Below are 107,141 nucleotides of genomic sequence, written 5' to 3' on the forward strand. Positions count from 1 at the left end.
TTTAAAGTATCATAACGGTCACACGTACGGCATTTTCATTTCCGGTCCGTTTATAGAGTAAATACGAGGGCTGATTGATATGTTGTGAGTTTCGTATTGAAGGATTTGAATTTTGCCGGACATATTGTATCATTTTTCAACATAACCCCCCTCAGTATCTATATACTTTTGCCAGCGGTGGCACTTTTATATAACTCCTTTTCTTGGCTGTTCAGAAAGTCATCCACTGTATGTATGACGTCATCATTGGATTGAAAGTGGGTGCCTGAAATAGCTGTTTTCAATTTTGGAAATAGTTGAAAGTATGATGAACCGAGATCAGGTGAATAAGGCGGATGCTCAATCAATTTAAAGCCAAAATCGTGAATGGCAGCAATGGCAATGACAGAATTGTGAACAGGAGCATTGAACTGTGGAAATAACACACCTTTAGTGGGCTTTCCGCGGTGTTTAAAATAAATATTTTCCCGTAACTGCTTCAGAAATGAAGCATAGTATGTGCCATTGATTGTTTGTCCCTTTTGGAGATAATACCATCTGCATCCCAGAAAACCGCGCGATATCCAGCTTGTTAAACAAGAGTAGACTAAGGCAATATCCAGCTAGTTAAACAAGAGTAGACTAAAGCGATATCCAGTTTGTTTAACAAGAGTAGACTAAAGCGATATCCAGCTTGTTTAACAATGGTAGACTAAGGCGATATCAACCTTGTTTAACAAGGGTAGACTAAGGCGATATCCAGCTTGTTTAACAAGAGTAGACTAAGGCGATATCCAGCTTGTTAAACAAGGGTAGACTAAGGCGATATCCAACTTGTTTAACAAGGGTAGACTAAGGTGATATCCAGCTTGTTTAACAAGGGTAGACTAAAGCGATATCCAGCTTGTTTAACAAGGGTAGACTAAGGCGATATCCAGCTAGTTAAACAAGAGTAGACTAAGGTGATATCCAGCTTGTTTAACAAGAGTAGACTAAGGCGATATCCAGCTTGTTTAACAAGGGTAGACTAAGGCGATATCCAGCTTGTTTAACAAGGGTAGACTATGGCGATATCCAGCTTGTTTAATAGGGTAGACTAAGGTGATATCCAGCTTGTTTAACAAGAGTAGACTAAGGCGATATCCAGCTTGTTTAACAAGGGTAGACTAAAGCGATATCCAGCTTGTTTAACAAGGGTAGACTAAGGCGATATCCAGCTTGTTTAACAAGGGTAGACTAAGACGATATCCAGCTTGTTTAACAAGGGTAGACTAAGGCAATATCCAGATTGTTTAACAAGAGTAGACTAAGGCGATATCCAGCTTGTTTAACAAGGTTAGACTAAGGCGATATCCAGTTTGTTGAACAAGAGTAGACTAAGGCGATATCCAGATTGTTTAACAAGAGTAGACTAAGGCGATATCCAGTTTGTTGAACAAGAGTAGACTAAGGCAATATCCAGATTGTTTAACAAGAGTAGACTAAGGCGATATCCTGCTTGTTTAACAAGGGTAGACTAAGGCGATATCCAGCTTGTTTAACAAGAGTAGACTAAGGCGATATCCAGTTTGTTGAACAAGAGTAGACTAAGGCGATATCCAGATTGTTTAACAAGGGTAGACTATGGCGATATCCAGCTTGTTTAACAAGAGTAGACTAAGGCAATATCCAGATTGTTTAACAAGGATAGACTAAGGCGATATCCAGCTTGTTTAACAAGAGTAGACTAAGGCGATATCCTGCTTGTTTAACAAGAGTAGACTAAGGCGATATCCAGCTAGTTAAACAGGGTAGACTAAGGCGATATCCAGCTTGTTTAACAAGAGTAGACTAAGGCGATATCCTGCTTGTTTAACAGGGTAGACTAAGGCGATATCCAGCTTGTTTAACAAGAGTAGACTAAGGCGATATCCTGCTTGTTTAACAAGAGTAGACTAAGGCGATATCCAGCTTGTTAAACAAGAGTAGACTAAGGCGATATCCAGCTTGTTTAACAAGAGTAGACTAAGGCGATATCCAGCTTGTTAAACAAGAGTAGACTAAGGCGATATCCAGCTTGTTTAACGAGAGTAGACTAAGACGATATCCAGCTTGTTTAACAAGGGTAGACTAAAGCGATATCCAGCTTGTTTAACAAGGGTAGACTAAGGTGATATCCAGCTTGTTTAACAAGGGTAGACTAAGACGATATCCAGCTTGTTTAACAAGGGTAGACTAAAGCGATATCCAGCTTGTTTAACAAGGGTAGACTAAGACGATATCCAGCTTGTTTAACAAGGGTAGACTAAGACGATATCCAGTTTGTTTAACAAGGGTAGACTAAAGCGATATCCAGTTTGTTAAACAAGAGTAGACTAAGGCGATATCCAGCTTGTTTAACAAGGGTAGACTAAAGCGATATCCAGCTTGTTTAACAAGGGTAGACTAAGACGATATCCAGCTTGTTTAACAAGGGTAGACTAAGACGATATCCAGTTTGTTTAACAAGGGTAGACTAAGACGATATCCAGCTTGTTTAACAAGGGTAGACTAAAGCGATATCCAGCTTGTTTAACAAGGGTAGACTAAAGCGATATCCAGCTTGTTTAACAAGGGTAGACTAAGGCGATATCCAGCTTGTTTAACAAGAGTAGACTAAGGCAATATCCAGCTAGTTAAACAAGAGTAGACTAAAGCGATATCCAGCTTGTTTAACAAGGGTAGACTAAGGCGATATCCAGTTTGTTAAACAAGAGTAGACTAAGGCGATATCCAGCTTGTTTAACAAGGGTAGACTAAAGCGATATCCAGCTAGTTAAACAAGAGTAGACTAAGACGATATCCAGCTTGTTTAACAAGGGTAGACTAAAGCGATATCCAGCTTGTTTAACAAGGGTAGACTAAAGCGATATCCAGCTAGTGAAACAAGAGTAGACTAAAGCGATATCCAGCTTGTTTAACAAGGGTAGACTAAAGCGATATCCAGTTTGTTAAACTAGAGTAGACTAAGGCGATATCCAGTTTGTTTAACAAGGGTAGACTATGGCGATATCCAGCTTGTTAAACTAGAGTAGACTAAGGCGATATCCAGTTTGTTAAACAATGGTAGACTAAGGCGATATCCAGCTTGTTTAACAAGGGTAGACTAAAGCGATATCCAGCTTGTTTAACAAAGGTAGACTAAGGCGATATCAACCTTGTTAAACAAGAGTAGACTAAGGTGATATCCAGCTTGTTAAACAAGAGTAGACTATGGCGATATCCAGCTTGTTAAACGAGAGTAGACTAAGGCGATATCCAGCTTGTTTAACAAGGGTAGACTAAGGTGATATCCAGCTTGTTAAACAAAGGTAGACTAAGGCGATATCCAGCTTGTTAAACGAGAGTAGACTAAGGCGATATCCAGCTTGTTTAACAAGGGTAGACTAAAGCGATATCAACCTTGTTAAACAAGAGTAGACTAAGGCGATATCCTGCTTGTTTAACAAGGGTAGACTAAGGCGATATCCAGCTTGTTTAACAAGGGTAGACTAAGGCGATATCCAGCTTGTTTAACAAGGGTAGACTAAGGCGATATCCAGCTTGTTTAACAAGGGTAGACTAAGGCGATATCCAGCTTGTTTAACAAGGGTAGACTAAGGCGATATCAACCTTGTTTAACAAGAGTAGACTAAGGCGACATCCAGCTTGTTAAACTAGAGTAGACTAAGGCGATATCCAGTTTGTTAAACAATGGTAGACTAAGGCGATATCCAGCTTGTTTAACAAGGGTAGACTAAGGCGATATCCAGCTTGTTTAACAAGGGTAGACTAAGGCGATATCCTGCTTGTTTAACAAGAATAGACTAAGGCGACATCCAGCTTGTTTAACAAGAGTAGACTAAGGCAATATCCAGATTGTTTAACAAGGTTAGACTAAGGCGATATCCAGTTTGTTGAACAAGAGTAGACTAAGGCGATATCCAGATTGTTTAACAAGAGTAGACTAAGGCGATATCCAGTTTGTTGAACAAGAGTAGACTAAGGCAATATCCAGATTGTTTAACAAGAGTAGACTAAGGCGATATCCTGCTTGTTTAACAAGGGTAGACTAAGGCGATATCCAGCTTGTTTAACAAGAGTAGACTAAGGCGATATCCAGTTTGTTGAACAAGAGTAGACTAAGGCGATATCCAGATTGTTTAACAAGGGTAGACTATGGCGATATCCAGCTTGTTTAACAAGAGTAGACTAAGGCAATATCCAGATTGTTTAACAAGGGTAGACTAAGGCGATATCCTGCTTGTTTAACAAGGATAGACTAAGGCGATATGCAGCTTGTTTAACAAGGGTAGACTAAGGCGATATCCAGCTTGTTTAACAAGAGTAGACTAAGGCGATATCCTGCTTGTTTAACAGGGCAGACTAAGGTGATATCCAGCTTGTTTAACAAGAGTAGACTAAGGCGATATCAACCTTGTTTAACAAGAGTAGACTAAGGCGATATCCTGCTTGTTTAACAGGGTAGACTAAGGCGATATCCAGCTTGTTTAACGAGAGTAGACTAAGGTGATATCCAGCTTGTTTAACAAGAGTAGACTAAGGCGATATGCAGCTTGTTTAACAAGAGTAGACTAAGGCGATATCCAGCTTGTTTAACAAGAGTAGACTAAGGCGATATCCAGCTTGTTTAACAAGAGTAGACTAAGGCGATATCCAGCTTGTTTAACAAGGATAGACTAAGGCGATATCCAGCTTGTTTAACTAGAGTAGACTAAGGCGATATCCAGCTTGTTTAACAAGGATAGACTAAGGCGATATCCAGCTTGTTTAACAAGAGTAGACTAAGGTGATATCCAGCTTGTTTAACAGGGTAGACTAAGGCGATATCCAGCTTGTTGAACAAGAGTAGACTAAGGCAATATCCAGATTGTTTAACAAGAGTAGACTAAGGCGATATCCAGTTTGTTGAACAAGAGTAGACTAAGGCAATATCCAGATTGTTTAACAAGAGTAGACTAAGGCGATATCCTGCTTGTTTAACAAGGGTAGACTAAGGCGATATCCAGCTTGTTTAACAAGAGTAGACTAAGGCGATATCCAGTTTGTTGAACAAGAGTAGACTAAGGCGATATCCAGATTGTTTAACAAGGGTAGACTATGGCGATATCCAGCTTGTTTAACAAGAGTAGACTAAGGCAATATCCAGATTGTTTAACAAGGGTAGACTAAGGCGATATCCAGCTTGTTTAACAGGGTAGACTAAGGCGATATCCAGCTTGTTTAACAAGAGTAGACTAAGGCGATATCCTGCTTGTTTAACAATGGTAGACTAAGGCAATATCCAGATTGTTTAACAAGAGTAGACTAAGGCGATATCCAGCTTGTTTAACAAGAGTAAACTAAGGCGATATCCTGCTTGTTTAACAAGAGTAGACTAAGGCGATATCCAGCTTGTTTAACAAGAGTAAACTAAGGCGATATCCTGCTTGTTTAACAAGAGTAGACTAAGGCGATATCCAGCTTGTTTAACAGGGTAGACTAAGGCGATATCCAGCTTGTTTAACAGGGTAGACTAAGGCGATATCCAGCTTGTTTAACAAGAGTAGACTAAGGCGATATCCAGCTTGTTTAACAAGAATAGACTAAGGTGATATCCAGCTTGTTTAACGAGAGTAGACTAAGGTGATATCCAGCTTGTTTAACAAGGGTAGACTAAGGCGATATCCAGCTTGTTTAACAAGGGTAGACTAAGGCGATATCCAGCTTGTTTAACAAGAGTAGACTAAGGCGATATCCAGCTTGTTTAACAAGAGTAGACTAAGGCGATATCCAGCTTGTTTAACAAGAGTAGACTAAGGCGATATCCTGCTTTTTTAACAAGGATAGACTAAGGCGATATCCAATATACGAGTATATAATATGTTTTTGGCTTTGTGTGATGGTAGAACTTCATTTTCATGCAAAGTGCAAATACATTCTGTGAATAAAATACACATCTACAATTTTGATTGATATATCTGCACTTCCTAATTGATGTTCATGTTAAGAAGGCATTCAGTTTCAGTCACATTGTTGGAATACGTATTTTTTTAAGGCAATACGTGGAAATGACAGGTGGATCCGTTTTTCTCAAGAGTAGCTGAACCGACTGCACACTGTCGCCACTTCAGTAAAGACCTATCAGTTTGATTACGATCTTACGCTTCGCTGGCAATGTGTCTGATGAAGGAGAAAGTAAAGTTATCATCTACCAGTTGTGATATTATACTAGTAGTGTAGTCACCGAACCGTCACGGTTTTATTATCTACCAGTTGTTATATTATACTAGTAGTGTAGTCACCGAACCGTCACGGTTTTATAATCTACCAGTTGTTATATTATACTAGTAGTGTAGTCACCGAACCGTCACGGTTTTATTATCTACCAGTTGTTATATACTAGTAGTGTAGTCACCGAACCGTCACGGTTTTATTATCTACCAGTTGTTATATACTAGTAGTGTAGTCACCGAACTGTCACGGTTTTATTGTCTACCAGTTGTTATATACTAGTAGTGTAGTCACCGAACTGTCACGGTTTTATTATCTACCAGTTGTTATATACTAGTAGTGTAGTCACCGAACTGTCACGGTTTTATTGTCTACCAGTTGTTATATACTAGTAGTGTAGTCACCGAACTGTCACGGTTTTATTGTCTACCAGTTGTTATATACTAGTAGTGTAGTCACCGAACCGTCACGGTTTTATTGTCTACCAGTTGTTATATACTAGTAGTGTAGTCACCGAACCGTCACGGTTTTATTATCTACCAGTTGTTATATACTAGTAGTGTAGTCACCGAACTGTCACGGTTTTATTATCTACCAGTTGTTATATACTAGTAGTGTAGTCACCGAACCGTCACGGTTTTATTATCTACCAGTTGTTATATACTAGTAGTGTAGTCACCGAACTGTCACGGTTTTATTATCTACCAGTTGTTATATACTAGTAGTGTAGTCACCGAACTGTCACGGTTTTATTATCTACCAGTTGTTATATACTAGTAGTGTAGTCACCGAACCGTCACGGTTTTATTATCTACCAGTTGCTATATACTAGTAGTGCAGTCACCGAACCGTCACGGTTTTATTATCTACCAGTTGCTATATACTAGTAGTGCAGTCACCGAACCGTCACGGTTTTATTATCTACCAGTTGTGATATATTTAAGTTTATCCGTATTTATACTTACCAAAATGAAGAACTTTACCATTAACTTTCATAAATGATATGCTGTAGATTTTTTCATTAACATTTTGAAACGTTTAACTTTTGATGATTATATTTTTACTTGTGTTTTGGACCAATTTTGTATTTTATCTACAATATTTTTACCGACATTGGGGGTATCTATTATTTTACATTGTGCAGCTCTATGCCCTACGGTGGCTGATTTGTGCCATTTCGTTATTTCGTCTTTTCGCCCCGAAAAACGAAATAACGAAATGGCACAAATCAGCCACCGTAATGCCCTCAATATATTAACATCAGTAACCGATTCTCACATTCCTGTTTGGAAGTTCATTTCCGTTGCCAGACGCCCTGCTTGTAGGGTGTAAGAATATTACTTACTGCCTACATTGTAGGATCATGAAAGGCGACTATTGGGATATTGTGTTTTCTTCTTCTTTTTCCTATATACTATTCTCTTATTCCTGGTGTCTGCCTATAACCTTTGACCTTCAGTTGTTAGTAAGCCTGGCCGAGACATACCTTTTTCTAAAATGGTAGTTTCTACGCCTGCTTCACGTTCTGCATTTCAGGAGTGGGATAATTGCTTCACCTATTGTCAGTATATTGTGACCGGGTGGAGTGTCCTGCTGGGTGTCTTCGGCAGTGCTTCAGTGAGGTAGCACTATACGGTCGAAATCAGTTCCTCTCTATCACAAGGAGACATACACTTTCTGCATAATACGGAGCCCCAAAGGGGAGATGGCAAAACATTTACTAATCCCGAGTGTACAGGAATTACCAATCCATTCGCACTGCGCACGACTTAAAAGTAATATGTTAGGTTTCACATTATTTGATATGAGTTTACCATTATTATATGATATGATGTCATTACTATATAAATTGACTTCTAGAATATATTATTTGTTATCAGCAAGATTACACGGATTGGTAACTCGTGTCCACGGATTATAAGTCTGCGCACAGATTGGCAACTCGTGTCCACGGATTACGAAGTCTACACACGGATATGTAACTTGTGTGTACGGATAATTAAGTCTGCGCACGGATTTGCAACGCATGTGTACGGATTACTAAGTCAGTGCACGGATTGGTACGTCGCGCGCACGGATTAGTTAATGTGATACCGTGTTCCCTCAAGGGCTCCGTGATGCCATTATATATAATCTTAATAATAAACTTATATAAAGACTACTGTTGTGTTCTTTTTTTAAATAGCAGTCTCTTTATTCTGTGAATGCATCCATGACATAAATTTATATAAGGCTCTGCATTTATAACGACTGTAAACACCATAGCCATGTAGACTGATACCTGATTTACGTTCCTTACATTTGTCTTACGTTTTTTAACATTGCCGATTTCAGAATTACTCACATCAGTATGTTTCTAGTACACACAGTTGTCTCTCGGCATATTACAACGCGAGACTAATGTACGTAGGTACTTACGTATTACTGATATTATCATTGATGTCTATTTATATATATCCGTTCTGGCACAATGTCGGTTACCTTCATTTAGACACATTTCATACCGACATAGTGGTTTAGAAAACCTGGGAAAAGGGGTTTATAGTGATGTTATCAAACACTAGTTACTTCCAGATACTAATCATGCTATGGGTTATGGGGATTATGAAGTATGTCATGCATCATTCAATTGCCTACGAAATATGCAAGTCCCGCAATTCAGTGTGGCGTTTGTCCTGTACGTAATAAAACGGTCAACCTGTTTGGAGTTTATACTGTAACTCATTTAATTACTTGCTAAATAATACGCGCCATAAAATACACAACATACCATTATTCAGAAGTTTCAGACAAAGACCTTTATTCCGAGTACGGTAGATAATCTACCAGTCGTTTACCCGGAGTTCACGGTCAACGATCTAGACATCTTATCGACAGTAAACAAAGTCTACATATATATACATGGTGATTCATACAGGCACACGGGTTTTTAAGTAAAACATTTGTTTTTTTGTAACGTAAAATTAACGTAAATGTACATACATATCTCATTATTCACATTTAAATATGTATGTTATGATATGGAAACAAGCTATATATAATAGGCATTAACTTTGTGACGAAGAGAAAGTTTAAGTCATTTCTTCTAAACCTGTTTTATTATGTTAGGGCTTTCCACACCAGGAACAATTCCGGGCACAGCTTCATCGATATCCCTGAAGAAAATTCATTAATTTATTATTTTTCGATAGAAAAGCATTACAGAATGTTCCTTAACTATAAGATATTCTCCCTAAATCCAATAACTTTTTTCGTAATGGCAAATGTTAGTTTAGGAACATCGATGGAATCGGGAGCAGAGCTTTTCAACTTTTACATATATCAAATGTTCACATATGAAATAATATGCTGACTGATTCAACACTGAGCTGACTATGTCGGAGAGGTAACAGCTTCATTGTAATTACTATCGTATTCAATATCATTACAGCAACGACTGTCGTTCGATATAACTGAACCTTATATGCAATACTAAGTATGTAAGTAGTGCACGATCGCACGACACCAATCGGTGATATTATAAAGTGTACACTCCTGTTGTACAAGGTCACGAAACCTTGACCAGAAGGTCAGTGTACAGACGTCCAAGTTCATTCTCCAATTAATGTGTTGACTGTAGACAGACGATGGTCACCTTACATGTGTATTGGGTACTGGCACTGACCGCCTAACCACAGATAACATGATAATAGTGCACACCGTATCATGTACAAACAGGGTGGTGACATGATTGTTAGATAACAAGTATTTAAGGCTAGGAGTATACTCCCATCATAGACATGTGCTCATAAAATACAAGATACAATACGTTGCACTTAGAGTCGTGTTTTCTATGTACAACCTGTCTTACACGACACCTTGATATAATGTACATGTAGCTTTCATTTTTCACATACATGCCCAGACGAGGCTAATACCAGTATGGTAATAAAATCTAACAAATACCCATTATATAGATTAAAACCATCATGGGTGGCATTAGCCTGAGTTTCTCGGGCTAGTGTGGCATGCACTATTAAATTCTGAAGATTGAATGGTGGCAAGCATATTTTGGTGAATTTGAAATTGACCCTGACACAAAAGAAACGAGAAGAGATATATTGTAAGTGTGAAGACACAACGGTGATGTTGGGATATCTATGTAATGTCTTACCAGAGGCAATGTTCTCTAGAGAGTATATTTACATGCGGATGATATCTCCCGTCGGGTGACCTTCACACTTGTGTAGGTGGGCGGGACCGATCAGCTGTTACAGACGATATTGTACGTCAATATCATATCTGTGACGACAGCATTAACGATTTTAGTTATAATAACAGACGATCACAACTTGTTATCAACTCTACAGACTGATGGACAGTAGGCGTATGGCCATAATTAAAATAAAAACTTGACCGACTCTGGAGTAACAGGCGTATATCGTATGGGATGTGGTTACCATAGGGCGAGGCAGTGACGTGTAGTGGTCTGTATGTCCCTAGTTGAGGTCCGAATATTTTGTGGTGGGGATGGATAATAGCGGTGTGTATGGGGTGGGGATGGATACTAGCGGCGTGTATAGGGATGAGGATGGATATTAAGCGGCGTGTATGGGGTGGGGATGGATATTAGCGGCGTGTATGGGATGAGGATGGATATTAAGCGGCGTGTATGGGGTGGGGATGGATATTAGCGGCGTGTATGGGGTGGGGATGGATATTAGCGGCGTGTATGGGGTGGGGATGGATAATAGCGGAGTGTATGGGGTGGGGATGGATAATAGCGGCGTGTATGGGGTGGGGATGGATATTAGCGGCGTGTATGGGGTGGGGATGGATATTGAGCGGCGTGTATAGGGTGGGGATGGATAATAGCGGCGTGTATGGGGTGGGGTGGATAATAGCGGCGTGTATGGGGTGGGGATGGATAATGGCGGCGTGTATGGGGTGGGAATGGATAATAGCGTCGTGTATGGGGTGGGGATGGATAATAGCGGCGTGTATGGGGTGGGGATGGATAATAGCGGAGTGTATGGGGTGGGGATGGATAATAGCGGAGTGTATGGGGTGGGGATGGATAATAGCGGCGTGTATGGGGTGGGGATGGATAATAGCGGAGTGTATGGGTGGGGATGGGTATTAGCGGCGGGTATGGGGTGGGATGGATATTAGCGGAGTGTATGGGGTGGGGATGGATAATAGCGGCGTGTATGTGGTGGAGATGGATAATAGCGGCGTGTATGGGGTGGGGCGGAGTACGTCTCCACACAGTTTTATACTGGGGGTACGTTTGGCTGGCAAATCGATGTTAGGGGTTTTAAGTAGCACAAACACCAGACTCTGCTAAAACTAATGATAAATCACAATCTTAAAGTATTGGCATCTGTTTAGAACACGTGTAAATATAATGAATCGTGATCAGTGGCCTACATACATGTGTATGATTCTCGTTTAGACCTCTGATGAAATCTATCCAATAACACTGATACACCGACAAGGAATTATATAAGCCCACAAGTTATGTTCGTCAGATTTAGGACTTGCATTACTTTGCCTTAAATATGGTGTACATTCTAAAACTAAAACGGTGTGAGTTAATTTTGCGAACAGTCGCCTCTCTGTGTCAGATTTACAGATAACTAGAACGCAGAAATGTCTACAGGTGTGTGTCCTCTCATTAGACAGACATATATTAAACTAGAAACATACAAATCACTCCCTTATACATGGTTCTGATTAAACACACGTACACTCACGGAGAAAATAAACAAGTGTCATCTTGGACGGGGGAGGACACTGATCAGGAACAACATGCTTTCTATTATCCAGGTTCTAAATCTTAACAAGGAGACACCAGCATGATGACGTACGTTACTGTGTATTAATTAACAACAAAATACGTCATATCTAGTATAGGTCTATATAGGTAATAAATACGTAATATCTAGTATAGGTCTATATAGGTAATAAACACGTAATATCTAGTATAGGTCTATAGATGTAATAAATATGTAATATCTAGTATAGGTCTGTATATGTAATAATAAAATACGTAATATCTAGTATAGGTCTGTATATGTAATAAATATGTAATATCTAGTATAGGTCTATATATGTAATAATAAAATACGTAATATCTAGTACAGGTCTGTAGATGTAATAAATACGTAATATCTAATATAGGTCTTTAGATGTAATAATAAAATATGTAATATCTAGTATAGGTCTGTATATGTAATAACTATGTAATAAATATGTAATATCTTGTATAGGTCTATATATGTAATAATAAAATACGTAATATCTAGTATAGGTCTGTATAGGTAATAAATACGTAATATCTAATATAGGTCTTTAGATGTAATAATAAAATATGTAATATCTAGTATAGGTCTGTATATGTAATAAATATGTAATAAATATGTAATATCTTGTATAGGTCTATATATGTAATAATAAAATACGTAATATCTAGTATAGGTCTGTATAGGTAATAAATACGTAATATCTAATATAGGTCTTTAGATGTAATAATAAAATACGTAATATCTAGTATAGGTCTATAGCTGTAATAAATATGTAATATCTAGTATAGGTATATAGATGTAATATCTAGTATAGGTCTATAGATGTATTATCTAGTATAGGTCTATATATGTAATAATAAAATACGTAATATCTAGTATAGGTATATAGATGTAATATCTAGTATAGGTATATAGATGTAATATCTAGTATAGGTCTATAGATGTATTATCTAGTATAGGTATATATATGTAATAATAAAATACGTAATATCTAGTATAGGTATATAGATGTAATAAATAGGTCATATCTAGTATAGGTCTATAGATGTAATAAATAGGTCATATCTAGTATAGGTCTATAGATGTAATAAATAGGTCATATCTAGTATAGGTCTATAGATGTAATAAACACGTAATATCTAGTATAGGTATATAGATGTAATATCTAGTATAGGTCTATAGATGTAATATCTAGTATAGGTCTATACAATGTAGATGTAATATCTAGTATAGGTATATAGATGTATTATCTAGTATAGGTCTATACAATGTAGATGTAATATCTAGTATAGGTATATAGATGTATTATCTAGTATAGGTCTATATATGTAATAATAAAATACGTAATATCTAGTATAGGTATATAGATGTAATAAATACGTAATATCTAGTATAGGTCTGTAGATGTAATAACACAATACGTAATATCTAGTATAGGTCTGTAGATGTAATAACACAATACGTAATATCTAGTATAGGTCTGTATATGTAATAATAAAATACGTAATATCTAGTATAGGTCTGTAGATGTAATAACAAAATACGTAATATCTAGTATAGGTCTGTAGATGTAATAACAAAATACGTAATATCTAGTATAGGTCTGTATATGTAATAATAAAATACGTAATATCTAGTATAGGTCTGTAGATGTAATAACAAAATACGTAATATCTAGTATAGGTCTGTAGATGTAATAACAAAATACGTAATATCTAGTATAGGTCTGTATATGTAATAATAAAATATGTAATATCTAGTATAGGTCTGTATATGTAATAATAAATATGTAATATCTAGTATAGGTCTGTATATGTAATAATAAAATACGTAATATCTAGTATAGGTCTGTATATGTAATAATAAAATACGTCATATCTAGTATAGGTATATATAGGTAATAAACACGTAATATCTAGTATAGGTCTATATATGTAATAATAAAATACGTAATATCTAGTATAGGTCTGTATATGTAATAATAAAATACGTCATATCTAGTATAGGTCTGTATATGTAATAATAAAATACGTCATATCTAGTATAGGTATATATAGGTAATAAACACGTAATATCTAGTATAGGTCTATAGATGTAATAAATATGTAATATCTAGTATAGGTCTGTATATGTAATAAATATGTAATATCTAGTATAGGTCTATAGATGTTATAAATACGTAATATCTAGTATAGGTCTGTTGATGTAATAACAAAATATGTAATATCTAGTATAGGTCTATATAGAAATTCCCTTCTGAGAAAAATTCTAGGAAAATGTTATTACTGTGTTGTTTTCCTTGCATACTCATTGACTTGCATTATCACCGCCTGTGGCTTAATTAGACATGGCACAAGGGAGACAACTCTTTCAACTAACCACGAAAACACTACAGGGATTGGCATCTTCAATAGAGCCAAAACAAATTAAACTGCACCATACAATTGTTTCGTTCTCAGGACTGGTCACTGGTGCTATGGGCCTAAAGTGATCATAGGAAGCGATTAAAAAAAAACTCGAAATATGTCAAAAGAATGAAGAGATCACCAGATTCATTTCTCAATTTTATTTGTCATTATACATTATACATATATCAAAAATATTACAATCACACTCCCTTGTCCTTAGTCAGAATTAAACATATTCATTCCCAGTCAAAACTTAATACCGCATATAACTCCAATATCGTTTCGCAATTTAACACAGATGACAATAGTTTTGGGTACCTAGCATATAAATCAGCTGTTGGTTCACAATTTAGCACAGATGACAATAGTTGTAGGTACCTAGCATATAAATCCCATTTCAGTTCACAATCTACCACAGATGACAATAGTTGTAGCCATTTAGTTGAGTTTCTTTAGCTATACATTTTTCCAGATAATTAATTTCTAGAATAACTTATCAATGTATTGGAACAAACAAGTCCTGTATAGAAGAATAAGGATTTACTGGTACAGAACAGCAATGTCACTATATCAGAGGAATACAGAACAGCAATGTCACTATATCAGAGGAATACAGAACGACAATGTCACTATATCAGAGGAATACAGAACAGCAATGTCACTATATCAGAGGAATACAGAACGACAATGTCACTATATCAGAGGACGACTGACATCATAATGAAATAGCTAGTACAGCTGATATTAAACTGTTTAAAAACACTTTTTTTTGTTATGGGTTCTTCACATTGAAAAATAAAGTTAGATTGAACATAACTCTTTTCTGAGAGTGATCCTTAGGGAAGATTCCAATTGTTACATAGACCTGGTACAGAATCATAAGATATTAATATTCCATGTTTCTATCCAATTATTAATGCTGGACGGAATGTACAGTAATATTGTATTGTATACTCGGTTATAATACAAAACCTGTGAGTATTTCTACTGAACTCATACTTCTACAAGATGTTCTCTGTAGCTATTCAATTGTTTAGTGCTGGACGGAATGTACAGTCAAACATTACCATATATAAATGTACATGTATATACTACATGAATCTTTCCCTGTTCATTATAAAACAGACAATGACCCTTATAGAAAAACAACTACATACAATACAATGTACATATCTAACTCTTATAATGTGTAAATGATGTCATAGTTTAGTTATTGTATAAGATAAATAGAAAAGTACAAAAACAAAATGTTCTTTTTTACCTAAAATAAATAAATTTCAGATCTAGATGCATCCAAATTACTACAAAGAAGCAAGATTTTAATGTAATATACATTGTTACAATAGTCTGCTACACAGGTTTCTATCACAGAGTGTCCGTCATCTCAAACTCAGACTGTTTCTCACTGTCGTCTTCCATGTCTCCGAGAGCAGGCATGCGTACAGACATTTTCAGTGTGCCAGTCGTGGCGAGTTGTCGTAGTTCTGACTCATCTAGAGAATCAGTAGCGGCTAAACTTTCCTCCATAGAATACGTCAACCCCAGTGACTTTCCTTTGTTTATTTGGCGTGTTACATATGAATCTGTGGAGTCTCTTGTTCCATTCTTGCCAAGACTCTGTGACATAGCACTTGATTGGTCGTAACTTTGAGACAAGCGTCCTGATTGGCTAAAGCTTTGAGACATGCCACCAGATTGGCCGAATTCGCCTGACCTGCTCTGTGTGAGGTAACCAGACTTGATGAGTTCGTCCATGTTCATTTGGTCTGGTGTGAAGGTCCTGGTGCCCTGGTCACTCATTGTAGCCCCTCCATCCAAACCTGTACACAATACTAGATATAAACACAATATTCCATTGTACCCCCTCCATCCAAACCTGTACACAATACTAGATATAAACACAATATTCCATTGTACCCCCTCCATCCAAACCTGTACACAATACTAGATATAAACACAATATTCCAGTGTAGCCCCTCCATCCAAACCTGTACACAATACCAGATATAACACAATATTCCATTGTAGCCCCTCCATCCAAACCTGTACACAATACCACAGATATAAACACAATATTCCATTGTACCCCCTCCATCCAAACCTGTACACAATACCAGATATAACACAATGTTCCATTGTAGCCCCTCCATCCAAACCTGTACACAATACCACAGTTATAAACACAATATTCCATTGTAGCCCCTCAATCCAAACCTGTACACAATACCATAGATATAAACACAATATTCCATTGTACCCCCTCAATCCAAACCTGTACACAATACCATAGATATATACACAATATTCCATTGTAGCCCCTCAATCCAAACCTGTACACAATACCACAGATATAAACATGATATTCCATTGTAGCCCCTCCATTCAAACCTGTACACAATACCACAGATATAAACATGATATTCCATTGTAGCCCCTCCATTCAAACCTGTACACAATATATAAACACAATATTCCATTGTACCCCCTCAATCCAAACCTGTACACAATACCATAGATATAAACACAATATTCCATTGTAGCCCCTCAATCCAAACCTGTACACAATACCATAGATATATACACAATATTCCATTGTAGCCCCTCAATCCAAACCTGTACACAATACCACAGATATAAATACAATATTCCATTGTAGCCCCTCAATCCAAACCTGTACACAATACCACGGATATGAATACAATATTCCATTGTAGCCCCTCCATTCAAACCTGTACACAATACCACGGATATAAATACAATATTCCATTGTAGCCCCTCCATTCAAACCTGTACACAATACCACGGATATAAACATGATATTCCATTGTAGCCCCTCCATTCAAACCTGTACACAATACCACGGATATAAACATGATATTCCATTGTAGCCCCTCCATTCAAACCTGTACACAATACCACGGATATAAACACAATATTCCATTGTACCCCCTCCATCCAAACCTGTACACAATACCACGGATATAAATACAATATTCCAGTGTAGCCCCTCCTTTCAAACCTGTACACAATACCACGGATATAAACATGATATTCCATTGTAGCCCCTCCATCCAAACCTGTACACAATACCATAGATATATACACAATATTCCATTGTAGCCCCTCCATCCAAACCTGTACACAATACCACAGATATAAACACAATGTTCCATTGTAGCCCCTCCATCCAAACCTGTACACAATACCACAGGTATATACACAATATTCCATTGTAGCCCCTCCATCCAAACCTGTACACAATACCACAGATATAAACACAATGTTCCATTGTAGCCCCTCCATCCAAACCTGTACACAATACCACAGGTATATACACAATATTCTATTGTAGCCCCTCCATCCAAACCTGTACACAATACCATAGATATAAACACAATAGTCCATGGTAGCCCCTCCATCCAAACCTGTACACAATACCATAGATATAAATACAATATTCCATTGTAGCCCCTCCATCCAAACCTGTACACAATACCATAGATATAAACACAATATTCCATTGTAACCCCTCCATCCAAACCTGTACACAATACCATAGATATAAACACAATGTTCCATTGTAGCCCCTCAATCCAAACCTGTACACAATACCATAGATATAAATACAATATTCCATTGTAGCCCCTCCATCCAAACCTGTACACAATACCACAGATATCAACACAATATTCCATTGTAGCCCCTCCATCCAAACCTGTACACTATACCAGATATAACACAATATTCCATTGTAGCCCCTCCATCCAAACCTGTACACAATACCACAGATATCAACACAATATTCCATTGTAGCCCCTCCATCCAAACCTGTACACTATACCAGATATCAACACAATATTCCATTGTAGCCCCTCCATCCAAACCTGTACACTATACCAGATATAAACACAATATTCCATTGTACCCCCTCAATCCAAACCTGTACACAATACCATAGATATAAACACAATGTTCCATTGTAGCCCCTCCATCCAAACCTGTACACTATACCAGATATAACACAATATTCCATTGTAGCCCCTCCATCCAAACCTGTACACTATACCAGATATAACACAATATTCCATTGTAGCCCCTCCATCCAAACCTGTACACTATACCAGATATAACACAATATTCCATTGTAGCCCCTCCATCCAAACCTGTACACTATACCAGATATAACACAATATTCCATTGTAGCCCCTCCATCCAAACCTGTACATTATACCACAAATATAAACACAGTATTCCATTGTACCCCCTCCATCCAAACCTGTACACAATACCAGATATAAACACAATATCCCATTGTAGCCCCTCCATCCAAACCTGTACATTATACCACAGATATAAACACAATATTCCATTGTAGCCCCTCCATCCAAACCTGTACACAATACCACAGATATAAACACAATATTCCATTGTAGCCCCTCCATCCAAACCTGTACACAATACCATAGATATAAACACAATATTCCATTGTAACCCCTCCATCCAAACCTGTACACAATACCATAGATATAAACACAATGTTCCATTGTAGCCCCTCAATCCAAACCTGTACACAATACCATAGATATAAATACAATATCCCATTGTAGCCCCTCCATCCAAACCTGTACACAATACCACAGATATCAACACAATATTCCATTGTAGCCCCTCCATCCAAACCTGTACACTATACCAGATATAACACAATATTCCATTGTAGCCCCTCCATCCAAACCTGTACACAATACCACAGATATCAACACAATATTCCATTGTAGCCCCTCCATCCAAACCTGTACACTATACCAGATATCAACACAATATTCCATTGTAGCCCCTCCATCCAAACCTGTACACTATACCAGATATAAACACAATATTCCATTGTACCCCCTCAATCCAAACCTGTACACAATACCATAGATATAAACACAATGTTCCATTGTAGCCCCTCCATCCAAACCTGTACACTATACCAGATATAACACAATATTCCATTGTAGCCCCTCCATCCAAACCTGTACACTATACCAGATATAACACAATATTCCATTGTAGCCCCTCCATCCAAACCTGTACACTATACCAGATATAACACAATATTCCATTGTAGCCCCTCCATCCAAACCTGTACACTATACCAGATATAACACAATATTCCATTGTAGCCCCTCCATCCAAACCTGTACATTATACCACAAATATAAACACAGTATTCCATTGTACCCCCTCCATCCAAACCTGTACACAATACCAGATATAAACACAATATCCCATTGTAGCCCCTCCATCCAAACCTGTACATTATACCACAGATATAAACACAATATTCCATTGTAGCCCCTCCATCCAAACCTGTACACAATACCACAGATATAAACACAATATTCCATTGTAGCCCCTCCATCCAAACCTGTACACAATACCACGGATATAAACACAATATCCCATTGTAGCCCCTCCATCCAAACCTGTACACAATACCACAGATATAAACAGGATATTCCATTGTAGCCCCTCCATCCAAACCTGTACACAATACCACAGTTATAAACACAATATTCCATTGTAGCCCCTCCATCCAAACCTGTACACAATACCAGATATAAACACAATATTCCATTGTAGCCCCTCCATCCAAACCTGTACACAATACCACAGATATAAACACAATATTCCATTGTAGCCCCTCCATCCAAACCTGTACACAATACCACAGATATAAACACAATATTCCATTGTAGCCCCTCCATCCAAATCTGTACACAATACCATAGATATAACACAATATTACATTGTAACCCCTCCATCCAAACCTGTACACAATACCACAGATATAAACACAATATTCCATTGTAGCCCCTCCATCCAAATCTGTACACAATACCATAGATATAAACACAATGTTCCATTGTAGCCCCTCCATCCAAATCTGTACACAATACCACAGTTATAAACACAATATTCCATTGTAGCCCCTCCATCCAAACCTGTACACAATACCACAGTTATAAACACAATATTCCATTGTAGCCCCTCCATCCAAACCTGTACACAATACCAGATATAAACACAGTATCCATTGTAGCCCCTCCATCCAAACCTGTACACAATACCAGATATAAACACAGTATTCCATTGTAGCCCCTCCATCCAAACCTGTACACAATACCAGATATATACACAATATTCCATTGTAGCCCCTCCATCCAAACCTGTACACAATACCACAGATATAAACACAATAGTCCATGGTAGCCCCTCCATCCAAACCTGTACACAATACCACAGATATAAACACAATATTCCATTGTAGTCCCTCCATCCAAACCTGTACACAATACCACGGATATAAACACAATATTCCATTGTACTCCCTCCATCCAAACCTGTACACAATACCATAGATATAAACACAATATTCCATTGTAACCCCTCCATCCAAACCTGTACACTATACCACAAATATAAACACAATATTCCATTGTAGCCCCTCCATCCAAACCTGTACACAATACCATAGATATATACACAATATTCCATTGTAGCCCCTCCATCCAAACCTGTACACAATACCACGGATATAAACACAATATTCCATTGTAGTCCCTCCATCCAAACCTGTACACAATACCACAGATATAAACACAATATTCCATTGAAGCATTCATATCTGAAATACTTATGTGATTCCAGCAGATCTATGATCCAGTATAATGATCTACCTGGTAATCTATCTTCACCCAAACTTGTACACTACATAGAAGTAAGGCTGTCAGAGATGAATGCTTCCACTAATTTTATCAATGTCAAATCATCTTAACTTTCTGTGTATTAAAAACCTAAATGTTTACAATTAATCAGAAGAAAACATGCCAGCACAGGACAAAGGCTATATATGTTGACCATGGCCTGACAATGTATACCAACACCTGATAACAACATGATGTACCACACACATAATACCAAGTAGTGGGCTACACAGAAATGTGTATTATAGGAATCAGAATGGAACACTTCACCAAAGAAAAAAACATCACAAGTCTTGGTACACTTACTCTGTTTGATTTCTTGGTCGTCTGATTCTCTGATCTGTACTGTGCGAGGAATCGTGGTGGATATAGTCTTGTTTGGGAGTCCAGAGGATGGTGTTGCTGGAGGTGGTTTCTTCAAGGCTGATTTACCTATAAAGACAGAATTATGAGTTCTTCTTTGCAAATATAAGCTTAACTTTACCATATCCTCATCAGACATCTACATCCTCTGTAGGCATATCAATTAGGTGAACCTGTATCAAAATTCTCCTATAAGAAAAAAAGCATCTTTGAGGAAAATTTCTTTATGATACACTCCAGTGTAACTTGTTTTGTTTTTCCTTGACTTCTCATTGACATAAAAATATAGGACACTGTACTTAGTTTAGCATACAATGCCTTGAACGGAAGATGACAACAGTACATAAAGTTTGGTCGGTCTGCTTCAAACAGGAGTGGAATTTGGTCAGGAAATCGCTATAATACAGTCAAGCTGTATTATATCTCCTATCTGACCCTGTTTGCCACTCCCAATGACTTACCTGGCGAGATCCTGCCAGCTCCTAGTGATACTCCTCCAGGTGTGCCTCTCATCCCAGGAGACTGCCGGCCACGAGATGATGACGGTCGGGCATCCCTAGAGGGTGTGGCTCTCTCACTCTTGATATCCTCACTGTAGGAATCCTCTCTAGGTGTGGGCTCCGGCTCAGATTCCTCCTGTATGGACTGAGACTTGAGGTCTGTCATTCGCAATGGGGAACCATTTCTAGTGTAGATGTCTGAAGGTAAATCAATATCTTCAGGTCAAAAAAATCTTTAGAAAACAAATGCTTGGAATCCGAATAAACAATAAGATATACAAATGTGTGCTTACCATTAGATCGGCCAACACCATTGGACTGGGTAAAACCATAACTAGATCGTACAGCCTGTCTGCCTGTATCTCTGGTTGGTTCGTCATAATCTGGAACTTCTCCCATGCTGCGCTGTGTCTGCATAACACGAATTACCTCCCCTTGACTTCTCTGAACTGATGCTCCATTCATGTATACCTCACCAGTACTTAGCCCTGTGTGGTTGAGGAGGTCATACACCTGTTGGGAGCTCATGTCATACTGACCAGCAGCTGGGACACTGGCTGGTGTCTGTTCGTGGGGATGTCGCTGTAGCCGTGACAACAGGAGCAACATTGGATCCTTCTCTGGTTCAACCTGACCTTTGTACTGAAACTCTCCCTCACTGGCCTGGAGGTCCGTCATGTCTTCCTGATACAGAGAAGGACAAATATACAGCGGGGGTGAACACAGAACATATAGACAGGAACTTGGGGAGATGATAGTGAGGGATAACATAGGAAAGAATAGGGATAATAGAATAAATGTTAGAATAGAAACAGAGAGGAATATACAGCGAAAAACCCATTATAAACGGAAACAAAGAGAGATACAGAAGGCTAGGAGACACAGACATGAAGGAAAGTCATTAATTCAGGAGATACACACAAGTGGTGTAGAAATTCAAAGATCTGATAACACAATCGGAGGGGATTTGCCTGTATGATATAATAATCATAATGTCAAACTAATATCAATCCATAATCAGGATCTCCCACTATGACAGTATATGATGATGTAAACAATATTTACTGGTCCTACCTCTAGTTCATCTGTGTCCCGGTATGTACTGGCCATACTGTCTCCAGTCTGTCTAGCCTGCATGGCCATCCTCTTCATAGCAGCTGTGGAATACCAAACAAGGTAATATCACAAGTGACGATATTGTATTCACGACTTGTGAACAGATTTTGTCAACTTAAATCTATTTCTTCTTTTTTATAAATACTCAAATAAACTATGCCTACAGTACATTTAAATTACTTTTATAATTTTAATACAACCCTAACATTTTAAACAACAACTTTAAGAGATCAATACATCTGCATCATAAGTGAAATTTATGTATTTACATAGTATGTTATAGGATAATCATCTACCGTACAGCTAGAATTGGGTTTGGGTTTTACCTTCATCCAGGTTAAAGTCGGCCATCTCTCCCTCAGACTTGGACAGTAGCCACTGCCCCTCGGACACACTCATGTTGTAGGTATCCGACACAGATGACATGATGGATGTTGTGTCCGTTTCGGAAGGACTGGGACTGGGCGAGTGTCTCCGAACTGGCGACTTTGGTGGTGGTGGTGTCGGAACCTGGTTTACAGGATAGGGCTGGCTTTCATCCATAGGGGCCACAGACAGGGCACTGAGAGGTACACAAAGGAGAAATATAGAGATACCAAGTACATAATACATTTCCCTGTTCTTCCTTCTGATAATCACACTTCGAGGCAACGTTCTGTTTGGGTCTGTTAATCAGTGAATGGTTTTATAAGACTTCTTTTTTCACAGAGGCCAATTTCATGTTTAAAATGCAACTGATGTTATACAATTACATCGTGAATTTATTGGTTTCAGATAATATGTTTAAAACAACTATTTTTAGGATAAAACAGTCAGAAGTTTTTGGTTACTCCTTTTGTTCAGCTTCGCTTTCTGCTTTAACATATACAACAGAAGTGTTCCATTTTGGGTATTCTGACATGTTTTACATTCATTCTCTAGTAGACTGATACTTACTAAGGTTTATGCTGGGTGGCTCCATCATCCATATAGTCATCTCGGAAATCTGGGTTTTCCTCGGGAAGGGGAGACTCCGGATCACCCCAGGGCTGGGGGCTCGCTACAATGTCCACCTTCTCCTCCTGTACAGGGGGAGGGACAGGATCAGGGACTGGGGGTTCTGATACGGCCACAGGTACCTGGAGCACAAAATGATCCGGTATCTGAAATCACTCCTGTTTTACTGGGGGGCATAGCTGTGTGTGGTCAGAGCAGTGTAACAGTACATTACCCGTTGGACTGGCTATTTGTTGGCAGTAGGACCAGCTAGGTCACAACAAAAACGTAACTACTGGACTTGATGTGTATGGTGTGTGGACAAGAGAAGACATTTACTGTGTTGAGTGTGTGTGTGGTGTGTCTATGTAACAATGAAGTACATTACCTGTAGAACGGGCTGTACTGGGGGTCTGCGTGGGGAAGGTTGAGGTGGGGACAGAGGTCGTTCTTCCTCCTTCTCCTCCTGGGGCAGCTCCGGAATTGGTGTAGAAATGGGCGTTTCCACATCATGTATAGCCTGTCTGGGCTCCCCTCCAATAGGTACTAGCTTGTCTGTAACATAACAAGTTACTTCCCTATAGATACTTCTGACAGAAATTGTAAGAATGTTATTTTTTGTTATGACTTACTTAGCAATTAACAACTGAAAAATATTCATTCTTTTTCAACTAAGCTTGTTTCTGAACATCCATGTTATACATAATAACTCCATCCATATCCTGCTTACCTCTCAGTGCCCGGATTTCTTCACTGATATCCAAGGACTCCGAGATCTCCTCTGGCTCTGACTCCTGTGGTGCAACACGTGTCTCCTGGACAAACTTTGATGGAACCGCTACCGGTGGGGAGTTGGGAGGGGTGACTGGTGGTGACAGGACTCGTACTGGAGAGGAGATAGGACTCGCCTTGGGTGTGGGTTCTGGGGTCGGCAGCATCCCTACATACTCATCCTGGGGGTGGATAATCACTTTACAATATGATCAGACTGATAATTTCACTGTTAATCACCCAAATTATCACAATGAACAGGTATATGATATCAGAATTACAGTCAGACCTTGTTGTCTTGATGTCAGTGGGGCTTCAGAAACCTGCCAGATATCGCGAGAACATGTGTTCCAGGTAACCAAGTATTCCCCATTATCTTATATAGAATTTTTTCTCTCAGAACTCAATTATTTGGTCAAATTAAGCTGGGTCTTTGAATCATAAGGGTTTGAGATAACAAAGTTTCACTGTAATAGTTTTTTCTCTTGTATTTGTTTTGTGACAAATGTGTTGCTTTCCATTGTTACAGATATCACAGCTAATGTCCAGTGCATCTGGTCACTTGTTGAAGCTCAATTTGTTCAAGACCTATGTAATCAGAATTGATTTAAGGCCCTGTTAATTTACACTGTATCTTCTAACACAGAGAAACAACCTGTGACAACTAAAGAAAAACAACACAACCTTAAAAAGATGGATTCTAAGAAGATCCCATATAACTGTTCTCATGAGTCAAAATTCTCTCCTTTTATCAATTTTTAAAGTATATGTATGAAATATTTTGCTTTGTGATGAGTTTTTAATGTTTAAATTTGCATCTCGTTCTACCCTTTCCTACAATGTACCTCAGGGGTGATTCCTGTTGCTACTCTCCCTGTATCCTGCCCTCTCATTGAGGCCCCCAGTTTGACCTCAGTTCTCCCCTCTGTTGCCTGTTTCTGTACACTCGTCTCATCATCTGGCCGCTGACCAAGTAGAGTAGTGACTTTCTCCAGCAGGACCTCTTTGACAAGAGCATCTACCAAGCGGCTATCCACAGGTTGACCCATATCCACAAACATCTGAAGGCCGTCACGACCAATAGCATCCATCACTGTAATGCAAGGCAATTAATCACAGAATGGTACAACACTGTCTTAGTAACAATTAAACTTAAAAGAGTTATGTCCCTTGGCTTCAGTATCAACAATTTACACTTAAAGAATGATGGCTCTTATATGTCTCTTGTGTAATTTAGTGTTACTGGTAATATCTTCAATTACAAATAACTACAACTGTAAAGCAGGATTGCTGCTGACAATATTAACCACAATATACTACAGCATGGGCTAATGCTTAGTTGTATACCCTGGATTGAACAGTATAGAATATCACATTTTGTTTTATTTAGTTTGAATGATGCGTGTATTTATAAATACCATAATTTTTTAGGCCTGATGACAGCTGAAGTAACTTACTGAACATGGACTGTTCCCGGTCGTCAGCCACACTATCCTCTGATTCCTCGTACACCACATGTTCCATCTCCCGGGGCTTCTCTGGTTTCAGAGGGTATAACTCTGATATGATGTGGGCCATTATCTCATGTTCTATCCTGTTACAGAAACATCCAGTCACACTTTAACACTAGACTTATATTACAACCTGGACCTCATGTGTATTCTAAGGAACAATCTAAACATTTACAGATTTGACTTCCGTAACCTTGAAAGTAGGTCCTGATTAATTTGCTTGAACAAAATTGATATTCCTCCTTTTGAAAGGAAATTCTTATGCTAAACTGACAAAAGACAGATGGATGACAGACAAAGTATAAGATTTTATCAATTTACCCTAGAAGAGGATGATCTAATATATTTATATATATTTAACTTCCATCTGTCTACGTATGCAATATCAATTCTAAAGATTTTTTGTTTGTTTTCAGGGTAAACTAGAACACTGACACGTCAGAAAGGGCCCCGCTATGTGTCTGACCCTTCAGGGTAAATGTAATAATTATTGTCAGTGTTTTCATGCTAATGTTAAAATCCAATATGGCCGCCTAACAGCCATTTTGAATCCGATTTGCATGAAATACTACACATCTGATCTAGGATGCATGAGGAATCATCAGTTCCAATTTGATACAAATCCTTCATCTCCTTCAATCATTTTTGTGCAGAAGAAAAAAAACGGACAGACGGACAGACGGACAGACGGACAACCTGATTACTATAGTGCACCTGCATCTCTCGATGCGGGGCCCTAATGATTCTATTGAAAGTTCTGATTACAGAAATAATATATTTGCCAAAGACTTAAGGATCATAGTAATATTAGGTCAATACATGTCGTATTTTAAAGTGACAATAACTGTCTTACAAAAACATTATCACTATAAGGTGCCTGTTTAGCAGTGATCAGCCATGTCCCAGTAACTAGTATTACCATTCTGACGCTTTGTTCTCCAAAAGGTCCCTACGCCTGATGTCAGCAGCTATGAGGTCTGAGGCCTGGGCTAGTTTGTCTGCCCCAGATACCATTGGTGGGAAGGCAGGTATCTCCACTGGTGTTGGCGGCGGGGACGGGGCACAGTATCCTGGCAGGGTGAGGCCAGGCGCCGTCTCTGGGGACAGGTCTTCAGAGAGGTCATCCAAGGTTGCCTTGACAGAGAAAGGAACAACAGTCAGCAAATGACAGAAAACTGAGAAAATGATTTTTAATTGATACTGTAATACAGCAGACAACCAATCTAGGGTCAATCAAGGTCATACAAATAAAAAGGTAAACAGTAGATATTCTGGAATAGTTAGGATTGGATTTCAAGACAAAGCAATAACATACCAGGTAGTCATATTTTACTGATCAAAATATCTCAAAAGTGTAAGCTTTCGATCGTTTGTATTTTCCAATTTACTACACATATCAATAAAAACTATATTACTTATTGGTAACATGTGTTGGTGATATCGAGAGAGATACTAGGTACTATATGTACTATATTCTGGTGCTTTACACTATTAAATATCAACTGTCAGTAATACAGTATCTCACGATCCCTGTCATCAGCAGTTGTTCTATATGCTATGTGTAGCCATACTTGGTTACTCCAGACCTTGTCAGAACTGTTCTATATTCTATGTGTAGCCATACCTGAAGTCTCCAGACCTTGTCAGAACTGTTCTATATTCTATGTGTAGCCATACCTGGTTACTCCAGACCTTGTCAGAACTGTTCTGTATTCTATGTGTAGCCATACCCGATATCTCCAGACCTTGTCAGAACTGTTCCGTATTCTATGTGTAGCCATACCTGGTTTCTCCAGACCTTGTCAGAACTGTTCTATATTCTATGTGTAGCCATACCTGGTTACTCCAGACCTTGTCAGAACTGTTCTATATTCTATGTGTAGCCATACCTGGTTACTCCAGACCTTGTCAGAACTGTCCTGTATTCTATGTGTAGCCATACCTGGTTACTCCAGACCTTGTCAGAACTGTTCTATATTCTATGTGTAGCCATACCTGGTTACTCCACCAGACCTTGTCTGAACTGTCCTGTATTCTATGTGTAGCCATACCTGGTTACTCCACCAGACCTTGTCTGAACTGTCCTGTATTCTATGTGTAGCCATACCTGGTTTCTCCAGACCTTGTCAGAACTGTTCTGTATTCTATGTGTAGCCATACCTGGTTACTCCAGACCTTGTCAGAACTGTCCTATATTCTATGTGTAGCCTTACCTGGTTTCTCCAGACTTTGTCAGAACTGTTCTATATTCTATGTGTAGCCTTACCTGATGTCTCCAGACCTTGTCAGAACTGTTCTGTATTCTATGTGTAGCCATACCTGGTTACTCCAGACCTTGTCAGAACTGTTCTATATTCTATGTGTAGCCTTACCTGGTTACTCCAGACCTTGTCAGAACTGTTCTATATTCTATGTGTAGCCTTACCTGATGTCTCCACACCTTGTCAGAACTGTTCTGTATTCTATGTGTAGCCTTACCTGGTTACTCCAGACCTTGTCAGAACTGTTCTATATTCTATGTGTAGCCATACCTGGTTACTCCAGACCTTGTCAGAACTGTTCTATATTCTATGTGTAGCCATACCTGGTTACTCCAGACCTTGTCAGAACTGTTCTGTATTCTATGTGTAGCCATACCTGGTTACTCCGGACCTTGTCAGAACTGTTCTGTATTCTATGCGTAGCCATACCTGGTTACTCCAGACCTTGTCAGAACTGTTCTGTATTCTATGCGTAGCCATACCTGGTTACTCCAGACCTTGTCAGAACTGTTCTATATTCTATGTGTAGCCATACCTGGTTACTCCAGACCTTGTCAGAACTGTTCTATATTCTATGTGTAGCCATACCTGGTTTCTCCAGACCTTGTCAGAACTGTTCTATATTCTATGTGTAGCCATACCTGGTTTCTCCAGACCTTGTCAGAATTGTCCTATATTCTATGTGTAGCCATACCTGAAGTCTCCAGACCTTGTCAGAACTGTTCTATATTCTATGTGTAGCCATACCTGGTTACTCCAGACCTTGTCAGAACTGTCCTATATTCTATGTGTAGCCATACCTGGTTTCTCCAGTCCCTGAGTGTGTCCCCGTCCTGTTGGTCCTCATGGAAAGTCACCTCATAGTGGGTTTTAGCAGGTGATTTGAGGTGGACATGTCCGGTCCTACTCCTTACCACTGACTCCTCAGACAGATCGGTATCAATGTCCACTGGTGGCAGTATCTAATGTTAAAAGGAACATCAGTGAAGTTTCTGTTTCTTCATTCCAAATGAATTACTATCAATGAATTGCATTTGTGGTTCATATTTATGATGTCATAAGTAACATAACATTATAGATGGACAATGAATACAGTTAATTTTGTTTGATTGAAAAATGTCATATATAGAGTGGACTGGTATATCTAGTTTGTTCGAATTATCATCATTTTTAAAAAATTGGTATTGATTTATTACTAAAATACATAAAATAATAAAAAAGAACTCTGAAAAAAGTGGTTCAACATCATCGATGTGTTGTAAAACTTTTTAAAAATAGTTATTTAATCTGTTTTGAAACAATTTGTACAACTTCTGCACAGGGGCCAAGAAAACATATGTTTTACCTGTTTCGCCAGTTCGGGTTGAGGGCTGATCTGTTCCTCCTCCTCTCCCGAAGGCACGGACACCAAGGCAACATTATGGGATGCTGTGACCTGAGGACGGGACATTGGAGTAGAGGTCACAGGGCCAGAGGTTACAGGGTCAGCAGTCGGTGCCAAAGCTGTCAGACCACCCTCCATACGAGGGCCACCGAGAGGTACAGCCATTGGAATCAACTGACCTGGTATAGGGGCTGGAAAGGACACAAATGATTAATGTTTGAATAATCTATTACATAGGCAACATGTACCGTAAACGTAAACGAAATCATATAAACAAAATGAACTCTGTACAAACCTGCTGAGGTGAAGCTGGCTACAGGTATGAAGGAGCCACTAGCTGGACTGAAGTAGAACTGTTTACTCCGCCTTTAGTCTGAGTCTTAGCTGATCTCACCTCCATACCTCCTATATATAATGTATAATACAGTGATTCTTTGAAATATTTATAAGCATTTATATGACTTCTTATTCATACAAGTACTTAGTTGACAAAAGATATTCCAGAACAAGAAGTGCATTTTCTTGATTTTTTCAAAATTTCTTAAAATCTTTAGATCAAACAAAAGGAAACAGTAAGATGCGACACTGATTGAGAGAGGAATATATACCTGAGACGTCTAGAGCTTGAGTGGAGCGACCTGGAGAGCGTGGTTTAGGGATGTTTTTGTTCTGGTAGTGGAGGTAGGGATCTTTTTGTGTGGTCCTCTTGTTGTCATAAACAGCCTTCCCATACACCCGGTACATGTTTTCTTCACTGACAGGAGGGGGGTGTCGTGGAGGGGGACCCTGATGTCAAAAATATTGTCAATAAACAAATATCCTAGCATGGAGTTGTTGCCCCTTACTATAACACAAATTTATATAAAAACAAATATAGTCACTACTTTGTGAATAATTTACTTTCTCTCAAATTAATTTCTGGTCCACTTGATTACAAACAAGGATCTTATCCATGATGCCGCCTGTCATGATACTTATATATATTTATCTGCAACATTACCTGGAATAACTATAATTGTCTTACTATGAATACAGATGAAAAAAAGTGATAGAAAGTCTGCCTTATTTAGATATACACCACCACTCTACATCTTCCTCCAATAATTCAGAACAAACACCTCACACTAACCTTTATTGGTGGTTTTCGCACTGTAGTTGTAATTTTTGTTTCCTTCTCTGTGAATCTTGGGGCCTTGCCCATACTAGGCCCAGGAATTCGGCCTACACTAGGCCCAGAAATTCGGCCTACACTAGGCCCAACAGCAGACTTGGTGCTTTCCCGCTTCAGTCCTGTATCCACCTTGGCCCCCTGACTGCCACGTGTAGTCATCCTGTAGGACTTTCTGGGACCAGTGGGGGCCACTTGTGGTTCCTTTGTGGGAAACATTGGTCGCTGATGTTTCTTTTGAAGCTCCTTCATAACAACTTCATCAGTAACTTCTCGCTAAATTTGGAAAACAAATACACATCAGTCTAACTTTACTTAAAATGACAAAATTTCATATTTTGGGGGATAAAAGTGCTGCAGGTAATTTGAGGAATATTGTCATGAAGAGAATGATATTTTATTCCATAAATGACAGATATAGATTTCAGTTTTAACAGATTTCTTCTCTCTCTGAATCGCTGGCTATCAGAATAGTTTGATATACAGTAGATCCACTTCATACCAGCAATGCACAGGGAGTAACTCTTCTAAAAATTGTTGAAGTGAAATGATACAGTGGTACAGTGTTAATACACGTGTCTTTCACCTAAATGGTTGTGAAAAGGTACAGGATACCTGCCCAACCACGAGGGTTTTCTCCAGGTACTCTCTGGTTCCTCCCACAGTAAGACCCCATAACACATACTATTTGTTGGGTATATAAAACTATTGTAACAACTATTATAATCAACAGATATGGACAAAGTTTGGGTAACAACTAATATAACCAACAGATATGGACAAAGTTTGGGTAATAACTAATATAACCAACAGATATGGACAAAGTTTGGGTAATAACTAATATAACTAACAGATATGGACAAAGTTTGGGTAATAACTAATATAACCAACAGATATGGACAAAGTTTGGGTAATAACTAATATAACCAACAGATATGGACAAAGTTTGGGTAATAACTAATATAACCAACAGATATGGACAGAGTTTGGGTAATAACTAATATAACCAACAGATATGGACAGAGTTTGGGTAATAACTAATATAACCGACAGATATGGACAAAGTTTGGGTAATAACTAATATAACCGCCAGATATGGACAAAGTTTGGGTAATAACTAATATAACCGACAGATATGGACAAAGTTTGGGTAATAACTAATATAACCAATAGATATGGACAAAGTTTGGGTAATAATTAATATAACCAACAGATATGGACAAAGTTTGGGTAATAACTAATATAACCAACAGATATGGACAAAGTTTGGGTAATAACTTATATAACCAACAGATATGGACAAAGTTTGGGTAATTACTAATATAACCAACAATGGACAAAGTTTGGGTAATAACTAATATAACCGACAGATATGGACAAAGTTTGGATAATAACTAATATAACCAACAGATATGGACAAAGTTTGGGTAATAACTAATATAACCGACAGATATAGACAAAGTTTGAGTAATAACTAATATAACCAACAGATATGGACAAAGTTTGGGTAATAACTAATATAACCAACAGATATGGACAGAGTTTGGGTAATAACTAATATAACCAACAGATATGGACAAAGTTTGGGTAATAACTAATATAACCGACAGATATGGACAAAGTTTGGGTAATAAGTAATATAACCAACAGATATGGACAAAGTTTGGGTAATAACTAATATAACCAATAGATATGGACAAAGTTTGGTTAATAACTAATATAACCAATAGATATGGACAAAGTTTGGGTAATAACTAATATAACCAACAGATATGGACAAAGTTTGGGTAATAACTAATAACCAACAGATATGGACAAAGTTTGGGTAATAACTAATATAACCAACAGATATGGACAGAGTTTGGGTAATAACTAATATAACCGCCAGATATGGACAAAGTTTGGGTAATAACTAATATAACCAACAGATATGGACAAAGTCTGGGTAATAACTAATATAATCAACAGATATGGACAAAGTTTGGGTAATAACTAATATAACCAACAGATATGGACAAAGTTTGGGTAATAACTAATATAATCAACAGATATGGACAAAGTTTGGGTAATAACTAATATAACCAACAGATATGGACAAAGTTTGGGTAATTACTAATATAATCAACAGATATGGACAAAGTTTGGGTAATAACTAATATAACCGACAGATATGGACAAAGTTTGGGTGATAACTAATATAACTAACAGATATGGACAAAGTTTGGGTAATAACTAATATAACCAACAGATATGGACAAAGTTTGGGTAATAACTAATATAACCGACAGATATGGACAAAGTTTGGGTAATAACTAATATAACCAACAGATATGGACAAAGTTTGGGTAATAAGTAATATAACCGACAGATATGGACAAAGTTTGGGTAATAACTAATATAACCAACAGATATGGACAAAGTTTGGGTAATAACTAATATAACCAAAAGATATGGACAAAGATGCTCTATTTTGGGATTTTCGTATTAATCAATTTTCCATTATAAATTATGTTTTCATCACAAACAAAAACAAGACAGCAGTAATTATAGCATTATTTCCTCTCATTAACAATTTGAAAGAGAGCCAGAGAGACCTCTGTTAACATTATATCAGCAACAACATGTTATAACTAAATTCTGTATGAAACAAGAATTTTTAATGGCTAAAATGTCTATATACCTTTTACAAAAAAAAGTTGTTTGTTAAGGCCTTTCTGAATTGATAGTACCATTGCATAATTTCTCAAAGAAAAGTCTAGTAAAGAGAGTCAAATACAGGGTTGCATTTAAACAAGATTAAAATTATGCATTAACACAAAAAAAAACCATTGAAGTGAATACTTTAGTAACTTCATTCCACCTTTAAAATCGTCCAAAGTAAAATAAATGCTGTACTCTGATTATCTTGAACAGTTTTTGAGATGTTACCTGGAAAATGCAATATCTATTTTTGCCTATCAATGTCTTTTGTAACAGAAAAAGAGCTCCTCCATAGCAAAATGCACTGCTAGAGAGGTAGCTTGTTGTTGATTGTGTGATTAAATATTCCCCATCAATGTGTGAGGTAAGTGGTGAGTTTATCACAACAGAACTTAACAGTGGTTCACACATTTTTATTATGAGTTGTGAAAAATAATCATTTCTTATTTCTTACCATCTGCCTTCCTAACAGTTTTCAAAACATAGAAAAAAATGACTGGCGAATTGTGAAAAACAATTTCTTCTTACTGCTTACCACCTGCCTTTCTAACAGTTTTAACGACAGTTTACATCTGTATATTGTTCCAAACTTCAGAGTGTTAACTAGTTAATTGGAAAAATACTTTAGGTGTTCAATGATGCCTTGTAAAAGTCATTGTCAAAAGTCACTTTCATCCAAAAAACTACTTACCAGTATTATACATAAGTCCCCAACAAACAAACACTACAAAACTACTTACCAGTATTATACATAAGTCCCCAACAAACAAACACTACAAACCTACCCACTGGTTGTAAATGTTGATAATGGACCATTCCATGGTTCTGATTTATAATGGACCATTCCATGGTTCTGATTTATAATGGACCATTCCATGGTTCTGATTTATAGGTTACAGTACTTACGTCTACTTGTCTGCGAAGATCAGCTACCCATTCATTGACCTTGTGTTGAAGTTTTGCTTTCTCAGTTTCCGAGCTGAAAAGCCACAGGAACATGCATCCTTAATCTTTTCAGACAAAATACTTGTAAGGTTAACCTCTAAAATCTTACATAACTGATACAGAGTACAAGTTGTCTCCCTTGTGTCATACAGGGTATGTGACGTAAGTTATCTCCCTTGTGTTGTACAACACACCTATTAGGTATGTGAAGGAAGTTATCTCTATTTTGTTGTATGATAACTACAGGACATGTGATGGTAATTATCTCTATTTTGTTGTATGATAACTACAGGACATGTGATGGTAGTTATCTCCCTTGTATTGTGTGATAACTACAGGACATGTGATGGTAGTTATCTCCCTTGTGTTGTATGATAACTACAGGACATGTGATGTAGTTATCTCCCTTGTGTTGTATGATAACTACAGGACATGTGATGGTAATTATCTCTATTTTGTTGTATGATAACTACGGGACATGTGATGTAGTTATCTCCCTTGTATTGTGTGATAACTACAGGACATGTGATGTAGTAATCTCCCTTGTGTTGTATGATAACTACAGGACATGTGATGTAGTTATCTCCCTTGTGTTGTATGATAACTACAGGACATGTGATGGTAGTTATCTCCCTTGTGTTGTATGATAACTACAGGACATGTGATGGAAGTTATCTCCATTTTGTTGTATGATAACAACAGGGCATGTGATGATAGTTATCTCCCTTGTGTTTTATAACCCATACATAATGTAATGATAGTAATCTCCCTTGTGTTGAGTAATAACTACAGGACATGTGATGGTAGTTATCTCCCTTGTGTTGTATGATAACTACAGGACATGGGATGTAGTTATCTCCCTTGTGTTGTATGATAACTACAGGACATGTGATGGTAGTTATCTCCCTTGTGTTGTATGATAACTACAGGACATGGGATGTAGTTATCTCCCTTGTGTTGTATGATAACTACAGGACATGTGATGGTAGTTATCTCCCTTGTGTTGTATGATAACTACAGGACATGTGATGGTAGTTATCTCCCTTGTATTGTGTGATAACTACAGGACATGTGATGGTAGTTATCTCCCTTGTATTGTGTGATAACTACAGGACATGTGATGGTAGTTATCTCCCTTGTGTTGTATGATAACTACAGGACATGGGATGTAGTTATCTCCCTTGTGTTGTATGATAACTACAGGACATGTGATGGTAGTTATCTCCCTTGTGTTGTATGATAACTACAGGACATGTGATGGTAGCTATCTCCCTTGTGTTGTATGATAACTACAGGACATGTGATGGTAGTTATCTCCCTTGTGTTGTATGATAACTACAGGGCATGTGATGATAGTTATCTCCCTTGTGTTGAGTGATAACTACAGGACATGTGATGTAGTTATCGCCCTTGTATTGTGTGATAACTACAGGACATGTGATGTAGTTATCTCCCTTGTGTTGTATGATAACTACATGACATGTGATGGTAGTTATCTCCCTTGTGTTGTATAACCTATACAGAATGAAATGATAGTTATCTACCTTGTGTTGTGTGATAACTACATGACATGCGATGGTAGTTATCTCCCTTGTGTTGTGTGATTATTACAAGAAATTTGATGGTAGTTTTCTCTCTTGTGTTGTGTGATAATTAAAGGTAGTTATCTCCCTTGTGATGTATGGCACATCCAGGACATGTGATTGTAGCTATCACAGTTGTATTGTTTGAGAGATACAATATGTGTGATGGTAGTTTTCTCTGCTGTGTTATTGACTGTTTAGCCAAGGTCATCAGATTTTTTTTGAGAATGGGCAATTTTCTTTTTGAAGAGAATTTGTTTTGCAAATAATGTATAACTGGTGATTTTTGATGGTCAAAATATTTTGTGATTTTCATTCAAAGCAAAAGAATGATTTTTTAATGAATCAAAAGTTTGTGATCTGGTTATAAGTGGATCATTTCAATTATTGCTCCTGATGTCGAATTGTGTTTAAAACTTGATTGCTGGTATAGTATAACAAAACAGGAAAAAACAATGATATTTGTAGAAATAACCTTGTATGACTAGTTGGCTCATTATGGTAAATGTACAACATAAGGACAGTCTTCTCTGCATTTTTATGTGGCAGATAATATTCATCTCTGTCTTATTATCTCACTGTTCAATTTTTCGCGACCACATCAGCGAAAATATCATCCTCGCAAAAATAACCGGCTATACAGTACCTAGAATAGTCTAAAGGCAAGTTATTATGTAGCTGCCGGAAAACATACAACAGAATGCGAATATCTCCCAGTTTGAGGTTTACATGTATATATATTTCGGACAAAACATTTTATATAAATGAGTATAAGAATTGTACAAAAAAGATTCTGATTAGCTGTAGACCTACCTTTCCTGGTAGAGATTTTCCAGCATACTGTAGACCTCCACCTCATGTCTTGTACGAAGCACACTTTCCATGTTAGCTTCCAGGAACTCCTTGTTCTGCCCGACCTGCTTCAATACCTGTCGTGCATTTTGAAAGGCGCCTATGGAATGGACAGGAGCATTGACCTTGTGAGAGCCAAGGTCAGGGACAGACTTGTAGGGACTAGTTGGCACCACATCCGGTAACACCTAAAACCATCAAACATATTGCCAATGACAGGAATGCCTCCTCTCCCATAAAATTACTATCATTGTTTTACAAATAATAGAAACAGTAATAGTGACCTTGACTTTGAAATTTCTAAAATACAACTGAACTAAGCAAGCCCAAATCAAATGAAACTGGTAGCTTCTTTAAAATAAAATGAAATCAAAGATGTTACATCACAAACCTAGATAAATACATTGAATTTGATTACATTGTTCAAACCTATTTTGAAATACAATGTTTGATGTTTCCTAAAATCAATATTTTACATTAATTTTTTATTTACTCAAATTTTCAAATCTATTCATTATTTCTTCTTGTACATATTGTTAAGTATAACAATGTAAGAATACAGATTTGTATATTTATTTTCATTGTTATGATTTTAAGTCACCTGAGATGAAGTCTCAAGTGACATATGTGATTTTGTTCATCATCATGTATCATGTGTCATTCTTCCTCAGTTTATGAACAATTCATATTTTGAACTTCTTCCAGGCCCTGGGTCACGATATTGGGCAAGTAGCATGCTGGGATTAAGGGCTGAATATACATTAGTAACCTTGATCTACTTTAAAGTTGGTTCACGATATTGGGCCAGTAGCATGCTGGGATTAAGGGCTGAATATGCATTAGTAACCTTGATCTACTTTAAAGGTCACACAGGTCAAATGTGCTAAAACCTATTAACAACTTGGGTGAAGATCTGAGTTTCATAGTTTCCCAACCTGTAGCAGTTTGTGTATCAGGAAGCTAAGAGGAACACATTTTGTTCAAATTCATTACCTTGATATACATGTACTTCCAATGTAACTGAGGTCATATATAAGTTGAACATTTTAAATAACTTCTTCACATTACTCAAGAGGATCAAAGTCATTATATTGGGCCAGAAGTATCTTTGGATGAAGGGCTACAAAGTTTGCTTGAATGGATGACTTTGACCTTCATTCAAGGTCACAGGGGTCAAATTTATTAAAATATTTAAACAACTTCTGCCCAATAACCTAGAACTCATGGTCATAATATTGGGCCTGTAGCATCCTAGAACAAAGCCTCCCATTTCTTCAAATTAATGACCTTGAACTACTTTCAAGATTACAGGGGTCCAATGTGTTAAAATATTTTAACAAATATTCAAAACTAAGTAGCCTAGGATAACAATATTAAGGCAAGGGCATGCTGGATTAAAGGGCTACAAAGTTTGTTCAAATGAATGATAATGATATTACTTTCAATGTCAAAGGGTTCAAATGAGTTGAAATATTTAAATGTCTTCTCCTTAACAACCAAGAAGCTTTGGGTCATGATATTAGTCAATTAGCATGCTGGGATTAATGGCTACGAATAAAAGTTGAGTAAATCTTATCTTCTTTCAAGATCACATGTCTGTGATGTTTTAAATCTTAGTTTCAAAGCAAAATATCATATATTGGTATTCAGATCAAAAGACAGGTGGCCGATAAGGCCATGAACCTAAACCTCTTGTTTTTGTTTTTTCTTGTTATACATTTTTTAGCTGAATGTGAGAAATCATACATCTGTTTTATTTACTCAGCCTTTGGACATGTTTCTGTCAATATTTGTGTTGATAATCACCAAATATAGATATTCTCAGTGTGAAATATATATAAATATGAACCCTACTGTGCCCATGCCACACCTTCAGGCAGAATTTCCACAAGAGGATTTAGAGTGTGAAAAAACTTATACACTGGTATTACATAAATCTGTGTGTTACAACACAGTAAGCTGGTCAGAACAACAGAAAGTGTTGGCCTCCTCAGTATGTCCAGTACACGTCAAGCCCTAACATCGCTGGAATGCCTGGTTATCTGATACCTTTCACTCCAAGTATCTAACTACAGTTACAGTGAACAGTAAAATCAATGACACATTTCATATATCTAGCATTCTAAATAAAACAACTCTGCATTTGATTAAAATTTCAACAATATAAAATGTTTAGTGGCTTTTGAACCATCATCCTCTGTACCTGCTCCAAATCTATCGTGATCTCTACCAAGAGCATCAATTATCCTTTTTCATTTAACAGAGCTTAATTGTTGCCCCTTATTTGACATAACCTTAGAGATGTCTGTTTTTACAGGGCCTTTGAAGGTCCCTTTTTCACAGAGCAATTTTATGTGTTCCTTTTCTGTAGAACATTTTAAGTGTCCATTTTTACAGAGCTCTTAATGTGTTGCTTTTTATAGAGCTTGCAATTGTCCCTTTTTATAGAGCCTTTTTAGTGTCCCTTTTTATAGAGCATTTTTAGTGTCCCTTTTTACAGAACATTTTATGGACAGGTGAAGGACAATGGACAAACAATGGACAGATAATGGACTGACAAAGGACAGACAATGGACAGATGATGGACAAAAAATGGACAAACAATGGACAGGTGAAGGACAGACAATGGACTGACGATGGACAGACAATGGACAGATGAAGGACAAACGATGGACAAACAATGGACAGGTGAAGGACAGACAATGGACTGACGAAGGACAGACAATGGGACTGACGAAGGACAGACAATGGACAGACAAAGGGCAGATAATGGACAGACGAAGGACAGACGATGGACAGACGATGGACTGTTGAAGGACAGACAATGGACTGACAGATGCCTTACCACCACATAAGTTCAATTGACTTTTGTCACCTTATTTGTATTAAACAGTTCAAAATTAATCATTTGACTTAAGAAACTATTTGATAAGGAGAAACCAAGGCATACCACATTTATACTTTAGTATTGTCTTCATCTAAATTATGAAACATTGCCTTGAAATGTATTGTATTATCAGTAATTGATATGACAATTAACACAACATCAACATTTTGTTCTGTGTTTCCAGTACACACTAATGTCTATTCTGTAGCCGGTATGCTAACAAGAATGATAAATATTAACTACAAAAATAGGGAGAAGCAGTAAAAACTCTCAAAGGGAAAATGGTATGAATCACATTTAATCTGAAGCTACCCAAGGGAAAATTAACGAGAAATTGATGACTGTCATCAAAATCTCCATTTCCATTTTGCATGTTATAAATTCATCAATGTGGAAATAGTAACAAAAGTGTCGGACAGCAGGAAGACACAGGAAGTGCGTCTGCCAATAGCTAGTCTCCATTATTTGTTTACGCGTGCAATAACTAAGAACCCGCGTGATCGTAACCCACAATGGGATGCCTGCTCACGAAATGTACAATGTCTCGACATGCAATATGATGTTACTCAGTGCCACACAGAAACACCGGTGTGAGCAGACATTGATGACCACTAGGCAGGGAAACCCTCCATCCCATACAAGGTCCGCGGTCCCAGCAGTGCCGACTAAAGTGGCAATTTCCTGCCCAAGCTCCGTGCTGGTGCACAACAGAGCTCAAATTGTTCTGTCTCATGCAACCCCTCAATAATGGATCTGTTACTGTAGTCCGATAGATCAGTACCGATCACCCTGACAGTAGCATCAACGCCATAAACCAGAATTGCTGGTTCTCTTCACCCAATTTCTTATCATTTTGAGGGAAGTGATAAGGATGTCTTTCATCATTTATGAACTATTTGTTTAATTAAATGTATTTTCTCTGAGGATTTTTGTTGGTATATTCTGATATTAAATATCAATATGTGTTCTGATAATTGTAAATTGTTTCCATGTCCCAGTGTCTCAGTGATTGACCGGGACTTTTTCAGTGGAAATCTATTTACTGCAACTCCATGTGCAAGTATCAATTCTTTTTAAAATTTTCACAATTTTTTTTTTTTGTAGTTATGCTCATGCATACCAGAAATAGACAAAAAATACAGTATGTATCTAACAATTATGAGGGGGCACAACTGTTGATTAAACATTTGTCATATATATCTCATGATAGTTCATGATTCATTTTACTGCCTTTGTGAAAACCTACAAAAAATGTTGCTTATTATTTGTGTTGCAGAGAGGAAGCAAAAAGTGTTAGGATATTGTCATTCTAAAATACCCAGAATAATATTAATTACCAGGTAGGGGTCCAGTGGGGACGGACCCAGTAGTTCCTCAGCTGTCATCCCATGGGAAGGTGGCTCCACCTGGAGAGACAATGTCACAAGTACAGACGATACCAAACATAACTACAGAAGTAAAGGTCATCATATTTCAATATGTTCATACAATTATACAGTAAAATACATCATATTTTACATTAAGTTTGAAACCCAGTCATGAACCCTCTCATATCTTTTATCTTTCAGTAAAATTATAAACAAATGTAATTTTATTGCCTGCAAATCAGCCCACCATCCGACTTCGAGTCAGAGATTTGTGTTAGCCTCCTGAGCTGTCTCATTGCAGGATAATTTTGGTATAACCAAAAATTTATTTCAGCATGTCATAATTTCTCCAGAAAAGAGATGCACAAAACGACCTTGAACTTTGAGATAGATATATGAAATTATTACAGGACATTCTATCCAGTTTCTGTGTAAATAATGTTTCAAGTTATCTCAAGTAGTAAGAGATTAAGTCTGAGGGGAAGATAAAGATGATCTGTAACACCTTGGAAGTGAACTTGACATTGGGTGATAAATGTGACAGTCCAACAGTGAGGGCAGGGATAATTTGGCTAATTGACTGACCTTCACATTGAGCTCGGGGAAATCTACCAGAAAGGGGGGAAGAAGATATACCATTGTGAGTTTAGATATAAGTAAATGTCTGAAGAAACCAAAGAGGTCAGAAAGGCCTTATGGTAAATCCTGGTTTTTGTTTTAATTTCTTATAAACTTATATTCATAGAGAGAACAGCCTTACCATTGTCAGTTTGTCTTTCTTTCCTGCTGAATTGTTGACATCCTGTGGAATATAAAACCAGGTTGCTAGGTAACACATCGTAAAGTTACATATATATTAATACGATTGGTACATTTCCATAATCAATAACTTCACACCCTTTAGTTACCAGTCTCGTGCAGATCTCAAATGACATTGGATTGGTCAAATGAATCAACATAGAATGGAAAAGAATTACAGATTCTCTGTTCAACAGGAATCCAGATATCTAGATTTACTGTGTATTACACATCAACATATGTTGTGTTAGTTTTATAACAAAACACAACAGGTTCTACAAAAAGAGACCCAAGGCACTAAACAGTCAGCTGAGAACAATTGGGATTACATTTGATAATTAGAACCAGTTTGAAAAATAACCACACATGATATGGGCCATTCCTGGCATGGTTTTAATTAAATCCAAATGGTGGAAATCCAAAAATGTTTGTTATTTTCATAGGGGAACTTAACAAGAAGTTTAAAAGGTTTTCGGGAGTTGTGGCCATCTTGGATTATGAACTGACTGGAAAAAAAAAAACAAAAAAAACACTTGGTCAAGACCATTTCAGGCAAAATTGAGCTTAATATCACTAGTGGAACTTAAAAAGTTGAAAATGTGTTTTTTAAGATGGTGAGCCTCTTGCATCTCTTACCAACCCCCCAAAAATAACACTTTGTCAATACCATCTCAGCATTATTTCAGTAAAGTTTGAGCTGAATACAACTGACAGAAATTGAGATAATGTTGAAAGTGTGTTTTTCAAGATGGTGGCTATCTTGAACTTTTGACCAACCTGAAAATATCAACATATGGCCATGTTTGCGCTGAATCTCACTATATATATGTCGGCTTCCATTCCTTAACACCCCCTTGAGAAGAAGTCTAAAATGGCCATTTCAAAATTGCAGCAATCTTAGATTTGGGACTGGACCAAAAAACACAACACTTAATGGTCAAGACCATCTCAGGATTATTTAAGGAAAGTTTTAACCGAATTTCACTCGTGGTGCTTGGGAAAAGTTTGAGAAGCGAAAAGTTTACGGATGGCAGACAGCACATGACAGACAGTAGATAACGACGGACAGAGAGCAATGAATAGTTTCATCTGTAACAATGCTATCTAATGGCAATATCTATAATATTAAGACACAAGACTTGTCACAAGGCAACATAGCTCATCGTATGGGCTGAAAAGCAAGTCAAAGGTCATGGTTAAGGTCAGCAGATCTGCAAATGTAGTACTTATGGAAAGTTCTTGTCACAATTAAGGAACACACATGTCAAATATGAAAGCCACATTTTGTATGGGTAAAATAGAGTGGCCAATTTCAAGGTTTAAGTTTTTTTAAAGTAGGTCAAAGGTCAGCAGATGAGCAAATGTAGAACCAGTGGAAAGGTCTCGTCATCAGTAACACACATGTCAAATATCTAAGCTGTATTCTCTTTCGTACACTGTTTTATAAAAACTTTAACCTAGCTGTCTAGGATAACAACGGGGTAATAGCAATGGCTCTTCTGGAATTTGTCATGGTGACCTAAAGATGGAAATAGTCCAACAAAGGAAATTGATGTTCTATGTTTACTTAAACATATGATACCGACACATAGATGTGTATAGTCATTGAATACAATCCAGTACTTACAGAGACAAGATCCGTCATCTGATCTTTAAGGTCCGACAACTCCTGCACCAATTTCTCGGCCTTTTTGACATTTGGGGATTTTGACCTTGACCTTTCATGATGTGGTTGCCTGAAGAACACAAATCAAATGAAAATTGAGGACAATAATCATTAATTATTGAGGGTACTCTGTATCGGTCAGCTTGTAAATGATCACCACAAACCCTATTACCGTTAATCAAACAGAACTGTTACTACGAAACAGCTGAACAATACATGCAGTGTGTTCATGGGTATAAGTAAACATGAATTGTTTATCCTGTGACATGGAATACCATACAATGGTGGAAAATCATTTAGACTTTTAGAGAATGGTAAAACATTTCAATCATATCTGTGGCCTATGGTTATATACCTGAAAAATCAGTAGAAATATCCCCAAATAAAACGGGTAACGTATCAATAGAGTTTATTACTTAGTAATAAACATGGATGTACCAGTGACAATATACAGAGGTACACATGTTTCATTTTACAGGGAACTTTCATTATTTGATGTTATGACTAAGGTGTCAAGTATTATCAATCTCGCATGAAATGGAAATGAACACAATATTCTTTTTGTAAAAACAATTTTTCAGATTGATTTGAAAAATTCCAAGTGGAAACACTTTAAAAACAATGAAAATCCAGGCTATCAATCTATCTATTAATCTTAATAAATGTATTCATAACACAGTTGATGTCATGGTTACACATGTATCTGCATATGATAGAGGTCAGGTAAACCATTCTATGTGTGGTCTTTCTATATCCAGTACAATAAAACTATTTTGGAGTTGATGTTAAATTCAACCATTGCTGCATGATAAGACATAACACGAATAGTTAGCTAATTCAAGTGTATGTCTGACAATTCTCCACCTGTTGTATGACTTAGAATTAATTCACTTGATTACCCCATACAGTACTTGATACAGGCTCTCTGGAGGTTAAGGGTATACCGGAGAGAATAAAATTCACCTGTTCCTCTGGACAAAATCCTCTATCTATATACAAGTAACTAACATTTAGCAACAAGAGATCCCAGGCACCCACCATTGAATGATCCATATTATATAAATCAAATGAAAAACTGATATTTTCTCTACTTTTCCCTTCTTTAATTCCCTCTTCCTTGAAAACATTTAATAACTTTTATTTAGATAATACTATATAGCAGGAGCAACTTGCAATTGTCATACTCTTTGTCATCTATTTAGTTCTTTCAATCAGTCTTGAAAGCACAACTGGAGACCAAGCGGAACCTCTACATTCAAATTTTAGAAAGACCCACAAAAGCCATTCAAGTAATTGTTGATGAAGTTTCAATTGTCAAAATCCAAGATGGCTGCCTGTTGGCATGTTGTAGCCAGGTTGGTCCTATTCAGGTATACCCATAACTAGGGATCAAGGAGAACCTACATATGATGTTTGAGAACTAGCAGTAACAAACTTCAATTGTCCAAATATAAGATGGCCGCCTGTTGACCAAGTTGTTCTCTGATCAGGCCCAAAATACAATATTCACAACTAGAGACCAAGGGAAACATATATGAAACTTGAGGACTAGCTAACAAACTTCACTTGTCAAAATACAAGATGGCTGCCTGTTGGCCATGTTCTTTTCATCTCAGCATGCAACTGGCTCAATATTTTGACCAGTGATCTCTTTGACATTTGAAAGAAGTCATTTCAAGAAACTAACATATTTGACCCCTGTGACCTTGAAAGTAAATCAAGGTCATTAATTTGAACAAACTTTGTAGTCATTCATCCCAGCATGCTGCTTGCCTAATACCATGACCATGGACCTCTTGGTTCATGAGAGAAGTTGTTTGAAGCATTCAAAACATTCGACCCCTGTGACCTTGAAAGTAGGCCAAGGTCATTCATTTGCACGAATTCAGTGGTCATACATCCCAGCGTGCTACTGACCCAAAATTCTGAGCCTGAACTTTTTTTTTATTGGAAAGAAATTATTTTAAAAAATAAAGCATTTGACCCCATTGACCTTGAACGGAAGCCAAGGTCATTCATTCCTACTTGCTACTCGCTTAGTATCGTAACCCGGTGCCTCTTTGGTTATCGAGAAGTCTCTATACGTTTTGGGCAGGTGAGTAAAATAGCAGGGTGAGCTTTGTGGACGTAGAAAATGATGTTACGTTTGAAGATGAAGAGAACGGTCATGACAGTATGATGTGGTATAGCACTGCTCTGTTACCGGGTAACTCAAATTTGATCAAGCAAGTAGTAGAGGTCATAAACAAGAGCTTGGAAAGTTGTCATTACTTCAGACTGTAATCCCACTAACACATCAAAGACAAACTGATGAAGACCACAAAACCAGCAGGCAAACATCCTCCGACTCTCCTGTGTTAGGGTTGTCGGTGGTGGTCATAAGAGGGGATCGGTTTGTTTGTCACTAGTCGCTAAAATAATGTGTTACTTAGACAGCTGTAGGTATACAGGCAGAAGGCGCGACAAATTCATCAATTAGCGCTTTCTCTTATTTTGGTACAACAGCTTTGAAAATTGATAATTTCCTTGGACGTTTACCCCCTACTGACTTAAAATTTGACAACTTGGCGGTGGGAAGAGTCGGGGGTTAGTATGCGTGTATAGTATAAACTGTGATAAAACTCAACATTTGAAACCCTAGATCCATAAGCTCGGGTACATGCACTCAACAGTCGTCAGTTCGACTCCCGACGTATCCCACTTTACATTGGACCCTTAAACAGCAAGATATATTGTTACAAGTTAACAGCGTGTCGCCCGACAGGTGATGGGCGTAATTCGTCCCCCACCTCCCACCAGGGATAGCACTAAATCAATAGAATATGAAGAAAGTGATCTTATGACGTCACTCGACCATTATTAACAGTTTGAAGACAGCACTTCTTACGGAAGCCATTGGCCATGTGACCGAGTGAAGTTATACCATTGTGTCTTCACACACGCTCTGTTTTCTACTATAACTGTCATCATGAGGATAAATGATAGACCCAAATGGCGGTAACAGCTCTAAACATTCAGCGGTATTAATTGCAAATAGAACATTTCACTCACAATCCCTTGAATATATGTTTACTGATCTGAAACTCTGGCGTGTTACCATGCCAACGGAACTTTATCTGGTACAGTTTGATACGCCCTCCCCAATTACACTAAACCATGGTAACAATCTTTGTTTTTGCTTTAGGGAGGGAGTTTGGTTTGGTTTTGTAAGGACGAAAACGTAGGACAACGCCATGGGGGAGATGGTGTAAAATACAACAATATCTTTGAAATATTATCTACACATGGTAACATTCGATGAAACTGACCCAGCAGTTTAGGAAAAGTCGTCCGGACATTTTTGTTCTTAGATTGATATTTTCATCAACAAAGGGACAGAGATAAATCGGTATAAAAGATACATATACACTTTATGTATGACATCAATGATTGCTTCATCAAAATCTTCCCTTTTGTTGAGCTGTCCCTACAAAGAATTATATTTTTTCAACAAAGAATCATAACTCCATAAAAGGGTTCGAATGAAAACAAAAATATATAAGTTTCCTCAAAAAACGACCCCCAAGTTTTGTCAAGTTGTACGGACAAGATAATCTGGACAGATGGACGGGCAATGTGTCTCTAATATTTCTGTGACGTATTCTGTTTATAGCACGTGAGAAAGCAACACTGGGAATGTGAAGAAATCTTTGGTGTGTTGCCCTATTGTAACAAGTGAGTTTTACTTTCCATTTTCTGCAGTTATGTTATTGTCCGTCTAAAACATTCGTCATCACAAGGCCCAGGCTGTTGTTGTCTTTCTAAACCCATTGTCCTTAAGTTACCCTGTTTGTTGTCTCAACCCCCTGTCCTCATGTGACCCTGTTTGTTGTCTCAACCCCCTGTCCTCATGTGACCCTGTTTGTTGTCTCAACCCCCTGTCCTCATGTGACCCTGTTTGTTGTCTCAACCCCTGTCCTCATGTGATCATGGCTGTTGTCTCAACCCCCTGTCCTCATGTGTTCCTGGCTACTGGTGCCATCCTAAACACCAGTACCAGTAAGTGTATATTTGTACATAACTGCCCTGAATAATATAAAGACTGAAAGTCTACGAAAGTAGAATTAAATCCGTCGAGTTTTCCTTATCAAGCCGACCGTTGAACTTAGAACAGACGCACACGTATGAATGGACAGACTTTGACGTCTCATTCGACCTTATTACGTGACAACGGAAGTGACTATCTACTGTAAACATTAGTAAGCCCTCGCTGATATCGTTTCTACTTGTACTTCCAACATATAACACCTGTCCTACATCACTACACGTATCTGTACCTGGTTGCTAGGAAAGTAGCGGTTAAGTTTGAGCCCTAAAATGTATCTTTATTTCAAACTATTTGGATGTTTGGTATTGACCTAACACCCGGGGGAGGTCTGGGATGGTCCTGTTGCCGAGCAGTGCTAACCTCTTCGGCATGAATCACATCAAACCGATAATAGTTCTTTATTTATACAAGAGCCAATAACGTTTTCGTCAATATGGTGGATGGATAAGATTACCTATTTCAAAATATCCTCTTATAACTTTGAAGAAAAAGCAATACATTTGTATTTTGTTTATTGCTACATACGAGAAGGAAAACAGGAAACTCGATCTTTTAGAGCACGCATATGACGTCTCTCTACGGGTGTCCGTCCGTGCTTAGATTAGCGTGTGACATTGTTGTCCTTTACCCGGAATGTGCGTCCATGCGAACACTGCCACATCCGGGGCACGTCCGCGTCAACACAGCGCGAGGAGCTGAGAGTCGGGGACCCAGCCTACAATTTACATGGACTACACAGGAACGTGACACCGCATTAAATGTTGTGCTGGCCCGAATCAGCACATCGATCTTGTGTCCCGAACTCGCGTCCTATCTATACCATGTATTGACCAATATCCGACAGCAATCAGCTGATAAAAGCCTCGGAATATTAATGATCAGTTATTTGACGTGAAAATCCGTAACTAAACACCCGCCAAACCAGACATACCAGAGTTTCCGCGAGCCCGTCACACTCTTACCGCCATTATCGCTTTCGTTGCCCGTTTGATCACGCGCACTTTGTTTATCGACGATATTAATTGCCCACTTTCTGTTTTACTGTCAATTGCACTATTAGACAGGCACGTGATTTACGTGGAGGAGTTTGGACCCCTACAGATCCTGACATCATATAGAAGATAAGACAAAAGACAAGCGTATTGGCACGGGATCTAAATCAATTTTAATTCCAGTTTATTTCTGTGCACTGGCGCTTAGTGAAATTGTTATGCGGATCTACGTTCCTTTAATCAGCAGCATGCTTCTCTAACATGCACCAAACACGCGCACTGCCAACTCAGTTGATTTGGTTTACCAGTTAACAAAGAACAAAATGCGAATACAAAGTTGTTTTTAAAACAAAATATTGAAAATAATGTTTTTTTTTCTCTGTTCATATCCAACTGACAAAGCCGACAGTAAAAACAACTAAATGGTCTGAAAGTCACACAGGGGGAACGAAGGACCTTCACACTCACGTGCCGGATACATTGTCACACATATGTCCTAACCCGACCGGCGTCTTAAATATAAAGACAGCATTTCAGTCTTTGTTAAACCTCTGATAGATTCAGCGCTATAGGAAAAGATAGAGTAACGGCTGTAACATCGATTATATACATATTTCAATAATCCAGATAACATCGATAATCTAGATATAAACAATGACTCCCATAAGTCCATGACCTAAAAATATAACCAATGACCCAGATAGCATATATGACCTATACATATCACCGATGACCTGGATAACACACAACACCTATAAATATCACCGATGACACAGATAACACACAACACCTATAAATATCACCAATGATATAGATAACACACAACACCTATAAATATCACCAATGACCAACATAACACACAACACCTATAAATATCACCAATGACACAGATAACACACAACACCTATACATATCACCAATGACCCAGATAACACACAACACCTATAAATATCACCAATGACCCAGATAACACACAACACCTATAAATATCACCAATGACACAGATAACACACAACACCTATAAATATCACCAATGACACAGATAACCCACAACACCTATAAATATCACCAATGACACAGATAACACACAACACCTATAAATATCACCAATGACACAGATAACACACAACACCTATAAATATCACCAATGATATAGATAACACACAACACCTATAAATATCACCAATGACCAACATAACACACAACACCTATAAATATCACCAATGACACAGATAACACACAACACCTATAAATATCACCAATGATATAGATAACACACAACACCTATAAATATCACAAATGACCAACATAACACACAACACCTATAAATATCACCAATGACACAGATAACACACAACACCTATAAATATCACCAATGACACAGATAACACACAACACCTATAAATATCACCAATGACCCAGATAACACACAACACCTATAAATATCACCAATGACCAACATAACACACAACACCTATAAATATCACCAATGACACAGATAACACACAACACCTATAAATATCACCAATGATATAGATAACACACAACACCTATAAATATCACCAATGACCAACATAACACACAACACCTATAAATATCACCAATGACACAGATAACACACAACACCTATAAATATCACCAATGACCAACATAACACACAACACCTATAAATATCACCAATGACACAGATAACACACAACACCTATAAATATCACCAATGACCCAGATAACACACAACACCTATAAATATCACCAATGACACAGATAACACACAACACCTATAAATATCACCAATGACCCAGATAACACACAACACCTATAAATATCACCAATGACACAGATAACACACAACACCTATAAATATCACCAATGACCCAGATAACACACAACACCTATAAATATCACCAATGACACAGATAACACACAACACCTATAAATATCACCAATGACACAGATAACACACAACACCTATAAATATCACCAATGACCCAGATAACACACAACACCTATAAATATCACCGATGACATAGATAACACACAACACCTATAAATATCACCGATGACACAGATAACACACAACACCTATAAATATCACCAATGACCCAGATAACACACAACACCTATACATATCACCAATGACCCAGATAACACACAACACCTATAAATATCACCAATGGCACAGATAACACACAACACCTATAAATATCACCAATGACACAGATAACACACAACACCTATAAATATCACCAATGACCCAGATAACACACAACACCTATAAATATCACCGATGACACAGATAACACACAACACCTATAAATATCACCAATGACCCAGATAACACACAACACCTATAAATATCACCAATGGCACAGATAACACACAACACCTATAAATATCACCAATGACACAGATAACACACAACACCTATAAATATCACCGATGACCCACATAACACACAACACCTATAAATATCACCAATGACATAGATAACACACAACACCTATAAATATCACCAATGACCCAGATAACACACAACACCTATACATATCACCAATGACACAGATAACACACAACACCTATAAATATCACCAATGATATAGATAACACACAACACCTATAAATATCACCAATGACCTGGATAACACACAACACCTATAAATATCACCAATGACCCAGATAACACACAACACCTATAAATATCACCAATGACCAACATAACACACAACACCTATAAATATCACCAATGACACAGATAACACACAACACCTATAAATATCACCAATGACCAACATAACACACAACACCTATAAATATCACCAATGACCCAGATAACACACAACACCTATAAATATCACCAATGGCACAGACAACACACAACACCTATAAATATCACCAATGACCCAGATAACACACAACACCTATAAATATCACTAATGATATAGATAACACCTATGACATATAAATATCACCAATGACACAGATAACACACAACACCTATAAATATCACCGATGACACAGATAACACACAACACCTATAAATATCACCAATGATATAGATAACACACAACACCTATAAATATCACCAATGACCAACATAACACACAACACCTATAAATATCACCAATGACACAGATAACACACAACACCTATAAATATCACCAATGACACAGATAACACACAACACCTATAAATATCACCGATGACACAGATAACACACAACACCTATAAATATCACCAATGACACAGATAACACACAACACCTATAAATATCACCAATGACACAGATAACACACAACACCTATAAATATCACCAATGACCCAGATAACACACAACACCTATAAATATCACCAATGACATAGATAACACACAACACCTATAAATATCACCAATGATATAGATAACACACAACACCTATAAATATCACCAATGACATAGATAACACACAACACCTATAAATATCACCAATGATATAGATAACACACAACACCTATAAATATCACCAATGACCAACATAACACACAACACCTATAAATATCACCAATGACACAGATAACACACAACACCTATAAATATCACCAATGACACAGATAACACACAACACCTATAAATATCACCGATGACACAGATAACACACAACACCTATAAATATCACCAATGACACAGATAACACACAACACCTATAAATATCACCAATGACACAGATAACACACAACACCTATAAATATCACCAATGACCCAGATAACACACAACACCTATAAATATCACCAATGACCCAGATAACACACAACACCTATAAATATCACCAATGACATAGATAACACACAACACCTATACATATCACTAATGACCCAGATAACACACAACACCTATAAATATCACCAATGACACAGATAACACACAACACCTATAAATATCACCAATGACCCAGATAACACACAACACCTATAAATATCACCAATGACATAGATAACACACAACACCTATACATATCACTAATGACCCAGATAACACACAACACCTATAAATATCACCAATGACACAGATAACACACAACACCTATAAATATCACCAATGACCCAGATAACACACAACACCTATACATATCACCAATGACCCAGATAACACACAACACCTATAAATATCACCAATGACATAGATAACACACAACACCTATACATATCACTAATGACCCAGATAACACACAACACCTATAAATATCACCAATGACCCAGATAACACACAACACCTATAAATATCACCAATGACATAGATAACACACAACACCTATAAATATCACCAATGACATAGATAACACACAACACCTATAAATATCACTAATGACCCAGGTAACACCCAACACCTATAGATATCACTAATGACCCAGATAACACCCATCATCTATAGATATCACTAATGACCCAGGTAACACCCATCATCTATAGATATCACTAATGACCCAGGTAACACCCATCATCTATAGATATCACTAATGACCCAGGTAACACCCATCATCTATAGATATCACTAATGACCCAGATAACACCCACCATCTATATATATCACTAATGACCCAGGTAACACCCATCATCTATAGATATCACTAATGACCCAGGTAACACCCATCATCTATAGATATCACTAATGACCCAGATAACACCCACCATCTATATATATCACTAATGACCCAGATAACACCCATCATCTATAGATATCACTAATGACCCAGGTAACACCCATCATCTATAGATATCACTAATGACCCAGGTAACACCCATCATCTATAGATATCACTAATGACCCAGGTAACACCCATCATCTATATATATCACTAATGACCCAGGTAACACCCACCATCTATATATATCACTAATGACCCAGATAACACCGAGGACATAGACAATGTTATCGACCTAGATTAAAACTAAGGCACAGACAATAGGAAGCCTTATGAATAAGAATATAAATGAAATCTATAATAAGAATATTTATTGCAAACACAGAAGACAGCCTGAAGCCACCGAAACGCTAGCATTAGGGGGAACCTTTACCAAAGCTCTACGAATGGTGACAGGTGGCGGGGGCGTCGCGTGGGTGGTCACCGCACCTGCAACCGTTAGGTTCGTTCGGTATCATTGGAAATGTTAATGTCATAGGTCTCCAGCATCCTTGTTAAGGACAGACCCAAGGTTACAGATGATATCTGTCTTAAGACGTTTTAATATTACTTCGTTCTCCTGTGCAGTAAAGATTACGGAAATCTACTAATACAATAGGTCTGTTATTGTGTCAACCTTGAAGACGAGCATCTACGGGCACATCTGGTTGATATATTTAATTAAGTACTATTGAGTTCGTCCAAATTAAGCAAAACATCACATCATCGCCAATAAAAAATAAAGGCTGTTGGCAACATTTCTATACGTGTATAAGAATAATGAAATAAAGAAAACCGTTCTAAGCATGTGTTATAGTTGACTTAGTTTCTTCAGTAAACATATATCTTTTATTTGTGTCGTCATAGCTTAAATCATATTAAACTGTTCTTATTTGTTTGACAATTGTGATTCAAAGCGATAAAATATGAGGGACTTGTTCTAATCTAGGTTCGTGATGTAATTAGTGTGAATAATGGAGTCACTACTAGTGCCGATTTACATCTGCGGATCAAATTGTAACGCAAGAAGTTTCAGAGCATTACGACAGAGCTATATCTCCTGCGAATGAAGTAAAGCCCAATGTCCCATTCTATGTAAAGGTACTACATGTATATCCAGACCAAGTGACATGACAGTTTCTTGCTTGAAGTACGTAAATAATAACAGGAACCGTATGTTCTAGATATTATTTTCTCAGGACCATTATACCAAAATGTCTGGACGACTGCGGTGATCGTCACATTCCAAGCATCAGGTACTCACGGATTCGTCAGAGGCGTTTAACGTAGATGTGAATATAGCATGCCAGAAGACAATTTCCCCCTACGGAAAGGCTCCTTCGGGAGAAGCAGTGCCGACACTCATTAGACAGAAGCTTAGTAAGATGTGAACATCGCCAATTTACGCAATCATGTCAACCAAGTGTTGCGTGATCAAGTGACAAAGTCTAGGCACTATATGAAAATATATCGGGAGTCTACCACCGTATTTTTTCTTATGTGAACGTTGGTCAGTTTCCTACAATTGACAGCGTTATAGAATGTTTGAGTGCGACTGGACGGGTTGGTACAACACGAAAATCAACAATTTTAGGCGCCATGAGCAAGACCGCTTTCCTACTGCTGCGGGTTTATCGTCTAAACATCACGTAATTTTCCTCTCAATGATACATCTGGAACACTGTTTTCGCGATGACATTGTGTAATATTGATAATTCTCATAATTATTCCAAACAGAGTGCCCACGCAATAATTCGTACTCAAGCATTGTACACTGGAACTTTAATAGGGCGCCATGAATATTCATATGTCACCCAGATTGCATTTACAGTGACAATAAATACAATCTAAAAAGCGTTTAAATATATATTTATGTTAAACCGTCTTTCTTACATAAATAAGTCCTTTATTTTCACCCATTCCATTTCACGGAATGTTCATTGGAAAGAATAGCATCTTTAAATCCAATTCCTTTCTGTGATTGATTCGCAAGCTATTTGACACACAGACGATGACCAACATAGCGCCAAAATGACGTGATTTTAACGTAATTGTAATCAGTCCGAATCCTCGATGCGTTTGATTTATCAGTAGCGCATTGCAAAGCATTTCCACGACATTGATATAAGTGACGTAACAATCACATATTACTGCAGTCCATATTAAAATTAGGATAATGGAAGAGTGCAGCGCCAAATGTAGACATACAGAATGCAAATACACTGTAATGTGATTGTCACACCCTCAACCTCACATACCCGGTGTCAATGTGTGCAGTCTATATGTGGCGGTCACACCCAGATATACTCGGTGTCAACGTGTACAGTCTATATGTGGTGGCGGTCACAACCAGATATATCCGGTGTCAATGTATGTAGTCTATATGTGGTGGCGGTCACACCCATATATATCCGGTGTCAATGTATTTAGTCTATATGTGGTGGCGGTCACACCCAGATATATCCGGTGTCAATGTGTACAGTCTATATGTGGTGATGATCACACCAGATATACTCGGTGTCAACGTGTACAGTCTATATGTGGTGGCGGTCACACCCAGATATATCCGGTGTCAATGTATGTAGTCTATATGTGGTGGCGGTCACACCCATATATATCCGGTGTCAATGTATTTAGTCTATATGTGGTGGCGGTCACACCCAGATATATCCGGTGTCAATGTGTACAGTCTATATGTGGTGATGATCACACCAGATATATCCGGTGTCAATGTGTACAGTCTATATGTGGTGGCGGTCACACCAGATATATCCGGTGTTAATGTGTACAGTCTATGTGGTGGCGGTCACACCAGATATACCCGGTGTCAATGTGTACAGTCTATAAGTGGTGGCGGTCACACCCAGATATATCCGGTGTCAATGTGTACAGTCTATATGTGGTGGCGGTCACACCAGATATATGCGGTGTCAATGTATGTAGTCTATATATGGTGAAGGCCACATCCAGATATACCCGCCGTCAATGTGTGCAGTCTATATGTGGTCGCAGTCACACCCAGATATACTCGCTGTCAATGTGTGCAGTCTATATGTGGTCGCAGTCACACCCAGATATACCCGGTGTCAATTTGTGCAGTCTATATGTGGTCGCAATCACACCCAGATATATCCGGTGTCAATGTGATCAGTCTATATGTGGTGGCGGTCACACCCATATATATCCGGTGTCAATGTATTTAGTCTATATGTGGTGGCGGTCACACCCAGATATATCCGGTGTCAATGTGTGCAGTCTATATGTGGTGATGATCACACCAGATATATCCGGTGTCAATGTGTACAGTCTATATGTGGTGGCGGTCACACCAGATATATGCGGTGTCAATGTATGTAGTCTATATATGGTGAAGGCCACATCCAGATATACCCGCCGTCAATGTGTGCAGTCTATATGTGGTCGCAGTCACACCCAGATATACTCGCTGTCAATGTGTGCAGTCTATATGTGGTCGCAGTCACACCCAGATATACCCGGTGTCAATTTGTGCAGTCTATATGTGGTCGCAATCACACCCAGATATATCCGGTGTCAATGTGATCAGTCTATATGTGGTGGCGGTCACACCCATATATATCCGGTGTCAATGTATTTAGTCTATATATGTGGTGGCGGTCACACCCAGATATATCCGGTGTCAATGTGTGCAGTCTATATGTGGTGATGATCACACCAGATATATCCGGTGTCAATGTGTGTAGTCTATATGTGGTGGCGGTCACACCCAGATATATCCGGTGTCAATGTGTACCGTCTCTGTGGTGGCGGTCACACCAGATATATCCGGTGTCAATGTGTACAGTCTATATGTGGTGGCGGTCACACCAGATATACCCGGTGTCAATGTGTACAGTCTATATGTGGTGGCGGTCATACCAGATATATCCGGTGTCAATGTGTACAGTCTATATGTGGTGGCGGTCACACCAAATATACCCGGTGTCAATGTGTACAGTCTATATGTGGTGGTGGTCACACCAGATATATCCGGTGTCAATGTGTACAGTCTATATGTGGTGGCGGTCACACCAGATATACCCGGTGTCAATGTGTACAGTCTATATGTGGTGGCGGTCACACCAGATATACCCGGTGTCAATGTGTACAGTCTATATGTGGTGGCGGTCACACCAGATATATCCGGTGTCAATGTGTACAGTCTATATGTGGTGGCGGTCACACCAGATATATCCGGTGTCAATGTGTACAGTCTATATGTGGTGGCGGTCACACCAGATATATCCGGTGTCAATGTGTGCAGTCTATGAAGTAAAGGACGATGGCCTTTCACACTGATATTTAATTCTGTGTCAGATCCGACCTACAAAAAGACGTGCAAAAATGGCGACGCCGTCCAGAGTCAAATGGCCAACTGTTAGTATCCAGTGATGAAGTTTTAATACCTGCGGACACACGCCGAACCGGACGTGTTGTTGCCATGATGATCAATATTAAGTCTGTCTCCTGAGCTCAGCCATTATGCAAATCCGGCCACAAAGACGTGCTTCATAATTCCCAAGGACAACCCCGGCAACCTGAGGATAACGAGACCACTGATCCATAGTTTCTACTCCCCAATAGATCACTTTTTTCTCTTCTGTTTACAATCGTAAAATAATGTCACATCTGCTCAAACGAGTCATTCCCGCGCTTAGGTTACATGCTTTGTGTTTGTCAGTAAACAGCCACATTGTGATTCAAACAATAATTACTCTCTCTCTTTATATATTTAACATGCATGAAAAAGTGTGGTTTTCTCAGACCGACGTGTCTGGAATAATACTACTCTACCACTTCTTGGCTTACTATATATTTAGCAGTAATGCTGCTTCTAGCTTTCATATTTAAGGGTCACGTAAATAGTAAATCAAGTGATATCAATCCAGATTAAAAATCACAATTTAACAGATGTAACTTGTCCAATTGTTAATATGTATCATGGCTATCCATAGGTTTTGATTTTGACATTTAATTTCTTAAGCTACCTGTTAATTTCGGCAAAACAGACATAAAAAACATGTTTCAGGAGAACAAATAAAGCCCATGTAGATAAGACATACTCTACTCATAGCTAGTAGCCCGTCTTTTCCCAATGTATGTTGATTTATCCTGGACATAAAACTTAATGTCTCCGATAAAACGACACTATTAGGCAGAGAATTCCAGTTGTTTCGTTTGTTTTACTAGTGTCTTAGTCTCTTATTGTGACCTCCTGTTCAGGATTTTGTAGACATCCGCCATATCACACCTTAATCGTCTGTACTCCAAGGTTTGGTAGTCCTAATTCAATTAGTCTATCAAGGTAACTTTTATTTGGAATGGATTTGTAAGTACGTCTTTGTCTTTGAATATTCTCGAAGGAAATTCTTACTTTGATGGTATTTGTCGACAGGACTGTTGAGACATATTCTCGGTAGAAATTCTTACTTTGATGGTATTTGTCGACAGGACTGTTGAGACATATTCGAGTCTCACCAGTGTTTTGTAGATGTTTGAAAACTCCTTTTTATGACTGCCAAGTACTCCGTTGGTTTTTTGACAGATGTTTGAATGTTGCTCGTGATTTTTGTCTATCCATGGATATTGCGATTGTTCAATTCAATTACATGATATTATATAAATGTTTGAACTTTTTGAAAAAAAAATGTTGCAGCAACAACTCAAATACGAAAATGTGATGCATTATTGTTTGGATTCTACATTGTAAAGAAGGCAACGTGAAATTTTATTAAAATCGGTTATCGAATTGAAGGTCACTTGTGAATATTTTATAGTGTACTTATTGCCATTTCATTCTTCTTTGCATCTTACCAGGCTTTACATATCCCAACTTCCAATCTCTATTCTGTTCAACTATCCTCTTCTTCTATAATCATATATATACAATGTTCAAATACACATCAACTTAATTATATGAAAGTGTATAATTGTACATATGCTAAAACGTACAATGTATTTTTTGGGAGAAGGCGTTACTAAGTTGTAATAACTAATCCCATTTGTTATATTGAACAAATAAAGTAATATAATGTTTATAAAATTCACATACCTTGGAATAGGAACGTCCTGAATAGCCAATGTAAAAATGTCCCCGTATAATATGTACATCAATGATGTATGTACATAAAGTTATTTAAATCTTAGATGTTTTTGTTGCTGTTTACGTATCAGACAACACATTTGTACTATTTTTAGACACAGGATCGCCGAACGTGCGCTCTACTATTTCCGAATACATCTCTAATGTGGGGGTTAACTGGTTCGTAATTAAATCTACAGACATTAAAAGTCTTTTTTCATGGCCAGTCAGAAGGTCTTTCCTTTTTTCATGAATGGACAACCCTGAGCAAACCGGCCAACAGTTTATATCGAGATAAATGAAAATAGCAATGTTTTCAAGCAGCCAGTGCCTAGTCGCACATTAATAAGTCGGACACAGTGTAGACTTTACGGGTACACTTATAATGATAAAGTGCAAAGATGCTAGAAATCGCGCTATCAACTATGGAGACTCATTATACTGCTATGCATAGATCGCCATAAATCACACGGAAGTATGATTACAAAGATGGTATAAAGAAGGAAATGCACGTGCGTTTACATGTGAAATTCACGTGTACAAGGTAGAGTACTAAATATAGTACATGCGCATCGACTTCCATTCATAAGAGATACAGTTGTAAGTATATTTAGTAGACGTTATGTTCTCTGACGTCATGCATTCTACTCAGTACATCCGTGTCATACGTACACCATGCACGTGTTACAGCTTGAGATCCAAGTTCATAGTGCTGTTTGTTATGATACAACGTCAACGTAATCGTGAGCACATAATTTTATTTCAAAAGTGTTTATGTGCGACGTTTGGATTCATGCACACACGCACGCACACACAGATGCACATACAAAGTTATTACTATATACTGTTCCATCCTTACTAAAGCTGGGTACATTCGACGTAATTACTCATCCGTATACGTATATAATTCATAGAATGCCTTGTGTCCGGACATTATGACCGATAAAAAGTTACTGTAACTACAATGTGACTTCATCAATCGAGAAGTTTGTTTCTACAGCGTGCTTAACGTAAGAAATTAGATGCAGAACTTATGACCAATGACGAACTTTGGACAGCCACCACGTGATTGGCGCCAAATAGGGTGTAAAGCCTTATGACCAATGAAGTACTTTGGATGCCCGCAATGTGACTTGCGCGGAATTTGACCAATGAAATATTTCGGATGCCTACAACGTGAATATCACAGAGTTAGGTGACAATCTTACGACAGTGAAGCATTGTTGATGCCTACAAGATGATTGGCGGGAATATTGTACCTATCTTATGACAAAGAAAGTACTTTGGATAATTATAGTTTGATTGGAGTAGAATAAGACGCCAGCCGCATGATCCATGAAGTACTTTAGGTGCTCACGGCGTGATTAGCGCATATATGGAAGCAAGCCTTTAGATAAATATAATAATCAAGACGCCTACATCGTGATTGTCATGTTTTTGGGTGCCAATTTTATGACAACCGAAATGGCTTGGCCGTCGACGTTGAGAAAAACGAAATACACTTGTAGTATGAGTTGATGACAAAAAGGTGTGTTTTCAATCATTTCCAATCACCGTGGAGGTTTTTAGGAAACTTAAGTAGCGTAAGGAAGAGTTTATTTGTGAGAATATTGTAACTGACGACAGGGATTTCAGCGCCAACATTTATGCGAGTGTGTTGATTAGAACGACGATATTTGTGGCATGTATGGATATCGACCTTGAGACTGACGTAATATCTGTAATACCCGGTATTCCGATATATTGAATTCAGACCTTGTTAACTGACAGCGGAGTTAGGGTGCGGCGGAGTTTGAACTCGTGACCAACATTCCGCTTTAATATTATTAACTTGTGTTTGTACCGTGTTCCGTGTTAATTATAAACCGTGATAGTGGGATTGCATGACTTATACTCCTGTAAGTATACTGCAAGTCGCACGTGTGTCCACCACCAGACCCACCTGACGCCAGGAATCTATCCACGCGCGTGTCACGGCCCTTACATCACAATGGCGTTATTGATCAGATCTTGCGCTCGACCGACCACCTTGATACTAATGAGAGGACACACATAGCAATATACCAACAAGGTGTGCCAATATAGACCAAGACACGGATACATGTCAATACAGCACACGGAGCGCCCACATAGATGTATTGTTCGTTATTCGAACTAGACAGGGAATTAAAAATCGCGTGCTTGCGGTATGTTTATGTATAAAATTATACCTGCAGTGCACCAGCCGTCTCTATCGATGCATCAGCGATCACGCGAGCGCTAGCACTCACGACACGGCTTAAACAAACATGCTCCCTGCAGCCAACCACAACACATTCAATTCACATTTCATGTAATTTGAACGAAAATCTTACAGAAGCACCTCTAACATAGCAGCCTAGCATGCATGCGTGCGTCCAAATGCAGTAGAGACATGCAAACAATGTCATCAAACTTAAGAGTAATGCGAAACCGATACCCCATCGAAAATATTATATACAGGTAGCTAAAGCTATCCATATTTCAAAAAGCAAAGCATACATGTTTCACAGGGCCATAATGGAGACAAAGTGACATTTTTTAACCGAAAAACTAAAACATGTGAGGAATTTATTCCGAAAGTTCAAATTTAGTTTTCCCCAAATATTTTCAACCGAATTTCCGGATCAAACATACAGCCGCGAGATAGTGGAGGTAGCAGTGTCCTCATCACTTGGTCTTTATAGAGCGGAAGTGATGTAATCAAGGCAGAGAGACACATAACACACCACAGGAGGTCGCCGTTATGAACGTTTTATTTAGATAATGAGCACAGACCGTTGGAACGAACCCAACATCCCAGTTCAGGCATAAAGATCAAGATCACAGTCGAAAGATAGGGAGATTATCTACCCACAGTTGTACTATATTTAGCACAGCTGTATATATTAAGATTTGCGGATTGTTTGCGCTCATCTGCTTAGTCACCAACAGTAATTATCGCGATAAAATTTCCACGCGACATCTAGATAAACATGCAGATATGACATACAGATAAACGGTAATATAATATTGTCAGCTTTGACCTACGTCTCTGACACGTACTGTGTGGATGGTAGTTAGTATGGTCTACCTATGAAAAGACGTGTTGCTCTCTTACAGGTGAAAACCCGTTCTAATAATGGACACAGCATACATAATTTAATTACATATTTAGTCACATGACGTATTTATAACAGTACAGGTGACATTCAAACGTTCGCGCACGCCTTCTATAACAATAGTGTATAGTCGATGTTTATTTTGACATAACCTATTTAAAGCCTGACAATGTAAATCAGTTACTTAGAGCTACACTCAACTGCACAGAAACGCGTAATACATGTGATATATTAATTATCAAGAAGCTATATTTGTCTATAGCTATCTTTACATGTCTTCATATGTCTACTGCACCATATTTTTACCTACGAGGTAAGTTGTCATTAACGAGACAGTTTAAACAATATTCAAAGGAACAACGTCGAACACCAAACAAGATTAGTCACGTAAAATGTCGGTCAATTAGTGTTTCAGGTTACAAACCGGAAGTCCGGGCGGCGTGTCTGTACCTGCACTGGCGCGCGAGCATCGCTTTGATTATATCGGCGAAATAATTATACATTATCAGTGTTTTGTAAATCTTTGCATGAAATTAATAGGCACCCATCCCTGCCATATTGCAACTCGACGGCTTGTCTGGTGATATGATAGCCCCGATCGATTGGCCAATTAATAAACTGATACGAGATACACCGAGGATCTTTGCACAACACACGTACTAAGGCATTCCTCGAATAGCTGACAATGATGTTTAAATTTAGCAAACACTAGTTGTAATATTTGCCGTAAAAGGCCTCATCAAGTCATAATTTGTAATGGCGCACCCAGGGGAGGCTGTTTGGTCTTTGAACACTTAGCTCCATCTGACCCTGTCTTTATGAAATTCAGAAGATGGTCTCTTGAATTGACATGGTGCGAGATAACAAAAGATTTATTGATGTATTCAGGAAAAATAATAACCTCTGATAGTTTACATTAGGTTGTGTATGTGCTTTGCTCTGACGACAAATACTAACGATGTATGCGATCGAACAGTCCTGAGCAGACGATGTTTTCACTCTCTAGTCTATGTGTATTATTCGCTTTACAACATACCTGTCCAAGAATAGACGTTTACGTCACGATTATTTAATGCTCTCTGCAACATACACAGAGGCGTGTTTTAGTGCCAATAGATTATATACCAGTATTAAAAATCTAGGCACGCGTTAAACAAACAAGCGATTCCGCCAGAACAGTCTCCGCACGAGTATGGTTGGATGCCCTAGTTCCGGTGACGTCATTTTCCAGACATGCCTTCAGGCCTTGTCATCCTGTTGTCACTTCACCTAGATTGAAGCGAAGCGCGTCGAGTATTTCATTGACAAAATGTATAGTAGCGGGAAAAGTTGGCTGGAAATTTCTGTCACTACGTATCGACATGGGTGTACTATAAATGATGCACGGCGAGCCAAAAGTGTGCCGCACCATACAGTCAGGCCATATGTTGCGTTTATAAGCAGGCTTATATTTTTGTACAGAGGTTCAGTGAGAACGCATGGAACACTGCCAATATTACTGGAAACTAAAAATCTATGTGTATAGATAATCTATGCTTGCATGTGTGTAATACTGCTGTACAATACAGGGGTTGAAGGCCGATAACGTGTTTTCAAAGCATTTATAGACAAGATGTAGGGCCATGACGTCACGACTCTGATCTATAAACGACACCACAATTTTACGCTGCCAGGCTAGCCCGCCTACCAGCAGTCTTCCCAATGTGTGCTGTCTACGCTCTTTGATCCAAAAAAAAGTCTGAAAACGAGGAATCCTGGTACTTAAAACTAAAAGTACTTCGTATTCCAATGACACGAGTTACTTTTCACACTTACCTAGTTACCACTCTTACATTCCTTCCTACTCGGGCCATACACAGGAAAGCAATACAAAATTAAATGATATAAAAGTCTTACTTGCATTCGTGTTCCTTTTAGCAAAATGACAATAATAATGTTATTGTGAAATGGTAAATTTGAAGGCAACTGCAGATAATTAATAGCTTTGAGAAAATGACAATTCAAGAGATTCAACGATTGGACTAAAAGCTAATGAAATCCACAGAATTTGAGTTCGTAATAAACAAATAATTACTACATTGTAAAGTATGCCCTATGTCTAAAAGTAGTATAGAAGGCTACAAGTAATGACTCCAAATTTTTCTCTCTCGTGAAACAGCTAGCGTTAATGACATATATGAATGCCAACTTGAAATGGAACATGCCATGTCCAGTTGACATTCATTTAAGCGCTGACCTACTTTCAATTGGCAATATTATTATGAGTGATAAAAATATTGACTACGAAGGCCATCCGAAAGTAGTTCTGTATTCAAATTTACTCAACCGTTAACTTGTCATTTCTATTTCATAAATGTTGCGTTAACATTGCAGAAATAGATTTCATGTTCGTACTGACGCCACAAATATCTAACTGTCAGATCAATGAGGGGACACTTAGATTTGTACATCTGAACGGATGTAGATTTGTAATAGTTCCATGTCTAAAATCTAGTCGCTTACATACATATATACTCATCGTATATGTTAATGCTTATTCATATGTAACTAATATGCATTCCTATTGACATGAACATTGTGCTTTGATCCCTTAATATATGAGAACAGATGGCAGTCAAATGTTTAGATAGTACCGTGTTATCTGTGATCACCAATTTCTTTCGTCACATGACGTAATCTATATTTTTTTGTAATTTCTTTCGTCACGTGACATAATCTGTATGTGATTTCTTTCTTCACATGACGTGACGTATATCTGTCACTCCCACATATTGATCGACTGACGAATGAGTTTAAGAATAATCCCCAACGACTGGTCGACTGAGGAATTTATCAAAATTGTACAACAATGATCCGAGGACGAATTATAGTTCGACATTGAATAAATGACAACATTTCGATATTTTACGTACCCATTTCCTCTTGGGACAACATTCTGATAACTCGAATAGTTCTCTAATTGATGATGATTCGAGCACAGTTGAGTAAGTAAGTACATGTACTGCAATTTCTACAACAAATGACAACACTTTGGATGTTTGTTTTCGCTTAGTATGTTGTATTCTCATAACAATAAACAGTTTTCCCCAATACAAACATTTTTGTAAACAAATTTAATATAAAATGACAATAAATGACGACCACACTTTAATATGTAGTTAGTACTAGATGTTAGCACTTAAGTTTGATGCTCCATGTACCGGACACGGGCTGGTATCGGTCAACTCCAACACAAAGTAATTAACTCATGATTATACTTTGCCAAAAGATCCATTTTATCAATACCAAGTCAATGGGAAGAGACACAATGCATGAGAAGTAGGATCCAACCACCCTAAGGGTCATCCACTGTGTTTTGTTCCCTTGACAAAATCACACATACATGGACGATACCTACCCGTGCCTTGCGAAATGGACATTTTACAATCATGATAGATATTTAATATACTTAAAAGATATACATACTTGTATATATATGCTTATATATGTAACAGGAGTCGTGTGGTCTGACAAAATATATCACAAACAGCCCACGACTATTTACAAAACACCAGACTTACACACGTCCCTTGAACAAAAACCAGTAGCACATTTTGGTACAGACGATTGTACGTCTAAAAGGCAATCACAAATAGACAGTCAGACTTAACTTTACAAATAAACATACAGCTCAATCAGCTAGGTCTGTACATAAACTGCTTCAGAACAATACCAAATAACGGGACATGTGCAAGTCAAAGACCATTTTATAAATGAATACGCAGTGTGTCAGGCATTTATACTGACTACGCATGGCTGAGCCAATTCACAGAACACAACAATATCCTAACGGGTCAACCAAATAGACACGCCAGGGCTGCCCAGGCATGTTTTCCGTCACAATGTCGTCTATCGCTTCTATCCACCAACTAAGATGTCTTTTTTATAAATCGATATTTATGGAACCCCGCCAATACAAAAACTCAAACTAGGTGAACTTGACCCCTGAACAAACGTGTCTCTATGCCTTTCTTTGAATGTGTATTGAATATGTTTATAGGTTTGACCTACTTCTTTCGCATATTGATTTATCCGAAAATTAAATATGCCGAGTTCATGCTGCTAATAGGTATGATGGCCTGCTCAATAAATTCTTCACGTCACTACATACAATATCACCTAAAACAAAACAGTTTTGTATGGGCTCTGTAAACATGCTAGATTAGGTTTCATGAATATTAGCAAGTATTTTAATGATCTGTGATTTGTAAACAACAACAAAATGTTAGAACGATAACAAGTGTTAATTCTAAATAAAAACAATAATCTTCTTGATTAATACCTATTGGGGAAAATCTTTTAATTGGTTTTCGTTCTCAAGGGAGAAACCTGTTGGTATATCTCCTAGCCTAAGGGAGAAATCAGATGGTATATCACCTAGTCTAAGGGAGAAACCTGTTGGTATATCTCCTAGTCTAAGGGAGAAATCAGATGGTATATCTCCGAGCCTAAGGGAGAAACCTGTTGGTATATCTCCTAGTCTAAGGGAGAACTCAGATGGTATATCTCCGAGCCTACGGGAGAAATCTGATGGTATATCTCCGAGCCTAAGGGAGAAATCTGATGGTATATCTCCTAGTCTAAGGGAGAAATCAGATGGTATATCTCCGAGCCTAAGGGAGAAATCAGATGGTATATCTCCTAGCCTAAGGGAGAAATCTGATGGTATATCTCCTAGTCTAAGGGAGAAATCTGATGGTATATCTCCTAGTCTAAGGGAGAAATCAGATGGTATATCTCCTAGTCTAAGGGAGAAATCTGATGGTATATCTCCTAGTCTAAGGGAGAACTCAGATGGTATATCTCCTAGTCTAAGGGAGAAATCAGATGGTATATCTCCGAGCCTAAGGGAGAAATCTGATGGTATATCTCCTAGTCTAAGGGAGAAATCTGACGGTATATCTCCTAGTCTAAGGGAGAAATCAGATGGTATATCTCCTAGCCTAAGTGAGAAATCTGACGGTATATCTCCTAGTCTAAGGGAGAAATCTGACGGTATATCTCCTAGTCTAAGGGAGAAATCTGATGGTATATCACCTAGTCTAAGGGAGAAATCTGATGGTATATCTCCGAGCCTAAGGGAGAAACCTGTTAGTATATCTCCTAGTCTAAGGGAGAAATCAGATGGTATATCTCCTAGTCTAAGGGAGAAATCTGATGGTATATCTCCTAGTCTAAGGGAGAAATCTGATGGTATATCACCTAGTCTAAGGGAGAAATCAGATGGTATATCTCCTAGTCTAAGGGAGAAATCTGATGGTATATCTCCTAGTCTAAGGGAGAAATCTGATGGTATATCTCCTAGTCTAAGGGAGAAATCAGATGGTATATCACCTAGTCTAAGGGAGAAATCTGACGGTATATCTCCGAGCCTAAGGGAGAAACCTGTTAGTATATCTCCTAGTCTAAGGGAGAAATCAGATGGTATATCTCCGAGCCTAAGGGAGAAATCTGACGGTATATCTCCTAGTCTAAGGGAGAAATCAGATGGTATATCTCCGAGTCTAAGGGAGAAATCAGATGGTATATCTCCTAGTCTAAGGGAGAACTCAGATGGTATATCTCCGAGCCTACGGGAGAAATCTGACGGTATATCTCCTAGTCTAAGGGAGAAATCAGATGGTATATCTCCTAGTCTAAGGGAGAAATCAGATGGTATCTCTCCTAGTCTAAGGGAGAAATCTGACGGTATATCTCCTAGTCTAAGGGAGAACTCAGATGGTATATCTCCGAGCCTAAGGGAGAACTCAGATGGTATATCTTAGAACCTTAGGGAGAAATCAGATGGTATATCTCCTACGTATTTTACCTGTTATTACAAAGCAAGTTAATCTAAAGCGATGACAGATGGAACCATGTTCGCCTGTTAGATTTTACTAGGCTGAAGTTACACAGAATAAACTATGTTGATTTAAAAAAAAAAACCAACACACTTAGAAAACGAGAGAAAAAACCCATTACACATAACGGGGATTTCCCTATAAGGAAAAGTGGAATTTTGTACCACTAGATATCCACAATTTCACGTAAATAAAGCTTTTTAAGGTAAAAATAACTATTGTAAACATCTAGCATTGTCAACAGCATTTTCGTATAAATTGTGTCGCAACTAATGATTGTTTCCGAAAAATATACCTTAAAATTCGTTTTTGGATGATCATTGTTTGATATATTGCCCGTGAAAATCAAACGAACGTCTACACTAATTGTCTCCGATAGTTTTACAAATCGAACGCTGCAAACAACTCTGATACCCTTCAATCGATTGGTATTCGTTAGCTTTATATCATCCCCGTAAATTAGCTTTCTCCTGAAACCACTCTAATTCCGAATGAAATTGATTCAAAGGACTGCATTATTTACCACCGTATTTAAGATTTTCATTCTAAAATATACTACACATATCGCGATGTTTCTATACTGGCAAACAATGCTTGTGAATGTATCTCCATCGTCAACACATGGTGTATCAAAACTCCGCGTCCAAAATGCTTACAATAAAATTATCTATTCAGAACAAGACAAATCTTCAGTATCAATTTGCTTAGTTAGACCACAATAAAGCATTGTTAAAACAAGCTACCATTTAGGATAATACAGAATCATTTTCAATACAGACCAATTTACTAATCACTGTGAAATTACAAAATAAAAACTGATGCATGTATTTATGCAATAAACTTCAATACATTAATTTCAATGCACATTAAGCAATTTATGAAACCTTTTACGAAAGGTAAAAAGGTATGAGTACAACTGGAGCACTTCGTCAATATACCAGCTATGTGAACAACAATGAACAGTTCTACTGAAATACTACATTGAATAGCTACGTACCACAGTATGCATACCAGTCAGTGAAAACTACCTACAACATCAGATAAAGAAAAGATGATTTTCTTCAATCAAAAACGACAAAAATGATATTTAAATACAATCCTTTGATTTTTAAAACAAATGCCAAATACTACTTAAAGCCATCACGGACAATTTTAAATTGCCTCCGAAAACACTATTTCATGTCCTGTTCACGTTAACTGTTACTGTGGCACGCATAGGAGCTATCCCGTGACATATTTGTCACTTTTCTGTTATAACGACACTGTCAATGGGCCAGGACCCCAGTCGTAAATAACCAACAGATAGCACTTCTCTCTGTCACAAATCACGATCAACATTCACTCGAACGTGCCGCGCCTAAACCTCAATTCAAAAGGTATAAAACATCACACAATATCTACGTCAGCGGCCCGACAGATTGCTCGGGGCAGTGTCCACACTAGTTGGTATCATAATGCCTTAACTTTGGGCTAACATTTCTGCATAAAAACTTCAGCATTGCACAAAACTTTGTTCCATTTCTCTAAATGTGGTTTTCAAGATGCAAACCAAACTTGGATTCCATCACATTCCTGCACGCCAATTTGATTCATTTACACACATCAATGGAAAATGAAACCAAATATTTTGTTAGTAAAAATCGTTCATGTATCACGTTCCTTCTTGATCTTCATATCCTTGTAGTCATCGCCAAGAATAGTTGCTATTTCGCCTTGCATAAAAGCCCACGGAACATTTGAACCAACGAGAGGACACTTTTTACCGCTTGGACAGTACACCTCCGCTCCTGCCCCCTGGCGCTTGATGCTATCCCTGGAGCAAGGGAAACAGAATTTGTGATCTCCTATAGACGGACATTGCACAAAGTGGGTATCCTCCAGACGTTCGTGACAGAGAGTACATTTGAGAGATTCTGAGGGCACTGTTGATTCGGGCATTGTTGACGTGCCCTCCCCCGTTTGGCCAGATGTAGGTCTCACTCCACGTAATGTTTGCTGTTGTGTACTTGTAGGGGAATGGCTGTTGTGTCGCGAAGACCTGTTTCCATCATTTCCACTGCGAATCGGGGAACCGGAACCGGAAGCTAAATTATCAGTTACATTCATCAATGCCGCCATTGGTGATGGTCCCGTATGAACGGGCCCATTTGCGCCATCTGGCGGTGTTGGAGTATGGTTACTCAAAGGCGATACTGACGTAGAGCTGGCCGACCCGTAGCCTGCAGAAGTGATTGTCAGCTTAAGGGCTTCCGTTTGATTTTGTATCCACTGTTGGCGTTTCCGATGTTCCCCAAAATCACTATCGGGCTCTGGCGATGTTTTCCGTTTCTTTCCCTGTCCATCTACGGAATTTTGTCCCACTGGTCCGCGCGGGTGTCCACCAGGTGTCGCTTGCCGGAAGCAAGTGGACGGTGAAGGCAAAGGCGGTATATTGTGGTGAACGTAAGGTGCCGGAAGTAAATCCTGTTTTACAGGCTCCTTGAAGAACCTCACAGTCTCTGACAAAAGTTCACTGAGTATCTTCCAGTCACCAAGACCATGCTTCATTTCATATTCAAGGTATTTGTACCCTGATGACAGACCTTTGCCAACATCTTTACCACTGTCATGATGCATTTGTTTAGCAACACTTGATGCACTATTGTAAATGTTCCCTGAGCCTAATGGATATTCCATGAACACCTTCAGTTCAAAGTCTATCCCATTCTTTGATACGGCATCGAAAGCAAACACGCGTCCAAACACATTATGATCCTTCTTAAATCTGATTTCAAATGGTACCGATGATGACAACATTGACACAGTTTCTCGTACAATTTGTGGCCTTTTGGCCATTTCCTCTGGAGAACTAAACTTGAATGGATTTTCCTCATTATGATGCGAGTTATGTGAATCACCGTCCTCTCCTTCGTGTTTACCGTTATGTAGGATGTTTGGTGGAACGGGAAGATTTGGCCCGGGACCTGAACCGTACCCATGACGCCCTGGGGGTAGGATACCGATACCGGCTGTACTGTGAATCAGGGGATGATGCATTGGGAACACAGTTCGTGACGTAACAGGGATAGTTGGGGTCCTATGATGGTCTGCCCCAGAGTCCTCACCCCTCCCATGAACCCCATTTGGACCCGAGGGTGGAATTCCATTTGTTAGTCTCTGAGGAGAAGCACTGTAATCACCAATAATGTTTCTATTCCTATTTTCATACCTTTCAATTTGGCCCGGAAGTGGTCTCGGAGGTTCCATAGGTCCATGTTCCGATGTATTTCTGTTAGATGATAAATTTCCATGAGGTTGATGTGATTTTAATGATGGTCTCGATTCATGAAATCCATGAGATCTTTTCATTTGTCGTGCAGCATCAAGGACCATTTCAATACGATCCGCTCCTTCATAATTGACACAACCACGACACACAGGTTCGGTAAAATCATGGACCATCGCCCAAGGCATTCTAGGCAAGTCACATAGGTAACACTGTTGTCGGGGCGCCCTGTGCGGCATTGACATGGTGCCGAACGTACGCCTCTCACAGTCAGCCACACATATAACCAAACTTCACGTTAGACGTGTAGTAGAAGCATAAAAATTCCCGATACGCCTTGAATTGATTCATAACCGAGTCACACTACCGCCATCCACTTGAAAATTTACGATTTGTATGGCCTGACTGCGCATGCGTTTGTATTTGTAAACTCGATCGACCTCCGTGTGTGTTGTGTACGTGTGTGTGTTGATATTCACGTTTGCACAGAGCTCAAAGCAATCACGCAACCGACCCAGCTGAATTACAGCGCTATTCGATATCTCAATCACCAGGGGATACGCCAATGTTAACCTGCATAGTAATACCGGCGGAAAATCCTTGCAAGCGTCTATACACACACGCAACGGTGAATTGTCTATACATTGTGTGCTTATGTCGCAAACAAGAATAGGTGATATACGTCACAGATAAAGCCGGTATAGCGGGCCACGTCTGTCCCTAGATACCGCACTCTATTCACCGACTCGTCAATGGGTATGGCATACTCGACCGCCGCTGTTGTTAGGCACTACGTGTTATTTTGGTATGTGATTTGACCGACTCAGGAGATTTCCTTTCTAAACCAAATAATAAAACTTGGTTTGAGGCGTGTGGCGTTCCACGAACGGGTTTTTTACCCAGCATTGTGCGAAACATCATTTTCTCAGTTCATAATAATTTATTCAAATTATATTATTGGAAATAAACAGAAAAAACATTGTATTACAAAAACACACGAAATGTATGCAATCACATGAAATGTGAAAAAACGCTTGTTGATATTATGACAGTCTCGCGTGCTAGGTGGAACTGTATTCTCCACATTCTGATTAAAGAGTATTAATTTACTTGCTTTCGTGTCTTGAATAGTTCGTGATACATTAGGCCTCGTCGAGATTTGAACGAAGTGAATGATGAACTCCGCGAAACACATCGATAGTACTAGATTAAAGGCAGGATCTTGGGTTTGCAGGCAAACACGACACAAAAACGTTTATTTGTCTGGGTTTCTCTGAGGGAGAGGAAATCGATGGAAAATCTATCAGACTTCATGTGGCTTGTGCGTGTCTGCCCTCGTTTTCCCGGCCATGGAAACAAATAGCCTGACAGCGTTAATGACGTCACGCAAGCAGCGTAACTTTGGAAGCATGCCAATATTTTTTTCTGACAAATCATCAGGTCTCTATGTACATGGGTGCTTTATCAGACTGTTTCCCGGTTCTGTCATGCATAGCAGATGTGGCGTCTGCCTCCGCATGTTTGCCATGACCCATTTGCTCTAGATGACGCCACTCTCAAGTCAATATTCGCCAGGACTTTTAAAAGCGACCAGACATATGATACCTCAAATAGATACGAATGTTAGGTGTTCGCTGTTGTTTTGCTATATAAAATCAAATCAATGTAGATATGCGACACAGGAATTATTACAATTCAAGTAAATATGATTCATGCTTTATGACAAGTCCATTAGATAGTGTAACATCAAAAACACAGTTGCATAACGTTATGGTTCCAGTCTATGCAAACCATCAGAACAGTATCCATTGTTACATAATTGTATCCCCCTTTAAATACACCACTCAATACGTTGATACAACATTAAGTCTAGAATTGCTTGATCGACCTCGTGTGTGGACTTAGAGTATTTGCAGTTTTAAAGAATTGAAGAATGGTTATTGTGGGAGAGGACACCTTAATGTGTCATCGTATGCAATGTTCGATTTTTGAGTTTAGTAATTTGCAGTAGTGTGCTGACAAATTGGTCTGTTTTGTCGTCTTTACGAATATCTTTGGATACCTTACATATTTTATATACATATGTGATTGAATATCGTTTCAATCTCTTATTACGATAATAACCTTTCTGCTCAAGTTGAATACTTCCTTTTCGTAGACAATTAGTCTCACTCTATGAATGCTTCTCTTGCACAGAGCACTCCTGATCACCATTCGTAAGACCACAACAAAGACATGTTCTCGCATTTAACAATAAAAACATACATGAGGATTTTAAAGTCATATTTACTTGGCACGTATAAACGGTTGGTCCAATCATTATGTCAATAAGTTGAAGCAAGAACACAAATGCAATCCATTAGCAGTGATGCGTTGCATCAGACTCCAAACAAAACCAATATTTCTGAGCACTACTTCTTGTGAACATGCCTAGAGGAAATTTTGGTATTTTCTAAAGATTGCACAGAAAAGATACAAAGTATACATCGGCATAAACTCTAACTTTTAATTTTTAATTTTATAGGAAATCGACCGCCTGACCTAACTCTCCATAATACTATGGTTAAATGATGATACATACATTTCGATGTAAGCTTGCTATACTTTTTAACTGGACGTCGTGTCGGGCGTAGGCGATACCCTTTGTTTACTTTTGGTGATGGTGTAAAACTCGTATAGTGATAAAGTGGATAATAATAGATCGGCCAGATGTTGAATAGTGTAGCGAATATTACCCGCTTATCACGACAAAGTGTGTGGTTTTATCATGCGTTTATTTCCGTATCCACGCCGAGTAACTAGGTACGTGCATCGTCTCCTAATGACGTCATTAGCCGACCTATGTGTATATATATACATGTGTGTGAGAGGATCTTTAAATAGTAAATAGCTTTGTTTGACAAAATCGCTAATCATTTTTAGTAACAACAACTAATTCTAACAGAAAGGCACGAATCGTGATAACATTTATCTATATTAACAGGTTTGTACTAGTCAGAACGGAATAACATTATGTTAAAGTTACTTGACAGATATGATAAAGATAACCATGCGTGCTTAACCACCACGCAGTCTCCTGGCTCATGATTTGGTGACCTAAATACTGAAGCCTCCCTTGGTACAGCTCCGCCTAAGGTTCCGGAAATGATTGCACGTGAGCGTGGTGTTGTTGAAACGCACTTAAATGTGTTATTATACTACACTATACTAAATAAACAAAGTAAACACCATCAGTACTTTTACTAGATTTTCCCCACTTTATTACTGAGTTAATTTGGTATCCAAACAATCATCAAAGTTTGAGAGATACGGCTATTACTCATTGATGTCACTTAACATTATCAATATAATTCACATGTCCGACAAGTTTATTTTTAAAATGCAGAGGGTTTAGTTTCCACTGATTTCCCCGGAATTGTATTTGATACCAGCCACACGTATTATCAACCCATAAAACGGAACATGTTATTACTGTAAAATGTGTCATTGCATTATCAGTATGCGTCATCTAGAGTCTAAATGACATTTGCTGATTTCACGACGTAAAATTGGAACGTATCATAAAAAAACATGTAATTAACTTCCTTGAAACTATATAAGATTTTAAGTCCATTCAATTCCAAAATGTTGACCCTTGACCCTTCAAACTTGACTGATGATATCGTCAAAATATTCTTTTCTAAGAACTAATAAGCATGATACCCAATAGTAAATTATGATAAAAACCCCGTTTGGGACATTTAGAAATGAGATAACTCAAGTTTAAATACAGTGTCAAAATGTAAGAACGCAAGAAAAGAAAAGGACCGCTCGGGTACTTTTGAACGTTGTCATGAACGGAAAACTCATAAAAAAAACAGGATGTTTCGTGCTTTCGTACTACAAACTAGAATCACAATCAATTCTCGCACAATGTCCCATACGATATTAGAGAATGGCTGTCCAGACGAACACGCACGCCACTGCCGTGTGCTATCCGATCATCAAAGCTGGTGCGCTGGGGATGGGAGACTATGGAGGGGGTCGTCATAGAGTTGGTATAATCACAAGCCGTGTCATTATCAGACTCGCACGCAACAACGTCTAACGAATTAAATGAAAGGACTTCCTCACACACCGAACAAACTTCAATCATCGCATCCCTACTGTACTAGTGATATTTTATTGATTGAGTAATGTCCGAAATTATGAGTTATTAATCAATTTCGAATATTCCAATGGCTACTCGACATGAAATGTCAAATGTGAAAATGGCTTCCTAGTCTGTTTTAGAGAGAACAGAAGAGCTGATAAAAGATTGTGGGTTGATAAGCCAGTCACGAGGCATTTCACCTCGCGTATGCCGATAACGTAATTGTATATTCCATCTTTTATGTTGTGTGTACATATACCAACAAGACTCAACTACTGTTTTCGACATGCAACCAATGCCTTTTGTATCAGAACAGCCATCGGAACTTTATTCATTATGTACCTGCCAAACACAATGCACTGACCACGTACGTGAAACACCAGCCCACATCGCAGGTTTTCTAAGACAAGGGAGTTCCCACTCCTATGACACTCCATGTAGTGTCAACAATAGAAATCTTTTCAAAATGTACGAGGTGCATAAAGAACCTAAATTTAAAAACATCTTCTCGTACATTAAGTAAAATATCAGAATGATTATCCTTACAACAAAAAACAGTTTTCTTATTTTTTTCGTAACATATCCTTAAAGTTTTTTTGCAATACTTCCGACATTTTCTTATATGAAAATGTCGATAAAGCTATTTATAACGTAATATTTACAATTCATGGCTACAAATAACTTCAATCTACATGTAACACAAACTAAAATAAATTTCCAGCTAAAAGGTTGTTACTCTATACACACAGTCTATCACACCAGCGGACCACATGGTGACGTAAAACTACGTATCTTGTACAGGCATTAACTATTTGTAATGTACATGTGATAAATCATGTACAATTTAGATTCGTTACACCTTTAATGAAATTATGACATCACGTATTTAATGTAAGTATATTAAGTGCTGACATTTAAATCTGTCTAATGACCAAAATACCTGTCAACACAGCGTGAATACTTTAAAAGTGATGTAATGCATAGCGTCCGGTTGTCAGAAAATGTTACACGAATCAGTTTACACTGTATGACAGGTTTGAAATGTGGATAATGGATGACATTATTCCCGCTGTCACGTAAGACACACGTCAGGTAATACTAGACATATTCGAGTTATAATATTTACAAGCTTATACCAAGGTCAACAGAAACACATAAGTATGTTAATTGCTATAAGGAAACAATAAACAATTTAGATCAGTCGTAAAAGCCACTCGGCAGATGTGCAAATAAACAGAAAAGGGTACCGATGAATAAATATAAGGCATATAAAGAAATTCAGCATATTGAGCGAAAGAAGTTTGTTATAAGTTTTACGGTCTCGGTAATTATAAATGGCAGTCAGACTATAAATTCCCATTCCTTCTCACTCACATATATTTACTTTACTAAAAAAGGCTACTCCACATTTCGCAACATTAAACATGTTCATCATGTAAATCATGCAGGGGCGGGGTATGTTTTACTGTGTGTCGTAGGATCGGGGGCAGTGCTTCTTATGTCTTCTGCGTTATAACGTTTATTATATACAATATTTTGTAACCAACTAATGACCCTCTGTGTCAGATTTCTAATGATGTGGAGGAAGAGAGGACGGAGCGCATTAGGAGCAAGTTCACGTCTCATTCAAAACCAGAACCAGATATCAAATAAAGACCTCCTGTTTCCCACCACACGCTGAGGTGTCGAGTAAAATTGTCTCCTCATCCTCCGTGCCGGGAAATCGAGGTCCCCGATATTTGAAGACATTGAAAATTATCCCAAATGACAATGACAAGGATTTTATCTGATATAGTATACAGAAGTGTATACAGGACATATAAATGTTCATAAAAACTGATAAAGTTTAGAGAATTATATAGCATCGTCGAATATCCACGGTAGATTGCACTACGTAACGCTACACTTATCATACTTTGGGTCAACTCAATGAAAAACCCATGTTTCAATATTTGATTGCTCCGTCACATTTTTCTATCAAAAATTCAGCAAATCAGATTGAAGACAATTTATAACATACGCTTTATAGAAACTGAATATCAACAACAGTGGCGGCGAGTGATCTCGAAAACGTGTTCCAGAAATTTGATATCAACGGGTTTCAACCATTTCAGCAGAATATAATTGGTATCATTTTGTCTGAAAGAGATGTTTTCAAATCCATTAAAACAGACCAAGATGATGGAAAGCCAGTAAACAGGAATTTCAGCCTATGTGACCACAGCTAAATCGTCGTTCAATTTCGATAAAGACCTGTAGGACGTCTTGCCCACTATATATGTTAATAGAATATGCACGCCTTCATGGGTGCAGCCATATTGTTACAGGTACTTTGTATTACCCCCCCCCCCCCCCCCCCCCCCCCAAAAAAAAACAAACAAATAAATAAACTGAAAGGGGTATGTTGATTTGATTCTATGTATAGAATGACGTCATTGGAACGAGGATTTTTCACTGAGTTGACCCATTATGTAAGGTAGAGTAGTGCAATCAACCGTGAGTATCCGCCGATGGACATATAGATGTCCATACAAACTGATACTATGTAGATAATTGTATACAGGACATGCAGTTCTACATACAAATTGATACATTGTAGAGAATTGCATACATGACATATAGACGTACATACATAGCTATGTTATGCTATGCAAGACTTGAAGCTGACTCAAAACGAGACTAATTCGTCGTTAATCAAATTAAATAGTCTTGAACTTGAATTATTGGGTCTTTCAAAATGGTAACTGGATAATAATGTCTTCCACATTGTTTTCCCTGAGGATATTGTCTCTCTCGACACCTATATCCTCATACATCCTATAGCTGTGACTTGTACCCCGATCGATGAAATCATTAGCAATTGTTGAGGATAGTTCTGTGAGCCACATCCTATCCCAGTCACAGTAAATTGAATGACCCTACCTTTCGTTGGTATCGACAAGGTATGGATACTATTATTTCATTTGCCAATGTATATTTCGGTCCGTATGAATGATTGTCGATATTTTGAATTAATCCTATTTAAAATATTATCAATATTAATTATTATTACTGTTGGAATTGTGCTTAAAAATAATTTTAAAAAAAGAATTCACTTTAACTGTAAAATAACAGAGCAGTTAACGAGTTTGGATAAACAAAGCAATGAATTGTCAAACAGCATGGGAAATAAGTCCTTGAGTTGTTTACACTCCGTCAGACACCTCGGAAGGCGATACCAGGAGTAGAAAGTACTCTACAAAAGCTAAGTGGACCACATATTTGGGGACACCACACGTGTGTTGGATAAATGTGTATCACTGACAAACAGCATGTGTCACGTGGTGTCATATGACTCATAATGAATACACGAGATAGACGGTATGGGTGTTATGTATTTACTCCACATCGATATGCTAAGTAGAATTCTAACCCCCTAATTAGGATTCTAGACACAGTTTGTGTACAAGCTGACGGTTTTTTTTTTCTTACATCTCCAATTATGCAAACTTGGTGAAAAGCAATGTTAATGACACGATATTCATATTACAATTCCAAGCACACAACCTCACAACTGGGAATAGAATGAGCGGATTTCTCTATAATTCAATTCATGAATAATATCTGTCAATTTATTTACTGTCACCTTTCGTATAAACGGGAAATGAAATGCTATGTCAGACAATAGTAAGGATATAATTATAAACAATCTGTCACGTGTGGTGCATAGTCAAGGAATTTGAAAAAAATGTGGTCCCTGATATACACGATTAATCATTAATGCACACGTACTACAATAATTAATCAACGCAAACGTGAAAACATTTGCTGTGTCTTGATACTTAATATCAAACGTTTAACTGATTACTGTGTCCTGATAGTAAATAGTAAACGTTTAACTGATTACTGTGTCCTGATGGCAAATATTAAACGTTTAACTGATTGCTGTGTCCTGATAGCAAATATTAAACGTTTAACTGATAACTGTGTCCTGATAGTAAATATCAAACGTTTAACTGATCAATGTGCCATGATTGTAAATATCAATTGTTCGTTTAAATGATTACTGTGTCCTGTATGTAAAGAACTATAAACATATAAATTATCATCTCTTTTAAATTTGATACTATAAATGTTTCATATACAGGTTACACTAGATCTTTGATATGAAATCTGACGTTATATGGACCTCAATCGCTGGGACCAGTCAAAAGGAAATGAGCTTATCATAAAAAAGAAAGTTGGTCATATATTTGCGAGTCAATTACGATTTCAACAACGGAATCTGATGAGGAAATAAAGACAATTGGTCATGGGAGACATCAAATATAGGGATAACGATACAAACTAAGACAACATCAAAATAAAAGGACAGACAACATTTTTAATCTCAACAAAGGGCAAACCCTGATTCGCTTAAACCTCTCCGGGACGTTATGCATCGAATCTCTGAAGATGCAATGTGGTTTAAGTGTGGAAGTCTAAAAATGTTACCACCAACTGCCTTGAATATATCTGAATACTTTATGGCAACCATGAAATTTTCCTAATTATCAACCACAAACTGTCTTAGTGTCTTAAGTATGATTTGTGGAGGTCGCAATGACAACTTTGTAATGGTTTCCTAAGCATCATCTTTGTAGAAGCCATGATATGTAGATTGATATTCCCTGTTTTGTGGTTATTCGGTAGATGCGGTCTTGATATTGGTAAAATGTTTGTGACTATCACAAAAGGAAGTGTTAAAGTTTCTGTTTGGATAATGACATAATGTATATTAATGGCACAGCTAAACAGTGACAAGCTATACACGAGAGAAGTGTATTAAGTCCGCGTTTGTCATCTTTTGGATCGTGCGTATCTAATTAAATAAAGAGGATTAATTAATCAAAATCCAATGACGGACGCCATTCTTACGATAAAGTAACAATGAAAACAACAGTAAATACACATCGTAGAATTATATAAACTCCGCTTCAACAGATTACATGGAATAGTGTTAGAATGATTTAGTTGCTGAAGCTTTGAAATCTGCATTTGAACCTCAAAGAAATAAAACTCATCAGCAAAAGAAACAAACGCTTCTCTCCTTCCTTCACTAAGACATTTGAACACGCCTTATGGTTGTAATGCACGAAAGACACTGGCGATTAAATCAATGCAAATAAGAGTAATTTGATTTCAGCACAACTTGCTAGGGCTATATTGTTAATTATCAGGTGTGTCGCGGCCAGGGTTATGTTGGTATGCCCCGGCACATTTGCGTGCTTTGACGAACATTTAAATGTATTCCATACACGGTAATGTAACATTACGCCGCAAGAAATCAGAATTCCGCAAGCTTCTTCAAAGACACTGCTGCATTCTCTCCTTTTAGATAGGAAACTTATTGTGGTCTTGATTTTGGAATAATTAACATCATTCTAGACACTTCAAAGCCGAAAAGGATTAAGCCAGAGATTCTATTTCTTTGATAATAAAACTAGTTCAGCTATATAATTCATTGATTTTTGAAGCATTTCAATCTTTCTATTTCAGATTTTCAGCAGTCTTTCCGGACTGAAGTCAGTGTTCGCGATCACGCCGTCAGATATAACTTGGATGGGGATAACACTAAATGTGACACATTCCATCTTGTTCTAGCTTCAGTTAAAGGCTATCAAAGATCAAATTCCTATCTCAATCCTCCAAGGTCATCCCAGGCAAATTATTTGACCGAAATTCCTTTATCTCATTATACAGAATTAGATTCGAGACACATCTATCATTTTATTGATCAATATTTCAAGTTCAAACGTTAAAATCACGATCTGTAAATCTCAAATATATATATATTCTACCATGCTTTTTTCTACCATATACACAAAAATGTTAACTGAGCTTTATCTCTTTAACTATTATGCCTACGTGTTAACAGTTTCAACCTCTCTTATGAACACCGAGAACTGTTTGGTATCTTTATAAATCACGTGTTGTAACAATGTTGAATTTAATTTCAACTACGTATACGCCGTCCCAAACTAGTATCGAATAAATGTACTGATTTATGGACATACATATTTATCTCAAGTGTCATTACTAATCTGCAAGCTCTCATTTACACATGTCTATACCAGTCCAAAGTGCTTTACTGATCCACGTACCCTTATATATACTAGTCAGTAGTGTTTTACTGATCCAAGTACCCTTATATATCCACGCACACTTATATATACCAGTCGGTAGTGTTTTACTGATCAACGTACCCTTATATATACCAGTCAGAAGTGTTTTACTGATCCATGTACCCTTATTTACCAGTGAGTGGTGTTTTACTGATCCACGTACCCTTATATATACCAGTCAGTAGTGTTTTACTGATCCACGTACCCTTATATATACCAGTCAGTAGTGTTTTACTGATCCACGTACCCTTATATATACCAGGCAGAAGTGTTTTACTGATCCACGTACCTTTATACATACCAGTCAGTAGTGTTTTACTGATCCACGTACCCTTATATATACCAGTCAGTAGTGTTTTACTGATCCACACACCCTTATATATACCAGTCAGTAGTGTTTTATTGATCCACGTACCCTTATATATACCAGTCAGTGGTGTTTTACTGATCCACGTACCCTTATATATATACCAGTCAGTAGTGTTTTACAGATCCACACACCCTTATATATACCAGTCAGTAGTGTTTTACTGATCAACGTACCCTTATATATACCAGTCAGTAGTGTTTTACTGATCCACGTACCCTTATATATACCTGTCAGTAGTGTTTTACTGATCAACGTACCCTTATATATACCAGTCAGTAGTGTTTTACTGATCCACACACCCTTATATATACCAGTCAGTAGTGTTTTACTGATCCACGTACCCTTATACATACCAGTCAGTAGTGTTTTACTGATCCACGTACCCTTATATATACCAGTCAGTAGTGTTTTACTGATCCACGTACCCTTATATATACCAGTCAGTAGTGTTTTACTGATCCACGTACCCTTATATATACCAGGCAGAAGTGTTTTACCAATCCACGCACCCTTATATATACCAGTCAGTAGTGTTTTACTGATCCACGTACCCTTATATATACCAGTCAGAAGTGTTTTACTGATCCACGTACCCTTATATATACCAGTCAGTAGTGTTTTACTGATCCACGTACCCTTATATATACCAGTCAGTAGTGTTTTACTGATCCACGTACCCTTATATATACCTGTCAGTAGTGTTTTACTGATCCACGTACCCTTATATATACCAGTCAGTAGTGTTTTACTGATCCACGTACCCTTATATATACCTGTCAGTGGTGTTTTACTGATCCACATAACCTGATATATACCAGTCAGTAGTGTTTTACTGATCCACGTACCCTTATACATACCAGTCAGTAGTGTTTTACTGATCCACGTACCCTTATATATACCAGTCAGTGGTGTTTTACTGATCCACGTACCCTTATATATACCTGTCAGTAGTGTCTTACTGATCCACATACCCTTATATATACCCGTCAGTAGTGTCTTACTGATCCACGTACCCTTATATATACCTGTCAGTAGTGTCTTACTGATCCACGTACCCTTATATATACCTGTCAGTAGTGTCTTACTGATCCACGTACCCTTATATATACCTGTCAGTAGTGTCTTACTGATCCACGTACCTCTATATATACCAGTCAGTGGTGTTTTACTGATCCACGTACCCTTATATATACCAGTCAGTGGTGTTTTACTGATCCACGTACCCTTATATATACCAGTCAGTAGTGTTTTACTGATCCACGTACATGTACCCTTATATATACCAGTCAGTAGTGTTTTACTGATCCACGTACCCTTATATATACCTGTCAGAAGTGTTTTACTGATCCATGTACCCTTATTTACCAGTCAGTGGTGTTTTACTGATCCACGTACCCTTATATATACCAGTCAGTAGTGTTTTACTGATCCACGTACCGTTATATATACCAGTCAGTAGTGTTTTACTGATCCACGTACCGTTATATATACCAGTCAGTAGTGTTTTACTGATCCACGTACCCTTATATATACCAGTCAGTAGTGTTTTACTGATCCACGTACCCTTATATATACCAGTCAGTAGTGTTTTACTGATCCACGTACCCTTATATATACCAGGCAGAAGTGTTTTACTGATCGACGTACCCTTATATATACCAGTCAGTAGTGTTTTACTGATCGACGTACCCTTATATATACCAGTCAGTGGTGTTTTACTGATCCACGTACCCTTATATATACTAGTCAGTGGTGTTTTACTGATCCACGTACCCTTATATATACTAGTCAGTGGTGTTTTACTGATCCACGTACCCTTATATATACCAGTCAGTAGTGTTTTACTGATCCACGCACCGTTATATATACCTGTCAGTAGTGTTTTACTGATCCACACACCCTTATATATACCAGTCAGTAGTATTTTACTGATCCACGTACCCTTATATATACCTGTCAGCAGTGTTTTACTGATCCACGTACCCTTATATATACAAGTCAGTAGTGTTTTACTGATCCACGCACCCTTATATATACCAGTCAGAAGTGTTTTACTGATCCACGCACCCTTATATATACCAGTCAGTAGTGTTTTACTGATCCACGTACCCTTATATATACCAGTCAGTAGTGTTTTACTGATCCACGTACCCTTATATATACCAGTCAGTAGTGTTTTACTGATCCACGTACCCTTATATATACCAGTCAGTAGTGTTTTACTGATCCACGTACCCTTATATATACCAGTCAGTAGTGTTTTACTGATCCACGTACCCTTATATATACCAGTCAGTAGTGTTTTACTGATCCACGTACCCTTATATATACCAGTCAGTAGTGTTTTACTGATCCACGTACCCTTATATATACCAGTCAGTGGTGTTTTACTGATCCACGTAGCCTTATATATACCAGTCAGTAGTGTTTTACTGATCCACGTACCCTTATATATACCAGTCAGTGGTGTTTTACTGATCCACGTACCCTTATATATACCTGTCAGTAGTGTTTTACTGATCCACGTACCCTTATATATACCAGTCAGTAGTGTTTTACTGATCCACGTACCCTTATATATACCAGTCAGTGGTGTTTTACTGATCCACGTACCCTTATATATACCTGTCAGTGGTGTTTTACTGATCCACGTACCCTTATATATACCAGTCAGTAGTGTTTTACTGATCCACGTACCCTTATATATACCAGTCAGTGGTGTTTTACTGATCCACGTACCCTTATATATACCAGTCAGTAGTGTTTTACTGATCCACGTACCCTTATATATACCAGTCAGTAGTGTTTTACTGATCCACGTACCCTTATATATACCTGTCAGTAGTGTTTTACTAATCCACGTACCCTTATATATACCAGTCAGTAGTGTTTTACTGATCCACGTACCCTTATATATACCAGTCAGTGGTGTTTTACTGATCCACGTACCCTTATATATACCTGTCAGTGGTGTTTTACTGATCCACGTACCCTTATATATACCAGTCAGTAGTGTTTTACTGATCCACGTACCCTTATATATACCAGTCAGTGGTGTTTTACTGATCCACGTACCCTTATATATACCTGTCAGTAGTGTTTTACTGATCCACGTACCCTTATATATACCAGTCAGTAGTGTTTTACTGATCCACGTACCCTTATATATACCTGTCAGTAGTGTTTTACTAATCCACGTACCCTTATATATACCAGGCAGAAGTGTTTTACTGATCGACGTACCCTTATATATACCAGTCAGTAGTGTTTTACTGATCCACGTACCCTTATATATACTAGTCAGTGGTGTTTTACTGATCCACGTACCCTTATATATACTAGTCAGTGGTGTTTTACTGATCCACGTACCCTTATATATACCAGTCAGTAGTGTTTTACTGATCCACGCACCCTTATATATACCTGTCAGTAGTGTTTTACTGATCCACACACCCTTATATATACCAGTCAGTAGTATTTTACTGATCCACGTACCCTTATATATACCTGTCAGCAGTGTTTTACTGATCCACGTACCCTTATATATACAAGTCAGTAGTGTTTTACTGATCCACGCACCCTTATATATACCAGTCAGAAGTGTTTTACTGATCCACGCACCCTTATATATACCAGTCAGTAGTGTTTTACTGATCCACGTACCCTTATATATACCAGTCAGTAGTGTTTTACTGATCCACGTACCCTTATATATACCAGTCAGTAGTGTTTTACTGATCCACGTACCCTTATATATACCAGTCAGTAGTGTTTTACTGATCCACGTACCCTTATATATACCAGTCAGTAGTGTTTTACTGATCCACGTACCCTTATATATACCAGTCAGTAGTGTTTTACTGATCCACGTACCCTTATATATACCAGTCAGTAGTGTTTTACTGATCCACGTACCGTTATATATACCAGGCAGAAGTGTTTTACCAATCCACGCACACTTATATATACCAGTCGGTAGTGTTTTACTGATCCACGTACCCTTATATATACCAGTCAGTGGTGTTTTACTGATCCACGTACCCTTATATATACCTGTCAGTAGTGTTTTACTGATCCACGTACCCTTATATATACCAGTCAGTAGTGTTTTACAGATCCACGTACCCTTATATATACCAGTCAGTAGTGTTTTACTGATCCACGTACCCTTATATATACCAGTCAGAAGTGTTTTACTGATCCACACACCCTTATATATACCAGTCGGTGGTGTCTTACTGATCCACGTACCCTTATATATACCAGTCAGTGGTGTTTTACTGATCCACGTACCCTTATATATACCTGTCAGTAGTGTTTTACTGATCCACGTACCCTTATATATACCAGTCAGTAGTGTTTTACAGATCCACGTACCCTTATATATACCAGTCAGTAGTGTTTTACTGATCCACGTACCCTTATATATACCAGTCAGTAGTGTTTTACTGATCCACGTACCCTTATATATACCAGTCAGTAGTGTTTTACTGATCCACACACCCTTATATATACCAGTCAGAAGTGTTTTACTGATCCACGTACCCTTATATATACCAGTCAGAAGTGTTTTACTGATCCACACACCCTTATATATACCAGTCAGAAGTGTTTTACTGATCCACGTACCCTTATATATACCAGTCAGTAGTGTTTTACTGATCCACACACCCTTATATATACCAGTCAGAAGTGTTTTACTGATCCACGTACCCTTATATATACCAGTCAGTAGTGTTTTACTGATCCAAGTACCCTTATATATACCTGTCAGTAGTGTTTTACTGATCAACGTACCCTTATATATACCTGTCAGCGGTGTTTTACTGATCCACGTACCCTTATATATACCAGTCAGTAGTGTTTTACTGATCCACGTACCCTTATATATACCAGTCAGTAGTGTTTTACTGATCCACGTACCCTTATATATACCAGTCAGAAGTGTTTTACTGATCCACGTACCCTTATATATACCCGTAAGAAGTGTTTTACTAATCCACGTACCGTTATATATACCAGTCAGTAGTGTTTTACTGATCCACGTACCCTTATATATACCAGTCAGTAGTGTTTTACTGATCCACGTACCCTTATATATACCAGGCAGAAGTGTTTTACCAATCCACGCACCCTTATATATACCAGTCAGTAGTGTTTTACTGATTCACGTACCCTTATATATACCAGTCAGAAGTGTTTTACTGATCCACGTACCCTTATATATACCAGTCAGTAGTGTTTTACTGATCCACGTACCCTTATATATACCAGGCAGAAGTGAAATTACATGCCAAGATGATCAAATTGTAAAGAACATGCTCGTCAAACGAGATACAGCCCAAACAATTTTTTTCTGTGATTCTTGTCAAAGGTCAAAATATAGGACAGTGTGAATGTGATGGCATGGACAATTTTTTCTTTAATGTAGTTCAAAGGTAAAAATGTAGGTCAGAGTGACCTGATTTTGACACATGACACACTATCTCACCTAAGTGAACCAGCATATGCCTCAAGTTAAAATTTCTTGTGTAATATAGGCAATAGATTCTATCAAAATATGCCTTGTTCCTCTTCTGGTCAGAAAAAATTCTTCTTTTTTTTCTGTATTCTCTTATGACATTGATATGCCATAGTGATAGTTTATTCTATATACATGAATACATACCTTGTGTAGACTGGCTGGTGAATAGTTATTCCTTGCCCTCCATGGGTTGGAGAGCCAGCAGAAGCCAAAATCTCCTCAAGTATGCCTTTAGCTGGCAAAATAAAAATAAAGTTATATAATACATGTAGCACAATGCTCTTTAGACATACTTTGCCTTTAAGTGTCTTAAACTCTTTAATTTGTGCATGTTAAACAAGTATAAGTATAGCATTGTGCTACTTCTTCTACGGAAAATCTATCAGTTTTGATACCACGTAGGCAGATTTCATGAATTAACATCTGAATTGATCCCATTTTGTATACATGTATATTTTTTTTCAATACATTTTGTAGCAATTGAATATTTGTTCTGTCTTCTTTCTGATGTCAATTTCATTTACTTCTTATCAAACAAATGTAACATGAAAACACTATTTTTAAGATGGTATCATGAGACATATGCCTGACAATGTACAAACTGCTTCACACAAAAATGCCTAAGTCGGCACTCACAGTATAGAAATATCAACAACAAATGAAAACAAGAGACCCAGAGGCCATGTATCACTCACCTGGTTTATTTGAGCAAACATCAAAATAATGTCATGTTATATTTGTTAATGTCTAACAATGCTATATGTATGATTAAAGGATGGGGATCTCAACTGCTTCAAAGAAATGAAGTCAAGACTCAACATGATTGTGTTTAAAGAAACCTTAAGTCCCTTGGGTGTATGGAAAGACCCCTGGGCTTATTTGATTCCCAGCAATGCTATATATGGTTATGATGTGGAGATCTGAACGGTTTCAAAGACAACAAAATCAATAAGTCTTCAAAGGTGGGGAAAGACCCCAGTCAAAAAGTTGTCTACCTTCGTCATTTGTATTGCTAAGTTATCTTTTATTATATCTATTTATTAGCACAATGTATCATATACACTATGTGTTGGTGATCGGAAGATATAGATTTGAATTTCCTGTCGTAGTTGTACCGAGAGAAATATATATAATATATGTACAATTTGTATCCATGTATGTAAATACATTGCGATCCAGCTTTGCAGGTATTCATATCATCTTATAGACGACTTCCACAATGATCATGTCAGGGTATCGGGCTGACCATCACTGCGCCATTGAAACGTTCTTTTTTAAGAACGCCAATGTGGCACAGTGGTATAAGCTGCGGGTATTTCTGGCTAGGCGATTGGGTGCCGTAGATCGTGAGTTTGAGGCCCGGTCAGGGCACGAGTCAAAAAGTTGTCCTCCTTCGTCATTTGAGTTGCTTAGTTATATATATAGGAGCACATGGGTTATCAAAGGACCTTACAGTGGATGGAGGAAACCCCCATCTGGGGAATTCCCGCCTTCTTTCCACCTGTAGTCCTACGCCATCCTATTTTAAGTAGGGATGTATATGGTTGTTCTTCAAACCGTATACCACTAATCTCTATTCTTGCTTATAGGAAATACCCACTCCATGTGTTCATTAATCTGACCAACCCCTACAGACCCCATAAACACACTTTCCTTAGGGACTTGGTTCACATGAAACAGCAGCTGATTGGCTGAATAAGTTGTGTGAGTACATGTTGTCGGTTTGTGACGAGTCATCCTGATACCTGCCACCCGGTTTTTGTTACGCTAATAGGATCTTTCGACCACCTTTCTGTTTGGTTTTTAATGCCTAAATTATACCTTTCTACACAATTACATTTTTATGATTTAAATATTTATTCAATTTCGTTAAAACGAACTAATTTTAATATGGGATTTGCCACCCGATATTGTCACTGCTACCCGCTGTTTGGGCTGATATTTGCGGGACAAAATGTACATACCAGGTAGAAAAACAAAAAACAAAAACAAAAACATTCACTACATAGCACGCACGCGCTGCCATCACATTGAATCAACTCGCGATGTTATTCTGTTAAACCTTTTAGTTATGTTATTTATTAATTTATCTATTCATTTATTTATTCATTAACTTTTACCATCTGTACACCACCTAAGATGTTTTCTAATTAATCATAATAGGCCCTCGGCGAATTAATTATCGGCCGAGGGGGATCGTTTTTATAACATAACGATATTTATTGTTGTTTATACCCACTATATTTGTGTAACTGTTCCATGCTCTATGTCTATATGTGATCGTATGTAATTTACCTGTGTCTTGATAAAGGGGCAGATTGCCTTGAAAATTTGACAATTTACTTGTCTGTACTGTCGTTATTACTACTTGACAATTATCTACCCCACCCCTGAGGCCCCTGGGGAGGTCAGCCCATCATTTGTATAAATTTAAATCCCAGCCACCTAGGGATGTTAACACTGAAATATCAATGTCATACATTGCTTAGATCCAGAAAAGAAATCGTTAATATCAATATTGCTAAATGGACCCCTTTTGGCCCCGTTCCTAAGGCCCCTTGGGGGTCAGCCCTATTATTTGTATAAATTTGAATCACAGTCACCTAGGGATGCTACCACTGAAATATCAATGTCATACATTGATTAGGTCCAGAGAAGAAGTAGTTAATATCAATATTGCCACATGGACCTTTTTTGGCCCTGCCCTCAGGACCCTTAGGGGTCAGCCCCATCAATTGAATCCCACCCAACTAGGAATCAGAAGAAGTCAATTGTTGAAGGATGGACGACGGACGCAAAGGTATGACATCAGCTCACCTTGGTCCTTTTTTTCCCATATGAAACAGTCATAAAATGAAAATGCTACCTCCTCCTGAGAAAAAGAACACCCCCCCTCCCCCCCGTGAGCACTTATACATAATGTAGTCAGCAGTCATGTTGGTCTATGACACCAGGGGCCTGTTTTGTTTATGTAAAATTTCAAACACATATCTTATTATGATAACATTTGTGAGAAGTGTTTAAAGAATTGTTATTTTATCTTTTTGTTGGCACAAATTTTGTACATAATCTACACAATTTGTAACATAGCAGTGTACAGTAAAAATGTACAATTCTGAAAAAAAAACCATGTTTTAGATATGTAAACGGCAGTTAACCCTACACAATACCTATATTAAAGTATATATATTTGTTATCTATACAACATTTGCAATTTTGATACAGCTGTAAGGATCTGTAAACTTATTTTTTTCTATATTTTTCAGACCTGTAAAAACCATTGTAACCTCTTCAAAAAACCTTAAAAATTGCAAAATATCATGATTTTTGACCCAACATGACACAACTCTTAACACATTTTTTTTTCTTAAACCTAATTGAAATTAAATCTCTCTATCCCAAAGACAGAATTAATCTTGTTTTGACATATATTTTACATCATTAAGTTTTTCTGCTATGTTGCCTTGTCTGCTACGTACCAAGTTTTGATGGAAGCAAATTTCTGGTGTCAAGACATTACCGGAAAATCAGGAATTTTTTTTATCTCAAATCATTTTTGTTTTTTCTTTTTAACAAATGTGAAGTCTGTATAAACTATTTCATAATGAATATACCAATTAAAGTATACGTTTATTTTTTCCATTTTTTATACGTGTACATAATACAATGTACATGAGTTATTTGCTCAATAAAGAAATCACTCATGGCCAGGTTATATTACTGCGGTCTGCTACCTAAATAGTCTTGTTAAAAATGCCATCCCAGTACAACTTGACATACTTGTAATTGCCAAGTAATTTCCTGATCATCAATCCATTATTGCACATAAAATATTGATCCAACAACCATGCTCTTCAGTATAACATATAGTTCAATGCCAGATATTAAAATAGTGATATTGCATTACATTACACAGTGATATTTGATCTCATGCTTCGTCTGTCTTATTTCATTATATATACAATATGGCCGATATTACACACTTGTGACACAGCTAGTTATGTGACTATCTAGGACAAATGACATTTTTGTACAGGTATGCATTCCACAAAATCACGCATATCTCGGAAATGGTACAACATATTTACCTAATTTCTTCACAGTACTTTATCTAACAATTTGTAACCATAACAAAAATAATTCAGGATACACTTTAATAGCCAGAAAAGGAGGTTTCATTATAAACATAGTCTATGATCCCTCCAGCTTAAGGGAGGCAACTCAGATAACACAATTTCTTTAATACACAATAAACAACAAACAATAAGTTTGTTTTCGTTTTTAGGAGGTTAACATCCTCAAAACAGCCAGGGCCTTATGAGGACAGGACAACCAGTAAGCACAATTAATGTGTTTGATAGGGAACTGGAGAGGAGATTAAATTCTAAGGTAATTCAATAAATGAGGTTTAAACAGACAACCACATAAAGGAAAGACAAAACATACATTTAACAAATTAATTACTAATATATTTTAGTATTTTTTTTCACAATACTATGTACAGTTTTTTGTTCACTGTCAATAGGTACTTACACTGCTGTGTCTGTGAGTCTGCCATGGCTGATGGGTCATAGGCTACTGGACGGGGTGCTCTTGACCGAGGGGCTGGGGTGTCCAGGGGGGACCCTTTAGGAGATACAGAAGTCCTGTTGATGGTTGTCTTACTGAAAGCTCTCCTTGGTAGATCAGCTCCGGGTGAAGGGAACTTCCTCTGCTGGGGAGGAGTTCGTTGAGGGGAGCCACCCACTGATCTGGTTTTGGGTGTATCTCTTGTAAGTGATATCAATTTTGCCTGATGGAAGTTAAAATAATATACATTTGGTAAGTACCTCTATTTCGTACAATTCAAGTGTTGTGTTTTAAGTTACTTTTCGTATATCATCTTCTGATCTATATGATTAGTTATTGCATTACATGTAGGTGTAATGAACATAGATCATTATAAATACAAATTGGTAGACATCTCATTTCTTGGTAATCTTAATCAAATCTACAACTAAGGCATCAACAACTACCTGCATCTGCAGTTGATGTTCTTGCAGACGTTCTAGATGTTCTATTCTCTGATCTGTAAGTTGGGACAACTGTTTCTCAAGGGCCATAACTTTCTGTGATTCCTGTACTGCAGTTTCAGTCTCGGACACCATTTGTTTGGCTGAGCCACTCTTTTGAATCACAGCCATTTTTTCCAAAATCTCTCCCATTTTGGATTCCAAATCCTGCTGAGCCTAAAGAATATCATATTATATTTGATGAGAAGAAACAAAAATTTTGAATTGCTCATAATTCCAAAAGGACTTTTATGGTATGTTCATTCAAAATGTATATATACAGTTTGTTTTTTAGAATGCTACACATTTACAACTTTATTGAGTCAATGGCAATTGTTTTCATCCAATATCATAATTATTTACATCTTAATGTCTTGAACAACTTAAGATAAATATAACTAATGGACAGTGTATATGTTGTTTGGGACTGATATGGACATAGTCTTGATCATCTTTACCTTAAGGAAAGGCTGTGTAGCTGCTACAGCTGCACTAGCTGCCACCGCAACAGCTATGGCCTCACTTGTCTGCCCTGTCACCTTTGACCCTTCCCCTTTGACATCTGGTCCTTTTCTGTCTGCACCAACAATTTTTGGTTGAACAACCCTCTTCACAGGTCCTGCCTGTTCATACCTAGAGTAGAGAGCAGAATTTGAGCAAAGATTTCATGTCATGTCTATTTACATCCATATCAACCGGAAAAATTCTTGTTCTTATTGCAAATCTATGCAATAAGTTATTGAATGTTTCGGTAGCTTTAATCTTCAGTGTTGATATGCATAGTTCAAATTGTTAAGTTACCTTTTAGCAAATGTCTGTCTGATAAGTTTTTGCTTCTCTGACATTTTGAAGTTGGAGATTTTAACTTCTGGTGACTCCTTCCTTTTGTCTAGTCCACTGGACCCCTCCACTGGAGCCCCCTGTTGAAGCACTCCTCCATTCATCTGCCAAAGAATAATAACATTTTGTGAGCATATCTACATTACTCATTTAATTTCAAATGTGTAAGATATCTATGATAAAACTGTTATTATGACAGATGATCTCAAGTTTATTTACAAGTAACAAATATTGTTTCATTGTTAAAGAAACGATTTATAAAGAAAAACAGGAAACATCTCATATGATGACCTTTGACCCTAGTTGGTATCTGGCAGACAGCATTGGTGGGATCCTCTTTTCATCCTGCTCTATTGGCCCTGTATCACTGAGGGAGGCGTCGGTGGAAAGTGATGTACGTGCAGACACTGTGACAATTCTCTCAGGCACTGTGAATATCTCTGGTTGACTACTCTCCCTGCTGCTCTCGCTTACATTCAGACAAGGGGACATAACTGCAAAAAAAGTGCAACTTATTAAAATGTAGGTTTTTTTGGCAGGGGTGGGGGTGGAGGTATACATAAATGTAACATTAAAACTAAATGAATCACTCTCCTTTGCAGAAAATTATGTATACCGAGGTTTTTCTATAGGCCAGCTGTCATTCATGCATATTGACAATAAATTCCATACCAAGATTATTCATGCCCGAATGGTTAAATGAACTGCACCACTTTGCAGACAATCTTACTATATGTTGTAGTGTATAATATGATACAAAAGTTTAACATATTCAGACTAAGGATTAAAAATGGATACCTTCTTTTTCAGGCAGAAGATCAACACTACCACTGAGATCTAATGTTGGGTCTTTTCCATGGTCACTCTGGGATTCCTCTAAATGTGTCTTCCTCTCTGACTGAATCATCTTCTTTGGTGTATGCCTCTCCACAAACACCTCTGAAGCCTTTTGTTTACTTACTCTGTAAGGATCAGGAGTGTTTGGGGGAGTAATGTGTGAGCGGATGCCTTTCCTTTCTATTAGCTCCTTGCCTTCATCTCGGGGAGAAAACTCTTCAAAGGTTTCAGTTCTTTGAGTTTGCATTGGTGAAAAGAAATGATTGTTTTCCGTGTAATCCCTTTTTGTGCCCTCACTAAGACCTCTAGGTGCAGATTGTATTTTAATTTTGCTAGTTTTTGAAATCACTGGTTTAGCAATGGCATTTTTACTTAAATTTTTGTCATCACTGTTTATATCTGATGCATGCACATCCACTGGTATTTCAACAGATTTAGCGGGTGCTTTTCTAACAGCTGAAACACTTCCTTTAACATTTTCTTTATTTCCTCCATCCCTAGGACTTATATCAAAAGGGGACTTTATCTCTCTCAATCTCTTGGATGAAATTTTTACTTTTTGTGCTCCAGAAGTATTAAAATTTTCTGAACCAATTGATATTTTGGAACACTTTGAAACATTACTTAAATTTTCCTCATCCTGTAACATAAAACTTCTTTGATCAGGATCGACAGTAGTAGATGTTATTAAAACATCACTGGCTGTAGTGCTCTCATCTGAATCATGAACAAGATGACGTATAACTTGGCCTTCATTTTTATCTGTCGCAGTATTGGTTTTACAAATACCACTATCATGACTTCGTGAGTCATGATATTGACTTTTCCCAACTGATGCCCGTGAAGAGCGACTACTGGCAGAGGAAGACCTCGTAGATTTGTCCAGACCCTTGACTGCTGCATCTGTCAGGGCGAGCAACTCTAGCATACTAGATTGTGCCATGGTAAAACTGAAATAGACAAAAACAAGGATATACTATAAGAATGGAATCCATGTTATATCATATTTGTCACCATAAGGGATCAAACTGGCTCAAATTTTTTGACAAATATACATGTATGTGAAAATACTAGTAAAAGCAACATACAGATGTAAACTTCTAAGATTATAAATAAAACCTGTGGTAGGCTTTAATTTTATATAGTGTATATATATATATAGTAGTCATCAGCTTAGTTGAATTGATAGATGGACTGGCAGCTGGCCAAGGGTAAAAGATCCCCAGTGGAGTCACACGTGTCACTACTTGCTTTCCTGTTACATTTGGTGCCATTAACCACTCTAAATGCAAACTATACCAGATTGATAAGCTTTATTGAAGATAGAACCTGGGTTGATGTTGTGTACATTAATCGCATACCGTACATCATCATATAATGTACGTACGAAACCACATGTGGGCTACGTGTTCACACGCAACTTTTGGCTTAACAATACTAGTAAATACATTTGTTCGAGTTGAGAGGGTATTTCCCCCTCAATTGAAAGTTCCAGTGCTTAATTAGAAAGCATGTGTCTCAACTTTGAAAGACTACACTGGAACTCCAACTCTGACGTTCTCAACTCATGATTCGATTTCTGTGACCAAGGGAACCAATGGTGATTCGTTCGCATAAGTAGAAAGCGGATGTCAATGCATACACCAATTACCTCTTTTTCTATATAACAATATGCATATTTTTCTTAATCGATGTTGAATCGAGCTTAACACTCATTGTATCCCTCTTCATTCCAAACTCCCGCTGCCATTTTTGTCAACAATGTCATCACCAAACACTTCTTGTAAGAAGCGATCTGATTGGTCGAATTCTTCGGAATTTCATTGCCGTAATACTTTATCTTTTTTTCTTGAAATAACATATACCATATTTTATGTGATTTTTAATAGATCTCAATGAATGCACTGACTTAATTATATAGTGTTTAATATGATACTCACTTATTCATCATTGAATTTGCGACATGTAAATTTAGGTTTTAACCGATTTCCGGTGGTGTATGTGTCTGAGCTTGACTTTTTATACCCACGTGCAAGTATGTCATGTTTTCATATTTATTATCGAGTATAGACTGAAAAATTGACCCTATAACCAGCTTAGAAAAGGATGTAACATAGGATTCAATTTTAAAACCACAAATACGTGGTTGATCTTCATTTGATTTCTCCTCTGAATCATGAGGTATAACATCAGATAGATAGGCTAGCAGCCTACATGTAGCTATCATGTACTACGTATACGTATATATGATATATAGGGAAGCACCACAACATATTTTATAGCGTTGTTCCCCATCCCTCTGTAACTGGTGATTTTTAAAGCCGCGTTCGGTATTTAGGCACAGGCGTTTGCATCTGGTTGTTGCAATTGGTAGAAAAAAGTATTAACCCCTACTCCTATAGATGTAGTAGGACCTAATTTATTTTTTCTTTAGGCCTAAATATACTTCAGACGCAGACGCCTGTGATTTAGGGTTCCGTTATACCAAGGATGTGAATTCCTAAATTCTGTCCCGCTCCGTTACTTCAAAATTCTAGACGGACGCTCTTAACAATTTGAGCTATAATTCTACCAGCTTTCAGCCCAGTCCAATTCTGCTGCACATGTACAAAATGTATACATGTATAGTGTACATGTAACTATAGCCAGAAATGAATATATATATAATGTTCTTTTTACTTTAATTTTGTACATGTCCACAATTCGGCAAGATTAAGAATATATAGTAATCCGGCATTCCCACTATTTTTGTGTCGCCTAATTATAATTTATAATGAAGCGACATATATATATATACATGTCACTATGTCGGTGGCGGCGTCTGCCAATGGTTTCCGTGCGATAAATTTAGTTCCCTAGGGCCAATCAAACTCAAACTCCAAACAGCACTTCAATTCCTTACCAAAAGTGCTTGCTTGGGATTTTCACGTTTAAAGGTTAAAGGTCAAGGACACTGTTACTATTAATAGAAAATAGGTTTCCATACAATAATTTGAGTTCCTATGGGCCAATCAAACTCAAACTTCAAACAGCGCTTCCTTATGAAAAGTGCTTGCTTGGGATTGCTTTTCAGGTTTGAAGGTTAAAGGTCAAAGTCACTTACTGTAAATAAAAAATTGGTTTCCATGCGACACTTGAGTTCCCCTGGGCCAATCAAACTCAAACTTCATACAGTGTTTCCTTACCAAAAGTGCTTGCTTGGGATTGCTTTTCAGGTTTAAAGGTCAAGGTCACTGTTACTATAAATAAAAATTGGTTTCCATGCGATAACTTGAGTTCCCCTGGGCCCTGCAGGTAGGGCGTAAGAATTGTACCTGCTGCCCCCATTGCATGATCGTAAGAGGCGACTGAATTTGGGATCTTATCTTTTCTCTTCTTTCTGAACAACTTTCTTCTTCCTAATGTCTCCCTTGACACTGCCTCACGTTTGGCCTTTAGTTGAGCATTCGCCCCTGTGAGGAAGGCTTCGGGTTCTGTCCCCTGTCCGAGACATACCAGCGTCTTTAAAAATGGTAGTTGCTGCTCCTGCTTAGCGCTCGGCATACGAGGAGTGGGACGACTGGTTCGCCCATTGTCAGTATAATGTGACCAGGTTGGGTGTCCTGCTGGGTGTCTTCGGCAGTATGCTTTAGTGAGGTAGCACTATAAATCGGCAAAAGTTCCGGCCTATCACAAGGAGACTTAACACAAACATACCGCAGCCTCCCAAAACACACATACACGCTCACCACACGCATGCATGTCGCACGCACGGGAGGCCATCCTTAAATGACCTTAGCTGTTAATAGGACGTTAAACAAAATAAACCAAACCAAACCAATCAAACTCAAACTTCAAACAGCACTTCCTTACGAAAAGTGCTTGCTTGGGATTGCTTTGAAGGTTTGAAGGTCAAAGGTCAAGGTCACTTACTATAAATAAAAAATTGGTTTCCATGCAACACTTGAGTTCCCCCGGGCCAATCAAACTCAAACTTCATACAGTGCTTCCTTACCATAAGTGCTTGCCTGGGATCGCTTTTCAGGTTTGAAGGTCAAAGGTCAAGGACACTGTTACTATTAATAGAAAATTGGTTTCCATATAATAACTTCAGTTCCCGGAACTGAACTTCCCATGGGCTAATCAAACTCAAACTTCAAACAGCGCTTCCTTGCGAAAAGTGCTTGCATGGGATTGCTTTTCAGGTTTGAAGGTCAAAGGTCAAGGTCACTTACTATAAATAAAAAAAATTGGTTTCCATGCGACACTTGAGTTCCCCTGGGCCAAATCAAACTCAAACTTCACACAGTGCTTCCTTACCGAAAGTGCTTGCTTGGGATTGCTTTTCAGGTTTGTAGGTCAAAGGTCAAGGTCACTGATACTATCAACAGAAAATTTGTTTCCATGTGATAACTCGACTTTTCCTTAGCCAATCAGGCTCAAACTTCATACAGTGCTTCTTTACCTCAAGTCCTTGCTTAGATTGCTTTTCAGGATCAAAGGTCAAAGGTCATTGTTACTATAAATAAAAAATAGGTTTGCTTGCGATAACTTGAGATCCTTTGGGCCAATCAAATGCAAACTTGATGCATTGTTTTCTTACAGGAAGTGCTTGCTTGGGATTGCTTTCCTGTTCGATGTTCAAAGGTCAAGGTTACTGTAACTCTTAATAGAAAATTGAGGTTCCATGTGATAACTCAAGTTCCCTTCGGCCAATCAAACTCAAACTTTGTAGAGTGCTTCCTTGGGATTGCTTTTCAGGTTCGAAGGTCAAGGTCACTGTAAATGAATAGAAAATCTGTCCAGTTCCTTTTGGTCAATCAACCTAAAACTTCATATAGTGCTTACGGTTTTGATTTGCAAAGCAGATCAGTTTGATTCCTGCGCAAGGTGTATCCAAATTATGAACACAGGACTTCTGAACTCTTGGACAAATGCTGTAACCATCTGAGCTAGCAGCTGGCCATGCCACCATACAGTACTTGGCCCTGTCCAGTTCATGCAGCTACACAATGCATACAGTTAGCCTTTCCCATAATACCAATAATGTGTACCCAGCAACTTAATTACATATACATTTTAGGAACTTAATTTCACATGTATAGCAAATGTTTTACTATTCGATTCCTGATGAGAAAAGACTAGGTATGGCATGGAGTCTCCTGATTGACAATTTTGTTTTGAGTATCCTGGTTTCCTCCCATGAACTTTCTATATTGATTCTATATTCTATATTGACATTTGTGTGAACAAGTGATTTAAAATATCCATTGATAAAACAAATTAAAAAAACTGTACTCCTCCTTTCCTTAGATAAATATAATTTAGAATGTAGAATTATAAATCTGTCTTGGTTGTGTTTAAGTGATGATGTCATTACCAATATTTTTTTCATTTTTGTTTTAGGTAAATATTGAAATAAAGAAATTTGCACCATGGCTGCTCAAGAGCCTAATATTATGCAGATGCCAAATGAATCTATGCAGGTATATGTATCTACACATCTATTAACTTATCTGTCACACTTATTTTCTTATTTGGCCTGAAGTATATGGTAAATAAATTTATTCTTGTATTATTTTATTTATAATTAATTGTAAATAACTCATTTTGTATGTTAATTCAGACCAGGAAAAAAAATCACTACTATAAATACATGTAACCCTTTCGTGCCAAGGAAAATCTAGAATCAAAATAATTGTCAAATGTGATGGCTGTTGTAAATATTAAGATGAAAAGTTCTGTTGCATTTAATACCATTATAATTACAAGTTTATATTTTAATTGTACATGTAAGGTGGTCATCACCTACATAATAAAACTTTCAAATTAAGCACATAAGTAGTTTTTGCCTCCAGATGTCCATTCCTACTTTCAATGATTATTATGGAGTCTAGTGTCCAGCTTGACGAGGACAATACTTTCCAATAAACAGCCCAGTCTACAAGCTGCATTTGAGAGATTAATGATACATATTAAAAGCAAGACATCATCAACACAGCACTATGTGATAATTATAAGATTTAGTGTCTGGAACTTGACCCCTGGTCTTGTATATTAACATGGAACTTGACCCCAGGTCTTGTATATTAACATGGAAATTGACCTCAGGTCTTGTATATTAACCTGAAACTTGACCCCAGGTCTTGTGTCTTAACATGGAACTTGACCTTAGGTCTTGTATATATATTAACATGGAACTTGACCCCTGGTCTTGTATATTAACGTGAAACTTGACCCCAGGTCTCGTATATTAACATGGAACTTGACCTCAGGTCTTGTATGTTAACATGGAAATTGACCTCAGGTCTTTTATATTAACATGAAACTTGACCTCAGGTCTTGTATATTAACATGGAACTTGACCCCAGGTCTTGTATATTAACATGGAAATTGACCTCAGGTCTTGTATATTAACAAAAGTATTTATTAAATACCTAGTATATTAAGTCTACTCAAGTTCAATGTGTATACAGATGAAATTCAACTTTTATAATGAATTTTCCTTTCAGTGGAAAACACTTCTCTTGGACTACAATAGGTTAACGGAGGACTGCTTTATAGATTGTGTGCATGACTTCACCTCAAAGAAAGCTAACAAGGCAGAGGTAATGAACAATAGTTAATGGTTCATAGGAAACACAGGTCTTAATTGGGCTTCGTTCAATAACTGCACAATAATTTGGGACATTCCTAAATTATTTATGGGCATTTTGTAAACCCTGGAATTATAGGAATAAAGCAAGTTCTGAAAGTCCGAGTCAAGACAAGGTTTCTTAAATAAAGTGGTATATATATATATATAGAGGATATCTAACAGTGTCTTCAGTGATACCAAATGTATTTCACGAGTGGGGCTATTATTTTGGTATTTTTCACAAGCGCGCCACACATGTGAAAATTATCAAAATATTAGTCGCACAAGTGAAATATATTTGGTATTACTGAAGATACTGTTAGATATTCTGTTTTTTACATTTTATAGCAAAATCTACCAGGGCAGCTATAAGTTCTCCTATGTCGTTTGTAAGTAGTGTTTTGATTGGTCAAATCACAAAAAGTGATATTTTTCACTAGTGAAAATATCACCTTTATAGAATGAATAATTTTCAATATTTCACTGGTAAAAATGTAATTAATACATACCGATATATACCGTCAAGTACATTCAGGTATCCCCGATATTCCAGGGGATCACATACGCTCTCTTCACAGAATAAATCCAAAACTAGGGTTTATTTGACCCATATTGCAGAGGTAAATCACTGTATTAACAAGAATTAAAGGAATGCCTCCTGTTGTCAACTTACTTTTGTGTTTTCAGTTGACGTGCACAAAAAATTGTTTACAAAAGCAATTCAAGGTGATTCAGCGTATTGCTCAACGAATCCATGAATTCCAGTGGATGAAGGTTGAAGGCATGGAGGCTTTGACAGTACAAAGATGATGAAAAACTAGTGAAATTAATCTTTTATGTTGACATATTCAAGTAATAATGAAGGAGCTCATCCTGCTTCTTTGTGACAGAAAAGAGCTGATATACCATCCATTCTAGAAGAGGACCTGTTTCTGTGCAACCCACTGGGTGTTGGTAGACGAAATAATAGGCCTCCTTGTATGGAAGTGTATTGATTAGTGTATTTTGTTGTTGTTTTTATGATATGATTACTGTATTTATAATAAAAATGTCAAAATCCATATGAATGTGTTTTATTATAATTGTATACATAAGCTTATTGGTTAAAATTGTCAATGCTATACTTTGTTTGCTTTTTGTCCTGTAAATTAAAGAAACATGTTTGATTATCAATGACGTTGCTATCTTGTCCAAAAAAAATCTAGATTTATATTATCCCATTTGGTCTGTGGCATCAATGGTGAAGAGGACTCAATTTAGTATAAATAGTAGGTAAATCTTCACTTTGATTGTGCAACAGTATATCAGACTGTTTATTACTATAGCATCGGAACGTCTCTTTAGGATTTCGATTTGGCATAGTGGTAGACCAGCTGCAGGTATTCTGGCTATGAAACTCCTTCTGTATATCGGAAAGAAATTTTCACCAAGTATTGTCTGGAGCATTGTACAATTATGTAAAACTGAGGATTTGCTCTCTTCAAAGAACATGTAAATTATAATATTTTTCTGTAGTCCCCATATTGGGCGGGCATTCCTTTTTGAAGTCCCTCAGCCTTGAACCATCTGCAATTCATGACTAATTTTGAGAAAAGTCATCTCACCAAACATTGTAACCTGAGTTTCCTCTGGCCCCGACACCATGTCTGGTGGTGTCGGGGCCAGAGGAAAGTCCGGCTACGTATAGCCCTTCAACTCGGCATGTTCCTAGCCCCCATCATGAACCCAGCTCTTGCTTGGTGTTTGAATAAAAAGTATTTAACACACTTGACACCTTGAAAGTAATAGTAATTAACCAGCAGCATCCCAGGATGCTACTGGTCCAATATCATAATCCTGAACCTCTTGGTTGTTGAGAAGAAATTGTTTAATTTAACATCTGTGACCTTCAAAGTAGATCAAGGTCATTCATTGGAGCACACTTGGTAGCCTTCAATGGCCTTTTAGCATGAACTTTGAATATTTGAGAAGTTGCTTAGATATTTTATCACATTTGGCCCCTGTGACCTTGATAATTGGTCATGGGTCATTCATTTGAACAAACTTTGTAGCCCTTTATCCAAGTATGTTACAGGCCAAAAATCTGGTCTCTGGGTCTTTTAATTGGTTATTGAGAAGTTAAATTGTTTAAATAATTCACCACCTTTGAGTGACCTTGAAAGTAGATCAAGGTCATTTGTTTGAACAAACATGAGAATAAGTTTTAAAGGGAAATCTTGATGCCATACAAATTACAAACACAGCTCCACAGAATAAGCCCACTTACCCTTCAGGCAGGCGAGTTAAAAATCGTTGAACCCAAATGATCTGTTAAAAACTGAGAGGGTGGATCTTTATAAACAGCAATATCTTTATATACAGCTATATCTGCTATTCTATAATGCTTTGTCAAAATTTTACAGGCATACAAAATTACATGTTTCATGTTTAGAACGAGAGGCCAAGATGGCCTGTACTGCTCACATGGCTAACCAGGAATAATGGCAAAGTTACTATTAGTATATATATTTTCATGTTGACCTTATGTTAGTAATATTTCTAATAGAGGTTATATGAATTATTGATGTACTGGTTGATCATAATATAGAGTTTTGCATTTATTTATTGGTAGTCAGTTAATGGTATTGAAATAACAAAAATTACCTGGTGGTACAGTGTTTTTGAAAACAAGCACATAACCCACAAAAAAACTAGATGCAATGTACATCTAGCAATGAGAAGCGTTTTGTTGAACCTGTGTGTTTTTACACAAGTGCTACTTTTAAGTCAAAAGCTATATAAACCATTGGAATACTTAACAAGAAATCCCAGAGTGATCTTGGCGCCCACCATTGAATGATCTTTATAGGTTTCATGTCAGATTGATCTCTCTATTTTCCCCTTCCTCTTACTAATCTGTGTTAATTGAAAAACATCCCTCCAGTACTTTTCAAACAAGGGGAACCTATATATGAAATCTGAGATTAAGCGATAATGACTGTCTGTTGGCCATATTGTTTTCAGATTGGTCCCAAAATATATATGAGGGACCAAGGGGAACCTACATATGTAATTTGAGAAAGATCCCTTCAGCACTTTCTGGGAAATAGCGATAACAAACTTTAAATTGTCAAAATCCAAGATGGCTGCCTGTCGGCCATCTTGTTTTCCTAGTCGACCGGTCCCAAAATGCAATATGCATAACTAGGGAAGAAGGGGAACCTACATATGAAATTTGAGAAAGATCCCTTTTGTACTTTCTGTAAAATAGCGATGACAAACTTTAAATTGTCAAAATCCAAGATGGCTGCCTGTCAGCCATCTTGTTTTCCGAGTCGACCGGTCCCAAAATGCAATATGCATAACTAGGGAAGAAGGGGAACCTACATATGAAATTTGAGAAAGATCCCTTTTGTACTTTCTGTAAAATAGCGATGACAAACTTTAAATTGTCAAAATCCAAGATGGCTGCCTGTTGGCCATGTTGTTTTCCGATTGGTGTCAAAATGCAATATGCATAACAAGACACCGAGGGGAACCTACATATGAAATTTGAGAAAAAAAACCTTCAGTACTCTCTTGGAAATAGCGATAACATACTTCAATTGTCAAAATCCAAGATGGCTGTCTGTCGGCCATATTGTTTTCCGATTGGTCCCAAAATGCAATATGCATAACTAGGCACCAAGGGGAACCTACATATGAAATTTGAGAAAAATCCCTTCATTTCTTTCTGAGAAATAGCAATAACAAGAATTGTTTACGGACGGACGGACCATGGACGCAGGGCGATTTGAATAGCCCACCATCTGATGATGGGATTTTAAGATATTTGCCTCTATAGAGATCTTGAGGATCATATGAGGAAACTTGATAAAACTCCTTCTTAGGTACATATATATGTACCTACTGGCCAAATATTAATTATATAAGCAAGGAAACTTTATAGCACTCTTTACTCCTTGAGACCAATTTGCAAAATATACAGGCTCTTTTGAAATTTGAGGCGATTTTGTAAGTTTATACCATATTTGACCTGCGACCTTGACAATAGGTCAAGGTAATTCATATGAGAAAACGTTAATGTACTCTGCCCCAGGTACCTCCTGTCAAAATTTCAGTCAGTAAGTTGCTTATAGTTTTTCACAAGTTAAATTTGACATACAGACAGTTTGCAGATTATCAAACAAACTGGACACATTTAGAGACTGAAATTTCAAGACTTGCCATTATAAATGGAAAATATTTATCACTTAAAATTTGGTATTTTATCATCATCATGCCCTGCAATTCTTAAAACATCTTTTTTTTTCTTTTTTTTTTTACCACAAATATAACAACATCATATCTCTTTAATCTATTTTAATTAACAGTATACAAAATAATAAAAAACAAGAGATCCCAGAGGGATCTTGGCGCCCACCATTGAATGATCTTCATAGGTTCCATGTCAGATTGATCTTTTCCCTACTTTTCCCTTCATTTTACTAATCTGTGCAAATTGAGACATCCCTCCAGTACTTTTCAAGGGAATCCTAGCTATATAAGAAATTTGAGATTTAACGATAATGGCTGTTTGTTTGCCAGGTTGTTTTCAGGACAGACTGGTCCAAAAATGCAATACAAGGGACCAAGGGGAACTACTTATGAAATTTGAGAAAGATCCATTCAGTACTTTGAGAAATAGAGATAACAAACTTCATTTGTCAAAATCCAAGATGGCGGTCTGTCGGCCATATTGTTTTCCAATTGATCTCAAAATGCAATAAGCATAACGAGGCACCAAGGGGAACCTCCATATGAAATTTGAGAAAGATCCCTTCAGTACTTTCTCAGAAATAGCGATAACAAACTTTAATTGTCAAAATCAAAGATGGCTGCCTGTCGGCCATGTTATTTTCAGATTGGTCTCAAAATGCAATATGCATAACTAAGCACCAAGGGAAACTTACATATGAAATTTGAGAAAGATCCCTTCATTACTTTCACAGAAATAGCGATAACAAACTTTAATTGTCAGAATCCAAGATGGCTGCCTGTCAGCCATGTTGTTTTCTAATTAGTCTCAAAATGCAATATGCATAACCAGGAACAAAGAGGAACCTGCATATGAAATTTGAGAAAGATCCCTTCAGTACTTTCACAGAAATAGCGATAACAAACTTCAATTGTCAAAATCAAAGATGGCTGCCTGTCGGCCATTTTGTTTTCCGATTGGTCCCAAAATGCAATATGCATAACTAGGCACCAAAGGGAACCTATATATGAAATTTGAGAAAGATCCCTTCAGTACTTCCTCAGAAATAGCGATAACAAACTCAAATTGTCAAAATCCAAGATGGCTGCCTGTCGGCCATGTTGTTTTCAGATTGGTCCCAAAATGCAATATGCATAACTAGGCACCAAAGGGAACCTATATATGAAATTTGAGAAAGATCCCTTCAGTACTTCCTCAGAAATAGCGATAACAAACTCAAATTGTCAAAATCCAAGATGGCTGCCTGTCGGCCATGTTGTTTTCTGATCGGTCCCAAAATGCAATATGCAT

The 107,141-nt window shown here is 37.7% G+C and overlaps 3 protein-coding genes across 5 annotated transcripts; 1 reads left to right on the forward strand and 2 right to left on the reverse strand.

The window, feature by feature from the left end:
- Positions 1-14,542: 14,542 nt before the first annotated feature.
- On the reverse strand, positions 14,543-96,761 carry LOC117324264 (TALPID3 protein-like). Of its 3 annotated transcripts, XM_033880042.1 has the most exons (17): positions 96,650-96,761; positions 94,960-95,948; positions 94,453-94,655; positions 94,123-94,265; positions 93,780-93,954; positions 93,286-93,498; positions 92,804-93,062; positions 88,415-88,505; positions 43,965-44,073; positions 42,300-42,341; positions 41,510-41,578; positions 37,247-37,473; positions 34,812-34,884; positions 31,167-31,481; positions 30,646-30,823; positions 30,333-30,442; positions 30,047-30,228 (listed from the first exon to the last, which is right to left on the reverse strand). In XM_033880042.1, exons 2-16 carry the CDS (start codon positions 95,939-95,941, stop codon positions 30,351-30,353), a joined length of 3,171 nt encoding a protein of 1,056 aa, XP_033735933.1. In that variant the 5' UTR covers positions 95,942-95,948; positions 96,650-96,761; the 3' UTR covers positions 30,047-30,228; positions 30,333-30,350. The 3 variants fall into 3 exon arrangements, with proteins under 3 accessions (XP_033735935.1, XP_033735932.1, XP_033735933.1); XM_033880044.1 differs by lacking the exons at positions 30,646-30,823; positions 31,167-31,481; positions 34,812-34,884; ... (10 more) ...; positions 94,960-95,948; positions 96,650-96,761 and adding exons at positions 14,543-16,224; positions 21,463-21,588; positions 21,981-22,217; ... (8 more) ...; positions 27,312-27,526; positions 29,454-29,615 and having other exon boundaries at positions 29,999-30,228; XM_033880041.1 differs by lacking the exons at positions 30,646-30,823; positions 31,167-31,481; positions 34,812-34,884; ... (10 more) ...; positions 94,960-95,948; positions 96,650-96,761 and adding exons at positions 19,677-20,967; positions 21,463-21,588; positions 21,981-22,217; ... (8 more) ...; positions 27,312-27,526; positions 29,454-29,615 and having other exon boundaries at positions 29,999-30,228.
- Positions 65,993-72,749, reverse strand: LOC117324265 (probable E3 ubiquitin-protein ligase IRF2BPL). The gene is made up of 2 exons (XM_033880045.1): positions 67,392-72,749; positions 65,993-67,325 (listed from the first exon to the last, which is right to left on the reverse strand). Exon 1 carries the CDS (start codon positions 72,344-72,346, stop codon positions 70,481-70,483), a length of 1,866 nt encoding a protein of 621 aa, XP_033735936.1. The 5' UTR covers positions 72,347-72,749; the 3' UTR covers positions 65,993-67,325; positions 67,392-70,480.
- Positions 96,762-96,968: 207 nt separating the features above from the next.
- LOC117324266 (mitochondrial import inner membrane translocase subunit Tim9-like) lies at positions 96,969-102,675 on the forward strand. The gene is made up of 4 exons (XM_033880046.1): positions 96,969-97,033; positions 100,384-100,463; positions 101,490-101,585; positions 102,302-102,675. Exons 2-4 carry the CDS (start codon positions 100,413-100,415, stop codon positions 102,422-102,424), a joined length of 270 nt encoding a protein of 89 aa, XP_033735937.1. The 5' UTR covers positions 96,969-97,033; positions 100,384-100,412; the 3' UTR covers positions 102,425-102,675.
- Positions 102,676-107,141: the final 4,466 nt, after the last annotated feature.

The sequence above is a fragment of the Pecten maximus genome, chromosome 3 (genome assembly GCF_902652985.1).
Source record: "Pecten maximus chromosome 3, xPecMax1.1, whole genome shotgun sequence".
Classification (NCBI taxonomy): domain Eukaryota; kingdom Metazoa; phylum Mollusca; class Bivalvia; order Pectinida; family Pectinidae; genus Pecten; species Pecten maximus.

Bases quoted from the DNA above. Each gene is read 5' to 3' on its own strand.
- LOC117324266 (XM_033880046.1), top strand. From the start codon at position 100,413: ATGGCTGCTCAAGAGCCTAATATTATGCAGATGCCAAATGAATCTATG. The intron at 100,464-101,489 runs GTATATGTATCT...TTTTCCTTTCAG, and splicing joins TGCCAAATGAATCTATGCAG to TGGAAAACACTTCTCTTGGA. The intron at 101,586-102,301 runs GTAATGAACAAT...TTGTGTTTTCAG, and splicing joins AGAAAGCTAACAAGGCAGAG to TTGACGTGCACAAAAAATTG.
- LOC117324264 (XM_033880041.1), bottom strand. From the start codon at position 30,202: ATGGCTGTACCTCTCGGTGGCCCTCGTATGGAGGGTGGTCTGACAGCT. The intron at 24,254-24,498 runs GTAATGTACTTC...TTTGTGCTCCAG, and splicing joins CAGTACAGCCCGTTCTACAG to GTACCTGTGGCCGTATCAGA. The intron at 20,968-21,462 runs GTAAGTGTACCA...TATTGTGTACAG, and splicing joins CGACCAAGAAATCAAACAGA to GTTTGGATGGAGGGGCTACA.
- LOC117324265 (XM_033880045.1), bottom strand. From the start codon at position 72,346: ATGTCAATGCCGCACAGGGCGCCCCGACAACAGTGTTACCTATGTGAC.